The 122,230-nt window shown below is 50.9% G+C and overlaps 2 protein-coding genes across 4 annotated transcripts; one reads left to right on the top strand and one right to left on the bottom strand.

Annotated features, from left to right (window-relative positions):
• Positions 1-26,191: 26,191 nt before the first annotated feature.
• On the top strand, positions 26,192-47,770 carry CAMK1G (calcium/calmodulin dependent protein kinase IG). Its single transcript, XM_068986343.1, has 11 exons — positions 26,192-26,283; positions 32,136-32,264; positions 35,279-35,353; positions 37,863-38,001; positions 38,646-38,769; positions 41,688-41,763; positions 43,316-43,428; positions 44,180-44,258; positions 46,185-46,272; positions 46,504-46,922; positions 47,680-47,770. Exons 1-11 carry the CDS (start codon positions 26,192-26,194, stop codon positions 47,768-47,770), a joined length of 1,425 nt encoding a protein of 474 aa, XP_068842444.1.
• A 1,960-nt stretch (positions 47,771-49,730) lies between these two features.
• On the bottom strand, positions 49,731-97,540 carry LAMB3 (laminin subunit beta 3). 3 transcript variants are annotated; one of them, XM_068985958.1, is made up of 24 exons: positions 97,411-97,540; positions 91,840-92,359; positions 90,380-90,444; positions 89,285-89,439; positions 76,148-76,262; positions 75,562-75,635; positions 70,803-70,994; positions 70,236-70,299; positions 69,698-69,891; positions 67,694-67,814; positions 66,761-66,949; positions 64,743-64,898; positions 64,286-64,482; positions 63,984-64,095; positions 62,883-63,261; positions 61,367-61,527; positions 61,008-61,228; positions 60,530-60,727; positions 59,819-59,963; positions 55,858-56,065; positions 54,444-54,585; positions 53,860-54,036; positions 52,739-52,892; positions 49,731-50,212 (listed from the first exon to the last, which is right to left on the bottom strand). In XM_068985958.1, the coding sequence occupies exons 3-24, from the start codon at positions 90,405-90,407 to the stop codon at positions 50,076-50,078; spliced, it is 3,519 nt and encodes a 1,172-aa protein (XP_068842059.1). In that variant the 5' UTR covers positions 90,408-90,444; positions 91,840-92,359; positions 97,411-97,540; the 3' UTR covers positions 49,731-50,075. The 3 variants fall into 3 exon arrangements, with proteins under 3 accessions (XP_068842059.1, XP_068842060.1, XP_068842062.1); XM_068985959.1 differs by having other exon boundaries at positions 91,840-92,281; positions 97,411-97,528; XM_068985961.1 differs by lacking the exon at positions 97,411-97,540 and adding an exon at positions 95,688-95,798 and having other exon boundaries at positions 91,840-92,281.
• Between the last annotated feature and the right edge of the window lie 24,690 nt (positions 97,541-122,230).

Genomic DNA, 122,230 nt, shown 5'->3' with positions numbered 1-122,230 from the left:
CAGTTCATGGGATTGCGAAGAGTCAGACATGACAGAGGGACGTCATTTTCATTTTTCACTCTCATGCACTGGAGAAGGAAATGGCAACCCACTCCAGTGTTCTTGCCTGGAGAATCCCAGGGATGGGGGAGCCTGGTGGGCTGCCTTCTATAGGGTCGCACAGAGTCGGACACGACTGAAGTGACTTAGCAGTAGCAGTCACTCCTGGCATTTCTAGGGTTACATCATCAAGAGGGATTTGTTAAACCCAACCACAGGATATTCAATGATCCTTGTTAGTGCATCAAAGGGAGTCAGTCTTTGGCCTCAAAATGTCAGATTTCTTCCCTGGGGTTTACAATTCTCTCATTTCCTGTTTTTCTTAATAAAACTTCAAAATCTCCCTGGCAATGATTTTTGAAACACTACAGTTTTCAAGGCGATCTAAAAATACTGGCTATTTTGTTTAGACAGCTATCAAAGATCCAAGGCCAATTATTCCATCCATTTCCCTCTCTCTCACACACACACTCACACACAGATACACACACACACTCACATTCACTGAACAGCCATCATTTCTGCTAACAGTTGAAGCCTTTGTCTACAACCTGGGGTCTGACCGAAGACAGATGACTGAGAATCGACTAAGTGCTCAAATGAGCCACCCCGCCTTGAAGGCCTGCGATGGGAGGCTCTCAGCCTGCCCAGGGGTGCGCTTGGCACTCCCGGGCACAGTGCTGTCAAGCAGTGACTAAAGCGATTTGTCTCTGACTGAAGCTCCAGGTGGGCAAAGGCATGAGCTCATGTCTTCCCTTTCTTGCAAAAGTCAGATGGGCCAGCAGTGGAAATGGTGTGGTGAAAAACAAGCGATAACCACTCACTTGTCAGCTGATTCTGACACGCAAAGCATGTTGCCTACACAGCTCCTGGAGGGCACCCCGGGGGCTCTGACTCCAGACTGAGAATGAAAAAATAAGGATTGAGGATTTCACATTTTGAGAGAACAAACAACAGAAGCAGACCTGGGACCCTCCCCAACTCGCATTCCTGCCCGTGTTGGGGGCGGGCGGAGAGGGTGGTAGGCAGGCGGATCCGGCACAGCCTTGTTTCATCCCTACCCAGCTGCTCGAGCTTCCGACCCCCAGTTCAGTCCCATCCGTCCCTGTGAAGGTGTAGTTGTTTGCTGTGCTGTGCCTGGTCGCTCAGTCCTGTCTGACTCTGCGACCCCATGGGCTGAAGCCCACTAGGCTCCTCTGTCCGTGGGGATTCTCCAGGGCAGAACACTGGAGTGGGTAGCCGTTCCCTTCTCCAGGGGATCTTCCCAAGCCAGGGATCGAACCCAGGTCTCCCATATTGCAGGCAGATTCTTTACCATCTGAGCCACCAGGGAAGCCCATGAATACTGGAGTGGATAGCCTATCCCTTCACCAGGGAGTCTTCCAGACCCAGGAATCAAACCGGGGTCTTCTGCATTGCAGGAGGATTCTTTACCAGCTGAGTTACCAGGGAATCACATTAATTTGCTAGGACTGCTGTAACAAAGGACCGCATATGAGGGGCTTAAACAACAGAAGTGGACTGTCTCACAGTTCTGAAGGCTATGTGTTCAAAACCTCAATGAGTACTAACGCAAATGTCCCTACCACTTCCACTCCACCCCTCCAATTCACATCAAACTGAAAGCCTTCTGCATGGAGTCGGTAGGGTTGATTCCTTCAGGGAGTCGTGAAGGAAGGTCTTTTCCTTGCCTCTGTCCTAGTTTCTGCTGATTTGCCAGCAGTCTCTAGTGTTTCTTGGCTTATCCAGGCCTCCTCCCGATCTCCGCCCTCATCTTCACATGGTGTACATTCTGTGTGCATATCTGTGATCAAATGTCCCCTTTTATAAGGGCACCAGTCATATTGGATTAGCACCCACCCCAATGACTTCATGTTGACTAATTACATCTGCAGGGACTCTATTTCCAAGTAAAGTCACACTCTGAGTTACTGGCATTGGTGTGTGTGTGGGGGGTGGGGGGTGCAGTGGTTGATGGGGTATGTTAGGAAATCTCAAAATCCATATATGAATTTGAGATAAATACAATTCAACCCATAACAGGAAGGTATACCCTCCCACAACCACCGACTCATCTGCCAGGCCAGATGGGGTGCCCATGTCCAGGGGATAAAGAGAAAAAGAAACAACTCATTAATTAGATTCTAGATTTAATTTCTCCAGCTTGCTGGCCTATCAGTACAGAGTGGAAATCTCCCTGAGTAATAACCCAAATGTCCCCTCCTTTTCGACTCCACCCCTCCAGTTCACATCAAAAGGAAAGCCTTCTGCAAAGTTGCCCCAAGTATTATTGCAAATCCTCAGGGGCTGTTTCATGTCTGCCCTTGAGCAAGTCTCTCTGCTGCTGCTGCTCTGAGATGCCTGGGGACTCTGCACCTGCCCCTCTGATCTCACCTGCTTTGAGCCACGCAGCTCCTCGCTGGTGACCATCACTGATCCATCACACCTTCTCCAGGGTCCTGACCTTCTCAGTACCTATCGTGTTGTGCACAGCCAGTTTGAGAATGAAGAGGAGTCTGTTGGAAATGGCTCTTTCCCCTTCATGGAACACTGTTAAGAGGCTCTTTGTGCCATAACGGCTTACAGAGTTTGCTGAAACGACACTTTCTGGGTTCAGTAAGAAGCGCTTTTTCTTCTGGAGAGCACATTTTAGCACCAAGCCAAAGGTGATTCCCAGTGACTGCCACCAGACTATGCTTTTCCCATCTAACTAGCAGTGTCTTTCCCAGGAGCAAGCTGATCGTGCCTCAGAGTGGCTTCTCCCAGAGCATTCCTTGGCTCCTCTGCATGTAGGCTTCTATAGAACAATCCTGGTTTCCTAAGACGTGGCCTCTTATATCTGGACCCCATCAGCAGACATACACCGAGGTGCTCTCTCAGAATCTACTCAACCTCCATGCAAGAAGATCACTGGCAGGTAACCTCGTGAGGTTCCCTGATGTGCCCAGAAGCATCTTTCTCACACTCACATCTTCCTCAGCACGTCTTAAGAATCTTCTAAGTTCTATCTGTGCACTAAGTAAGAACTAAGGCTACAAAGATGAGTGTGGCACAGTCCCTGTTCTCAAAGGATTTGCAGTCCCGCTGAGGAGACAGTCATTAGGAAAATATTTTCAACACGAAATCATGTACTGAGTGACAAAGGTACATAAATAGAGTGATAGAGTGTCACAGACTTTTTTACCTAGCCCAAAGAAGGCTCTTCAAGGAGCGGAAGCCTGAGATGACTTTTAAAGGGGAAGAACACAGGACGGGTATCCTAAGCAAAAAGAGAGGGCCTGCACGAAAACGTCCATGAAGCATGAAACATCAAGGTGCATGCAGGGAGTTGAGCCATATCTGTGCTGTGCCATAGAGCTTGGATTTGGTCCTGCAAACAGCGGGGCGCTGAGGGCAGATCTTAGATGAGTGATATGTTCAGATCAAGCACTCTAGCAGGGCTAGCAAAGAATGGGGATGGGAGAGAGACAAAACCAGAGGAAGCAAGACCAGTTCAGAGCTCTTATTATGATCCAAGCAAGAGGTGATGGAGTCAAGTCATGAAGGAATGGAGAAGAAAGGGCAAATTCATAGGAAGTGAAATCAGTAAGACTAGGAGACTTATTGGATAGGGAAGGGTGAGGGAGGTTGGGGGACCCCAGATGACTCAGGGGACCCGGTGGATGACCAAGAGGGTAAGACAGGATGCAGGCAGAGGGACCTCTGTCTTTCCAGAGGTGGAAAGACAATGTCACGTTTAGTTTTCTGGCTCCCTATCACCCCTGACGCTTCCTACTCCTAATTTCACGTTAGACGTGATGAACTTGAGGGTGTGGGACCCCTGGGGGTGGTGTTCATGTCTTCCCTAAGGAATTTACATTCTAATAGAGAAAATAGACATGTGTGATCTAAATACGTGTAGACTCAACTACCTATAATTCTACCACCCATTATCTACAATTAAAAAATCCACAAAGTCCAGAAAATCCAAAAGAAAACGTTTTTTAAAAAAATAAATTTGAAGCTCATTAGGAACAAAACTAAACATAATTGACTTGTACTCACCACTGATCCATCAACTGTGGCCAAGGGTAGGTTCTCCATATTCACGATGGTTCCCATCAGACCCATATGACAAGAAAATGAGAATTTCCCAGCAGCAAAGGGGTGTACCCAGAAAAGACAAAGGGGGCTGTGAAGACCCCACAGGAGCTGTATCCTCTATTCTCATAAGAACCTGAATGCAGGCAAGATTACTTACTGACAAGTGCTTACTTACAAGACTGGATGCTCAATTGCTTCAGTCACGTGCAACTCTTTGCAACCCTGTGGACTGTGGCTTGCCAGGCTCCTCTGTCCTTGGGATTTTCCAGGCAGGAATAGTGAAGTGGGTACCATGCCCTCCTCCAGGGCATCTCCCTGACCCAGGGGTCGAACCTGCATCTCCTGTGTCTTCTGCATTGTCAGCTGGATTATTTCCCCAGTGAGGCGCCAGGGAAGCCCACTTATAAGATTACTTACAAAAATTACAAGATTATTCCTCCATTGTAGAGTTGAAGAAACTGAGGCTCAGATTTATCTGAAGTCATCCCGAATGAAAACCTCTTCTATGAGATGAGAATTTGCAAAGGGCTGCTAGGACCTGAAATGTCTTCAAGACTAAAACTTAGATGACTTGCCCACTTCACTTTCTGGTTGCTTTTATGATTAACCACCACCCACAGACATGTTTAGCACACCTGACTCTAATCCTCCCTTCTCTAATCCATGGGTTAGGAGCAAGATCTCTCCTAGGAGATTTTTCCTGATCGAGAAAGTGTGTGATGCTCCCCATGGAAAGACAAAAGCCACAGAACTGTTACTGAATTTTAAAACTAGAAGTAGGCTCTGCGGAAAACACGGGCAGGCAGTAGGTGTGTCTCTGCAGGCGTCGCTTCCATAGGCTGCACGTGGCATGTCTAATATCCAAGGGAGCAGGGGTCAGTTCTCCAGGGATCCCGTCGGACGGGCCAGCGTTCCGCTGCTCTAGGCTGGAGGGCTGGAAATGGATACCTGGGTTCCCTCTGTGAAGAAGAGAGGACAAAGCCATGGTCCAGACTCTGGTTTGCTGAGGCATCAGTCCTCCAACTGCAACTGAGATCCGTTCAACCCTGAGCCCCCAGCGGCAGACTCAGTCAGACCCACCCCAGCTTGGACATCAGGACTGCCTTCCACTAAGAAGCCTAGAAGATCCTTTTGCTCAATGTTCCTGAAACTCAGTCAGCATCCAGCCTTTCTCAGGGCAAGCATTCAACTCGGTGACAGAGTCCCTGTTTCATTGCTGCAGTGAATTCTCCTTCCTGGACCTCATTTCCAACCTGGATTCCAGTGCTGGAATCCCTGCATCAGAACTCTACCCAGTGTCTAGTTCCCTGGGGACAAGGACACTTCTTTGCATTTGTTTCCACCTTCATCTTGGGTTTCCGGGTTTTGCCCTGATAACACCCCCATCAAATCTCACCCCTGTGCTGCCAGCCAGCTGACCCCCTGAATCCTTATTTATGTCTGCTGAATGAATTAATAAATTACTAGCTGGTATATGGGAAGCACTTAAAGACCAAGTATCTACTCTAAGGGCTCAATATTTCATGAAATAACGTTCATCTAATAATTTAGCATTTTGAAAATGATGGCAGAAATGAATAAGAGATTGCCAACACTGTGGAGAGAATGAATCACTTTGTCACGAAGGATTTCATGGAGGGGGTAAGATGTGAGCTGTTTTTAAAGCACAGTCAGTAATCTTCCAATCAGGAAAGGAGAGGACACTCAGGCAAAGGAGGCAGCCCACACGAAGGCACGTGGCAGGACAATCTCAGAAAACAGCCTGCTCCTGGACCCCCACTGCTGCGCCCTGCACACATGGCCTCTTGCGGGATGCACCAGCTGTTACCCATCAGCCCCCTCTCTAGATACTGAGCTCTGCCTTGGTCCCTAATCCTCCCATTCTCAGCTGGTCACAGGCTGCCATGAGGTCAACCTTACCTTACAGAGAAAGGTCCAAAGTGACGGACGTTGCCTTGTTTCAAAAAGCTTCCTGGGATTTTTCCTTCCTGGGGTTGTTCCTCCCAAAGCTTCCTAGGATTGGAAAAGGAACAAGGACTGCCTTTGGTGCTACCCTTTCCTCCTACCCCTGGGATCTGCGTGCCCTCGTCCAGCAGAGGAACAGAAGAAATGCCTCCTCCCCACCCGACTTCTCATCTTGCAGACCTGGGCCCCCAGCGTGACCCTTTAGGCTCATTGAGGACCTCTGCAGCCCGAGATCAGTCGGTCATTTTCCAGTGCTACCGAGTACGCTGGCCTTGCCAGCACCAGAAGGCAAGCTCTTGTTCCGTCAGTAAGCTTCCAGTTTGGCTGCTTTCCCCAGAGTTTCGGAAAGCCCAGGCAGGCCATTTCCTGCTTCCTCCCACCTGTAGGGGAGGTAGCAGTGCTGAAAGCTGAGATCAAAACACCGCATAACACGAAGCCTCTGTTCCAGCCTGCTCCCCCCACCCCCGCCCCGTGCTGCAGACTCGCCTCCAACCCGAGGTACAGAAACTAGCCTTGGACGTGGAGTGTACTGTGTCTGTTCCCAGGGCGGGGCCCAGAGACAGAGATGAGGCCGGCCATTGTTCTCAGCCCACAGACCTGGCCCTGGAGGCCTCCTGCCTGCATGCTCTCCCTCCACGAGATGCTCTCAGCGCGTCTCCCAAGGTCAGATTTGGACCGTAGCACTGCGAACAGTCAAACAAGAGATCCGGCGTCTGAATCAACCAATGGTTTTCTTCCTTAGGACTAAACGATTTCTGCGGATTTCTACTTATCATCGGCTCTATTATTTAAGAGTTCTATCTCAGAAACAATGGGAGATGAGAACATTTGGAGGGTGATGCTGCCGGCAGCCTTGGGAGCACCCCACCCCGCCCGAAACTTTGGATGCAGGGAGGGCAAAGGGGCTCAGCTACCCTCGGCCGGGGTGGACAGAGGGCCACTGGGAGGCGAGCTTTTCTGCGGCGACTTTTGCGGTGGGCACTGGGGGTGGGTGTGTCCCCAGAACGCTGTCCAGCTCTTAGGTCCTAGCATTTCAGTGGTATGAGAGTCCTGGTGTCACTGTCCCTGGCCCATCACTAAGGAAAGGTCTGGTGTCTCAGAGCCCTTCTCCCGCTTGTAACTAAGTCGTACCCAGGGCGCACACCGGGCTTGCCTGAGTACTGGAGGGGTCTGGCGCTCAGCACTGCTGCTCTTCCTGGACGAGACAGTTATCCCAGGAGGGTAGAAGACCTGTCATGGGCACACCTTAGGATCTTAAGCTGAGTCCTCCCTGGATGTGGAAATCCTCTGCCCAGAGCTCGGCTTGCAGGCCTGCACACCCAGCCGTGCAGTCACGCCTACCATCTACAAAGCACACTCGCGCAGTCACGCCTACCATCTACGAGGACACGGCCCCTTCCCCATCCGCCCAGCCTCTGGGCCGCCCTCCTCTCTGTGCGGGTCCCTGCCCTGTCTCTCTCACTCACACCCTCAAAGGGTCCACTTCCTGAGCGCAGATCCTTTTCCAGGGAGTTCAGGTACATTGTCTCATTTAATTCTTAGGCCCCTCTAGCCGAGAAAGGTGGATCCCTTGGGTGCATTTTGCATAAGAGAAACAGAAAGGTTAACAAACGTGCCTAGGACCACGCCACTCGTAATCAGACACTTAAAGGGCAGTTCCAAGTCTTCTCTCCCATCTGACGCCTAGCTTCCTCACTGTGACTCTCAAGGAGACGGACACATGTTAGAGAATTTCAGGGTGTATCCAGGAAGGCACTCCTGAAGGTCAACTTATTCATTCAGCAGACAGATTCTTCAGTAGGTGGGTCCTTCCAGAACGCCTCTGTGCTGGGCACCTGGGGGATGGAGACAGTCAGCAGGTCATCTCTTTGGTCCTGTCGGGTCTCTTCCATGACGGGGGGCCAAGGGACATGGCGGGAGGCTCAGTTATCACCCCAGGAAAGTTTCCAGCAGGTTGACCTCCTGTGGATAACTGGTGTGAGATCGTCCACTCCTCAAAGAGACAGAACATGGGCGAGGCGGGGAGTCATCTCCATGCCTGGCACAGCCCACCTCCCATAGTAGACCCTTGACACAGCTCACCCCCATAGGAGATCCTGGACACAGCCCACCCCCATAGTAGACCCCTGACACTGCCCACCCCCATAGGAGATCCCAGACACAGCCCACCCCCACAGGAGATCATGGACACAACCCACCCCCATAGTAGACCCCTGACCAGCCCACCCCCATAGGAGATCCCAGACACAGCCCACCCCCATAGGAGATCCTGGACACAGCCCACCCCCATAGCAGACCCCTGACACTGCCCACCCCCATAGGAGATCCCAGACACAGCCCACCCCCACAGGAGATCATGGACACAACCCACCCCCATAGTAGACCCCTGACCAGCCCACCCCCATAGGAGATCCCAGACACAGCCCACCCCCATAGGAGATCCTGGACACAGCCCACCCCCATAGCAGACCCCTGACACTGCCCACCCCCATAGGAGATCCCAGACACAGACCACCCCCACAGGAGATCATGGACACAACCCACCCCCATAGTAGACCCCTGACCAGCCCACCCCCATAGGAGATCCCAGACACAGCCCACCCCCATAGGAGACCCCTGACACAACCCACCCCCATAGTAGACCCCTGACCAGCCCACCCCCATAGGAGATCCCAGACACAGACCACCCCCACAGGAGATCATGGACACAACCCACCCCCATAGTAGACCCCTGACCAGCCCACCCCCATAGGAGATCCCAGACACAGCCCACCCCCATAGGAGACCCCTGACACAACCCACCCCCATAGTAGACCCCTGACCAGCCCACCCCCATAGGAGATCCCAGACACAGCCCACCCCCATAGGAGACCCCTGACACAGCCCACCCCCATAGGAGACCCCTGACACAGCCCAACCCCATAGGAGATCCCAGACACAGACCACCCCCACAGGAGATCATGGACACAACCCACCCCCATAGTAGACCCCTGACCAGCCCACCCCCATAGGAGATCCCAGACACAGCCCACCCCCATAGGAGACCCCTGACCAGCCCACCCCCATAGGAGATCCCAGACACGGCCCACCCCCATAGGAGACCCCTGACACAGCCCACCCCCATAGGAGATCCCAGACACAGCCCACCCCCATAGGAGACCCCTGACACAGCCCACCCCCATAGCAGACTCCTGACACATATTCATCAATTCGTAGAATAGCATGGAAAAGAGCAGCGCTCACCCACCCAGAGCACACACATGGAGAATTTGAGGTGAGGATTTATTGACGAAGGATGGGTCAGAAACAGTCCTACAGGAAGAGGTCTGCTCTCCCCGTCAGCCAGAGGGTGGACAGCACGTTTGGGCAGAAGGCTGTCACTAGAGGGCAGTGGCAGCTCGCGCTGGGACAGAGGGAGCCCGGCTACCCCACCTCCCTCCGGAGAAGCCAAGAGCAGCCCTACTGTACTGTAACTCTGCCCAAGGCAGGGGACCTGGCGTCAGACACATTATTTCAACTGGAAATAGACACAGCATTACTTTTCATATTCCACACACATCGTTTCATGTCATTTGACCCTGACAGACTCATGGGGTAGACTGACACTGTTAGCCCAATTTCACAGAGCAGAACAGGAAGATCCTTGAGATTTCAACTAATCCCAGCTTGCTTAGATAGGAAAAAAAAAAGAAGAAAAAATGCTTTGGGGACCAATGTTTGGTCACCTAATCCCCAGTCTGGGGCATCTCTGTAAATGTGGTGATGTGGGCTGAATTCTTCACCATCATAATTTTCACCATCATAATTTTTATACGCCAGTCTATTTGTCCATCCCCTGCAGGGTTAAGAAGAAACAGAAAAAGGAGATTAAAATCAAATTGCACAATAGGGTGCTTTGTAAGCAGCCTTAACAAAACTTTGAATCAGGCAAATGATACACATGACTGCCTACCCACTACCCTTAACCCCTCCCCCTACTGTCTTTCAAGGTCACACTGGTGACCTTGGAGAGTCATGATTGATTCCACCAGCTATGGATATGGAAAAACTTCAGATAATGATGGACACGGAGGACAAAGTGTCCTGCAATCTCTGCCGGGGACCAGAAGCAAGTTCCCACATAGAAACTGACTAGGTCATCAGCCGAAAATCCAAAGTCTGGGGAAATAGGCTTTGTCCTGTCCCCCATTTCTTCCTGGAAGAGGGCATATGCCAAGACTGGGCTCGTTTGGGAATATGACTCAAGGCAATAAAGCTGACAGATCCTTTCAGCCATAGATACACAGCTAGCATGTGAGGAGGGGATTAGGTGAAAATCTGCTCACCTTGTAGGCATTCCACCCACAGGATCCAAAGCCACCCCAGCCACACCCAGGCTAGAGCAAGATATAACTGAAGACTTGCTGACCCTGAGAAGGATAGAAAGCAGAAAAGGATAGAAAGATGTGAGAGAAGGGTATATAGGATGGAGGAATCATGGGGAAGAGGAAAGAAGAAAGAGGAAGCCCAGGTGTCATGGACTGATACCTTCCTCCCTAGGTGGAGGGGGCATGGGGATGTATCCAGAGACGCTGACTGAATAGGCCACCCAACACCCAATTCTGCGGACCCTAAAGAAATTGCAAGATGCAACAAAACCAGAAGAAAAGAACTGTTTGGTATCTTCTTTTGGATTCTGCGTGTGAGTGAGGCAGCTCATGGTAGCCTGTTACTAATGGGCTGAACTTCTGCTCTGCCCATCATTAATGGTGTCAAACTCAGGACACACCAGAACACTCTCCTTTTAGGTTTTACTCAGTGCTTTGATTTTGAAGACATTTGTGGAACCGGCCCTCTGCCAGGCAACAGGGTTGTTATAGAGGTCACTGAGGCAAGGCTCGTACCCTTAGAGAACTTGTCACTTATGGGCCAAACTTGACATGTACCAGATGGAGCAAGCTGGATGCCCATGTAGAGATGGGCTTTGGGAGAACAGAGAGGGTGGTCCCTTTTGCCTGTGGACCCAAAGAAAGGTGTTTAGATGAGAAGACTTTTTATAAGCCCACCTGGTGGCTCAGAGGGTAAAGCATCTGCCTGGAATGCAGGAGACCCGGGTTTGATCCCTGGGTCAGGAAGATCCCCTGAAGAAGGAAATGGCAACCCACTCCAGTACTCTTGCCTGGAGATTCCCATGGAGGGAGGAGCCTGGTAGGCTACAGTCTATGGGGTCACAAAGAATTGGACATGACTGAGCGACTTCACTTTCACTTTCAAGTTGAAAAGTGAGCATACCACAGGCCGCAGGAGCAATGCAGTCCATGCCTGTTCCTGGAAGCACTAGAAATCTGGCGTCTTATTTTTAAAAACATAAGGACTAAAGCAGCAGGTATCACACTGATTCGCACCTGTGTGCCAGCCTGTCTCTGCTGTCCTGTCATTTCCATTCCCTCCTTACATGCCGCCACCCCTCATTCCCACTGCTTGAGCTCTTTCTGGTCTCTATTAACCAACTTCAGTGGGAATGTGTTATGATGTCAGTGGGATTTGTTCCTTGGAGGCCCCACCCTGCTCATTATCCTTCCCATGATACTTTGAAGATTCACACAGTTTCCTCCTTTTCTGCCTTCACCAGCAGCAATTGAGGCTCCTCTCCCTCCTGCTCCACCAGCCCAGCCACAATGTACTTCTCTGCTTTTTCAATAGGCATGGCTCCTTCCCACCCCAGGGCCTTTACACATGCTGTTCTTTTCTTTTAGCTCATTCTTCTTTCTTCTGACTCCAGTTTGAAATGCCCTTCCTCAGGGCTAGTAAGATCCCCCTAAACAGTTTCTTAATGCCCTAAACTGTTCTTAGTACTTATCACAATTGTACTTGTCTATATCTGACGTTACTGCTGGAACACAGAATTCACAGAATTCATTAGGGGAGAGGGTGTGCCTATTGCATTTATTACTGTATGCTCAGAGCCTAGCTTAATCGCCCAGGACTGAGAAGGAGCTCACAAATATTCGCTGCATGAATGAATGGATGGAGATTGTTTTCCCTTCCCTTTTCCACCCTGGCACCTCATCATGTCTTGTCATTTGTTTTCCAGAAAGCACAATCTGAGATATAATTAAGTGTAAAAGACAAATAGCAACGAACGGCCCCCACTATCTCATTTCTTGACCTTTACTGTTATTTCCTCTTTTTGAATTTATCTTTTTCCTTTATTTGCTGTATGATTCCTCTACCTACAATACTAAATTCATTTTGTGCTTTGAGGCAGTTAGTAACAGAGTTGGTGCAGTGCATGTTAACTCTTTCAGCAAAAATTAAAAATAGCCATTTTAGCATAAAAAATATAAAAGACAGCACAGACCAAGGGGAGGAAAGAATCTTTGCCTCTTTGACAGGCAAAGGACTCCTCTGTCCTCATGAGCGCACCTCCCTTTTATCCTTCTGACCCTAACTACAGGAAGACCCCTTACTTTGTTCATTTGAGGGATAAGGGTGGCCACGTGGAAGCAGCAGAGGTGAGGACCTGGGGATACACCTGACCACTTCTTTTGCCAACATCACTGTGAACTTAACAACAGCTTGATAAGCTCAGACCCACCAGCTATTGTGGGGTGAGAGGACACTCTCTGACCGACAAGGGCGCCCCTTTCAGGCCAGTTCCTCCTCCCCACTCCCGCTCCCTCTTCTGGCCCCCATTCCCTCAGGTCTTGGTGACCACAAAGCTTCTCTGCTGGCTTTCCAGGCTCTGATCTCTCCGAGCATCAAGCATATCACCGCTGGGCTCCCATCAGTACCCTCGCTTCAGAACCTGCAGCAACACTCTGCTGCCTTGGTGGGCAAGCCCAAAGCCCCCGCTGTTTCAACACCCTGCCTGGCCAATCTAATTTCCTGCTACACTGCAGGCTGTCATCTCCAGCATGCGTCTTGTACGTCCCAAGCTCTATGTTTTCCTAATCCCTTCCCACCCACCACAGCTCCCAGATCTGGTCCTACTCATCCTTAAGGCCCAGGCTGACTCCCATGAAACTTTTCCATGAAACCTGTCCTGACATCTCGAGCCCACAGCTGGCTCCCCATGGCTGCATCTCTGGTGACAGTGGAAGTTAATAGCATCCTAGCTGCTGTTGCTTCATCTCCAATTGTTGTCTGTGTTTTAGTTTATGCTTAATAAACATTTTGTTGAATTGCTGACTGGGGGAAACATAGGGATAAGGCCCTTACAAGAATCTGAAGGGGGTCTAACTGCAAGCATGGATGTGTGTGTGCATAAGTGTGCACATGTTATCAGGCCCAAAGCTCTCTTCCACCTCCTTGGGAAACATTTTCTAGTCACCTCTGTCAGTACCAGAGCAGTGGATGTTCTGAGCCCGCTCTGACCTCTGATGTCTGGCGTGTGACCCAGTCAGTACCTGCCTTCTGAACTCGGCATAAAGAGGTGACACTGTGCCCCACGCAGTCTAACACCTGCTGAACCTACTTGTGTTTGCACAGCTGAGAACTCAGCCCCAGCGCTGTGGCTCGCCAGCACCAGCAGTGTGCAGGTAGATGGGAGAGAATTGGCAGGAGGAGGCCAGCGGATGCTCACAGACAGGTCCTTGCCCGATTCAAAGTGGTATCAGAATGCAATGTACTCTGAACTACAGAACAACACACTCTGACTTACAAAGCACAGAACGGACTGGCTCCTGTTTGGGTGGTAGAAACTCTATGAATGTGGATTCTGAGTCTGACTTCCATCTTCGATCCCTAGTACAGAGTCAGTGCTTGGAGTTAAGGAGTCAGTTAAGGAGTGAGGGGATGTATATGCATGCTGGGGGAGACTTCAGAGAGGCAGAATTCAGCTCCCTACAAAGCTGCTAACATCTTTGGCGCCCATGGAACTTACCGGACAATCTCATACAGCAATAAACTCCCCGGTTCCAGTGTCCAAGCAGGAAAAGGAGAGCTGCCCATCAGGGATGCTACACCCAGAGAATCTAAGCACTAAGCGGAAGCTAGACCCATAGCAATAATATGCTGTTATTCTCGTGACCAATACTGATGAGTTAGCATTTATTGAGTACTGACTAGTATACCTACCATGAGAAGTCCTGTCTCATTTATTTGACTCTCAAAGGCATTTCCACTTCTGGTGGGACCTATCTGGTTCATCGCTAAACACTGGCTGAGTGCCTACCCTGTGTCCTGGGACACAGGAGGGTTAGGGAAAGGAGGTCAAGAGGGTGGGAGGAGAGGCGAAATCACTCTGCTAAGAACTCTCAGTCCCAGAAGGGAGACAGCAGTGGGAACACAGACTAGAATTCAAGGCAGAAAAAGAGTGAGAGAGAGAGCGGTAGACGAAAAGTTTTGGGAACCAGCACAGAGGAGGGAGTGATTACTTCTCAAGAGGTGAGGAAATCATAGAAGGTTTCATGGATGAGATGGCATTTGATGTGAGCTTTTAAAATCTATAGCATTTCCATAGGCAGAGAATGAAGAAAGGCCGTTCTACCTGGATACAGCTGCAGAAGCAAAGGTCGGGAGCTCTGGAAATCAGCGGTGTGTTAGAAATCAGTGTCTCCTATGATGTGGCTGGAGCATCGGCTGGGTGGACAGAGGGGCTTGGGGTGGGGTGCAGGGTAGTATCATGCCAGATCCCGTAATGCCTGCAATGATGGGGTGAGGTGTTTGTATTTTATTCTGTAGGGAATGGATATTTTTGAGGTGATCATTCTACCAAAAATTGAAGTTGGAGAGAGAATAATAGTAGCTCACACTTACCGACAACCTACCAAGTGCCAGTCATTGTTCTAAGCCTTCTACCTTGCCCCGCTCGACTAGTACATGCAATAAGTTCAGTGATCATCCCATTGACCAGATGAGAAAACTGAGGCACAGAGAGGTTAAAGCCACTTGTCCAAGGTCACACAACCAGTTAATAGACAACCCAGGCATCCAACCTAGAAGCCTTCTCCAGAGCCTCTTTTAACTATCCCAATGGACTACTTCACCCAGGGACCAATTAGAATCTAGGTTATTACAACAGTACCCAAGAGAGGAGAAGGGGACCTGAATTAAGGTTGTGGAGATGAAAATAGATGTCGCCTTTTACATAAGAAAGGGGGCAGGGGATATATATATTCTGTTGTTTGTATCTGCATAAAATGCTGGAGAGACACAGGAGAAACAAAAGCGACCACGTGTAGAGGGCAGGGTGGGGGCAAGGGGCGGGTGGGGAGGGGATGCTGTGAGACACCTTTATGTATGGCTTTCAATAGCATCCTAATTGCTGACCCATAGGAATGTGTTGCTTATTCAAAAAACCCAAGTGATAAAAACTGGAAAGGCACAATTTAAGAGCCTAGAGTTTCCGGAAGGAGGGGAATGGTCTCCTTGGGGGCCAACAGGTTAGGACTGAAAAGAGGATGGCAGACTTAGGGATCGGAATGCTTTGCTTCTAGAAACAGGGACGGTATCACTGATACCGGGTGAAGCCGTCCAGCCCTGGGTCCCCCTGCGGGACATCCAAGTGCTTCTCCTCCCATTCAGTGAGACCCCGGGGGCTCTACCTGCAACTAGTATCCATGTCTTACTGCTCAGGAAGGTATCTGGAACAACATATACCAGCTACGGAGTGGTTAAGAGGGAGACTGAGGCAGGCAGTCTCTGATTTTCTGTTACCGCCGCGTTCAGGCCGATGGAAATCTTTGTCATTTTGTTTTTGCCTTTGATTCCTCCCCTCTCTGCAGCACACATGTCAACGCAAACACAATCACACACACACCATAAAAGAGGCCCTGGGCAAAAGGATTTTTTCTGGATCTGCTCAGAAGGAAGGAAAGGCAGAGGAAACGAAGGAGCAAGCCACCCTAGCTCCTTTTCCTCCCCTTTAAGGCTGCTTGGTTACGGTCCTGGGAAAGAAAACCTCTGCATTCCTCCCCTTTAATTCAGTGTATTGTGGAAGCGCTGGAGCCTGCTAAGCCTCCCAGACCTGTAGGAGCTGGAGTGGGAGGACCACGAGGACCATTCTCTCGGAATCCCTGGGTAAGATGAACCTGCTTCTTTATTTGGTCCGGGGAGCCTTCTTCGCTTAGCCGGAGGCTGCTGGCACCAAGAGAGCGGGTTTGAACAGCCACTCTTGCAAGCAACTTGGGTGTTTATTTCAACCCCAGGTCCTGTCTTGCCTGACTCTGGAGGTGTCAGAGGGAAGTTGTAACTGCCTGGGAAGATAAGTCTGAATGGAAGTCTGGGAGGGAATCTCTGGTGGGGGGGCAGTCATCTGGCCATAACTTCAGGGCTGGTTTGAGTGGGAACCTTCTGCCCTTCTGGGCAGAGAAAGGGGAGCAAAACATTCCTATGTGCCTGGCCTGCCATGCTTGCGCGCATTCCAGGGGCAGCCCTGTCAGCTCTGTGCCTGGAGGGGCCGTCCATGTGCAGGGTGTCAGGACCGCCAGCATCCTCACCGCCCTCCCTCCTGCTCTGCCTGCATCTCTTAACCTCTGACCCATCTGGCAAATGCCCTGTTCTGGTCCTCCCTTCCTGTTCAGTTGTGAGGATTAGGAGAGCCAGTGCGGGGGTGGAGGGGTGGGGAGGAGGTTAGTAAACAGCCTGTGGCTCCACAGACCCAAGGAAGGCAGACCAGCCTCAGTCCCTCCTGGCCGGTGCCGGGCTGCGTTAGGATGCAGAACCCAGCGGAGGCACCGCTGTCAGTCACGCGGCTCCTCCCTCACCTTCCCCGGGGGCGCCTCTGTCTCCCCTTCCGTCTTTCAACTTCCCTAGTTCAGTTCTCAAGTCAGGATGGTCACAGGAGGTCTGGACTCACCACCACCACCCCCACCCACTCTGGGGCCCTTCTCTCCACGTAACTTTGACGCACGATCATTAACCCTGAAGCTCCCAGAGGCAGTTGTCGGGGCTCTCTCGCCGCTGCCCTGGCGGCACTTCATGGCTGGCCAGCTGCTTGTTCTGGAATCAGATCAACCGATGAAGAGGAAAATCTCTGAGAAGGGTCACGGGAGTCAAGAGGGTTCCCTCTTGGGTAAGGAGACCATCTTTCTTATATCAGAGGCTGGAGACAGTCCGACCCCCGGGAGTCCTACTTGACTGAAGCTTTATCTAGGACCAAAGACAAGACCCCACAGGCCATAGCACAAAGTGCTTAGTAATGCCTGATATGGGGACCACACTTGACAGTGAGTAATGTGCTTTTAATTAATCATCTTTAAGACAAGCCCATAGGGTTGGTGGGGCATTTCTTCTGAGGCTTCATCAGGCAAAGCTGGATACGGTTGTATCCATTTGATGACAGCGGCATTTGCACCCAGATCTGATATAATCAGAGACCTTTCCATGATACTACACTGCAGATAGATAGCTGTGGTGTGGGTGTGAGTGTTTGTATGTGTATTAAGAGCACTCTTTAGAAAGGTAGGGCAAAACTTTGGGAAAGAAGCTCAAGGTTAGAGTGAGAAAAGGTTTGAGCTGGAGCCAGGAATCACTTAGGCATTAGACAGACGTCCAGCGTCGGTGTAAATCTGAGAAAGCTGAGAGATCCAGGCTTCCCGGATCATGGGAGCCAGCCACTTGTTCCAGGGGCAATCCGTCTGGTGGTGGGATTACAGGAGAGCACCCTGAGGATGAGGTCGGAGGTAAGTGGAATTCCGACAACCAGCTCCAGGAAAGAGGCAACAGGTTCCATGTGGGGAGGGGTGGGGGTTGGACAGGGAGACTGCTGTGGGGGGATCTGAAGGGCTGGGGCTCCTGTGTTAGATTTAGGTCATTTTTCCTAATATCTCCACCTGTCAGTACCTCCACTACAAAATAGGGTTGACGATCCCCACCTTGAGTGGTTAAACAAGATAGTGCTGGTAAAGTGCCCAGCACAGGCATCACCCACCCAGGGTGATGTCTGCAGCAGCGGACACCTGAGGGTCTGGGTGCAATTCCCGGCGGTGGCAAGCGAGATGAATCCCCCTCTAGGAGGACAGCGCCTCCCTGGCTCCCTGTCCCCCATTCACACACAGACACGCGGCCAGAAATAAATAAGCCTTGGGGCCCAGCCGCAGCCTGCCAGAGGCAGCGGAGTGAATGAGCTGCAGCGTGAATGAGGGAGGGCGGCTGTCTGCAAACAGGCTGCGAGCCGGCGCTACAACCGCACGGTCAAGGGCGAGGGGCTGGGGCCGTGCAGCCTCCTGAGTGAAAGCAAGCTAGCGATGGGGTTGGGGGGTGGGGTGGGGGCTGTGGAGGTGGGGAAGGGGAAGCGTGGTATAACTCAGAGCTTCTCGAGTGGTGTAACCCACGCCATCGTGAGCTCAAGATGGTCCTTCCTCCTGCTCCCACTCCCAGCGACCCCTCCTCTCACCCTCCCAGGGGTGCAGTAGAGTGAGCCCCACTTGGGTACCAACGACGCCCCCATCCCCCGCCCCGCTCCCCTCACCTCCCCTGTGGAAATGGGTCTTAAAGGCAAAGTGTGGCAGGCACACAGTTAAGCCTAGGTGGGAGGATGTGAGAGAATAGCATTGAAACTTGTATATTTCCGTATGCAAAATAGATGACCAGTGCAAGTTCAGTGCCTGAACCTGGGCACCGAAAGCCAGTGCTCTGGGACAACCCAGAGGGACCGGGTAGGGAGGGAGGTGGGACGGGGGCTCCAGGAGGGGGGGACACGTGTATACCTGTTGCTGATTCATGTTGGTTATGTATGGCAAAAACCATCACAATATTGTAAAGTAATTATCCGCCAATCAAAATTAATTAATTAATTAAAATATAATGAGACCCTTGAGCGCTGCTTAGAACTAGAAGCCCCGATGGAGATCAGCCCACGGAGAAACCCAGCTCGGGCACTGTCCCCTCTGTGCTCCAGTAGATCCCTTTTTGGGAGAGCAGCAGATAAAATCATTGGTCTGCATTTCAGGACCACGATGTATGAAGCGTCATGTGTCCTCAGGCACTTTAGAATCACAGTGAGAAGGGGTCACAGTTGAGAGGCACGTGGGAGCCGAGACCCGCTGGGGAAACAGCAGACTCACGTCTCCTGCTGTGTGCTCACCCCTATTTCAATTATTTCCCCTCTCCCCCTACCCCCAGCGATTCATGCCCGTGCCTGTAAAGTGGGCTCATGGCTTGAGAGGCTGCAGCATGCTTTTGTGCCCACTGATGTATTGGACACCCACAGGAATTCTGGGAAATGGAGACAGCAGGGATTGTTAGCCCCATTCAGCAGAGGAGACCGAACGCGTGAAGAGTTGGGAACATGCCCAGCTCTCTCCAGTGACTCACGTGTAGACCCCTCAGCCACCAACTCAAGCCCCTATTTCCTCTTTATTTCCTCTGCAAGAGGCACACAAGAAGCCTTAAGCAGCTTGTGAATTCTGGCTTGTCAGTGCAGCAGGGTTTGATTAAACTTAAATGTGGGTTTGAGAGTGAAGTAAACTGCAGGAGGCAATTGAAAAACAACCTTCCTCAGTGATTTGGGGGGGTGGACAGAAGTTGGTGTGCAGAGTTGGCTTTGGAGGCCCCAGATTAGGGGAAGGGCTGGGGAGGCAGCCGGTGTTCCTGGGAGGGTCTGTCCATCAAGAAGTGTCCAGGGGCCTTTCGGGTCCAGGGCCCAGGCCCAGGTAAGCAAACCAGCCACTTGAGCTGCAGCCCATGGTTGGAGATAGGTTCTGACAGCACACACGAGGCCTGGCCACGTGCCCGCGCACCAACAGGAGAGCAGGGCTGTGAGCCATGACAGCAGCTGCTGGAAATGTCACGTATTGCTCAAGTATGCAATCGCAGAGCACCAGAGCTGGCCCAGTCCCCACTTTCCCCAGCAGGCTCTGAGCAAGCCTAGATCTTCTGGATGCTTGTAGGAGTTGCATAAGGAAAGAATTTACAATTACAGTCTAGTAAAGTTGGGAGACACCAGCTTACAGAACATGAAGCAGGTGTCTTTAAAACTCTCAGAGCCTTTAATAAGCTAACATGGATCTTGACTCTCCAAGAAGGGGCAGATAGCAAATCCACTTTGGTTGCAGAGTCCCCTGGGACGAATATTCTTTAAAAAAAATTGTCAAGGAACCCCAATCTAGTTCATCTTCCTGTTTCTACTAAGGAACAGAACTCTGCCTAGGGCTGCACAGCTCATTGGTGCCAAACCAAGACTGGAGCCAGAACCTGACCTCTTTCCATTGCACTTCTCAATCCAGGGGATGATGAGAAGTGCAATTTAGTCCAGGAAACTGTGGGGCCTGGGCCAGAAACTGTCCCAGCTTTGGTCTTTTAGCCCCTTTATGGCCAAAGTGAAGTGAAATCACTCAGTCGTGTCCAACTCTTTGCGACCCCACGGACCGTAGCCTACCAGGCTCCTCTGTCCATGGGATTTTCCAGGCAAGAATACTGGAGTGGGTTGCCATTTCCTCCTCCAGGGGATCTTCCCAACCCAGGGACTGAACCCGGGTCTCCCGCACTGCAGGCAGATGCTTTACCATCTGAGCCACCAGGGAAGCTCAAACAATGTATATATTCCTCTGGTTCTGTATGCCCCAGCCTGGAGACCGAGAGTACATTCTCATGAAAGATGAGCCAACTGATAACCTCCCTCCTAAGACCCACAGCCCTTTCTGAGTCATGCTTTCAAGGAGTGGAAAACCCCAGAAACTGTCTTAGGGTGGGCTGATCCCTCTGGGGTCTGTGAAAGAGCCACACCTGGCCCCACAGGAAGGCTCTGAGGCCTGCCCAGCATGCCCCCAAGGCATCCACACGTCCTTGCTCAGAGGCCTCAGGTGAGACCCTGGGGAAGAAGGCACTTCGCAAAAACAGAGTTGAGAGCCATTATCTGTGGGTTTAGGCGGCAGACCTGCTGCTCCAAGATTCTCCCCTTCCAGGTGTCCATCTCCCCCAGTTTACTCACGTCTGGCTTAGACACCTACTGTTGGTTTGGGAGATATACATTTGGATTGCGTTGAATGCCTCTGGATTCAACCATGGTGCCCCTAAGATTTGGGGACATCCGATCAGGTGGGGTGACACTCTGAAGGAGTTAGCCCTTCTGATTCTTTTCTTTTTTTTTTTTTTTTAAGGCACCTTGGAGCAGAGTCTTAAGTGGCTATGACTCAAAGTAGAAAACTTCGGCTAAGGAAGCCGTGCAGATCAGTGCAGACAAGAATGAGGGTCCAGGGATAGAGGGCCCAGGGCAGGATGGGGTCATGAGGTGACTGGGATCCCTTTGGGATATGGTGACGACAATGGTGAGGATAAGCTTCCTCCACCTTCGAGTTCTGTCTGGGGCTAGTACTGCCCTCCCCCCACTGCCCCTCCCCCCCCCCCCAAGTGACCAGATGGAGCCTGGGAAGGAGAGAAGGACAGCAATGTTCCATGGAAGAAGTATGTGAAGCATGCCTGCCTCCCAGGCTCACAGCCTGAGCATCTCTCACCAGAATCTCATAAATAGCCGTGCTGGATGCCACCAGCCCAGAAGCTCAGAAAGGGTCACGATCCGGGGCAGTGCCCACCCAAAGGCTGTGCAGCACCCACCCAAAGGCTGTGCAGCCTTTAGGAAGAACTTTTCCATCTGTGGTCTTCCTGCCCTGCTCCCTCCCTTCCCCCAGCTATGAAATTTTCTCCCAAGAGATCAGGCAGGCCACTGGTCTTGCGGAAGACCACGCCGCAGAGCAGGAACTAAGGCCAGGCATTGTCCTGCGGGGATCACTGTAGAACCAAGTGAAAACAATATTGAAGTTTCAACCTCCTTAGAATTTGTTTTCTTTTTTTCCCCCCCCACTGAAAGGGCCTCGATTACAGAAGTCTAGAGAGGAGGGGGAGGATTTTCAGGCAAAGAAGCAAGAGGCAGCAATAGCAGGCCGCCCCCGCCCCGCCCCAGCTCAGAGTCCGCAGTCAGGCCCCCAGCGCACAGGGGCAGCGAGGTCCTGAGGTTTCTGCACAGTCACGGAGGGAATGAAGTGGGACTTCAGTGGGGTTTCAGATGGGGGCCCTGAGCTTTCCATGTGGCTTGGAAGATGGAACTGAATTGTTAGGATGCAGTGTATGGGAGGAGGGGTGGGCGGGAAAGATGTTTTCTTATAGCTGAGCTTAGGCTAAGAATACTGTGTTTTTAAGCTATTTAAGAGCAATGGGAAAGAAGGAACAGTGAGTACAGAGCTGCTAATGAGGAGGTGATGCCTCCTGGAGAGTGAGACCGTCAATCCAACGGGGGCTCCAGAATGGGGAGTGATGCGCGCCCCCACGGTGGACGTGCACACTGGAAAGAAGGCTCTTGGTTGGCTCCTTGCTTGGAAAAGGGGCGTCTGAAGGCCTGTTGTTCTGTGGAGGGGGAGACACAGAGGGAGTCGCGCAAACTAATGCTGTTAATTGGCTCCTTGTAAGATCCAAGCCTTGACCCTCATCCCCTACAGCCTTCAGAACCTCTCAGCTGTTGTGTGTCTAGACAGTAAGATGCATTTGGTCCAAGTCCAGCTGCCAATAACTCTGATAAGTGGAAGCTGCTAGATTTGGGGCTGAGAATCTGCAGAATAGTACCTGGCTAAAGATAGCCCTTGAACTGTGGTGTTGGAGAAGACTCGAGAGTCCCTTGGACTGCAAGGAGATCCAACCAGTGCATTCTGAAGGAGATCAGTCCTGGGTGTTCTTTGGAAGGAATGATGCTAAAGCTGAAACTCCAGTACTTTGGCCACCTCATGCGAAGAGTTGACTCACTGGAAAAAACTCTGATGCTGGGAGGGATTGAGGGCAGGAGGAGAAGGGGACGACAGAGGATGAGATAGCTGGATGGCATCACCGACTCGATGAACATGGGTTTGAGTGAACTCCAGGAGTTGGTGATGGACAGGGAGGCCTGGTGTGCTGCAATTCATGGGATTGCAAAGAGTCGGACACAACTGAGCGACTGAACTGAAAGATAGCCCTCTATTCTAATATCTCATCTTCCCCAAAGCAGTCTCTGCCAGTCAGCGTTCATTTGTCTCCACCTTGGAGGCTGTGCTCTCAAAGTTCAAGATCAGCCCATCACATTGCTGGTGGGTCCTCCGCTGGCCAGTGCCTGGACCCTCAGCTGCTGTCGTCCCTCTTGGCTGCCATCCTGCCAAAAGGAACAAATCAACCAATGGGCCTAGGGATATGAAGGAAGAGTACACCGGGCCTACATCTGGCTGGACCCAGTCCTAAAGAATGCGTATCATTGCCCACATGTGTCTTTCATAATAAGAGCCTCTATGGGGCTTCCCAGGTGGCGCTAGTGGTAAAGAACCTACCTGCCAAGGGAGGCATAGGCAACATAAGAGACGTGGGTTCAATACCTGGGTGGAGAAGGGCATGGCAACCCACTCCAGCATTCTTGCCTGGAGAATCCCACAGACAGAGGAGCCAGGTGGGCTACAGTCCATAGGGTTGCACACAGTTGGACACGACTAAAGTGACTTGGCATGCATTATATAGCCAGGTTGCACATTTACACACTAGACTGAAATGTACAAAGGAAATGTAGCTTCTTTATTTCCTATAAAAGCTTCCCCATAATCTCCAGCCTTACCAGACAGCAAAACGGGAAACTTTACATTTGACCTTGTCCATTATAACCTTGTCCATAAACATATGACCTCATGTTTAATAGAGTCTCATTCAGCCGATCCAGTGTCTTTGAAGAAAACATACAGCCTTGCAATGACCTTTCCTCCCCCTGGTCTATTTCAAGGTGGCCTTCTGTGTTTGAGGTACTTACTGAGGTACTTACTTAGGCTGCTAGTGGCAGGGAGAAGGGGGCCCCAGACTTATCAGGGGCCTTGGATCCCCGCTCTCGGGGATCTCGCCAGAGGCTGCCCAGTGACCTCTGCAGTGCACCTGGCTCCATCTGGCCCCTAGGACACCTTCCACTAAAGCCCTGACCCCAGACATTTGCTTCCATCCTAGAAGCCCTGATTGTAGCTGTCTGTTCTTCTGGACTCTGGTTGACAGGTGCTCTGGTAGTTAAGTATCCCCTCTCCAGGGCCGTGGGCAGAGGTGAGCTGGTAGATGTTTACCGTCTGGTTCTTGGGGGCTGAGGGAAGGAGTGGAAGAGAGGCCCCGATGGTAGCATTTGCCTGTTTCCATGGTGTAAATATTCCCATGGTGGCTGATTCCATGCTAACATGAGGCCACCGAGCGTGGAGCATGGTTAGGCATCATGAGCTTGTCCAAGCCAGCTGCAGCCCCTCAGGCCCTGGGGAACTTCTGGAGTCGCTGCAGGCCATGTGACGCTGTTTTGCCACCCATCCCTGGCCTGCCCAGAGGCGACTGCTCAAGGCGGTTGGAGTCAGAGTTCCTCCTAGGCTTGCAGTCTCCCACCATCAGGGTCCTGGGGGGCCCAGCCATCCACGTCCCTGATCTCCTCTGTTCCTAGATGGGTGCTTACTCCAAGAGGGTTAAAAACCAAGATGTGTGCTTCTGCCAACTACACCATCTGTCTCCCCATCTCCTTCTCAGGATCCACTTGGGCCAGAATTGTCAGTCTTTCCACACCTCTTCCTCCTACCAAGGACCACGCTTAGTCACATTCTTCTTATTTCCAGGGTCTTAAGCCTCCCAGGTATGACTTAAAGGCAGAAAAGAACCTAGAAGCTACTTTATGACATGAGTCCTCCTTGACCTTCACCTAAAGAAGACCAGGGAGACCTGATCATCTCTGTAACAAGCTCAGGTTCTTTTCCTTCATGGTTTACCCAGGCTTTCTAACTGTGTACATACTAGCTCACTTGCTTGGTTCCTGACTTCTCCACTCTTCTGGCGCTTTGAAAGCCAGGACCATCACCTATGTTCTTCATCTGACCCCTGGGTTGTACACTGAGTACCATAAACGACGTTACCTTGCAGTAAAATATAACAGGAACCCATTTGTCTAGAAATGTATTGAAAACCACTAAATAAGACCATAGAGCTAAGTGTCAAAAGGCTAGAATGCAGTGTAATATAGTAGGAGATACATAGCTTCTGTTCCTAATCTTGAGTAAGAAATCTAGAATGCAAATCATTAGCCCTATAATCTTGGCTACATGATCTGATCTTCAGATACATCCTGAATCATCCTTGTAAAAGACAGATCTGCTCTATCTACTGCACTAGGCTATAAGATCACTTCTCTGGTTCTCCAGTTCTCATTGCGTCAATCAGGAAAACAAATGGCACACGTTGACGGATGAAGAGGGTTTACCAAAGGTACTATTTAGGGGGAATGAGATAGGGTACACACAGCCCCTGGCACGTCGTAGGTGTTGACCGTTGAATAAATATAGTATTCAGTATCGAGAAAAGCCTAAGATGAACTCAGGGCACATTTCAATTCAGATTTTAATGAGGAACTATTTTTACAGCACTGTGCTAAATGCTGTGGGAGGTGCAGAGGAAACACGATGCTCATTCATCTACTCTTCATTCATTTAACTCAGAACAGTAGGAGAGAAGTTACGAACAGTAATGACTGGAGGAGGCAGCCAAGCTGTGATAATAAGAGAGAAGTCCGGCTGACTCAGTAGTCTGAATCAATAAAAAAAACTTTGGGTTGTCATTTCCTTCTCCAGGGAATCTTCCCCACCTAGGGATCAAACCTGGGTCTCCAGCATTGCAGGCAGATCCTTTACTGTCTGAGCCACCAGGGAAGCTCTAGTGGTATCATAAACAGTTCAGATCCCTTCAAAGGTGGATGCTGCTGCTAAGTCGCTTCAGTCGTGTCTGACTCTGTGCGACCCCATAGACGGCAGCCCACCAGGCTCCCCCATCCCTGGGATTCTCTAGGCTAGAATACTGGAGTGGGTTGCCATTTCCTTCTCCAAAGGTGGATAGTCCCATGTTAATCTATTTGTAAAGGTGTTATTGTCCTCAAAGACATTTGTACAAGGGGGAGTTTCCATCATGAGAGTCTAAACCCTGTGACCACGGGACAAGCTCAATGGGCACGTAGTGGACTGTCAATAAAATCTGTTATGGAAATGTAACCTATTTTTGCCAGTTATCCAGATTTTGCTCCCCGTCCTTACTCCTAGTTGTTACGTGAAGGATGTGAGTATTATAGATTCTTTCTACAACTTGTTCTCATCCTATTGGACAAAGTAGCTGATCAGATCCTTGCTTCCCTTCCGCAAACCAAGCATCCCCAGAAGCTTCAACTCTGGAGGCGATGGGTAGAAAGGAAGAGGATGACTGCAGTTCCTGGAAGAAACAGACCAGCAACATCCGGAAAACTTTCATCTTCATGGAAGTGCTGGGATCGTGAGTCCAGGGGCCGGGGCTGGGGCGGCAGGGCTGCCTGCGGGTGGTGGGGGGGTGAGTTGGAGACAGCCGTCCTAGGCCAGCAGCAGATGATACACCATCTCAACAGGTCGCAGGAGCAGAGTAGGGGCTTTGAGGGGTAGTTCAGGGAAAGGTGCCTTGGCGTGCTACAGAGGTCAGTTCAGCCCTTTCCCCAAGGTTCTGCCTTCTCACCCCCCGAGACCCCGCCCTGCTTCCAGATCCATCACAATTTGTGAGTCCCGCCCTGGTTGCAGGGAAGAGGAGTTCTGGAGCACTTCCGGGGATCCAGTGACCTGAACCTTCCTGGGCCTCCTCACCTGCCTTCCTCATTCCACTCCCCCCACAGTATACAGGGCAAACCCACTGTCTGCTGTCTACAGAAGGTGGTGCTTCTGAGGCTACAAAGCCAATGGGTTACACACACCTGAATTGCCTCCCACCATCACCATCCTCTGGGGCTTCCCTGGTAGCTTGGCAGGTAAAGAATCGGCATGCAATGAAGGAGACCCCAGTTCGATTCCTGGGTCAAGAAAATTCCCCTGGAGAAGGGATAGGCTGCCCACTCCAGTATTCTTGGACTTTCCTGGTGGCTCAGACAGTAAAGAATCCGTCTGCTGGGTTCGATTCCTGGATTGGGAAGATCCCCTGGAAGAGGGCACGTCAGCCCACTCCAGGATTCTTGCCTGGAGAATCCCATGGACAGAGGAGCCTGGTGGGCTGCAGCCCATGGGGTCGCAGAGAGTCGGACAAGACTGAGCGCATGTCCACGACTGCCACCACCATCTTCTCGGCTCCATATTGAAGCACCATGTTGGAAAAATAAAGTCGAGTCCTAGCCAAGCTCCTGCCCGCCTCTGGGGTGTCTGTGCCTGCCCCTGGACGGCGCTTGCATGCCTGGTGGAGCAGAGACAGCCTGCCTGGGGCTGACTCTCCACTTAATCCTGCCTCGCCTCCAGGAAGCCGCGGCCTCTGACGCAGGCTGGCGGCGGCTCTGGGCCACCGGCTCCCATGGCTTCCAAACCCCTGCTGGTCAGCTAATTAGTCTGGGCTAATTGGGCCGGGGATGCGAGGGGCCCTTCATGGGCTGTCCACACAAGCCAGCTTTCCTTTGAGCCAACTCTGGCTAAGTTTAGCTCCCTCCGCCTGGCTAGGAGGCAGGGACCTCAGGCAGTGATGCTGCCCACACAGTCTCTGAAACCAGAGAGGAGCAGGCTCGACCCTGAGAGGAGGCCTCTGGGCCCTCCCATCCCAGGCAGGGATGGCACTCAGCACACAGGAGGGTCTCAGCGGCCACCCCGGGCATCAGAGCACCCGCTCTCCATGAAGGGCCTTTGTCAAGACAGGGGTGGTTAGCAGGGGCGTTTGGGCAGGAAAGAAAGACAGCTCATGAGTGAATCAAAAATGCTTTGCCAAGCATCCCAAAAATCCAGAGAAAGAGGGGAAAAGAAGCCCAGGTTGACAAGAGTGTATTCACCGCCTGCTCAGACTTGTGCTTCAGGACCATCGGAGACAGAGGCGTGCCACCCTCAAGGAGCTCAGTGAAGTCTGCCGGGCAGCTTCTAAACCCCAGGGGACAGGGGAGCCACCTGGGGAGCTTATCATGCCTCTAATGTTTAACTATGAAAATGTTACGTAAAAGGGAAATAATAGTACCATGAACTCTGCTATACCCATCACCTAAATCCAATAATTGTTAACATTTCACCATATGTGCTTTACACACACACACACACTTCACTGCACAATTTGTAAACAAGTTGCGTATATCATGACACATCACGTCTGGATCCTTCTGTCTGCACCGCCTAAGAACAAAGGCACCTTCTCCTATATCCACAGTATCACTGTCACAGTCAAGAGAATGAATCATTTCCTAGTTTCATTTCAATCTAGGGAATTTTTGAAAAATACAGCTTCCTGGTCTCAGAATACTAAACTGAAATTTAAAGGGGCTAGGACCCAGCGGCCAGCCGTCTATATTTTGTATTGTTGGTGGCTCTCATGTACCCAGCCCAGCGCTAATATGAGGGGAGCAGACAGACAAGACGGGGGCAAGTCACAGCTATTGCAGCAGCTAAGGTTGAACAGAAGCTCAGAAGACACCTCTGTGGTGCTCGGGATGGGGACAGGCAGCCCCAGGCTGCAGACCCCGTGGCATTAGCCAGGTCATGTGATCTCAGAGGGGCAGCTGGGCAGTGCCAACTTCCCCTGTTCAGGAAGCGCCAGGATCTCACGATAAAGGCCTCTAGTTCTCTAGTCCTCAGCTCCACTGGGACCACCCATCAGGGGAAAATGGGCTTTTGTGAAATCTGTCCAGAATCACCCACAATTCTACGGCCCTGGGCAGCTGTAGGGACACTTGGCAAAACTCGTCCATTACAGAGGGTATGTCTTCGAGCGCCAGGCCTCCTTTTTTCACGGCCCAGGAGAAGATTTTTCTTCTTGGTTCCTCCCTTCCTCTTCCAGCACCCCTGCTCCCAGCAAGAGCAGAAGGCTGTTCAGAGCAGGAAACGCAAATCAAGTTCTATCACGGCAAGTGCTCTTAGCACTGAGGTTCGGCCATCTTGCCTCCTGATCCATGCAACCTTGGCCACTCAAAACTAGCTCTCTGCTCCCCAGTCTGGCAGACGGCACAATTAAGCCTTCTAATCCCTCTGCTCTGCCCCTGCTCCACAGACACACACACACACACACACAACATGCATAAAACAGCCTGAGCAGAAGAGCAGTAATTCCCACAACACTGCCCAACCCTAGGAGATGCCGCTCACTGCAGGATAGATCCCCCAGGAAGCTCTTAGTTTGATCTCATTTTCCAAGTGGACTCAGAGAGGGTGTCAGCTTTAAAATCAGGGAACCATCCTCGTGTGGTTCCAAAGATACAGGCAAAAGGAGAAATCTGAAGGCAAACCTGAGAACATCACAGGTGGGAGGAATCTTTAAGGCCGTGTGGTTCGACTCTCCTTTTACAATAAGGAAAGCAAGGTCTTCCGATGAGTGGAACACAATGATAATCTCAGTCCAAACTTCCTATCCATTCACCCATCCAATCTCCCTCCCTCCATCCATCCATCACACAAACACATGAGCATTTTCCACCCAGAGCCAGGCATAGGACCCCCGGTGTCCCTCCACACCCACCTCCCCTGTTCTCTGCCTCATCCATCACAAAGGGGCTGGACCACCCTCCAGCAGCCCCACCTTGCCCTGTTCTTCTGCACTTCCAGGCTTTTTAATCCTGCTTCTTCCCCACCCCCACCTGAAACATCACTTCCAACTTGTTTTTGCCCTGGGCTAAGCCTCACTGATCCCTTGAAACTGAGTTCAGCATGTTCTTAAGTCAGAGGGCCACGAATGATGTGATTCTCAGCCGACCCAAAAGGTCACTTTGTACGCATTAGGGGGAAAAAAGGCCCTTTCCTCTAGCTTGCGGTCCAGAGTAAAAATGTTATCGTAATTATTGCATTGAAAGATACAGTGGCTCTGAGGCGACGGCCTCTGCTGGGGCTGCGCAGTGTGTGACCCACCCTCCCAAGCACAGCCAAGGCCCTCTCTTACGTGTCTGTTTCCTGTGGGGTCATAGCACTTCCTGTGGGTCTGTCCGTGCCTTGTTTCTCACACCAGATTCTAAGGCAGACCAGTACTAATCCCAGGGCCTGACACAGAGAGGTTCTGTCAGCTCAACCAGCGTTCATGGAAAGCCTAATAGCATTTTTCAAAGTGAATGCTAATTGCTCATTTGTCTGGGCTCTTCACTAATTTACAGGCTGCTTAAGAGCAGAATAAAAACTTTCCTTTTCATCTCTAGCGTCTAAGACTCAGTAGGTGCTCAATAAATCTTGATTGGAGGGATGGGTGAATGAATGAATGAATAGAGCAAGCTCTGAAGGCTCTAATTAACTCGGTTCCAAGTGCAGCTGGGGGAAACAGGAAACAGACACCGGAAACACCCAGCGCTCTCTAGTGCAGATTCTGGACGTCCTTGCGGAAGCTGGGCTGCCACTAGGCCTCCACGCTAGAACCGCCAGATGGCAGGCAGAGGATGGCTCAGCTATATTTCCTCAGCTAAACTCTGTCTACTCTCATTACTAACCTGTGTTCTCCCTAAAATAGTACTTAGAACGATAATAGTATTTCACACGCATAGTTAACTGGATGTCAGGTACACGTTCATGCACTTTACACCTACTAACTCACATACTCTTCTCAACATCCCTATGAATCAGATACTATTGACATTCTCATTTTTCGGATGAAGAAACTGGGTATATGACTTGTTACCCCAAATCTGAGGTTCTAACATCAGGCTCCAGTATCCGCTGTTCACTAAATGTTGCTATGGCCTTGTCTTTAGAGGACTGCCCCCAACACTGCCCTTAAACCAAGAAGCCTGCAATTTGGAATCCCTACCCTGTGTTCTCACTGGGTTCCAGCCTCTCCATCTTCAGACAGCCTGCCCAGAGCAGCTGGGCTCTGTTTTTTGTTCTCACAGATACTACCGAACGAGCAGATGCTCAGCCCCCTTGCTGCTGACGGTTGGCTCACAGTAGTCATCAGCGTCTAAAGCTGATAGAGGAGTCTTTTCTCTCTCATGTGAGAGCCCCATCTCTCAGTGCTACTTCTAACTGCCAACAACCATGTTGAAAGTGAAAGTCGCTCAGTCGTGTCTGACTCTTTGCAACCCCATGGAATACACAGTCCGTGGAATTCTCCAGGCCAGAATACTGGAGTGGGTAGCTTTTTCCTTCTCCAGGCGATCTTCCCAACCCAGGGAGTGAACCAGGTCTCCCACATTGCAGGTGAATTTCTCTATCTGTTGAGCCACAAAGGAAGCCCAAGTATACTGGAATGGGTAGCCTATCCCTTCTCCAGTGGACAATCCTGACCCAGGAATTGAACTGGAGTCTCCTACCTTGCAGGCAGATTCTTTCAGTTCAGTTCAGTCGCTCAGTCGTGTACAACTCTTTGCGATCCCATGGACTGCAGCATACCAGGCCTCCCTGTCCATCACCAACTCCCAGAGTTTACCCAAACTCATGTCTACTGGGTCGGTGATACCTCTCATCTTCTGTTGTCCCCTTCTCCTCTTGCCCTCAGTCTTTCCTAGCATCAGGGTTTTTTCAAATGAATCAGTTCTTCACATTAGGTGGCCAAAGTATTGGACTTTCAGCTTCAGCATCAGTCCTTCCAATGAATATTCAGGACTAATTATTCCTATCAAGGAAGCCCACACCATGTTGGGAGAAGACAAGTAAACTGACTCTGTAGCGACTTCTCTCTCTCTCTCTCTTTTTTTGTTAAGTTTTCTCAGAATATACAGTTGTAGCATTTGTTCATGCATCTTCACCAGCAGCTGGAGTGTCTCCACCATTGGTGTTTCTGGTGTAAATTACTTGAGCTCTGTGCTTTGAAAGCAGCTTAGTGAGTCATTTACTAAGGAGCTCCTGAAGAGCTGCCCTGACTGGGGAACCACAAAGCTTCCGCAGCTGGGGTTGTAAGCGTATAGTTGGGCACTTCTTTACAGAATTTGCCTCTCTAAGATCGGCAGTGGCCTCTCCTTAATGGGTTTGCCAAGAGGAGAAGTTTGCAGACCTAAAGCAGAGTTTCTGAGAATCGTTTCCAAATCATGGAACTAGCCAAGAGCAACCAGCCCTCTAGCCCCTGAGTCAAAGACTATGCTATCATGTCAGATAGAATCTGCCATGGTGCCCATGATGACAATGAAACAAATTACCAGCCACACCTTCTTTCACCTGCCCTTTGCTTTTGTCTCCAGCAATGTTCCCTAGGCTGCCAGTTCTAATGTTTATCTCTTGGTATTTTCTACTCAGAGGAGCTTTCTCAGAAGTTTTCCTGGTGAAGCAAAGGGTAACTGGGAAGCTCTTTGCCCTGAAGTGCATCAAAAAGTCACCTGCCTTCCGGGACAGCAGCCTGGAGAATGAGATCGCTGTGCTGAAAAAGTGAGTGGGTCTTAGTGTTGGTCAAGGGAAACCAGGGGATCACAACCTTTCCTTCACAAATTACCTTTGAGAGAGACTGAGGTGGGATTTCCACCCCCATAGGTATTAGCTCCCTTTGCTCGAGCTGATGAGTCAGTTTGATCCATCAGCTATATTAGCCAGACAGTTGTCTTGGCTGATTTTTTTTTTTTTTCATCAAATCAACTAGTGATCAACTGAGAGCAGAGCTGGTTTGCACACATAGACCACAAAGTAATTAGCTCAAAGGACCAAAAATCAACTGTAAGTCAACACCAGGAAGAAGTAACAATTAAGGAAGTGGTACAAGATTTGGAAATGAGCCTCGATTTCTTCTAACGCAGATGTAGGTTCAGCGTTCCAACGATCACGATGGAGACAGCACTAACAAATCATCAAATGTTTACAACGGGACCCACAAACCAAACCCCTATGGAACTCCTACAGTAATCCAAAAGTGCTTAGGCATCAGGACCACAAAGATGAAGTTGAAAAACTCTTATCCTCAGGAACTCACATCTTTGTTAGCAGAGACAGAAGCGCCCATAACAAATGCCAGTCCCATTGGTTGTGAGCCACACTAGCAAAAGGCAAAGTGTAGAAGAGACTCTTGCCTGGCAAATCCCATGGACGGAGGAGCCTGGTAGGCTGCAGTCCATGGGGTCGCTAAGAGTAGGACAGGACTGAGCGACTTCACTTTCACTTTTCACTTTCATGCATTGGAGAAGGAAATGGCAACCCACTCCAGTGTTCTTGCCTGGAGAATCCCAGGGACAGGGGAGCCTGGTGGGCTGCCGTCTATGGGGTCGCACAGAGTTGGACACGACTGAAGCAACTTAGCAGCAGCAGAGACAGAGATTCGTGTTGCCTATATGTGTGTCTTCGTGAGTATGAATTTTAGGTACATTTTCAAAGACGACAGACCTTGATGGGTGAGTAGAATTTTATAGAGGCAGGAAGGGCAGTGCAGAAAGAGAAGTCAGGTCAAGTGTAGCATAAATATTAACATAGGATCATGGAAGGGCAAGGGACATTAGGGAAGAGTTAGAATTGGAAGCCCATGAACGGAGAGGAGATGAAGCAATGGGGAAGGGGACCTCATAATAAAGGGTGCTGGATGCCATGAGAAAGAACATTGGCTTTATTCTATCAGCAGAGAGAAGTCATCAAGGGGTTTTAAGGCAAAATTTCCATGGTCAGTTTATATTTTAGAGCCATCCCTCTTAAGCATAGTGGTGGATGGATTGGAGGGTGCCAGCCTAGAGGGCAGAAGACCAACTGCCAAACTTTCTCAATCACTGAGGCAACGGATGAGGACCAGAGGTGGCGGCAAGATCACATGGTGGCAAGAAGACTGAGTCCCAGAGATATTTCAGAGAGAGAGGTGGTTGGGGCTGGCTGGAAGGAGAATAAAAGAAAAAAAGCATTAAAGAGACCCTAAGACGGAGCTGTTCTGTGGACAGTCATATCATTCATTGCTTAGGACAGCAAATGAAAAGGATGTGTAGGCTGAGACGAAATAGCAGTGGGTTGCAGTATATTGAATATAAATATCCACCTGCCTCTATACATATTGAATAAATATATCCAGCTATCTCTACATAGAAGTGTCTGGTAGAAGTCTTGGTCTGGGCTCCAGAGAGATTAGGGTAGAGAGAGAGACTATAGGCTCATTGGTCCTTCTTATCATTACATTGTATCACCAGTCCCTAACAGCATAGATATTCAATAAATATTTGTCCAGTGAGTAAATCATCGATAAATTACTGTTAGCATCATCAGCTTATAAATGTAGATGAATCCATCACATAGTCACTGCATGGAGCCTGTATTTTTTTTCAATATCTTCAAGATGCTAGCTGCTCTTGATGGTGTGTTTACTATTCCCCAAGCCCTGTACTAAGCATTTTACATGTCTTATCACTTTTCATCCTGATATAACTCTATGGAAGAGATATACTTTATAGACAAGGAAAGCAAGGTTTGAAAGATTTGAGTAAACCAGCCAAGATTAGCCAAGTAGCAAATGGACCTGAACTCAGGTCCAATTGTCTCCAAGCTGAAGTTAATCCTTGTACTGCACAGCCCTGGGTAAAACTACCTCTCCCCCTGGGTAGAGACTTTCCTCCTGGAAGGGCATGCACAGAATTGCTGCTTGCAAACCAACCCCTCAGCTAGCATGATTATTCTGCTTGACTCAGCCTCTGAGTAATCCCAGACAGAGGTAGTCTGGGGCAGAGGTTCTTGGCCTAGGTGCTACTGACATTTTAGGCCAGTTAATTCCCTGTTGTGTTGAGGGCTCTCCTAAGCATTGCAGGGTGCTTAGCAACATTCCTGTCTCTACCTACTGAATGCCAGGAACACATCCCCCATCCCCAATTGTGACAAAGAAAAACATCAGTAAATATTGTCAAAGATCCCCTGAGGGACAAAAGAGCCCCCGCTTGAGACTCACTGATCTAAGGCGTCCCACGGAACTGACCCTCACAATGAGCATCAGTCTTACTCACAATATCCTGGAACAATCATCTTGCAAAGCTTCCTCCTAGGTTATCGATCAGGAGGCTTAGCTAACCTACATCCCAGCTGTTGAGGGATCACACATGATGGGATGTTTCTGAAGGAGACCTGGAGCCCCGTTTTGTAGAATAAACGAATGATCACAGATCCCTCAGCTTCCCTCAGTTCTTTTAGCTTTCTCTCTTGGTAAAGTTTAAAGAGATTCCTGGAGTAACAGTGAGGTGTTTGTTCCTTGAAGTCAGGAGGATCAGTTACCCACTCAAAAATACGAATTGAATACCATGCTGGGAATCTTTTCTCTGGAATTTCTTTGTGACTGCCTACTTATCAGGAAGGAGTCACAAGGATCCTGTCTTCCTGAACATTGTCATCAAAAGTCTCTGAAAGAAGTCAAAGTCCATCTAGGCTAGACCTGCATCCTGTGTCTGGACCATGTGAACCATAGGTCATGCACGGTGACCCTTTCTCTTCCTCAGGATCAAGCACGAGAACATCGTGACCTTGGAGGACATCTATGAGAGCGCCACTCACTACTACCTGGTCATGCAGCTGTAAGTGCATGGCCACCCTCTCCCCTCACACATGTCTGGTGGGGCCTTGAAGGCCTAGAAGAGGTTTGTTGGTGGTAAGAGAAGGATGGTGATTGAAAGACAAACCAAGAATTAGTTCAAGAGGCTTTGACGTGCCAAGAGTTCTTTCTGGTTGTAGACGTGTTCTGAGTGGACCGAGGGTTAAAACTAGGGCTGATAATTGGGTTGGTATGCACCAGTGTAGCCTTACCACTTGTTGAAATGCCAGTCTGTAAATGGCTGTAGCCCTAACTTGTCCATCCTTCCCTGCTTCCCTATGCCTTTCAGACTTTCTGGACCGCCTCACAACCCTACAATTGAAAGGGTAGTGCCCAGCATAGCAGGAGGCCTCCAGAACCTTCCTCTGGCACCGTGGCTTGAGTCCATTTTGACCCATCAGTCCATGTTCCCTAAAGAAAATGAAGTGAAAGTGTTAATTGCTCAGTTGTATCCGACTCTTTGTGACCCCATGGACTGTGGCCCGCCTGGCTCCTCTATCCATGGGATTCCCCAGGCAAGGATACTGGAGTGGGTAACCTTTCCCTTCTCCAGGGGAATCTTCCCAATGCAGGGATCGAGCCCGAGTCTCCGGCATTGCAGACTAATTCTTCACCATCTGAGCCACTGGGGAAGCCCCCCATGTTCTCTAAACTGGGTATTAAATATTTTAGCATCCCTCCAGGGTAAAATTACCATGGAGGTTGAAGCCTTAGGTAGATAGACAGCAATTCAATAGGAAGAATGACTTTCGCAAAAGAGAGCCACCCGGTGTTAAAAATAGGCTGAGACTGTACTGCATGTGTCCGTGTGTCAATAGAAATGGTGCCACATTAAAAAGGTGTCCAAGTGATGGTAACATCCAGATAAGAGCTATGCCTGAGAGTGACTGCTGTAGGGCTGGTCAGTGCCCCTGAGGGCTCATCCTTAGGCTCAGAAATGCTTCTGTGTATAAGGTACACACACACACACTCACACACACACATATGCTAACCCTGCAATCTCAGCAAAGGTAGACACAGTCTTTTTGACTGAGAGGCTGATTCCCTGGGAGTTTTATTGAGTCTACTCAGGCTGTTAACTCTTGGACTCACGTGAGGCCCAGTGAATAGTGGTAGCAAGCAGCCAAGGGAGTGAGCTTAGAGGGACCCAGAGCAGCACTAACAAGTGAGCAGGGATCACATGGCATCTTAATGAGACCAAGTCAACAGAATTAGCACGCAGTCACCCAGGTGGGAGGGTGGGCAGGTTTAGATGTCACCAAAGTACTGTCAAGGGCTTCCCAGGTGGCTCAAGTGCTAAGGCATCTGTCTGCCAATGCAGGAGATACAGGTTCAATCCCTGGGTCCAGATGACCCCCTGGAGGAGGAAAGGACAACCCACTCCAGTATTTTTGCTGGAAAAATCCCATGGACAGAGGAGCCTAGCAGGCTACAGGGTAAAGAGTCAGATGTGATCAAGCACGCACGGATGCCCAAAGTACCGCCAAGGCTTCTAGAGCACCAGCTCTAGGACCCAGGCTGCTGTGAGTCAGGAATCCACAGTCGTGGGCAAAGAGTATCTTTCTCACGAGCCTCCAGCTCCCACAACAGAGCCCAGAGCTTCAGGAAGAGACAGAAGGAACAGGATGGTGTGCATTTTGATTACAGAAATCTCTGCCCCCTTATTGCGGCATGGTGCTGTCGTGTGTGGATATCCACAAGCAATGTCACTTGCAGAAACTGCAGGGAGTCAAATTCCATCATGACACATAGAAATATTAAGACGATGACAAAAAATAAAACAATCTGTCTTAGGAGGGAGGGAGTTCTGTGCCACTGATGTGTTTCAGTACTGACAGAAAACTTCGTAAAAGTAGTTTAGAGAACATCAAGGCGTGAGGGTTGGACTTGATCTTAAAGCTCCTGTGAACCCTCAGATACTGTACCACGTGAGCCCAAAAACACTCCTATGACTCCACCTCATAATTTCAGTTTTAGGTAACTCAGTTCTCCAAAATGAGGAAAGAAATCCTGGCAGAAGCCCAGTTAGCCTCATCTGGACTTCCTTCTCTTTCCTACTTTGTCTGATTTCAGCTGCACTTCTCCCTTTTATCATGGCTCCCTGCGTCCCAGGCCAGGAAAGAAGGCAGCTGTGAAATATGTCCACAGGAAGCAATGATTGGAATATAGTTGATTTACAATGTTGTATTAGTTGAAAATTGACTCCTTGCGAAACCCTAAACAGTGGTATTTTGCATTTAAAAAAGGAGTTTCCAGAGAGAGGTCAATGGTTGGCCAAAAGAAATGACTCCCTAATGATAGCACTCCAGGTACTCAAAAGGATGTATCCTGAGATTGGAATAGTTCCCTCAGCACCGCTTGAACGATGGTGGGTGGAAACATGCCTACTCCATCAGAGGGCTCTATGTCCCCAGAGCTCCAGAACAAAGGTGTTCACATCCCTTTGATTTGAAATAAGGGCTGGATTCCTGCACTTGCCCCTGTGTCCACAGTGTTTCTGGTGGGGAGCTCTTTGACCGGATTCTGGAACGGGGTGTCTACACAGAGAAGGATGCCAGCCTGGTGATCCAGCAGGTGTTGTCAGCTGTGAAATACCTCCATGAGAACGGCATCGTCCACAGAGACTTAAAGGTGCTGAGACGGGGCCCTCCGGGAAACGTGGAAGGATTCTTTGGGAAGCTGCATGGATCGTGGGCAGTCTAAGCTCTGTAAAATGAGAGTTGAGCCAGATGACCCCTAAGGTCCCTTTCACTCTTGGATTCTAGAACAAATCTTGGGTGACTGAACAATCATTGTTAATTTGCACCTCAGCCTTTTTCTGATTTTCACTATCCTCACCCTACGAGGTTACCAAGAAAATCCATGCTATTCCTTGAACAGAGCCTTGAATACAGTATTTAATAAATACTTATTCAGAGTCAACATCGCACCAGTCATGTACCAGAGTTTAGAAAGATCAGACAAAATAAGGGTTGGTTTCCTCAAAAAATGAAACAATTTTGGGGTAGTTGGGGATGAGAAGAAGGAAGGGTTACTACAAGAATAGCTATAAAGCTAAGTAAAGTCAGGGCCAAAAGCAAAATACAAGGTGCTGAGTTACGGTAAATGAAGCTCCAGGTAGGAAGAAGATAGGAAAAATGGAGGGAAATAAGTCTGGCCTTAAAGTCAGGAGCCCAGGATACAGCTTCCTAAGAAATTAGATACGGGGGAAAGGAAATAAATGCATGTTTCAGGCAACTGTCTCCTGCATTACATGATGTTTCTGTCCCTCGCAGCCTGAAAACCTCCTGTACCTCACCCCCGAGGAGAATTCTAAAATCATGATCACAGACTTTGGTCTCTCCAAGATGGAGCAGAGTGGCGTCATGTCCACTGCCTGTGGGACCCCAGGCTACGTGGGTGAGTCTGGGGACAGGGGGGAGGTTGACCAGTTGGCTACATTCCTCCACATGGATATTACTCACAGAAGAAGACTGCTCTGAGGAGACAGCAGGATCCTAGTATAGCAGTCACATGTGAGACTTAGGGCCACCCGATCTGTCTGGTCTAAGGTTTGAGTAGCTCAGTTGGTAAAGAATCCACCTGCCATGCAGGAGACCCCAGTTCGATTCCTGGGTCAGGAAGATCTGCTGGAGAAGGGATGGGCTACCCACTCCAGTATTCTTGGGCTTCCCTGGTGGCTCAGCTGGTAAAGAATCCACCTGCAATGCAGGAGACCTAGGTTTGATCCCTGGGTTGGGAAGATCCCCTGAAGAAAGGAACAGCTACCCTCTCCAGTATTCTGGCCTGGAGAATTCCATGGACTGTATAGTCCATGGGGTCACAAAGAGTCAGACACGACTGTCACTTTCAATCTATCTGAAACTCCTCCGCCTGCTCCCAAACCCTACATCTTTTAAAGACATCCTACCCCTGAGCCTTCCCACTGCCCTGCCTATACTCTGGCTCTCACTTTTGCAGCAAGGCTTCCTGTTTTTGTTTTTTCACCTAGAACAGGGACCGAAACAAGACCTCAAACCCAGATATCAGTAGCAGAGGGGTTGGCCAGTAGCCCCCCTCTCTCCTTTCTCCCAGTCTGGAGGAGACCTCAGCCCTGCAACTGCTGGTATTCTGGAGGTGCAGTGTTGAGTTTGAATCAGAGGAACTTATATATGGGCACCCAAATATACACCCAAGGACATACCCTAGGAAACTGGCAGAAGTGGGGCCTCCTGCCTCATAGCTCTGTAAGCTTCCAGGGCCCCCCAAAAGGTGACAACAGGCAGGGTACCAGGAGAGAGCATTCCTGGGCTCTCAAGGAGAAAGCCAAAGCTCAGAGCATCCACGTCTGCTCCTTCTCTCTCGGCCACTCATCACCTGGTTGGGGCTGGAAGTGGGAAGTACAACCCTGACTCAAGACAGGGAATCTCCTCTCTCCCCAAAAGAGAGGTTGGTTACTTACCAACTGCTGGGGTCCAGCCCCGGTGGATCCAGGGTGATTTGAAGGGGAGACTGATAGGCAAGGAAAACTTATTTATTTATTAATATAGAAATATAAGATTAGATTAGGAAGAAATAGTATAGTAGGAAATTTAGGTGGAGAAAAAGAGGCTGAATAACTTGGTTTATGGGGAAAACCAATAAAACCTCAAGACAAGAGGTTTGCACCATCTACGTTAGGCCACCGGCGCCCACTTGAATATCGAAGGGTGCCCCACCTTAGTCTCCCTTTCACGTGGATCTTAGCAGCCAGGGCAAGTAAGTAGACTCGGTGAGCCTCCCCGCTCCAGATGGGAATTCAGCCGAAAAAGGGGAGAAAAGAAAGACATGGGGGAGCCCAGCATCGGTGCAAGACTCCAAAGACGCCACTTTCAAAATCAGCTTATATACCCCAAGTTGTACATAAAGAAATAATGGAATATGCAGAGTTATGCAGGGGCAGCAGTCCTGACCCTCACTGAGACAAGGCTTTCTTTTTGCATACCCTCCTGTATACAAAAGGTCTCAGGTGGTTTACAGTATCTTCTGGCCCAGAGGCCTGTTAACATTTTTATGGCTCTCTTCCTGGATAATTGTCTGTCAACCAGAAAACTCCTTTTCCCTAGAAGTGTTTTTTCTTTACTCTGCATCACCCTCAAAGTACTAAATAAAGTTACATTCCTGTAGAACAAAGGTGCAGTGGGTTATAACAAAGAAAGTACTTAACTCAAAGATCTAATGTTGCTAATACCAGGTCTACTACCTGTTTTTTCTATATACCAACTATCTCTACAAATAAAAGATATGAAAATTTGGCAGCAAGTATTGGCTCAACAAATGAAACCTTTAATCAGTCCTATTCTAATGATTTTGACTCCTCGGAAGCCCCTACATTCCTAGGATGTTTTAAGCTTCCTGTACCTCCCGCAGTCGAGGCCTCAAACAATCACATGTGCAGCTGTATGAGTCCTGCAGGCAGGCTAGAAAGCCATCAGAGGGGGTTTGGGATTGAAACACCCTTTCAAATGCAGAAGACTAAAGCTCTGAGTTGACTTTTTCCAGAGTGTGTCGGAAGAGTGGAAAAGCGGAGTACAAAGGCCAGCAGACTTTGGTTCTTTGGGGTACATGCTCAGGAAATACCAGGGAGGAAACCTGAGATCTGACTCGCATTGCCCATCAGATCTCTGCCACATGACCTTGTCACGGGTGGGATTCCTCACGCTGGCTCCTGGCAACCAACAGGTTTTGAGTCCACTGGATACAAATCCCTCGTATCTGGGGTAAATACCAAAGGCAGCTCACTACTGCCCCAGAGCTGCCAGTCAGAGGAAGACATGGCCCATTTCCTCATGGAGCTCTTGGGCTGATGGGGAAGAGTAAGGCCTGCCCTTAGGAGGTAACAGAGACTGATGGGACAGTTCCTACCTGCCCACTGGAAGTTCCTCATTTAATGGAACCTCTGTTTTCAGGGAGATCCCGATCTCGTGAGAGGAGAAAGTCCTTACCTTGCAGATTTCCCTGTCTAAGGATCCCTGCCCTGGGGGTCTCCCATCTGAGTGGGAAGCTACAGACCCTGCCTCCGGAGTACTCAGCCTAAAGGAGGAAACCAAGCCCTGGAGATCCCCAGTCTGATGGAGGAGCCATGGGCCCTGGCATGGGACCTCCCAGTGTATTGGAGAAAGATTTAGCCTTCTGGGAGAGACACTGTCTTGTAAGAGAATGTTTAGCCTTAAACATCAACACCATCCCAGGTGCCTCCCTAATCCTCTTCTCTAAGCCTCTTGCTGACGTTTGACGGGCATCCTTCACCCTCTGCTCTTGCTCCTGCTCAGCCTGACTCTTCCTTTGGTTTACTGCAGCTCCAGAAGTGCTGGCCCAGAAACCCTACAGCAAGGCTGTGGATTGCTGGTCCATCGGCGTCATCACTTACATATTGTAAGTAGAGCTGGCGTTGGCTCAGCTCCTGAGGAGTCTCAGCGCCTGCTCACCCTTTCTTCACTCCTCCCCATCTCAGCACCTCAAGCAGCATCCACCTCCAAAGCATGTGCATCTCCACGTGCACACACACACACACACACACACACACACACACACTCATGCACACAGCTCCAGAAGATCTTGTCCTGATCGCCACCTGGTTATAAAAACACAGTTCAGCATGAACCCACTGTGCAGCCACATGGCATTCCCGCTTTCTGCATCCCACCCCCGTTTACTGTATATAAATGTACTGAGTCCCACCCTATGGAATGAGCAGTTAAAGAGGGAGGAGACATCCTAAACTTAGAAGCCAAAGGGGCACAATGTTCACGTCTTAGATTTCTCTCCTGGTAACGTCAGCCCAAGGCAAAATGATGGTCTGGATGAACCTGGTCACGGTTCCTCTCCTCATGTTCTCAGGCTCTCCTTTCCAAATCTGCTCACCACCCCCTGCCCAGCATCCCTTCTCACTGATAGCAAACTTTGCTCTTGGAAAATAACCTGAAATTAATCATTTCCTCCTCAGTATGGATGCATTTCTCTATTTCCTCAATGTATGTTGAATAACTCTTCTCTTCAATGATCTACTCAACAAATTGTCATTGGCTGTCTCCTCTGTGCCAATCAGCGGTTTAGGTTCTAAAGAATGAAGAACAAAACAGCCTAAAAAGAATCCCTCGGAAAGTTACATTCAAGTAGACATTTCTACCATCCTTCTTAAAGATAGTTTATACGTCATCTAAAGAGTCAGGGTTCCCTGGTGGCTCAGATGATAAAGACTCTGCCTGCAACGCAGGAGACTTGGGATCTATCCCTGGGTTGGGAAGGTCCCCTGGAGAAGGGCATGGCAACCCACTCCAGTATTCTTGCCTGGAGAATCCCATGGACAGAGGAGCCTGCTGGACAACAGTCCCTGGGATCAAAAAGAGTTGGACATGACTGAGCAACTAACAGTTTCACTTTTGAAGAGTCATGGGGGCTTCCCCAGTGACTCAGTGGTAAAGAAGACCCCTGCAATGTAGGACCACAGGAGATATGGGCTCAATCCCTGGGTCAGGAAGATTCCTTGGAGGAGGACATGGCAATCCACTCCAGTATTCCTGGGTGGAGAATCCCATGGACAGAGGAGCCTGGCGGGTTCCAGTTCATAGGGTTCCCAAGAGTCCCACACAACTGAAGTGACTTTGCACACATGCAAAGAGTCAGGGGAAGGGAGAAAGTGAGGGTCTGGGGAATATAATGTACAAAGGGCTACCTGTTCCAAACTTTGGTTCCTGAATAAACATCTGATGGAACCTGCATCATTCCTGCATCAGCTGGACATGACTGAAGCAACTTAGCACATGCATGCATCATTCATGAATCAGGGGCAGACCCATGTACTGGTCACACTGCTGATTGGGGACTCTTGTTGCCTGCCTGTGTATACAGTGGAGGCTGGGCAGAGGGGAGTGGCTGGCCCAGGACAGGGTCCTTCAGCAGCATATACCTTGCTGTTCCACTCCAGGCTGTGTGGGTATCCCCCCTTCTATGAAGAAACTGAGTCCAAGCTGTTTGAGAAGATCAAGGAAGGCTACTATGAGTTTGAATCTCCGTTCTGGGATGACATTTCTGAGTCAGGTAAGACCAGTCCGAGGGAAAGACAAAATAACAGGCTCAAGGCAGAGGCTGCCAAGAAAAGAGAGCTTAACAAAGGATGACAGTCCTGGCTCTTAACGGTCCCGGGGGAATCTGACAGAACAGGCTGCCAAGGAAAGTGGAGAAATCTTCATCTGGTTCAAAGGCCAAATAAATGATTCGCATCTAAGGTTCCTGCTTTTGTTTTCCTGGAGGCAGAACCGTGGGATGCCTGGAAAAGCAGGGAGGTACTTCAGACGAGGGGCCAGGAGGGCAGAACAAGCCCAGGGGCATGTTCCAGGCAGGAGGGGCAAAACCAAGGCCGAGTTTTGCCTTTCACCTGTCCAGCTGAGAGCCTGCAAGGTCTGTGTCAGTGACGGCCATCAGTGTTTGTCCTTGGGTCCATTTAAGTGGGGACCAGAGCTAAGCCAGCATTCACGCGTGTGCCCATGTGCGGTGCTGGCCCCTGACTGGTGTGGGCGGGCACCCACGCGGCGTCAGGCACATGGATGCCTCGTGACCAGAGATGTATCTGCAGTGCTGTGTGGTGACACAGCTGCGTGGAGCCACTCTGGGGGTTTCAGGTGGGTTGTTGCGAGGTGGTTTGGGTTCTTTTTCTCTTTCAAGACTCTTAAAATTGCCTCTTTGGAAGATGAGCTAAACATGCCTTCTGTGCCACCCACCAGCCTGGCAGTGACTCTCCCTCAGTCATGAGATCTGGTCCTTAGCTGTTGTCTCTGGTTGCTCCCCACAGCCAAGGATTTTATTTGCCACTTGCTGGAGAAGGACCCAAATGAGCGGTACACCTGCGAGAAGGCCTTGAGGCACCCCTGGTGAGTGAGGCGCGGGTGGGCTCTAGACCCTCGCTGCTGCTCCCCAGACACCACGCTGATTTTTTCACAACGCATTTCCCTGGAGTCTGCTTGCCCTGAGCTGTTTACTGGTATAGCACCCAAAGGGCACAGATCAGATCAAGCCAGAGATACAAACAGCATTTAATGAGGTGGATTCTGATCCAAGAGTAGCAGCTGGATCATTGAATCGGGAATCAGATGCAGCCAGATAGATAAATTTACTCTCCTTAAGAGCATCATCTTACTCTGGGGTCAAAGCCTGTCCCACGCAAGGTGCTTTGAAAACAATCACAAAGCAACCAATTGGTAAAGCAGGTAAGGGGCTTCCCAGGTGGTGCTAGTGGTAAAGAAACTGCCTGTCAATACAGGAGATGCAAGAGATGGGGGTTCGATCCCTGAGTCAGGAAGATCCCCTGGAGGAGGGCTTGGCAACCCACGTCAGTTTTCTTGCCTGGAGAGCTCCATGGACAGAGGAACCTGGCAGGTTACAGTCCAGAGTCTCAAAGAGTCGAACACGACTGAAGCGGCTTAACACACACACACACACACACACAAAGCAGGTAAAGAAAGTCTTGGAACACTTCCTTTTTTTGTGCTACCCACCTGCTGGAAAATTTACAAGCTCCCCGGTTCCTACTGCAGTAAGCCGTGGTTTTCCCTAATCTGGCCTGGCCTGTCATCCCCAACTTCATTTGTCAGGGTTCCCAACACACCTTCTCTATTCCAGAAAGGCCTAATGATTGTATCTTTCTCCTACCCTCTTCCATCCCAAGCTCTTTCCACATTTCACCTTGGGTCACACCATGTTCACCACCTCGAGGGCCCTGCCTTGGATGCACATCCTTCAGGATCCAGAGCTGTCTGTGTCCTCTGAAGCCCTGGCTCCTGCAGTCCAGACAGACCTTCCCATCTCTCTTTAACAATCACACAGCTCACCACGAGTTACTCTAGTTCACGGCATGAAACAAGGCTTCCAACCTGCACTGTAAGCCCCCAACGAGCAGGGCCACATCTGTTACTTCTCCAGGTCCCTTAGTACCTAGAAAATACTGTTCACAAGGCAAGTGTCTGAGGACACTTAGAGATGGATGGATAAGAGGCTCAGGGCAGAACGGGCAGACTCTGTAGGGGTGGCCGCATAGAGGAAGTCTTACCGAGAGGAGTTGGCTTCTGTGCAAAGTTTAGAGTCAGAGGATAGTAACAAGCAAATGCCCTCTGACATTGGGCCAGGGGTGAGGGATGGGGTATCAGTAAACTTTTATTTCTGTAAAATGCCAGATAGCAAATGTTTTAGGCTTTGCTGCCATATCATCTCCATGGTAACTACTCAATCTGTCTGTCGCAGCATAGGAGCAATAGAGCCCATAGCTGAATGCATGGGCGTGTCTGTGTCACGGTAAGACCTTACTTACAAAGGCAGGCAATGAGTAGGTTTGGTCCACAGGCTATAGGTTGCCCACTCAGCCCGAAAGCAAGTTTCTAAAGCATAGTAATACTAGTGTTAGTTGCTCAGTCATGTTCAACTTTTTGAGACCCCATAGACTGTAGCCCACCAGGCTCCTCTGTCCATGGAATTCTCCAGGCAAGAATACTAGAGTGGGTAGCCATTTCCTTCTCCAGGGGGTCTTCCTGACCCGGGGATCAAACCCGGGTCTTCTGCCTTGCAGGTAGATTCTTCACCATCTGAGCCACCTAGGAAGCCCTTCTAAGCCACAGGCCCCTGCCATGGGCGGAGTTCCTCACACTGGCCCCCGGCATAGGCCCTCATGACCTGTCCAGAGGGTTCCAGCCCTTGTCCTGGGGATCTCCAGGCAGCTTACCCTGGATCTGCATGCCCAGCCCCTGCCCAACCCCTGCAGAGTCCCCATCACCACCACTAGCCAGGTGTCCCCTCCACATCCACAGGATTAACGGAAACACAGCCCTCCACCGGGACATCTACCCATCAGTCAGCCTCCAGATCCAGAAGAACTTCGCCAAGAGCAAGTGGAGGGTGAGTTGTCCTCTCCAGGAGGCAAGCAGGCTGTCTGGGCCCTGGAGGCTGGGCTGGGGCAGCTAGGGTGAGGGGGCTTTCCTTGGGGTCTCCAGGCAGACGCTGGAGCTCCCTGGACCCTTCTGGGAAATGAGAGGTGCGCACGTTGGTTTCAAGCGTCCATGGGGCAGAGGGAAGGCTGGAAGCCCTCTGGGGTGGAGAAGGCCAGAGATGGGTCTTGTGTCTCCCCAGCAAGCCTTCAACGCAGCGGCCGTGGTCCACCACATGCGGAAGCTGCACATGAACCCACACAGCCCAGGGGTCCGGCCAGAGGTGGAGAACAGGCCGCCCGTCCCTGCAGCCTCGAGACCCACCTCCCCGGAGATCACCGTCACCGAGACACCTGCTGCCCCGGGCCCGAGCACGGCGGCCCCCGTGCCGACCCGGCTGCCCTGCCGGCACGGCCCCCAGCCCGCGGCCCCCGGGGGCAGGTCCCTCAACTGCCTGGTCAATGGCTCCCTCCGCATCAGCAGCAGCTTGGTGCCCATGCAGCAGGGGCCCCTGGCCGTCGGGCCCTGCGGCTGCTGCTCCAGCTGCACGAACGTTGGTGCCAAAGCAAACACCTCCTACTGCTCGGAGCCCACACTGCTCAAAAAGGCCAACAAAAAACAGTACGTATTTCCAGCCCCAGGTGTAGCCCTGCTCAACCTGGGGCTGAAAGAACTCAGGGCAGTGGAGCTACAAGAAATAGACCCGGGAGCCTCTCCCACTTGGAAGCAGCTCTGTGGTGTAGAAAAGCTCTGGAAAGGGTCAAGGGGGTCAATTGAGATGCCTCCAGCCCAGTCACCAGCTGTGTGGCCACCAACGTGTCCATCTGCATCTCTGTTTCTAGTTTGCCCATCTATAAAATGGTTTGATTGGGTCACACCTGCTCAGTCTGCCCCACAGGAAAAGTGAAAGTTTCTCAGTTGTGTCTGACTCTTTGAGACCCCATGGACGACAGCCCAATGGGCTCCTCTGTCCATGGGATTCTCCAGGCCAGAATACCAGAGTGGGCACCCATTCTCTTCTCCAGGAGAATCTTCCCATCCTAGGGATCGAACCGGGTCTCTTGCACTGCAGATTCTTTGCCTTCTGAGCCACCAGGGAGGCCCTACAGCGTTGCTGTCACAGTTTAGTGAGGCATCAGGGACTATAAACGCCTGCAGTAAAGTGTGTACCTGTGAGTGGCGGGGATTAGATTCCAGGGACACTGTGTTTTGGGAGGACTAGGGGGCTTGGTTATCTCATCCGTCTTCTCTGTAAAGGCTTGTACTTTCTGCACCTCACGATGGGAGGTCTGAGTGACTGCCACAGGCACAGAGGGCTACCCCGGCCCTTCCTCCTTCCCCAAATACTCCACAGCCTGCTGCGACGTTTCCGTTCCAGGAACTTCAAATCGGAAGTCATGGTGCCAGTGAAAGCCGGCGGCAACTCCCACTGCCGGGTGGGGCAGACTGGAGTCTGTCTCATCATGTGATTCCTGGGGCTCGTGTCTGTCTCACTACAATTTTCAGGTGAGGGGACTAGAGGAAGGAAGGCCTCAAGCTCAGGGGGGAGAGCCCTGCCGGGGAGTCTCCACAATGGGGTACGAAGGGTACTAGAGGAGGCAGCGCCCCCCAACCCCAACCCTCAACCCTTTCCTCTGCAGGAGAGATACTCAACTCTTCTCAGCCCTTCCAGACCTGGAGTCCACCCTGCGGCAGGAGGGCGGGAGAGGGAACAGACCAAGACCTGATCGGACGCAGCAGCCGGCTGCTGCCCAGGGCAGAGCCTCCCCGAAGGCCCGGGAGCGAGCCCCGGCGCGGTGGAGCTTCAGGAAGCTGTGGGCAGGAGGAGTGGCATCCTCCCAGGCCTGCCTGATCCATGCCCCCCCATCCCCGCCCCGACACGCCCACCCCTGCCGGGGTGGCTCTGCGCAGGGTGCGTAGACAGCTCGTGCCCAGGTCTGTGTCGTTGTGAAAAGCTTAACGGGCTGGCCCATCTGTGTTGCCATTTCCGAGCAAAGCCATATGGAGCAGCTACCCAGCCTCCCCACTCAGCACACACTCGCTCCTGCCTCTCATTGACGGAGGGGCCTGCCCGTCTGCATGAGTGACAGGCAGCATCGCAGTCTGCCTGTGAGCTCTCTGAATTCACCTCCCAACTCCCTAACTCCGGGATGATCCCCTTCTGATCGGCCTATGCCTCCACCCCCATCCAAAAGCAGTACTACACCCTCCAAGATGAAACAGACAGAAACCCACTACTAGGTACTGTAAACACTTTTTATCCTGGCCAGACGCCCTCCACACACAGACACACACACACACACACACACACACACACACACACACTCAATTAAGTAAAAATTGGAAGTCGACTGTTGTCCTTTCAGCCAGTCATTCAAATGCTGCTTCTGCTCCTTTCTCTCCCTGAAAATCAGGCACATTGTTCTTGTCCCACCCGTTTTCTTGGCCTCCACCCCCTCCAGCTTCCTGCTCTGTGTTGTGCTGAATAAAATGGACATATTTTTCTCTATGAGGCTTCTTTTGGTCCTTCTCTAAGTCAGAAGTGGCTCAGGGGCTTCTGGGCTTTGCGGAGTGGAAGATGCATGGAGAGCTGGAGGTCAGGCGGGACCTCGCGAGGGCAAGAGCTCTGGGGGGTGGGCCAGGCACCCAGTGTCGTGAGCTATACACATCAACTCCTTTTCCTCTCCAACGGAGGTAGGCGCCGTTGGAACCCAGACAGCCCGGCCCAGCATCCATCCTAATGCCTCTAACAGATGAACGTGGGTTTGAGGCTCAGCTCGGCCCTGCCTGCCACGTCTGTGAGCCTTTGGTGCCTTGGTTTCCTTGTCTATCAAATGGAAACAGTGCCACCCATATCATGAGATAAAATGCACATGCTCCATAAATAATTACTGTGATCAGTAACGACCAAGCAGTTAATGTAGCTAAAACGCTAGCATGGTGCCTGAACCACGGTTAACACATAAATATTCGTGCCACTTGCATATCTGCCGACACACACACACACACATGCACACTCACACGCACACCTGTTTACAGCTTCTTTTTAAAATCCCAAGAGACACAAAGTCTAGTCTTAGTTCTGCCTCTCAGAGCTGTGTGATTTCCAACAACTTCCTTCCCGTGTCTGGGTTTCTCTTTCTTCATCTACAAATGAGAAACTGGATAGTTGTTCAAAGATGAAAACGGCTCCTCTGGCCTCTCAAGGAAGGAATTCAATCAGTTCCTGGAGCAAATGGGCCCCGTCTCCCTAAGTCTGGGTGGTGCACCAGCTAGACAGAGCAGAGGGGGCCAGCCTATGCTTCATACACCACCAGGCCTTGGGCTTGAGCAGGGGAGCACCCGGGGACCCCAGGCCGGAGACAGAAACAGGCGAGAAAGGTTTATGTAACAGGGAGACAGAGTATTTCCCCTCTTTGGACCTCCAGGCTCCTTTCCCAAGATTTTTATTGGACTTTTCCCTTGTGCATCATTTTTAGTTATAGTCCTGTGTGGACCCAGGACTTCAGCTTCAGTGGAGGGTGAAGGGCAAGGACACTGCCCAGCCAAGCGCCCTGCACTCGAGAACTGCTGGTCACGCTGACATGGGCCCGCCTCCACGGTCGCCGTCCCCCAGCTGTAGCTGCCCCACCAGCCCAGGCTCAGCTGCATCCTGGGGGTGGTCCCGGCTGTGCTTTAGGCTACGTAAGTCTCCTGGAGCAGGAAAGTACTGCCAGCCAGCCGGGCCCCCGGGAGCCGAGAGGGCAGTCGAGGGGTCGGCGGCGGGGTCCCGCCTCACTTGCAGGTGGCGTAGTAGAGCACGCGCCTGTTGATGTGGTTCCGAATCTGTTCCACGCGCTGCTCCAGCCCCGTCAGGTCCGCTGAGCGGAGCACGATGGCCTGGCTCCCCCGAAGCAGCTCTGACTCCATGTCTGAGGGCCAAGGGAACAGCCGGAGCGGGGAGAGGAGCCGGTGAAACGTACTGAGACTCCCAACCCTTCCGTCCCCTCCCGCCCACCCGGAGCTGCACCTGCCGGAGAAACCACCTCCACCCCGAGGGGAGCCTGGCCCTCCAAGGCAGCTCTCCCCAGCCCCCTCTCCCACTTTTAGAGAAACCGGGCCGGGACTGGACCCGGGGGTCCCCTGCCCCTACGCTTCTCCTCGGCTCTAGGTGGAGCAGTCCCAGGCCGATGCTGGAGGCCCCGGCACCAAGGTTAGACACTCGCTGCAATGGACCCAGTCAGCTGCCATCCCACCAGCGATCCTGGTGGGCACCAGGGCAAAAGAGCTGGAAGGCTGGATTCCTCCCCATTTTCTCCCCCCGACACTCCAGATACACCTAGTCCTGCCCCGCTGGTTCATTCCACATCCCACCTCCCAGGTTATGTGTGGAGGATGTGAAGGACTCCGAAGGCATCTGGTCCAGCCTGGACCTCCTGTCGGCATTCACGGGAGCTGGTACTCAGCCTCAGCCTCAACTTCCCAGAGCAGGGGGGCAGTGGGGGTCACTGCCTCACAAGGCTCCATCCTCAGGCAGTCCTCATTATAAAGTCTTCTCATTAAGCCAGAATCTGAGCACGTCTTGCTTCCACGCCGTGGTCCTGGGTCTGTCTCCTGGGCTTTTAAGACTCGATCTGCTATGCCTCCCACGTGGCAGTCCTTCACATGTCTGAGTCTCATCTTCCCCAGAGGAAACCGCCCTAGTTCCTTCCTCCATGCCTCACCTGCTAGAATCACCAGGCCTTCCCTATTTCCCACCCCTGCTCACCCCCAGCCTGACCCCTGATGTACATCGGTTGGTCAGTATCTCTTCTGGAGACGTACTGGCCCCCACTGAAGCCCATGTCCCAGGTGAGACTATCAGTGGAGTGTAGCAGGGGTTATTACCAGGTTGACATTCAGCCAGTAGGCCCCCATTTGGACCTATGGGCCATAATAAAATAGGGACATTTTAACAGCCGCTGTCCTCTCCTCCGTTCTCGCTCCTAGGGGCTCCCTATGCATGATCTTCCCCATAACCCTGCAATTAAAGGTGAATTCCAGCGAGCAGGTAAAAGCTTGCTTCAGTGAGCTTTTTTCTGGCGGGTAGTAGGTATTTAGTTACTAAATATTTTTAATATCACCCTTGAGCCATTACTCCCCATATTTTGGCTGCTTTGTGTTTATTAGCTCTTCTGTCAGGAGCAAGGCACTTCTGGCTTATCTCAAAATTCCGGGATCTTTTCCAGGTGAGTAACAATTTGTAAGGGTTTATCACTTACCAGTTATAAGGTTTTTAGCTACATTAGCCCCTGAGTAGCTGGCCCTTACCTGAGCTATACTTGTGAGTCCAGACAATGCCAGGTTGAGAGAGAATGTTTCTCCTTACTTCATTTTATCCTGTTAGTTTCAGCCCATCCTTCTGAGACTTAGAATGCTAGTTCTGTTATCCAGTGTATCTGCTACCTGCCACCCTCAGATTTGATTAGCACATTCTCTGACTTCATACAGAACGCTGATGGACAAAGTCAGGGCAGGCACTGGCCCAGGGCTGGGCTCCTCCATCTGGGTCAGCCCCTCGCACCTCCCGCTTCAGGTACAGCTGGCCACAGCCTCGAATCCACTCACTGTCGACTCACCAGCCCACCCTTCTCCATTCCGTCCGTCTGGCTAGCCAAACAGAATTTTGTCAAAAGCCTTCTCCAAAATTCAAAGAAACTCTGGGGTGCTCACAGAGCACCCCAGGGCCATGACCCCATCATCACATCCTAAGAGAGTGAGCCTGGAAGCCCCTGTTCGCCTTTCTGGGGAGCCTCAGAGCGCTTTCGAAAGCTCCGTTCATTACGACTCGCTGGATGGCTTCCTTCTCCCTCCGGGGCTGTGTCTGTCCCCCTCCTCCTGGTGTGCGGGTCGGCCGTGTGCACCAGCCAGGTGTCTCCACGCTCCTTCGTTCCCACCGGTTTTGTCCTCATCAACCCTCCTCCCCAGGAGGGTGGTCCTGTCCACATCCTCTGGTGTCTCCCTAACCACCCTGTCCTGATGCCCCTCCTCTTCCTCACAGCCTCATCCTGCCAGGCCCACCTCAAATCTGATCTTTTTTTCTTTTTTGAACACTACCCGTCACTGAACATTTCTCTCTGACATTGTGTATCCTCTGAGCCCCTCAAGCGCCTATTATTCAGGCTTTCACCACAGACCTCCCTTGTGTGGTTAAATACAGTTTCATGAAGCTAATGGCCAACAGGAAAAAATGCCCCCCTCTGGATCGTAAGCTCCTCGAAGGCAGGCCTAGTTTTGTGAACATCACCACATTCCTCGTGGCCCCATTCTAGGCCTTGTTCCTGTCAGACACTCGGGAAATCCCAATTGCTCTCACTCCCCTAGCTCTCCTAGCTCCAAAAGGTGGGCCTCAGAAACCCTGGGTTGGAAGCAGCCTTCAGGGATGCCCCACGGTCCAAGGCTCTGGACCACTCCCTCACCTCTCATCCTGTCCATCATCGCCATGGTCTCCCCAAACAGTTCCTCCGCCTCTGTCTTGACGCTCAGAATCCGGCTGCCCTGTTCTCCCAGCCTGGAGCTCTGATCCAACCGGTCCTTCAACTCAGCATATTTTTGCTTTACTCTCTCAAATCCCTGAAAAAAGGAAAAACCATTTCTGCATCACCATCATCACCATCATCCAAAGTCCTAAAGGCCTTTGGCTAAAGGAGTTGATATCACCCACATCCGGACATGGAGATGAGGTGCCTTTTAATATCCCCCATGGGGTGGATCTGTTCTATAAAAGCCCCTGGGCCACAAACCGCTCCTTAACTTCTGGACTTCCCTCCATCCGCAGCGCCTGTCGCTTCCCAGCTCACCGCCAGCGCAGGGCCGGATACACGGCTGTCACTTACTTAATAGCGTGCTTGGCCGCTTGGCCACTGTACCGGGACCCCCGGGACCCTATAGATGTTAAGAATGGCTCTCTGACCTTCTCTCTGATCTAATTCTGACAGTGATGGGGCTCAGGTTGTGCTAAATCAAGAGTGCCTGTCTGGGCTGGGAAGCCACAGACAGAGGATAAGCTCTGGGTCGGGTGTCAAGAGCCCTGCTTTGTAGACGAGTGTTGTGCCTGGACAAAATCCACTTCGTCTGTGAAAGGTGAGGAACTGGACCAGCTGTTTCCGACATCCCCAAAGTGGCTCCACCAAAAGCAGCCAAAGGAGCAAGAATCCAGAAGCTCCACCCCCCAACCCCAGATATATTTCAGAGTAACTGATACTTAAAGTGCTCTGGGGTGGGGGTGCTTCCCAGGTGATGGTAGAGGTAAAAAACCCACTTGCCAATGCAGGAGACATAAGAGACAGGTTCAATCCCTGGGCCGGGAAGATCCCCTGGAGGAGGGCATGGCAACCCACTCCAATATTCTCGCCTGGAGAATCTCCATGAACAGAGGATCCTGGCGGGCTACAGTCCATGGGGTCACAAAGAGTCGGACAGGACTGAAGCGACCATGCCCATGCAAAGTGCTTTGGAGCCATGGTCTTATCAAGCGTACAGAGGCCCCTCCTGCTCCCGCTGACAGTGCTTCCTCGGGCTCTCTCTGCCCTCTTCATACCTTCTGGGTGCTCAGCGCCTCCTTGCTGGCCTCCTCTGCCAGCTGTCGGGCCTGGGCTGCCTGTGCCTGCTGCTGCCTGGCCTGGCGGCCAAGCTCCTCCATCCGTGCTCGGAAGCCCCACAGCTGCTCCGTCATGCTGGTCACCAGTCTTTCTGCTGGTCCCAGTACCTGCTGAACCTTTGCGGGAAAAGAGAGACCGGGGGTTTGGGGTGGGTCTCATAGGCAGCGACCTTCGGTCTTCTTTCCAGTTTTGGGGCCACAAAAACTGATGCCTCCAATCAGGGCATCACTATCACCCCCACCCAAAGCCCTAACTGCCCCCAGCATGCAAGCCTCCCAGCCTTCACCGACTCAGCTGACCATCCCCCCTACTCCTGCCGGAGCCCAGAGGCCACCCCTGCTTCTGTATCAGCCATGAGGCCAGAAACCTACAAGCTCGAAGCCAGGTCCAAGGCTTGTAGCCCCTGATTCTTTTGGGCCCCGTCTCAGCTCCCAGCCAGGTCCCTTCCTGACACTGTCTCTGCCTCGCGCCCGGGTCTGCAGGTCCATTCCCCAACGTGGGCGGGGGGAGCCATGCCGCTTACCTCAGCGACCCTGTCCTGGAGGAGCCGCAGGGAGCGGCGGGTGCCCCGCATGGTATCCTGGGCCTCCTGCAGCGCCAGTGTGCCCTGCCGCAGGGCCCCCAGGACTTCCTCCACCTGGCCCTCCACCGCGTGGGCCCGGCTCCTGGGGCGGGACGGGCACAAGGGACGGCGGAGGATTCACTCAGGGGAGAGCTCTGAGTGAAGGTGCTCTCCAGTCCCGGACAGTACCTTCTCCGGCCAAGGCAAGAGGCTGAGAACTAACTCGGGAGTAGCTTTTCCATTCCAGGACCCCAGCAAGCCCCCTCCCTGTGCCAGATGGAAGGACATTCCTGGAAGGTGGAAACCAAGCCTCTTTACTGCTGTCTCCTCTGGGGACCAGCGCAGTGCACTGCAGGAGCCCAGGCCATGATTACGGCTGAGTTTAATAAAGCGGGCTTTCCCCAACCACTTGATGAAAGTGAAAGAGGAGAGTCAAAGAGCTGGCTTAAAGCTCAACATTCAGAAAACTAAGACCATGGCATCTGGTCCCATCACTTCATGGGAAATGGATGGGGAAACAGTGGAAAAAGTGGCTGACTTTGTTTTTTAGGGCTCCAAAATCACTGCAGATGGTGACTGCAGCCATGAAATTAAAAGGCGCTTACTCCTTGGAAGAAAAGTTATGACCAACCTAGATAGCATATTCAAAAGCAGAGACATTATTTTGCCAACAAAGGTCCGTCTAGTCAAGGCTATGGTTTTTCCAGTGGTCATGTATGGATATGAAAGTTGGACTGTGAAGAAAGATGAGCTCCGAAGAATTGATGCTTTTGAACTGTGGTGCTGGAGAAGACTCTTGAGAGTCCCTTGGACTGCAAGGAGATCCAACCAGTCCATCCTAAAGGAGCTCAGTCCTGAATATTCATTGGAAGGACTGATGCTGAAGCTGAAACTCCAATACTTTGGCCACCTGATGTGAAGAGCTGACTCATTTGAAAATACCCTGATGCTGGGAAAGACTGCAGGCAGGAGAAGGGGATGACAGAGGATGAGATGGTTGGATGGCATCACCGACTCGATGGACATGAGTTTGAGCAAACTCTAGGAGTTGGTGAGGACAGGGAGGCCTGGCGTGCTGCAGTCCCCCCAAAGAGTTGGACACAACTGAGCGACTGACCTGAACTGAACTTCCTCAACCACAAGAGCTGAGGCGGCCCTTGGGGACGCAGTCCAGTATGGAAGGCGCGGCCATGCTGAGTGAACCTGAGCCTGGACACTGGGCATCACTTGACCATCTGCCACCACAGTCAGCACCCCTCCTGTCTCCCAGGACCCCTCTGAGTTACAGAGGTTCCTCTCTTGCTTCCAGCCACACAGCCAGGAAGCAAAACCCCAGCCCGGTCCTGGGAGAAGAGTTCAGGATGCCGGGCCATACCTGGCCTGCTCGGCCTCGGCCTGCAGCCTACGAGCCCGAGCGACGTCCTGCTTGGTCTGGGACAGCACCAGGTCCACGTTGGGCAGCCTGGCCGCAATGGCCTGGATCTCGTTCATCTTCCGCAGGACTGTGGCTGAGTCAGTGGGCAGCCACAGGGCCAGCACGGCCTCACTGACCTCCTGGATGGTGGCCGTGTCGGTGTCGGGGTCTGGAAGACAAGCCACCCATTGGGTTGGGGGAGCCCAGCCATGTTCCTCCAAGGTCAGAGGCCTCCCCCAGGCCCAGCGGCACCCGTGGCATCTCCATCTAGCCTGCCCACAGAGCTGCTGCCCTCCCCTCCCAGGCACCCTGCTCTGAGGATTTCCGGGCGCCCTGCCACAGGAGGAGGGGTGTTGGCACAGCTGTGGCAGCTATGTGGCACCTCAGGAAGTTGCAGGCTGGGAGGAGGAGGCGGTGCCAGGCAGCTGGCCCCGAACAATGCCTGGAGCGGGGACACCAGCCAGGAACTGGAACTGCTTCTTTGGCTATAAGACCCCTGTCACGTGCCCCCTCCACCTCGGGCCAGAGGGCTCGTTTGTCCAAAGGTGGGTCAAGATCATCGGGGCTTTGCTCACATGTCACCTTCTGAGGGCGGCGGGCCCCGGCCATCTGATCGAGGGTGGCAATCTGCACCCTCTGCCAGCGTCCCCTCTCCTCACTCTCAGCTTCCTCATTCTCCCGAACGTTCATCACCACCCACATGCCAAGCAATTTACTCATCTGTTGGCTCTTCCATCTGACTCCTCACTAGGACGTGAGCAACGTGAGACAGGGACTGCCCTTCAGCCATGGCTATAGCCCAGCCCCGCGCATGGCGCCTGGCACCCAGAGGCACTCTGTATACAGCGAATGAGTGGCTGAAGGGGCTCCAGACCCAGGCCTCCCCTTTTCTACTCAAGCCACCGAGGCCAAGTTAGCTAGCTTCTCTGAGCTCAGTCTTCTGATCTGTGAAAGGAGCTGATAGGAAACAATTATCAGGAATTTCACAAACCACCTCCGGGTCAGAGAGTAAGACCAGACGTACAGAGGTGGCATCGCCTTCCCCGTGGTCACTCTACAGATTCCACTGGTACCGCTGTGGGAAGGAAGGGGGCATCGCCTACCCAGATGGTTTGCCCTGTGACTGGAACTTTTCTGCGGGCCCCAGGTAAGAATAGCCTTATTCTGCAATCAAAAGCTTCCCCACCAGGTGGCTACACAGGTCCCAGACCAAGTCCCCTCCCCGTGCCAGGTGGAAGGACATTCCTGGAAGATGGAAACCATGCCTCTTTGCTACTGGGTTCTAACGGGGCCAGAGCAGCACACCACAGGAGCCCAGGCCATGACTGCAGCTGAGTTTAATCAAGTGAGATTTTCCCCAACCACCTGCTTTCACAAGCACCTCCCAGTAGAGACCATCAACTGCTCGCCTAACCCAGAGTCCTACTCTCAAAACATGGCTTAGACACGCCTTCCCAGAAAGCCGCTCACGGCGAGCACACCCCCACCTAGCGCCTGCCCTTCCTCCGTTCCGCTTCACTTCAGCTGTGCCCGAGGGCTTGGTGTGAGTCACACAGTTTCGTGGGCTTCTGAGTCGCAGGGTGGGCTCAGCAAACTTTCACTGCTCTGAGCAGCAGGACATGGGGCGCAGAGGCTGCAAACCAGATTGGACTTGGTTCCTGACTTCATGGAGCTTGGAATCTAGCGGGACAAGGGAGCACAACCCTGGGTGATGGGGCCAAGCACGGGGTGTGAGGGCGGCACCTGATGGGGGGGCATCTGACCACTTAGGCGCCCTTGGAGGGGCGGCTAACCCGCTCTGACGGGTCCAGAGAGGCTTCCTGGAGACTGAGATACCTAGAGGACGCTTAGAGGGTGAATAGGAATTAGCAGGTGCAAGGCAGGGCAGAGGAGAGAGCAAGGAGATGAACATGAGCAAGCACAAGGAAGCGAGTGTGTGTGTGTGTGTGTGTGTGTGTGTGTGTGTGTGTGTGTGTATGTGTGTGTGTGGCGAGGAAGGGGCCTCCATCTCAGAGTGCAATGATCTAGAGTGTGGACCCTGGAGTTGGGCGAGCCCTACCCACACCCGCTCCAAGCTGGGTGCCCGTGGGCAGGCTTCTTAACCTCCCTGTGTCTGGCGCCCTCATCTACAAAGTGGCAGGCATGCAGGATTAAATAACGTAATACGTGAAGCACTTCAAAACAAGGCCTGGCACTTAGTAAGAACTCCGTACACCTGGTTTATTATTTTTGTCACTTCTGTTGAAGACTTGGGAAAGACGGGGTCCCCGCCCTCCTCCGCTGGCCTCATGCTCTCCCGCCCTTGCTGGGTGACCCTGCATGCCCACAGCAGCTGCTACATGTGCCGCCTGCAGTAGGACCCTGGACACGAGAACCCATGGCCTTGGAGGCAGTGAGAACCGCCCCGGCTCCTTCCTGTCCTGGCTAAGGCCCCTCTCCTCCTCTCCGCCCTGCCTCCTGTCCCAGGACTCAATCTGAGTTGTGGGGGCAGCAGGCACCCCACAGCCTGGCAGCTCCCTGCCCATTCACAGGAGCCAGGGCAGCACCCCAAGGAGAGGCTCCCGACCCCCTCTCACCTCCGGTTGGGGTTGATGCAGGAGGGGGGGGTCAGCCTTACTCGGCTTCACTCGGGGGCTGGAGCCCTGAACTCTGGCCTGCCCCTTCGTCTGCTGTCAGGCCCCATTGGCACGTCCCCATTCTGAGGATCTCCAGGGGGTGCTGACTGCAGCCTGGCCTGGGGCCACTCAGGGCACCTCAGGCGGATCCTTCCTGCTTCTCTCCAACCTGCCACGTGCACTCAGGAGGGAGCTCCAGGCTCCTGGAGCCAAGGCACCCCAATAATAGCAGGAGGAAACACTGTCGTTACACCAAGCCCTCGGCTCCCAGCCAAGCAAATACCCTGGCAGGAACCAGAAATCTAATAATATCAGTTCATATTCCTGAGGCACCTTTCATTTTTCAAAACACATTTTACATCAGTTGCTTGATGCCCAGAATAAACTTGTAAAATACTCTCATCTCGGTTGGCAGAAGTGAACATGGAGGCAAAGAGGAAAGCAACTTGCCCAAAGTTCCACAAATTTCCTGAGTCCTGTCCTGGGATCTCTGCTACTCCCCAGGGTAGCTCGGGAGTGCCCCAGGTTCCTTTACTCACGCAACCAACATTGGGTGCTTTTTCAGGGACACAGTGAAGAAGACACACAGCCATCCCTGGCCTCTTGGAGTTGAGAGTCTGGCGCGGAGACAACCAACACACTCGTTGACAGAAGAATTCAACAACCACAGGCTCAGAGCGGCGAAGGGCCGACTCCAGAGGGGGCGGGGGGAGGGGGGTGACTGGAGGGGATGATCAGGAAAGTCCCCTCGAGGGAGATCTGTACACTCAGACCTGGAGGGCAAGAATCAGTCGCCTTGGAGAGACCATCCCAGGCGGAGAAAGAGAGAGAGCATCCTTGAGGTTGGCGAGAGCTGACCTGTTCAAGGACAGTTTGTGAGTCAAACAGACAGGCTCCGGGCCACACCCAGGAGGTGGCAGAGGCCGTGGAGTGAAGGACATTAGGAGTGCGTGGAATGCCACCCCACCTGCACGTTTCAAAGATGTTTCGGGCTGTTGGGTGGAGAACAGGCCAGAAGGCGGTGGGAGAGGAAGCAGCCGCCCAGGTGAAAGTGGGGACTGGTCCAGGGGGAGAGGCGCTGATGGAGGAATGGGGGGTGGGGGGTGGGGGTCGGGGGACAGCGAACGGGGCCCTGGGGGCCAGCAGGCAGTTTAATCAAGTGAGATTTTCCCCAACCACCTGCTTTCACAAGGACCTCCCAGTAGAGGCCCATCAACTGCTCGCCTCACCCAGAGTCCTCCTCTCAAAACATGGCTTAGACACTCCTTCCCAGAAAGCCGCCCAGGGGAGGGTGAGGACCGGCTCACCTGAGAGGAAGTCCCGCACCTGCCGGATGAGGAGCCGCGTGCGTCTGACGTCCTCTTCCATCTGGGAGCGGCTGGCGCTCACCTGCGTCTCCAGGCGCTGAGTGTCCGACTGGACCTGAGAGGCAGCCTCCTCCACTGCCCTGATCTGCAGACCCATGCTGTGGGTCAGCAGGGTTCAAAGCCCCCGGGGAGCCTCTCGGCAGCCCCCATGGAGGGGGTGGGGGTCTGCAGGCATCGGCTACCCAGGATCCACCTGGGAGATGTGCAACTAGCTTGGTTTGGCCTCACAAGAAGTGCTGGTGAAGCACTGGCCTCCATCTCTCACTTGCCGTGACGCGTGCCACCTGCTAAGTCGCCCAGGTCGTGTCCAAGTCTTTCGTGACCCCATGAACAGTAGCCCACCAGGCTCCTCTGTCCATGGGGATTCTCCATGCCAGAGTACTGGAGTGGGCTGCCATGCCCTCCTCCAGGGGATCTTCCCGACCCAGAGACTGAACCTGAGTACCTTATGTCTCCTGCCCTGGCAGGCGGGTTCTTTACCACTAGAGTCGCCTGAGATGCCCCGCTGGCTGTGGGGCCATGCGGGCAAGTCAGCTGACACCTCTGGGATTCTGTCTCATGGCTGCCAAACAGGAGCTCTGACTTGCCCGGGGGCTCTGTCCCCTCTGCCTCCCCCTACTACGGGTGCCCACCGCCACTCGCCACACCTACCATCTGCTTGGTCTGCTGGAGCTGGGCGCCGAACGCCCGCAGCTGCTCAGCCACCTGCCCCGCCGTCCGCAAGGCCCCGCCTGCCCTGGGGAGGGCTCCTCTGCAGCGGGAGCCACAGGCCGTGCCGTTGTCTCGGGGACAGAGCTCCCCAGGGCAGGCTCCCGGGGTGCAAGGCATCTCCCTGGAGCCCCCACAGAGCTGTGGAGAGATGGGGGTGTCAAAGGGGGTCCCCGAGGCTCTGCAACAACCACTCCCATCCCACACCTGGGAAGCCAACAGCCAACAGACATATCTGTGGCAACCGGGCCCCCAGAAACTGATTGGCTTGGTTGCTGCTAAGCAGCCGGGGCAGGGGCTGAGGGTCAAGATGGGTGGGGTGGCAGTGGGGTCTATATGGCCCCCGTGGGAATGGCGGGGCAGCCGTTGGTGTGGGGCCGGAGGGGCCGGAGGGGGAAAGTCGGGTTCTGCCAGGCGTCACCTGGTTGATAGCAGGCGTCAGATCAGGCACGGAGGCCATCTCCAGCCTCAGGGCTGTGAGCTGGGGACCACCGGCTCCTGATCCTCCCGCCACTTGCTGCTCCAGCCTCTCCGCCTCTCTCCGGCTATCCCTGAGCGGCTGTAACCGGCGGGAGCTGTCCGAGACCTGCTGAGCGGCCTGGGATGACCGTTGGTGGGCTGCAGTCAGCACGCGGAAGGCTCCTGGTGCAGGAGGGGAAAGAAGAGAGGTTCATTGAGCCAGCCCTGGACCCCTCAGGCCTGGGGGCGGAGGACCAGTGGGAGGGGAGCCGAAGCCTGGCCTGGCATGGGGTCTCCACGCTTCCCCCTCACCCTGCTCACCTGAAGGGTCGGCACTGCTTATCTTTTCGAACTGCTCCCTCTTGCTCTGATACGTGACGAGGAGGCGATTGAAGCTCCTGTCCAGACTCCCCAGGTCTCCCGGGAGGGACAAGGTCTCCTCCTCCAGGGGCAAATCAAGCTGCAGGCCCTGAAGCGTCCGCCTAAGGTAGGGGGAGAAGTTTCCACTAAAATACAGGAGAGGGGCTGCCTCCCCAGACCCAGCCATCCCCCCAGAGAAACAGCTACCGAGTCAGGAGAAACAGAGGCCATCAGGGAAAGCTGCAGACGGGAGAGGGTTCTGCTGGGCTAAAGCCGGGATCGTCTCCCTCCATCCCTACGCAGGCAGATCCAGAAAAACCTCTCCCTCCTGGACGGGTGTGAGCCTAAGGCTCCTAGCTCTCCTCTGCGTCCCCACACCAGCTTCCACAAGGAGCTCCCCTGACCCTCTCCTCCTGGGGTCCCTACAGGCTGCCATCAGCCACGCCTGGACCCTGGGCACCCGGGTCTCTCCTCTCCCCACCAGGGCTCCCAGAGCTGCTGACCCGGCGGTCCGTTTCCACCCAAAGGGGGGTCACCTGCCCTGACCCATGGTCACTGAGTATGCAGAGACTCCTCCCTCCCCGGCCCTCTGCAGCTCCACCTGACCAGTCCCTGCCACTAGCCTCCCCTTCTCCGCGGCCAACCTCTGCTCCACGTGCACCATCCTTCAGGAGGCCCCTCCAGGCTGGCACGCCCAGCCCATCAGATACCCACAGGCTCCCTGCTCGGCTCTGAGACCGAGGCCAACTGCACACCAGGGTGGCTCGGCCCCACCACGGTCAGCGAGTTGGCGAGGGCTCAGGGAAGGCAAAACTCATTATGAAAACTTCGGAACCAAACCTCACTGAGAAGAGGCCTCTGCTGGTAGGGGGCGGCTGTGGGTGGGACCGCTCCCGTTCCAAAGGCAAACACAAGTTATTTTCGGAGCCCTGCCTTTCACATGCCCTCCACCAGGGTGACTCATCCAGAGCTGACACCCGCAGGCAGTGCTGGGCACTTGGGCTGGTGCCTGTGCTCCTGGTCCCCCACTCTGCCCCTCTGTGGACAGCTGGTTCTGTCACGTCACCAAGCTGTGCCCGTTTCCTCACTGGCAAGACTGACTTAGTAACATCCATCCCACCAACCTCCCAGGACTGCAGTGACGGTGAAAAAGAGAGGTGTCCATGAAAAGGTTTGAAAGTGAAACGCAGAAGTTGCTTGGTCTTATCCGACTCTTTGCAACCCCATGGACTAGCCCTGCAGGCTCCTCTGTCCATGGGATTCTCCAGGCAAGAATACCGGAGTGGGTTGCCATTCCCTTCTCCAGGGGATCTTCCCAACCCAGGGATCGAACCTGGGTCTCCTGCATTGCAGGAAAGTTCTTAACCTTCTGAGTCACCAGGGAAGCGCTAGGAAAAGGCTTTGTAGATGGTAAAGGGCTGTAAGCAATATGGGCCGCTCTGCGGACCCCCACGGCTCAGTGGGGAGAGGGAATGACCTGATGGAGAAGATGGCGTTGGCCACCTGGGCCACCTCCTGCTCCGTGACCAAGGCGTCCCGGAGAGTGGCTTGGATCTGCTCCATCTTGCTCTTGGCGTCCTGCATCCGCGAGGCCAGGCCGTGGTCCTCCAGGCCCTGCCGGGGCCACAGGCCAGCGGAGGCGTTGCGGAGGCCGGCCAGGCGAAGGGCCCGCTCCTGGAGGCTGCCGTCGTAGGTCTGGAAGCAGGGATGGCAGGCCACGCACACCGGGGCGCGGTCGCAGTAGCCCCGCTGGCACTGGTCACAGCGCGGCCCCGTCAAGCCGGGGCGGCAGAGGCAGCGGCCCGAGGCCTTGTCGCAGCCCGGCCCCTCGGTGCCCCGAAAGTCGCAGTCACAGGCTGGGGCGGGAGAAAAGACGGTCAGGGGCCGGGGGCCAGGGAGGGCGAGCGTCTGCCGGGGAGCGCCCTGGAGAGGACGTCTGGCCTCGCGGTCTTAGGACTCAGAGAGAGGCTGTCAAGGCCAGCGCAGAACCATGGCGAGGGTGGCGGGGCTCACTCAGCAGCCCCTTCGTGCAGGCGCGGCCCCGAGCTTCGCTCCCCGAGCGCACGCGCGCGCCTCTGACCCGCCCGCCGTCAAGGGCGCAAGCACCCGAGGCAGGGCGCCCCTTCCCAGGCTAGGAGGCCGATGCCCGGAGAGGGGGAGCAACCCCGCCCGGGGCGACAGGGCTGGGAACAGACTGGGGTCTGCCAAACTGACCGCCGCGGGGCTCACTTTCTGCATCCGCGAAGAGGGAGGAGGGGGCTTCTCCACAGCTGGGAGATGCTTTCTCAGGGAAGAGAGGCGCAAAGCAGCCCTCCTGTCACCGGGACACGGGGACAGGGGGACAGGGCGACAGGGGGACGGGGGGAGCAGGGGGACATGGGGACACAGGGACAAGGGGACACGGGGACATGGGGATGGGCTAGCAGGGGACAAGTACTCTCACGGGCTGCCAGGGCCCAGCCCCCGTGGACCAGACACCACAGACCCGCACGCCCCCCAGCACAAGCCCACCCGAGCCCGCACCCCCCACGGCGTCTGCACATCCCCGCCGCCAGTCCCCGCCTCTCACACAGCGCACCTCGGCATCCCGCGGCTGCCTCTCCATAGGTCCCGTCGGGACACTGGCGGATGGCTGCGGCACTGCAGGTCAGGCCCCCGAACCCTTCCCGACAGGAGCACTGCCCTGTGAACTGCGGGGGAGAGCCGGGTCAGCCAGCGGGACTCCCCGGTGCACCCCAGCCGCAGAGGCTCCCGCCAGCACGCAAGCTCCGCGGTCGGACCCAGGACCGCCCCACCGTAGGCGCACGTCTCCGGGCCTGCCAAGGCCGAGAGCCACAGGGAGGGACGTTGCGGGGGCGTGGGGGCCAGCCCGCGGCGTACCTGGTTGCACTGGGGGCCGAGGGAGTTGCGCGGGTCGCAGGCACAGGGCTCGCAGCCCCGGCCGCTGGCCAGCTTCCAGTGGTGGGGGGCACACTGGTCACACTTGGGGCCCACCACGTGGGGCAGACACACGCAGCGCCCCGTCTCCTCGTCACACGGCACGTCCCGCCGGGAGCCCAGGACACTACAGTCACAGCCTGCACAGGAGGGGGGCTGCTGAGCTGAGGGGGGGCACCCAAGTCTGGCCTCCACCTCTCCCCCAGAGGACACGCATCAGGGAGACGAACCTGGCGGGGCGTTCCCCCGCAGAAAACCTAGAAAAGCAGGCCGCCACGCTTTCCCGCCAGTCCCAGCACCTGGCCGCCTCCCGGGGCGGGCTCTGTCCCCGTTCTGAGCCAGGCCTGCACCCGGCTCGCCGCCTGCCCTGCCCCACAGCAGGCTGGGACCCTCTACTCACGGTGGCAGCCCTGCGGGTTGGAGAAGGTGAGCCCCGTGAACCCCGGCTTGCACAGGTCACAGCGCTCCCCCTGCACGTGCTCCTTGCACACACACTGGCCAGTCACTGGGTCACAGGGCGCTCCTGGCACTGCCCCATCGGGGTCACACTCGCAGGCTGCAAAACAAAGGCGGTGCCAGGGGGGCAGAGAGGAAAAGCAGAGCATGGGGAGCGCATTCTGGTTCAAATTCTTATTCCCCACCTCACTTCCTGGCTTATGACCTGACCACCTTAGTCAAGTTATTTAAGCTCCCCTGTGCCTCAGTTTGCTCATCTATAAAATGGGGATACTTATGTAACACTCATAGGGCCTCTTATGAGGAATAAAGCAGGGGCAACAGGGCTCAGCTTGGCATGTGTTGCTGTGCCTTGATGTGCTTAGTCGCTCAGTTGCATCTAACTCTTTGGGACCCCGTGGACTGTAGCCAGCAAGCTTCCTCTGTCCTTGGGATTCTCCAGACAAGAATTCTATCCCTTCTCCAGGGGATCTTCCCAACCTAGGAATCAAACGGGGTCTCCAGCACTGCAGGCAGATTCTTTGGAATTCATTGCAATGTGGATTCTCCTGCATTGCTAGCTGAGCTACCAGGGAAGTCCTTGGCACATGTTATGTAGTATGAAAGTTTCAGTTGGCATGATATACTGAACAAACCACTCTGTGGCCAGCACTGAGCTGGGCACTCTTGCATGTTGCCTTATGTAATCCTATCATAACCCTGAGAATTGACCATGCTTATCCCTGTTGTACAGATGAGGAAACTGAAGCTCAGAGATGTTCCAATAACATACTCAGGTCATACAGCAAGTAGTACTAGAAACAGAAGTCAGACTCAAGCTTTCTCATTCTTTCCATAAGCAGATAATATCAACAGCAAGTGAACCAACTTTCTTTCACTGTAACACCTGGGCGCCTTTCATAGCTTTCAAAATAGAGACTCTTACTTCTTCTGGAAAGTTTTGCATGATCAATCCACCTGAATCAGAGTGCTTTCGATTCGAATTGTACAAACTCACTGGCCCTTGCTGCATGCGTGCTAAGTCACTTCAGTTGTGTCTGACTCTTTGAAACGCCACAAACTGTAGCTTGCCAGGCCCCTCTGTCCATGAGATTCTCCAGGCAAGAATAACTAGAGTGGGTAGCCATGCCCTCCTCCAGGGAATCTTCCTGACCTAGGGATTGAACCTGCATCTCTTGGGGCCCCTGCATTGCAGGTGGGTTCTTTACCACTGAGCCACCCAGGAAGCCCCATTGACCATTATGGATGTGTGTAGTCACTCCTGGGGGACTTATGTTTCTTCAGTAAACATTTCTGGAGCATCAGTTATTTATCTGTCCTTGTGCTAGGGCCCAAGGATACAAGAATAATCCCTGCCATAGAGGAGTTCTTAATGCTGGCGGAAACAGAAAAATAAGCGAACCACATTACAACCTGGTAAAGGCAGGTAAATGGGCCAAGCGCTCCCTCATTTCCTCCCTCATTTACCAAACAATCTGTGTGTTTCCTGACAGCGGGAACTGTATCTGATATTGACTTTTTTCTTTCCTATGCTCAAAAAGGGCTTCCCTGGTGGTTCAGATGACAAAGAATCCGCCTGCAATGCAGGAGACCCGGGTTCAATCCCTGGGTTGGGAAGATTCCCCTGGAGCAGGGCCTGGCAACCCACTCCAGTATTCTTGCCTGGAGAATCCCAGGGACAGAGGAGCCTGGCGGGCTGCAGCCCATGGGGTCGCAGAGTCGGACACGACTGAAGCGACTAAGCAGCCGCATACTCACAATAAGTTCTACATAATGACCAGCTGACCAATTGACTGACACCCAGAGAGGCTGGGTGACTTGCTTAGGAAGGCACGGCCAAGTCAAAAACAATTGCCCCCAAGTCTTTATGCTTCCTGAGGGCATGTGAGTCCCCAGGGACGTGTGCTCTGTTGAGCCCAGAGCAGATTAATAGACAGATGAGGCCCGGGGTCCCCTACTCACGGATACAGGTCTCCTGAATGGGAGCCCCAGGACGCTGGTTCCGGAAATAGTGCAGTTGACACCGTTCACAGTTCCTGCCCTCAGTGTGGTCCCGGCAGTTGTCACACACACCTCCATGTGCCCCCTGGCTGGCAGCAAACACGGCTGGGTCAAAGTGACATGTCTCTGAGTGTCCGTTGCAGTCACACCCTGAAAAAGGAGATTCCTGGGGTTGAACACTAGACGGCATCGTTGGCATCTACAAAGCACGCGCCACGCTAACTCACTGGCATCCCCACTGACTCTGTAAGATGCCCAGGTCTGAAAAATGGGGAAACTGAGGCCCAAAGAGGCTTGTCTAATTTATTTCAGTTCATACAGCCAGTAAGAAAGGAAAACGGAGAACGGGGCCTCCTGACTCCCAGTGTGTAGACTCATCCCAGGATGATATCCGTGTGGGGCCAAAGAGAGAGCCGTTCAAACGTCCCATGCCAACCCTCCCCCACTGCCACCATGGGTCTCCTGCTGGGTCACTGTCCTCTAGGCTGGGACCCTGGCTGTCCTCATTTATGGAGGGAAGGGCCCTGCCCCCAGGGAGCCATCTGAAAGAGAAAGAATGACAACAGGGAGACCAAGTGTGTCCTACACAGGATAAAGCACTGGAGAGGCTGGAGGAAGGAGGACCTGGGTTAGCATGAACGGCATGTGGCATCAGAAGTATGAACCTGCCCGTGGTCCCTGTGAGGTCTGGGCGGTGGGAGGATGTGACTCACAGGTCCTCTCCTTCCCCAAAGAGCAAGGAGAGCTTTAGTTACAGGGGCAATTCAGTTTAGATTTAAATATTAATAATAAAGACGAGATTCTCCTCGTATCCCAGAGGAGGTCATCACGGCCCAGAGGGGCCAGCACCCCAGCCAGTGGTTGCAGGGGAGGTGGGGGATCCCAGGTTCATACTCTGGCATTCGTGGGGGTCCTGGTCTTCCGCGGGTCTCCAGGGCCGGTTGTTGTAGAAGGGCGCGCAGCGCTCACAGTTGGGGCCGGCGGTGTTGTGTTGGCAGACGCAGACCTCGTGCACCTGGGGGCGGGGCCATCACTTACCAGGAGGAACCATCACAGGAGCGTCCCAGGGACAGACTTGCCCTCTCCGCTCTGACCCTCCCGCTCGGCTTAGACCCCCAGGGCCCAGCTCGGACCCCAGCTCCTCCAGCCTGCACTGAGCTCCTCTGACGCTCCCAGAGGCTGGCTTGTGTGGTGCACGTGTGCATATGTGTACATACACGTGTGTTTGTATGCATTCACATCTACACTGCTCCTCCTGTTGGGTTTTTAAAAGCCCGGTCCTTGCATTTGGCCATCCCCATACCGCCCAATGCAAAACAGCGCCTGGAAGGTTGCTCACCCAGCCTTGTTGGTAAACTGCAATTCTTGTGGGCCCTCTGGAGATTTATATTCCAACAAGCTATGACTGCAGTTGTTTGGCTAATGAGACTGTGATGATGAATTGTTACTAGAGTCATTAAGGTACAGAAATAGAATAGCAATTGTTTGCTAATTGTCTTCCAAATTAAGCTCACCACCCGCCGGCTGGCATCAGGACCTGCACTGTGTTTGCTCCATGCCCGCCCTCCGCTCGCTCCTAACAGCGCAGCTGAGCTGAACTGGCTGCTCCCTGTATAAGCCCCACTTCTCCCCACCTTGTGGCTTGTACTGCTGCTTTGCTTCCTTCCTAGAAGTCCCTTCTCGCTCTATTCACCAGCAAGATCCTGCCCAGCTGGAATGGCACATCCTTCATCAGGCCTGCCTGCTCCCTCTAACTCCATGGATTTCAACTCTGGACACACTTAAGCATTATTTGAGGAGCTTTAGATATATAAATGCCCAGGCCCAATTCCATCCAATCTCAGACACAAGGCCCAGACATCAGTACTTTACAAACTGGTGTTTCCATGGTGTAGCCAGAGTTGAGAACCACTGGGGCTGGGCAGGCCCTCACCCTCCTCTACATCCTCATACGCCAGCGATCACACTCAGCCTGTGTTCTGGTCTTGTGTTTTTAGGCCTTAACGGCTGACACATCCCTGACGCCGGTCTCTCTCTGGCCTCCTCTGCAGCCTGGGGGAAGCACTGGCCCAGAAAGTGGAAAGGAAAAGGCTGCCCAATGTTCCTGTCCCCTTATTTTCCCTAGCAGGCCACCTGATAGGATTTGATAGGATTTGATCGTGTGCCTTTATCACTAGAACAAGTATCCTGCTCCCGATTGTTAATATTGTAGAAGAAGCAGGGACGTGAAATGAAAACAGCTCCCTCTGCTTCTTGGTGCAAAAGGGTCTCTCTCCTCTGCTGATGGCTCTCAAGCCTGGCCTCCCAGCAAACGCCCCTGGGTCACTTGTTAAGCTGGAGCTTCTCTTTCTATCCCTGACGCATCTGACTCAGCTGCTCTGGGGTGAACTTAGCATCCGTGTTAGCCTCTGTTTTCTCCTCCTGTCCCATATCTCACCTCTAAATGGGACTTCAAAGTCCCTCGAACCAGGGGCTCTCAATCCTGGCAAGATCTTAGAATCACCGGGAGCTTTAAATAATAATAATACAATTAGAGTGTCTGAGGTAGGGGTCCGAGTAATCTTTTTAGCTCCCCAGGAAATTATGATGTGTGGCCAGGGCTAAGAATCAATGCCTTAAGTTCCCTGCGATACCCATGTATATACTTCTACTTACATGTATACTTATACTTACACCTATGTTACTGAATAAAAATTATCTCAAATAATAAAGCAGGTCCAAAGAAGTGCTACCAAATGGGACCTTGAAAACGATAACCGTTTACACTCATCTTCGCCATCGCTAAAACAGTAAATACTCAAGTCTTCAATCTAGTGCCCCACCCCTCTCCAGGGGTCCCGAGGATGCCCACAGTCTGCCCCGCCTGCTCCCCTCTCCCTTCCCGCCCTGGGCTGCCACCTGCACGGCGCTGGAGGGGCTGGCAGGAGTCCTGGAACTGGGGGCACAGCGGTCCGCATGCCCATGACAGAGGCAGCTCCCTTGCAGACGCAACTGGGACACAGCGTAGTAGGCGCTGGGAGGGTGGTAGCCCCTCTGGGGCACAGGCGCCAGCTTGGTGAAGTTGACCCTCAAGTTGGTGATCTCCCCCAGCTCTGCGGGGAATGAACAGCAAGGAGGGAGGGGGCAGGTATGGGGGAAAAAGGAAAAAAAAAATTTAGACACAGTCTCCTAGGGCAGGATGATACGGAAAGGAACTCTGGTCTCACTACCCATCTTCCCCAAGCCTCCCACAATGAAAAGACCCCCCACAACCCTGACTGGGGCCTTTTTAGTGGCCGGGCCAGCACCATACCCCTACGAGCTTAAGCAGGGCCGGAGTTCAATCCAACCCCACTGGCAGAGGCAGCAAAGACTCGGAAATGTCCACGATCTGAGCTGCAAGCCTATTTTGTTCTCTACCCACAGTCCCACAGGCTAGAGGAGTAGCCACACTGACCTTGAATTTTTTGACTTTGTGTGGCTGGGATCCCAGAGGCTAAATCCATAAGGTTGAGCTGGACCTGCAGAGAGTCGGGGTAAGGGGAGACCCAGGAAGAGGTGAGCTGTGGCCAAGCCCAGAGGTCCTCTTTTCCATTTGATGCCCTGCCAAATGTCTTGAGGGTGTCCAGAGGGCTCCTTCCCAGGTGGCACGGTGGTAAACATATGCCTGCCGACGTGGAGCCACAAGAGATGTGGGTTTGATCCCTGGGTTAGGAAGATCCCCTGGAGGAGGAAATGGCACCCCAGTCCAGCATTCTTGCCTGGAGAATCCCACGGACAGAGGAGCTTGGAGAGGACCGAGGACCCCTACAGTCCGTGGGGTCGCAGCCAGACATGACTGAGCACGCACTCACACGTACGTCTCCTAAAGTGGTCACTGTTGGGGAGCTCAGGAAAGACAGCAGAGCTCTGCCCGAAGGAGGGGGAGGGTTCTCACGGATTCCCCAAAGCCTGGGTGACTACGTGAGTGACGGGAAGTGGGAAACCTCTCCCCACGCCTGTTTCTCAGGGTGCCCTCTCCTACCTTGGCCCCATTCGGGTGCCCGTTAGGCCTCTGGGGCAAAGGCTGGCACCGAGCGTCCTGCCAGCCCTGGGGTTGGCCCTGGCGGACCCAGGGGAAGGTGGAGCCGCAGTCGGAAGCCAGGTACTGGTACACCTGCCAAGTCTTGCCAAAGTCCGAGGAGCGCTCAATCAGCATGCCAGCAGGCACGGGCCCCTGTAGGGACACACGGGGAGGGGGAGGCCTGAGTGACCCCACCTGGGGGACACAGTCACAGAAAGACGCTCTTAAGTGCTGGCGGCCCCTGAGAACCACAGTGAGGAGGAAGAAGGAGGGCTGCACAGAGCAAGTGGGCTCAGGGGCACTGTGGTCCGATCCTTCTTACAAACCACGGGCCCCAGCAGGTTTTCCCTGCTTCTGCAAAGTGAGAGAAAACAGATCTGACTTCCAGAAGGCACGATCCCTACTCAGCCCACCACCCAGGCAGTCAGGCCAGAACATTCTCCCACTGGGCTTCCTATAGCCAAACACTGATTCTATCCTTTCCCCTTTTTCCTCCCACATCCATGGTCAGAACTCAGGCCCCTGATCGTGCTGAGCCTAGATTCCTGCAAGAGCCTGGAACTCAAGCCCAGCCTCTGCCCAGGCTTTCCAAGCCACGCCCCCACACTTCACCTGCAGGGTTATCTGATCACATTGCTCCCTGCATGAGACCCTTCGATGGGTCTGCACTGGCCTACTTCTGCCCTCAGTGATTCCATCCATTTCTCACAGCTTTCCATGTTGTCTTTATGCTGACAGCTCCCAGCTTGGAAAACTTCTTTTGGTTCCAAAACCCAACCTCCACACAAACAGAACTTCCTTTCTAAAATGTAAAACGGGCTGTGACTCTTCTCTCCTCAAAACCTTCCAACGGCTTCCCCACTCTGTTTCTTTCCAAGCTTTATTGAGATATTATGGATGTGCAATATACGCCAGTTTAAGGTGTATCAAATGTGATGATTTGACAGTCATAGAAGTGAAGTTGCTCAGTCATGTCCAACTCTCTGCAACCCCATGAACTGTAGCCTACCAGGCTCTTCAGTCCATGGAATTTTCCAGGCAAGAATACTGGAGTGGGTTGCCATTTCCTTCTCCAGGGGATCTTCCCAACCCAGGGATCAAACCCTGGTCTTCCACATTGTAGGCAGACGCTTTACCATCTGAGCCACCAGGGAAGCCCCATATTACAGAATGATTATTACAATAAGGTGAGTTAACACGTCTATCCTCTTACATAATAATCTTTTCCTGTGTCATGATAACACTTCAGGTCTACTCTCTTAACGACTTCCTGGTGTCTAGTACAGTGTTAATAACTATAATCGTTACCACCTTGTCTGTTAGGTCTTCAGAACTTACGCCTCTTATACTCAGACCTTTATATTCTGTGAGCAGCAACCCCCGCCCATTTCTTCCTCCCTCCAGCCCTGGCAGTCACCATTTTCATCTCTATGTTGATGAGTTCAAGTTTTTAAGATTCCCTATATAGGGCTTCCCTGGTGCCTCAGATGGTAAAGCGTCCATCTGCAATCAGGAGACCCAGGTTCATTCCCTGGGTTGGTAAGATCCCCTGGAGAAGGCAATGGCAACCCACTCCAGTACTCTTGCCTGGAAAATCCCATGGACAGAGGAGCCTGGTAGGCTACAGTCCGTGGGGTCGCAAAGTGTCGGTCATGATTGAGCAACTTCACTTTCACTTTCTTTCATATATGTGAAGACATGTGGTATTCATCTTTCTGCCTTAGCTCACTTAGCAGAATGCCCTCAAAATCCATGCATGTTGTCCCAATATCTCCCTCTCTCTTCATGGCTGAATATTCTAGTCTGTGTGTGTGTGTACACATGTGTGTGGTGTGTGTACACACGTGTGTGCACATGTGTATATATGCGTGTGGTGTGTGCACACGTGTGTGTGCATGTGTGTGCACGAGTGACCTTTTCTTTACCCATTCATCCACTGATAGACACTTAGGTTGTTTGCATCTCCTCGTTAATGCTGCAACGAACATGGGCGTTACAGACATCTCTTTGAGACAGTGACTTCATTTTCTTCCAGTATACAACCGAAGTGGGATTGCAGGATCATATGGTAGACGTTTTTTTCTAATAACTTTTCGAGGAACTTTCATACTGCTTTCCACAGTGGCTGCACCGTCTACGTTCCCTCTAAGAGGAAACAACTGTTCCCTTTCCTCCACATCCTCACCAACACTTACCTCACCTGTTTTATTTTGGCCATGCCACACGTGTTGTGGGATGTTCCCCAACTACAGGGATTAAACCCAGGCCATGGCGGCGAAAGCCTGGAATCCTACCCGCTACGCTGCCCGGGGACCCCTGATCTTGCTGATAGCCACTCTGACAGGTGTGAAGTGACAGCTCACTGTGGTTTCCACTAGCTTTTTCCTGATGGCTAACGACGCCAAGCATCTTTTCGTGGATGCATTGGCCCTCTGCGCGCCCTCCTTGGAGGAGCATCTATCCAAGCCCTCCGCTCGCTCTTCCTGAATAAATCTGAACTCCTGACCATGCCACTGTGAACCTCCATCTCCTCACGCCCTCAGTCACAGCCCGTTTGCTCCCTCCTCAGAGCCTTTCTTCACGTGGCTTCCTTGGCCTGGGGTACTCCTCTCCCCTGGTGGGTTCTTTCTTTCGTTCTCAGCTAGATGTCACTTCCTCACAGAGCTCTTTTTATACCCACCTAACCTGCGTTCTTCTGCCCACACTCTGCCCACCCACCACATCATTTCCTATTATGGGATCTCATTTGCTGCCGTCGTAAATGTCACCACAATTCCCATTGCTTATTTGTTGGTTTCCTGTTTTTTTTTTTTTTTCTCCCCCCAGACCAGGGTTTCCCAACCGTGGCACTGTTAATATCTGGAGTTGGATAATGCCTTGCCATGGGGACTGTCCTCATCATTATAGGATGGTTAGCAGCAGCCCCCGACCTCCACTCACTAGATGTCAATATCATGCCCACAGCTGTACCAACCACAAATTGGTCTATAAATGGCCAAAAATAACCTGGTTGAGAACCACCACAGTAAACCACAGGCACCCCCTGTCTAGCTGGTTCACAGTTGCACCCCCAGCATCTAGCACAGAGTAGTCATTCAGCGCATCTGTTGAATGAATGCATGAATCTTTCATCCACTCTCCTTCTCCCCATTTACGTCTGTAAACTCATCTCCCTCCAGTCTGCAGCCTTGCATATCCTTGCCTCTCGCCACCATATACACATTTGCCCTTCCAGACCCTGTGTGCATTCTTTTGCCCCCTCCCCCAATTATATACATTCTTGTCTCTTACTTCTTGGTCTTTGTACTTTGCTATTCTCTTCGCCTGGAATAAACTTAACCTTCACCTGGCTATTACCGGCCTAAGAAGTTTCATCTTCCCGTGGGTGCATTCTCTGACCATCCCCATCAAAGAGAGATCAAGCTGGGTGCCCCCTTGCTAATGTCCCTAGTACTTCTTCCTACCAACATCAGAGCACATGTCCCACTGTCTTGCTACTGGTTCTTTGTCTTCCCTAATAATACCAAAGCAATTGGAGGATTGTGATCTAGTTTTATTCAGCTGTTTAACAGCATATAATCTATGTTCAATATGTGTGTAGCAAGAATGGACAAATAAATGAATGGATGATGACAAAGCAATGAGACTACGAGTATCCATCCAAATGCATGTTGCCCTTCAAAGTTGTTACCATTAGAGACTGGGCATTTATTCAAATGGCTCTAGCATTTCTCAAAATACTTGAGACCTATTCTTGAGGCGTCCTTGGTGACTCAGAAGGTAAAGAATCTGCCTGCAATGCAGGAGACCCCTGCACTGGGTCAGGCATCTTCCCTGGAGACCTTGCATCTTCCTTGGGTCAGGAAGATCCCATGGAAAACGGAACGCAACCCATCCAATATTCTTGCCTGAAGAATTACATGGACAGAGGAAGCTGGTGGGCTACAGTCTATGGAGTTGCAAAGAGTTGGACACGACTGAGCAACTAACACTTTCACTTTTATCATTCTTGAGGTGAGGTTCTTATAGCAACTTCCTCAGTCATATAGGATATTAGGTCCTATTGCTTTATATTCACAGCTCAACATTACCTATCCTGATCATTTATTTTCATCAACCAAGCTTTATCATTAAATACTGGACTATTTCTGTAGAAAGAATAAAATCAAATCTCTGTAAAGGAAAACCAAAGACCCTGTCACTAATGAATGAAAATGTTCCCTCCAAAAGGCATATCTCCAAAGGCTAGACTCAAAGCAAAACCTGACAAGTAATGGCACTGAACGAGCCAATGGCTCTGAAAGCACATCTCACATGTGGCTTGGCCAGTTCCTTGCTGTTGGTTAAACTCAATCTTATCAGCAAACTTATTAAAACAGAGTATACCAAGAATACACAACTGTATAAGTGGCTATTACACAACTGTATAAGTAGAATTGGTCTTGGAAGAGCTGAATTAATTAGATGGGCTAAGGATGGGAGGTGCAGAAAGGTAGAGGATAACAGGGGGGCTGATCTCCCGGAAGTGGTACCTCTGCTGTCCCCATGATATAGGCTCAGGGTTAAGCGTAGCCCCAACCTGAGAAAGGGAGACCCACCCCGCATGTGGCACCATCACCTCCAGCCTGGGGAGACAAGGACCCTGGGCTCCCCATGAGTCCAAGCCCACACGGCCCAGAGTCCCCCCTCTCTTATCCACTGCCATACCCAGGAAACACACCTTAAAATCCATCATGATGTCCTGAAGCTGGAATTTCCTGTCCAGGTCCAGCTGCAGAAAGACAGGGCTCACATCTGGAAAGACAGGAAACCCAGGAACTTTAGAGCAGAGACTGTCTACCTTCCCAGGCGCCAAGAAATCTAACTCTGATTTTCTCATCTCCCTCTCAGAGAGGCATGGTACCATTATGTTTCTACTTATAGCACCTATTCAAGAGCCCATGTCTTCTCGGCCAAATTTCCTTCCTACTGTCCCTTGATGTCTTTAAAACCTTTAGACTTTCAACTCCTCAGCCCAACACAGATCTGTTCCCAATGCCCGGTTCCTTCAGCAAGCCCACTATGACCAAGTGGAATGAAATGAAGGCATTTCTCTCTCTTCTTACCTTTTCATTAACTTCCAGTAAATTATTCTACCTACAACATCTGAAAGGCCTCAAATACAAAGACAGAAGGTTCTGCTCACCAACCACCCATGTCCCACCACCATAAGAAAGACGTGGGAAAACTCAAAGGGCCCCAGGGCGCCCTGCACATCCTACAGGAGCCTCACGCATGGGCTCCTGGAGGCGGCGGCAGGCGCTTACCATTCTGTGACTGCCACCAGCGCATGGGGCCCGAGGATGAAACCACGTTCTCCACTCGGTGACCGTTGTAATTGTGAGCCAGCCTGGAGTCACACTTGCAGCATTTCATCTGCCACTGCAGGAGATATCAGAGACTCAGAGGTGGGGCCTTTGTATACTGGGAATTCTCCCTTTGTATACTGAGAGCCTAGAACATTCTTTCCATGGAAATGCTCCCCTAAGGAATTCATGGATTTCATTAATACATTTAGAATGACCAACCGCTCAAAACAAGACTAACTGGTCATCATTCCATTTACGTCCTCTGTGTCAGCCCCCAACACATAGCTAAGTAAATAGTAAATAGATGCTGTGACTTGGAGAGAGGTATGAGGCTGTAAAAAATGAACTTTGTATATGACCTTGCCTCAGAGAGAAATCTGAAAAGAGTGCTAAGGGCAAACAGAAGAAAGAAGGAGAAGCTAACGTTGATTTAGTAGCCTAGCAGGCTACAGTCCATGGGGTCAGACATGACTTAGTGACTAAACCACCACCACCACCATGTCCTAGGTGTAGGCTAGAGAGTTTTATAGCTCATCTCACTGAATCCTGGCAGCCTTGGAAAAGTGGAGTTTCTTAGGATTAGAAAAGGGGACAGGAAAAAAGGACGAGGGAATTTGGGGTTCCAGTCCTAGCTCTCCTCTGTCAATTGAGTGGATATTGAAGTAGAGTCACTCAATCATTTCACAATATTCATTAAGGCCATACTACATCCTAGACCCTGCTCTGGGCTCTGGAGTTGTAATAGTGAACAAAACAAAGACCCAGCCATCAGGAAGCCAACGTTCTAGTACCATTTAGATGATCTTAAAGGCCTTCCAGCACTTGATCTCTGGGACTTGAGGGTCCTTCCCAGTTTGGCATCCCCTAACCACAGAAGTCATGTATGGATATGAGAGTTGGACTATAAAGAAAGCTGAGCACCGAAGAACTGATGCTTTTGAATTGTGGTGTTGGAGAATACTCTTGAGAGTCCCTTGGACTCCAAGAAGATCCAATCAGTCAATCCTAAAGGAACTCAGTCCTGAATATTCATTGGAAGGACTGATGCTGAAGTTGAAACTCTGATACTTTGGCCACTTGATGTGAAGAACTGACTCATTGGAAAAGACCCTGATGCTGGGAAAGGTTGAAGGCAGGAGGAGAAGGGAATGACAGAGGATAGACAGATGGTTGGATGGGATCACCAACTCGACGAACATGAGTTTGAGTAAACCCCAGGAGTTGGTGATGGACAGGGAGGCCTGGGGCGTTGCAGTCCATGGGGTCGCAAAGAGTCAGACATGACTGAGTGACTGAACTGAACTGAACTGACCCACAGGAGAGAAGCTCAGGGTGTCCAACCAGATGGAGCTTTGTAGGCAGGTGTCCCAAGGTCAGGAAGGTGGAGGAAGTCTGCAGCCCTGGGGCTGAAGGCAGGGTCTCTTCCCCATGAAGATCTGGGTTAAAGTGGGCAGCCAAGGAGGAAACAGCCTCACCAGGGAGGTCCCCCTAAAACATCACCTTCCCTGGTCTGCCCATGCCCTGGAGTGAGACAAGAGACAGAACTGAACCCCATGGGCTCCAGAGCAGGGCAGAGACTATCAAGGAAAAGAACACAGCCAGAGGATTGGCCTTTGTTCTTTTAGTTTGTCCATAATATGTGAATGTGCATACATTTGCATATGTTTGCATGGGTTTGCCCTGGCACATATGCGCACACACGTGCACACACACACACCCCACTGAGACATCATGACCTTGCCTAGGTTCTTCATGCAACACACACAAAACCTGTTTTCTCTGAGTAACCACAGTCCCAAACCTTGTGTCCAGCAGAACGCTTTTCAGAGGGCTCCAGACTGACACACATGTTGAAGCAAGGCTTGGACGAGAACCTCCCTGAATTGCAAGTCCTTCTGGGCAGAGGCGACTGTACCTCCCCACACCCCCTGCCTCTGATGCCCCTAAGCCTCCACCCAGCAGAACCAAGAGAAAGCTCAGCCAGCCGTCTCTGAGGCCTTGCAGCCCCTGAACCTTGGTTCCATCCAGGGAAGGCCCTAAGCTGGGGAGGATGATCCATCAGAATAGGTGACATCTGCTGATCCTGTGAAGCTGACAGCTCAGTCCCGGAGGGAAGAGTTAACGTGCTGAGTCTGCGCCTTGAGTCACAGAAACTCTTCACCCAACACTGCTCTTCCCCCAGAGCCACTGAGCAAAGCCTGGAACGGTGAACGGTGCTGGAGGGGAGCCAGGAGTCCTGGCTCTGTGAGAATCTGCTTCCCACCCCATTTTCCAGCTCCCACCACCCATCTGCAAAACAAGAGGGTTGTCCCCTTCCTGGAGCTTGGAGGTGTCCTCATCACTTCCCAAAGTGTTTTATTAAACAATAATTTTCGTACAGTATAAATGAACCTATTTACAAAATGGAAATGACTCCCAGACATAGAGAGTAGACTTATGGTTACCAAAGGGAAAAGGTGTGTGTGTTGGGGGTGGGGGTGGGGGAGGGGTTAAATTGGGAGTTTGGGATTAGCAGATACAAACTATTACATAGAAAACAGATAAACAACAAGGTCCTGCTATGTAGCACGAGGAACTATAGTCAATATCCTCTGATAAACTGTAATGAAAAAGAATTTTAAATGATTAAGAAATACTTTAAAAAAGTATTGTGGGGAGACATTTAGTGCTCACATACTGGCTCGCACGCATGCCTTCTATAAAACAGCAGCCACTGCCCGTCCTTTGCCAAGCCACATTCTTCTTCACAGTAGTGTCTCCACGGGACATACTGTTCATTGAGGGTCCATGCATTTGCTCACAGTGTTTACTTGCCATCTGCCTCCCTCTGTTAGAATGTGGACTTCACAAGGGCAGAACTTACTTTCCTTTATGCGGTATTCCAGTGCTGAGCAAAGCGCCCAGCACTTAGTAGGCCCTCTGTAGATACTTTTGAAATGAATAGTAAATGCTCACAGAGAAGGCAATGGCAACCCACTCCAGTGTTCTTGCCTGGAGAATCCCAGGGACAGAGGAGTCTGGTGGGCTGCTGTCTATGGGGTCGCACAGAGCTGGACACGACTGAAGTGACTTCGCAGCAGCAGCAGTAAATGCTCAGGAAAGGCTAGCACTTTCATTTATATTATTGCTCGAACCTCCCTTCCTGGGAGTTTAAAGAGAAGGGCGAGGGAGTGAGGAGGTGACCAAAATCAACAAATGACTGGAGTGCCGACCACGTGCTAGGTGCTGTATCTAGAGTTTCAGTGCAATAATCTATGTAAGCCTGACAACCACCCTACGTGTAGTATTATTCCCATTGCAGGTGTGAGAAGGCTGAGGCTCCATGAGGCTCTGTGGCTTTCCCATTGACTGATGGCCAGTGCCGGCATCGGCGCCAGACAGGATCCCTCCCCACACCCTTCTCTTCTCCCCTCCTCTTGTCTCTCTCTCCTCCCCTCCATCCCTCCCTCTCTGCCATTCTCTCTTCTCCACTAGAAACCAAATGGCAATCCACTCCAGTATATTGCCTGGAAAATCCCATGGACAGAGGAGCCTGGAAGGCTACAGTCCATGGGGTCGCAAAGAGTCGGACCCGACTGAGCGACTTCACTTCACTTCAATGTCGCGGGAAGGAAGCACGGTCAAGGGTGACCATCTCTGTCTCACCCACAGGGCTCAGTCTGACCCTGAGGCTGACCACAACAGAGAAAATGCTCTGGGAAAAAAAGCTGGTTTGTCATGCTAACCTCGCTCAGTTAGCACAGAGACTGCTGGGATGTCAGTGGCTAACACAAATACCCAAGCAATTAAAATAATCTTTTCTGGGCAAAAGCCGCCTCTTGCTGGCATCTGAGTCTCCTCCAGGATCCTATTCTGGCCCCTGGCGGCAGGCACGCCCTCCTCCCCAGTCTGCCCAGCCTCTCAGAGGCAAACTTCTCCACCACCCATTCTCTGTCTGAGCTCAGCACATGTCCCACGGAGAGACAGGGGCCAGCTGCCTTCTGGTGACCTGTCATCCGAGCTCCTCTGGGCTTGCTGGGAACGGATCCCAGCCTGCTCTCTGGCCAAGAGAGTGCCAGAAACAAGGCTCTTTTTTTTGCTTGGGCCGTGGGACACAGGAGCTAGAACAGCCCAGCCTGAGACTCAGGAGATGCCTTTGATATTCCCAAATGATGGAATGTTACGTAACTTTTGAAAAGACTGTTGACAGAAAGATTTTAATTGCATGGGGGAAATGCTTACAATGTTTTATGAAAAAAAAATTATAATGTTTTATGAAAAAAGTTGGGCCTAAGCTTGTATATACACCATGATCACAAATACATACTTTTAAAGGAATCAGTAGGTAGGAGGCAGTGCACCAATATATTAGGTTGAACCAAATGAAATGGCTGATATTCAGCTATCTTGACCTACAAAATGGCAACTACACACAGCTTAACCTAATTACCTCTGAGAAATGGGATTACAGGTAACTTTTTTTCTTGGTTATTTTCTAATAACTTTCAATGCCTTGAATAGATATAAACTTTTATATTCAGGCCTTTGTTTTAAACAAGCTCCAAAGGCCCAGGATACTCAGCATGGGCTTGCCACCCTGCATCCTCGCTGTTTTCACAGTCAGGCTGGGGCACCCCAGGCCTCTGCCACCTGCCTCCACATGGACAGACAGTGATGACGGATCAGATGGCCTCATGAGCTGAACACCTACGTGCCTTCATCACAGTAACGTAGCTAAAGGAGGGATTTATCTCAATCCTGAGACACAGCCTAAGCCACAGGTATTTTAAGCAGCTCTGCTTGTCAACCAGCTGGAGGGATGGAGGCCCAAATTAGGGTGGCTTATGGCACAAGCCCACATGAAGACAAGCTGCCAATTCCTTCTCTTTCCGGGCCTCAGTTTCCCTTTCTATTTTATTCCTGTATGTCTACATGCAGTACGTGTGTAAGAGTGTGTGTGTGAGTGTGAGTGTGTGTGTGTATGTGTGAAAGAGAGAGATTCTCAACACAAGGCCCTTCCCCTCGTGTGTGTTACATGCCTCTGTCTCTCCTGGAGATGGAAGCTCCCAGCCGCAGCTGCCTCCCTCTCCGGGGTCATTTGGCCAGCGCTCCCCTGGCCGGGCTACCTCAGAGACACAGTGTTATTATCCATTCAGCCTGCCAGGCCTCCAGCCAGCTTGGCTCCTGCTCATTCTCCATCTGGAAAGCCTGGGCCTCTTCCCTTATCCCAGAGCTTTCTAGAAGCTCAGCAGTCTGGCTGGAAGACAAACCAGAGAACTATGGGAGGGCAAAGGAGACAGCGGGAAGCCTCAATCACAGTGGAGAGTGTGGAACAAGGAAGGCAAAGCAAATCAAAGCTCTGTGTCTTAGCAGAAAAGGGAGCAAATTCTGGAGGGAAATGGGAGAACAGGCTCTGCTTAGCCATGGCCAGCTCCCTCCCCCCGAGCAAGTGAGAGACGGCCTATGTCCATCTAAGGAGCTGGACTCAGGGTCATGGCTGTCAGCCAGGGCCAAGAGAAAGACAGCCGGAATCCAAAAAAATAAAAATAAAAAAATGCAGCTGCCTACAAGACATTCCCTCTACTTCAGCTCCCTCATTGGCAAAGTGCAGGGGTGGGATGAGATAATGAAGCTCCTTCTTGCTCTAACATGCTATTAGAATTCTCCCCAACTCCAGCTTATCTGCTCAGAGGTTAAAGACACTCCAAACAAGAATGCAAAAGAAGCAAGGGAAAAATAAGACGTTGGCCAAACATGGTGCCGGAGAAGCACTCTTCCCAGCAAAGTGAGCGGGGAAAGAAGGGACCCTGAAGGCCTTGGTCAGCAAAGTCTCCACTAGACTCCCACTGTGATCCACGCGCGTGTGCATGCTCAGTCATGTCTGACTCTTTGCGACCCCATGGATCGTAGCCCAGCAGGTTCCTCTATCCATGGTAAGAATGCTGGAGCGGGCTACCATTTCCTACTCCAGGAGATCTTCTGACCCAGGGATCAAACCAGCGTCTCCTGAGTCTGCTACTTGGCAGGCAGATTCTTTAACACTGAGCCACCTGGGAAGCTCCTGTGATTCACAAGGCTCATCATTTATACGTCAATGTATATTTCCAGCAAAGGTGAAAAATCAGGGCCTGTTTTGGGGCCAGGTGGGAGTTGAGCCCCAGTGCTACGAAGCACTGTCATGAACTAACATCTTGACCAAAGCCTTAACTCATACAGCTCTTATCTCCATCGAAACCAAGTTCAGAAAGCTCAGTTCTGAAGCTGATGACCAAAATGATCAATACCACAACACTCCAAAATTATACTGCATGAGTATAATAGCTGAGAAAAGAAGAGAAGCTAAAGGCAAAAGAGAAAAGGAAAGATATAAGCATCTGAATGCAGAGTTCCAAAGAATAGCAAGGAGAGATAAGAAAGCCTTCCTTGGTGATCAGTGCAAAGAAATAGAGGAAAACAATAGAAAGGGAAAGACTAGAGATCTCTTCAAGAAAATCAGTAATACCAAGGGAATATTTCATGCAAAGATGGGCACAATAAAGGACAGAAATGGTATGGACATAACAGAAGCAGAAGATATTAAGAAAAGGTGGCAAGAATACACAGAAGAACTACACAAAAAAGATCTTCATGACCCAGATAACCATGATGGTATGATCACTCACCTAGAGCCAGACATCTGGGAATGTGAAGTCAAGTGGACCTTAGGAAGCCTCACTATGAACAAAACTAGTGGAGGTGATGGAATTCCAGTTGAGTTATTTCAAATCCTGAAAGATGATGCTGTGAAAGTGCTGCACTCAATAGGCCAGCAAATTTGGAAAACTCAGCAGTGGCCGCAGGACTGGAAAAGGTCAGTTTTCATTCTAACCCCAAAGAAAGGCAATGCCAAAGAATGTTCAAACTACCGCAGAATTGCACTTATCTCACACACTAGCAAAGTAATGCTCAAAATTCTCCAAGCCAGGCTTCAACAACACATGTTGGGAGTTGGTGATAGATAGGGAAACCTGGTGTGCTACAGTCCCCGGGGTCACAAAGAGTCAGACATGACTGAGCAACTGAACTGAACTGAGGCTCTGACCTGAGCATGATACATACATTATCTCATTTTATCCTTCCAAAATCTCTGAGGTAGGCATACTGGATCAAAAGTGGGTATCTTCATTTGACAGATTAGGCAGGCAAGTCCTAGAGAAGCTAAGAATGTGTTCAAATCCACAGGACTAGGAAGAGAAGAAGCAGGAATTCTGCTCCCTGGCTCTCTGTCTCCAAACCTTCTCATCCTGCAGGGCTTCAAGGGACACAGCAGTCACGTGACAACCATGGGACATTGCAGGGACTAGAGATGGTTTTCAGGATGCTCCTTCTCTCCTCCCCTAGTAAGGGCAACCTCACTCCCCGCCCAGACTTCTCCAGAAACTGAGGTGTCCTCCTAGACCTGAGTGCAGATAATTGGTTTGCATTCCTGGATCTCTGAAAGTTCTACCATTGACAGTGATTCCTTTCACCGCTGAGGACAAAGAAGCAAGGCACTGCCCAGAGAGCTTCTAGGGACCTGATTCAAGAAGCAATGGTGTGAGAAGCCAGGCCAACAAAGTTATGAGGCTACCCAAGTTTGTACCCAGGTTTCCATCTCACCTTTCAACTCTCTTCCCTCCTTTTAACCCCACAAGACACACTCCCCAGTCCAAAGCAACCAGGACCCCCAAATTTCACATTCCACATCCCAAGTTTTGCTTCCCTCTGATAGCAACTCTTTCCCCCAGTGATCTTTTTCATTTTCTGCTATCTCTTCTAAACTTATTCATTCTTGGTCTCATTCTCTTGGGACCCTTTGCAAAAGCCACAGCTAATTTTCTGATAAGCAAACCCTTGTTGAAATATAAATGATGATAGATTAATATGACGCCTTTCCCAAGGGCATCTGTATTTTAAACAAAGAACTCAACGATGTTTCATCCAAATGAAGATTCACAATGGAAGGAGCTTTGAAAGTTTCAGATCTTCTAAAATCTCCTGGGAATCAGGAGCAGATATTTTGGTCAGAGAGAGGCTCAAAGTCCTCTGTGAGCAGAGAACAAGGACCTCAGGATGGATATGAACACATTCTCACATTCTGTGTGTACACGTTAGCCATGCCGGAGGTCAAGAAAACAGATGTCTGTCAAACACAGAAAGGAAGTGGTTGTTGGGTGTGTGCCTGTGGGTGTGAGTGTGCTTATGCAGTGTGTGTGTTTGTGCGTGTGTTAGGAGGAAGGGATGTCAACTGACTACAGCTCCTCAGCTTGTTTCCAAGAGATAAAAATGACAGCTGTTTGGTTTACACAGCTAATTAACCTGAGGAATGCACTGTGTAAGACTGTTATTAAGGAAACTGGATAATTAAGTTTTCCCCCAGAAAGGGAGGGAGTGGAGATAAATAAAGCATTTAAGGGAACAGACACAACATTGGAGGAGACTTTGTCAGGAGCAGAAATCAGGGCTGGAAAGCTTCCAAGCAAAACCCCTCTGGTCCCCAAGCAGCATGGACCAGCCGAGAGAGGACTGAAGGTCATGGCTCAGCCCCTGCCAGGGTCCACCTGGCTGAGATCATGGCTGACACTTGGGGTCACAGGCAGCCCAGCCAGAAGCCTGGCAGACGTGTGAGAGCTGAACCAACAAAGGCTGACTTACTCTCTCATTTCATAAATGGGGAAATGGCGGTCTAGACAGAAGCCATGACCTTCTCAAGGTCACGTTCCTCTTCTTAGTGTCAGAGGCAGGACCACACCTAGAAAGTCTTCACCCCACATCAGGCGACTTCACTAACCACGACTGCCTCTGGGTTATCCAGCAGCCAGACTGAAAATCAGATGCGCGGTGGTCAGTGGGCTGGCCCAAGGGCAGGTTGACTTCAATAACTATGCAACTACACGTCCTGATCCAAGAAGTGCTCAGGAGAATGACTGACAGGTGAGGCGGCCTCTGCACGCAGACACAGGTCCCGGGAGGCCAGTGGGCGAGGGGCTGGGACATGTAGCCCCTTCCAGACACCAGGCCCACCGTCACTCAGCTCCTTTTTTAATGTGGTCCACACAACAACCCTGGAGGAGGGCATGGCAACCTACTCCAGTATTCTTGCCTGGAGAATGCCGTCGACAGAGGAGCCTGCCGGGCTGCAGTCCATGGGGTCACAAAGAGCTGGACACGGCGGGAGGACCTCAGCATGCACGAACACAGCAACTCACTGAAGGGGGTGCTATCATCCCTCCTACTTTTCAAACAAGGACCGACGGCTTGGGGAAAGCACAGAAGGAAATGAGGGTATGGAGACATCGCAGACATTTTCATCCACGCCTTGGGCTTTAGGGGGAAACGGTACAGTGAATTCACCCAGAGGTTACCTGGGAGCTGGAAGAGAGAGAGCCAGGGGACAGGGTGCGACTTCCGCCTCAGGCTCTTTCGGTAAAGACCAGTCTGGGTTCAAGTCCGAAACAGTTAATGGGTAGTCAAGGCAGGGAGACCCGCAACAGCAAAGCTGGGCAGGGGGTGGGGGGACAAGGGAAAGCTGGCCGAGCCCTAAGTCCGTTGTCAAGGCTGCAGTATAGGCACAAAGGCCAATAGGATTAAGCCAGTGAGACAAAAGCAGGCAGAAGAGGTGATGGGCTGACAGGCAAAGACTGGCCCAGGAGAAAGCAGCCATACTCTGAGGTCAGGAGCTGGGAGAGGCCGTTTGGAGCTGGAAGGCGTCCCCACTGCCCCCGAGTTTCCCCAGGGTTGGCAGGGGGCAGCGAGCAATGCTAAAATGTCCAAGAGTCATGAATCCCCAGTGCACTCGCATTTATGTCACACCAGAAGGCAGGCAGGCGGCAGGGGCCGCGTGAATTTACTGGGCTCAGGGCCTACCATGTCACCCCTGCAAGAAACTACCACAGAGGCACTGACCAGGGGCTCTGACTCAAGTAAGGTGTATACATGGCAGGAGGGGCTGGCAGAGAGGGATGGGGAGGTCGGGGCTGAGGGGCAGGCCTTGGCAAGGCAGCTTTGTACCATGCCGCCCTCTTCTCCAGCTGGGCCTGGCCACTGCAGCGCCATCTCTAGCCACTCAGAAAACTCAGTTCCTAGGCATTTCCATCAGAAGTTTGGGGGATCCCAGCACACACCTGGACGTTCCCATGGGGATGGGGATAAGAGATACCTCATGGAACACTGTGAAAATTAATTGAGATAATTTATATAAAACAGACTCAGCCTAATGCCTGAGACATATAATATGTGCTTAATAAACCATAGCTTTACTATAATATCATTTAATTATAAAAATAAACTTGAAAACTGAAATTAGAACTCATGAGAGTTGTATCCGGATTCCTAATTCTCATCACACAGCCCCCCGTGTTCCCAGGGAGGGTTCAGGGTCCACTCGGACAGAGAAGTATCCGTGCCTTCACGTATGTCTTCACTGTCGGCAACCAATGGCCTCTGGGAGGGGAGGCCGGAGAGAAAGAAGGAAAGAGAAATCAGAGAAGGCAGAGAGGAGGCAGGTGGGGGAGAGAAGCTGGTTCCCCATGGTCAGCTCATTCTGAAAGAAAACTGGAGCAAAGAGCGACACGAAAGACCATTGGTCTAACACTCGTTCATGGAAGAGGTAAGCGAGATTTAGAGGGGGTGATCTTTTGCCCAAGATCACACTACAAGTTAGTGGCAGACTTTGGGCTACACACTACACTCAAGATGCCCTATCCTCTCCTCTTCCGAGAGATTACATGGATTTATTCCCCTGGTAGACGAGGGGAAGAAAGAACCAATGCATCTCAACTTTCACAGCAGCAAAATAGCTGATATTTATCCATCCCCCGGGTTGCAAAAGTCTAGCCTTCTCTTTCTGCAAGCTCCTATGTGTTCTCAAACTGCTGCTTAAGAGCAGGGGAGGCAGTTGGCTCCCTGGGGCATTTGAGAGAGGCAGAGGGCGGGACAGGATGGAGTGTGGCTTAGAGGGAGGGAGGGAGGCTGTCCAGGCAGGCCTGGCACTGAGCCTCTCTCAGCAGCCTCGGATCTCTGCCCAGTGTCCATCCCTGAAGGTGGCTCCGCCCAAAGAGAGGACCCAGCAGAGGACATCCTGAAAATTTTAGACATGGCCCAGTGGTACAAGATTGGAGGGCGCGTGGGAAGGGGGCAGCTGGACTCATTCTGTTGTCTGGAGAGCTCCCCACTGCCAGGTTCCCTGATGCCGGTGGAGTAATCTAGGCCCACAGGGAGGGCTCGCCTGCTGCTGGCCGTCTTTCCCAACACTGTCAGATGGCCTTTCTCACGTCCAAGTGGGTGAGGTGCAGAAACCACAGCCATCTCCGCGCAGCACCTCCAAAGCCAGGACCCAGGGCCATCGATGATCACAAGCGGCCAAGAGGACACAGGAGGATAAGAGGCCAGAGGTGGGGTCAGACGCCACCGCATGGCCCTGAGGACAAGGAGCGCCGAGGGAGAGGGAACCGCAGACACCCCAAGCCGCCTTTGCGGCCATCAGCCTCTCACTCCCTTTCTTGCCCTGTCTTTTTAATGCCAAATATGCAGAGACTCAAGGGAAAACGACTCCCTCACTCTTTCCTGTCTAAATCTATGTATTGAGGGCCAAAAAAAAAAAAAAAAAAGGCCAAATGAGACAGGCAGCTGGGGAACAAGAAAACGCTGGGTGACCTCCACCTTGGGCAACACAAGGAGCAAGGAAAGACCTCAAACTAACTGACGGGAAAAGAAAACTGAAGTTCCTACCAGAAAGGTCCAGAAGCAAAGCAGAAAACTCACAGTGGCTCTTTGAAAAATAAATCAGTTGCTTAAACAAGCAAAGCGTTCCAATGTCTGGATTTGCTCAGCTGGGTTCCTTATCAGCTGAACCGCTGAACCCTCTTGCTAACCCCCAGTCACTTTGCCTTTACCTTACTGATCTGTGTCCTTTAATGGCAACTTGAATATTTTCCCAGGGGGAAGGAGAAATTAGGAGGTTGGGATTAACAGATACACACTACTGTGTATAAAATAGATGACCAACAAGGACTTACTGTAGAACACAGGGAACTATGCTCCATGTCTTAAGATAGCCTGTAATGGAAAAGAAACTTAAAAAAGACGATAACTGAATCACTTTGCTATAACCCGAAACTAACACAACATTATTAAGCAACTATCCTTCAAAATAAATGGTTATTAATTTTTATTGGAGGATAGGTGCTTGACAGTGTTGTGTTCGTTCCTGCCATACAGCTAAGTGAATCAGCTAGATTAGCACACACACGTGTCCCCTCTTTCTTGGATTTCCTTCCCATTTAGGCCATCACAGAGCGCTGAGCAGAGATCCCTGTGCTGCCAGTTCTCATCAGTTACCTGCTTTAACCACAGCAGTGTTCCTATGTCAATCGCAATCTCCCAATCCATCCCACACACAAAAAAAATTTTTTTAATTAAAAGGAAATTCTGCAAAATAAATAAATAAGTCTCCCGTTCCGCCCAGGGTGGTGAAACATGCAGACCAAACATGCAGAGACTGGAGGTAAACAGGCTGGCTCTTCACACATAACAATTACAAAACCTAGAAGGAGAGCCTCCAGCCTACAATCATCCGGTCTTCTGGTAGCTCCAGCCCCACCCTTAGCCCAACACGGGCAGAAGAGAAAGCAGCAGAGCGTGGCCGGTGCACAGCTCCCTTCCCGCTTTGGCAAGAAGACAAGCCGTGCACACATCCCAGCATCTGTGCGCCACCAGCCTTGACTCCGTCCATCAAAGATGGCACCTCACCCTCCACACACCTAAAGGACCTGTCTCGAGCTACTGCTTATGCCAGATTTCAGCGACTATCCTGCCCAGGGCCAAGGGCTGAGAAAAACCCCAGCTTTATTAAGCAAAAGAGGAAAAGGATCTGTTCAGTTAAAAGGCATTTTGAGTACGTTTTTCTCTTGCTCATCGAAGGTGGAAATTCCTGAGAGGCAGAGATCCAGCCTTATGCTTTGCTTACATTCCCCACAGTACATGGGGCTGGGCCTACACCAAGTCCACTCTAAGTGTTCAGTGAACAGATGGTGGGCTCCCTCGGTGCCCCACGCTCGCCTTCTTCCAGCCCCTGGAGGCCGTGGAGGAAGAACCTACCTCACCATACTGGGCGCAGTAGGTCTCAGGCTTGGTCAGGCCACAGGTGGATGAAGCTCGGAGAAACCGGGTCCTCCCGATGAGCAGGTCCCCGACAGGTGGATAGCAGGCCCCGCGGGAACAGGCTTGCTGGGCACACAGGAGGCTGGGCAAGCCTGAAATCACAGGGGGCTCAGGGGGTGCTGGGGTGCAGCCTAGAGAGAGGGCAGTCTAGCCGGCCACCCCAGTGCCCCCCAGGGAAGCAGTCATCCATCAGCAAGGCTAGATCCTCTTCCTTGCCTTCATGCTCCGACCTACTGGTGGTGGGAATAATTGCAATCCTGGTGCTGTTTGGTTTTAAAAAAGCTGATTTTATAGTCTGTAACTCTCAGCTTTAAAAAAGCAGAAGTTGATCCTGAAATGTGGCATCCATATGTGGCTTTTAGAATTGAGCTGCGGACACACGCTTGCCCATTGCTCTCCTCGCCTGTTAACGGAGCAGCGCTGGCTGCTGGCCGTCCGGGGGACACGGGGAGAGACCTGCCTTCTGTCTGCTCCTTTATCTCTGAAAGTCGCCCCGCCACACTTTGCAAATAACCAGCTGGTAAAGAATCCGCCTGCAACACAGGAGACCCCAGTTCTATTCCTGGGTCTGAAAGATCCCCTGGAGAAGGGAAAGGCTATCCACTCCAGTATTCTGGCCTGGAGAATTCCATGGACTGTAGAGTTCATGGAGATACAAAGAGTCGGCCACGACTGAGCGACTTTCACTTCACAGCTGCACCTCCCTGAACATCGGGAACTCAAGGCATGATGGCTCTGGGACCAGGTTGAGAGTGAGAGGATGGAAAATAAACGCAGCACCAGAGCACTGGGGCTGCCACAGACCACCCTCAGGCAGGAAGAAGGCATTTGGGAGCCTTTTAAGAGTCTCATCTTCTTCAGAGGCCCCCAGGACAGAGAAACCTCATGGGCACCCCAGTAGATAAGTGTTCCAAACCCCAGGACCCTGGGTGATGGGTGATGTTCACACTTTGATAGACTGTCCTCCCACCCATGGCTGGTCCTCTCTCTGCTGTATGACAGGGGCCCGGAAGGACAGGAAGGGATACTCACCAAAATACAGGAGAAGGAGCGGCCTCATCTTCAGTTGATGAGGTGATCCCCACTCAGGACCTCACCTAGGGCATAGCAAAGCAGCCTGGGTGAAGCCACGCAGACCCCTAGGTTGCACTAGCCCTTTGCTGTTTCTGGACTTGGGTTTTCTCAGAAGCCTTTACTCAGGGCCTTGGCCTAGGACACTTCTGAACAGCAGGCGCATCTGTAGCCAAAACCTGGAAGACGCCAGAGACCTGGGCCCCTGTCCCAGCTGGCATGTGACTCCCAGGCTGTCCTGGAAGAATATCACTACATCCTCCTGGACTCCAGCTCCCCCTTCTGAAACAGACGGGAGGGATCAACCCTGCCCTGCCCCCCATGGTCAGCAGAGCAAGTTGGGGAGCCAGAAAGGACTAGGCTCTTTGCAGGAGAAGTCTGTGGCCTCAGTGTCACCCTAGGAAAGAGGACTGGCCTTTCTCAGGCCCTGGCCCACCTACAGGCCCAATGGTGAGTGGCTCAAAGAGGCTGGTGGCCTGGAGGGGAGCCCTCTCCTGCTGTTGACATGGTCTCCAGTATCTCCCACGGCCACCCTGAGGGTGAGACTATGGTGCCCGCATCTCTGGGCTGAGCAGGTTGTGGAATACAATGGGGAAAGAGAGGGAGGCCTGGAAGTGTTTAAAAAGTGAGTGAGGAATTCATCTGAACTGGGAGCAACTCAAAATGTCTCCAGTGATGCACTGGGGCTGTACAGGAGGGCTGGGGGTTGGGAGGCCACAGAGCAGGGATTCTGAAGGAGGCTGGGGTGGGGTGTGATACTCGAAGGGTCCTAGAGGCAGGGTGCTGCCCTGCTGAGGCAAGCCCCGCCCTGCTCATGGGGCGCCCACCTCTGCCTCGAATCAGATGCCCACTCAGCTCCAACAACAGCCACACATTCTTTTGGCCTGGATGGAGGGATGGGGGAGTCGGCAAGGCGGGGCAGGGAGGGACTGGGGACCCCCTGACATCTTTAAATCAAACATCGTGAGGCTTCAAACTCTTTCCCTCCAATCCCATATCAGAGCAGTCAGGGGCCCAGGGAAGAGACAGGTGGCCTGAGCTCACACAGCTAACTGTGGCCCAAGAGGAAGACCCATCATCTGGCTTCCTCCAGGGGCTGGAACCTCGCCCTCTCCCTGCCTGGAACTAGGCACTGTGAGCAGTTCTTAGAAGAGGCCAGCCTGCCCTCTCCTTCCTTCTTTGTGTCCAGCCCCAGCTCTGAGCTTGCTCTCTTCTAAGTCACCAAGATGTTTATCAGATGGGAGAAAGCAATCCAAACAGCGGTAGACTCGACACCCAGACTTTGGATCCCAGTGGGCTCAAGAACTGAAGCTCCCAGGAAGAGGAAGGAATCTGGACCTGCAGCCAGGCCCCAGACACCCAGGTACACAAGCCTGGGCCCACCCCGGCCCCCACGGGGCAGGTGAAGACAGGTAACAGACCTTGCTCCGTGCTGCCGCGGTTCTCTCTCCAGATCACCTCTCCGAGACGCTCCCCTTGAATGTGGGGGTCTCCTCTCCTGGCTCCCAGTTTTTAAACAACGGCCTCACCTCTGGAGACTCCCCGGCTGGGCGTCGCCGGCTGCAGGGCGGGACTCAGGAATCTGGCCGCTGGCACACCCGTCTGCCGTCACAGCACCCCTACCCCCACCCCAGACAGGACCAGGCAGGTGGAGGCGGTCCGGAGGCCTCACAGCAAGATCAGCAGTGCCCACCTGCTTGCTGTGGGTGGGTGGGGGCTGAAATGTGAGTGATCACAGGAGACCAGGATTCCTGGGGGCCGGTGGGGTGAGGGGGTGATGGCCACTCGCATTGTGACAGCCGCTGCGCTGGGTGCTTTCCCAAGGCTCATAGAGGTCAGCCTCTCCTGGGGTCCTGGGCCACCCTGGACAGAAGACCACGCAGAGAACAGAAGGATCAGGGCTTGCATATCGGCTATTACAGCTCCAGACGTGTCAGCGAACTGGAAGGGGAGAAGACGCAAACATTGAGGACCCTGGAAAGCACCAGACCCCTCCAAAGGGAAAGCAAAAAAGTGGAAAACCCCTGCTTCTTGCGGGGGGGTTTGGGGAGATTAAAAGGCTATGGTTCATCAGGAAGGGGTCAGAGCCCAACCCACCCAAGAAAAGCTTAGGAGGAATCAACAGGTATGAACTCTAAATGTTTCCCCTCCGGCTCCCTCGCAGCCTTGGCAGGGAGCCCAAGGACAGGTAACTACCTGTGAGTCACGGCTCCCAGCTCAGGGAAAGGCTGCTCTCCCATCCCTTCCTACTGGGCAAGAATGCCTGCCTGGAGGGCCAGAAAGCAGATCTGACCACAAGGGGTGGGAAGGGAGGGCTGAGGCACAGCTGGACCCACTCCCCCTGGGCCCCCGCCAGGCCTGAGAACACAGCTGCCTTTGTGGGACGCTGGGCGGCTCCTGGCTCGGGGCTTTGGGCTGCGAGTGGCTGTAATGACAGTCACAGGGGCTGGTCTTGGAGGACATGCCTCCCCTCCACCAGGCGAGGGTCCGAGGGCTTTTAGAGAGATCCGGAAGGTCACCCAGTCCAGATCTTGGCTGGGCACAGCCTACAGGGGCATTGTTTGGACACAGTCACCTCCAAGTTTCTATTAAAGGAGATTCTACACAAGCTGGTCCAGCCTGTCAGTGTCTCCTAAGAGGGAACAGGAGGGTTGTGTCCAAGAAACTGGTTTGAGAACCTTTCAGGGCAAAATGGAGGATTTTGTGGATTAAATGGTAAACTGGGCATTTCTAACCCTCAGATTCTCATATAGCCCAAGAGGTTTTGATAGGCAGGAGAAATACTCTAAGTAGCAAATGGACAATAAGCAAAACGGACATTGTCGTACATGTTAGTGTCTTGACCCATGTAAACATTCCAATAAAATCTGGCTTAACAAGCCAGGATCAGTACAAGAAGCGGGCCCTCCTGGGCCCTGCCTCTGCAGCAAGAACACGCACACACGGCCTACAGCCCCCCCACAGGGAAAGGTCACTGCTCACACACCGCTGCCGCCGGGGCTTTAAGCCCACCTGCCTGGTCTCTTTCTCTCCACCCTGCCAACTCCTTGAATGCAGGGCTTCCGGGAAGCCTGGCCCCTCATGGAGCTCTGTCCTGTGCCCACCGCCAGGAAGAGGATGTGATGCAGAGCTCAGGAATAGTTAACTCAGCAGAAGAAGCAGTTGCTGCCTTCCCAGATCCCCAGACAGGCAGGGCGAGCAGGCGGCAGGAGGCTGAGCCCTTTAAACGCCCCTCCTCCTCTCCCCTTGCGCGGCCAGGAGCCCAGGTAAATAGGTGTCTCAGACTTCACAGGCCGGGGCAGGTCCCAGTGTGGTTTGGCTTCACAAAGGGGAAAGCCAATTGCTCTGTGTGGGCCCCTACACCCCATTCCGCGTTCCCAGCCCAGTCCAGGACGTTGCTTTGGCAAACCCCAAGGAGGGCCCAGCCAGCCTCACCCCTCAGGAACGCTGAGCACTTCCCAGTGGGGATCTAGCCCCCAGCCCCCACCAGCCAGGACCGCAGGGCCCCAGGCATAGGCCTTGAACTTCAGAACTCAGTTTGTTCAGAGACAGGAAGTCTAATACAGAGGCAGAAGCAAGGGTAGGACCTGGCAAGGACTAAAGGCAAGCTGGGCACTGCTCTCACAGCCTCCTCTCCACATCCCCTTCCTCTCCTGCCACCCACCATCCTGCCCCAGAGCCCCCACCCTCAGCTCCCCAGAGCCTTGGCTTGTTAGAACCGAGGCTCAGGAAAGGGGTTCTCCTTGACCCACCCACCCCCATTCCTCTCGCACTCACGTCTGTCCATCCAGCAATTCTGTTGCTCCCGCTTCCAAAGGCAGAGGGGGCTAACAGAATTAACCTGGTGGCTCAGACGGTAAAGAATCATCCTCTTGCAGTGCAGAACACACGGGTTCAATCCCTGGGTCAGGAAGATCCCCTGACGAAGGAAATGGCAACCCACTCCAGTATTCTTGCCTGAAAAATCCCATGGACCGAGGAGCCTGGAGGGCTGCAGTCCGTGGGGTCTCAGAGTCAGATGTGACTGAGAGACTAATGCACACACGCCCCCAGGTTACAGAAACGACACCGGGTCAGGGCAGGCAAGTCTCGCCCTCTGCCTGCTTGTCCGCCGTCCCTCATGACATCTCAGGGGTGGCCTGGGAGAAGAGAAGAGGCTGAGAAGGCAAGAGAACCTGGTCCAGGCTGTGAATGCCGAATCCCAGGTGTAAGAGGAAGGGACACTGGGTGACTCACGGCTCGGGCACCACCTGGACCCAGTGAGTCACGGCTGAGTCCTCGTCTGTGGGGCTGGGTGGGCTCCAGGAAGGGCCCTGCGGATCCGCCATGTGACTAAAGCTGGCGTGTCTACGCTCCAGCCACAGCTGCTCTGCCGCCCAGACAATCGGTCACTCCTCACGCACCAGAGAGAGGAGGTGGGGCTTTCTGAACTCAGGCTGGAGCCCAGCCTCGGGCGGGGACCCAGAGCAGGCAGAACGGGGCCCTGGGCTGCCATCGCGGGGTGACTCTCTTCCACAGAGTCCGTCTTCCTCCTCCCTCCCCTTCCCAGCCTGAACTGCGATCAGCCCAGGCCTGAGGTCTGGGAGAAACCCGGCAGCAGGCCGAAGTTAACCAGAGCTGACATCCTCTGGTGAGCTCACTGCGCCCCGGGCCCTGTTCTAAGCTCATAAATGTATCCCCACATTTCATACTCACCATGTCCCCATGAAGTGGACACTTATCATCCTTTCTTTGAAGATGAGGACAGTGAAGTACATCTTCAACAACTTGGCCCCAGCTAATAAGTGGTCATTGGAACCCAGACCAGTTTGCTCAGCACTCATGTTCTTCACCACCGTTATTCAGCCACTCAGTCATGGCCGACTCTTTGCGACCCCCATGAACCACAGCACGCCAGGCTTCCCTGTCCTTCACCATCTCCTAGAGTTTGCTGAAACTCATGTCCACCAAGTCAGTGATACCATCCAACCATCTCATCCTCTGTCACCCCCTTCTCCCCCTCAATCTTTCCCAGCATCAGGGTCTTTTCCAGTGAGTTGGCTCTTTGCATCAGGTGGACAAAGTATTGGAGCTTCAACTTCTTAACCACTACTTAGAGTTTAAAGTGGCCTAAACTCCCTGCTTCCACACTTGGTAAGCCTTGACCAGAGTCCACCAGACTCTGAACTTGATGTTTCCCAAACCTAATCAGGACCTGATATCTGAAAATTGTGCTTTTGGAGCACTAACGTGGACCAGAGACTCCTGGGGAAACACCCAGAACACCCACCACAAGGTGCCTTCCTGTTTGTTTTCCCGTGCAGGCAACGTCTTCTGTGTGGGCACAGTTGGAGAAGGTGCTGGGCTCCAGCTGCCCCATCTCAGAGCCTCTGGCATTTACGGGCAGGGTCTCCCCCTCATGCCAACAGGAAGCTGCTCTGAGTGAGGACGTGAGTGCCCCACAGGGGTGGGAGGACAGAGAAGGTGAGCAGACAAACAGCACGGATTGCTGACAAGATTAAACAAACAAGATGGAAAGTGAGGATCGGATGACACAACTCCCCTGTCACCAGAGGAAGGGGAATCTGCCGGGGTCCAGCCCCGGTGGGTCCAGGGAATTCGAAGGGTGGACGGAGTCGGCGAGGAAGACTTATTTATTTATTAATATAAGATTAGATTAGGAAGAAGTAGTGTAGTAAGAAAATTAAGTGGAGAGAAGAGGCTGATTAACTTGGGTTACATGGAAACCCAATAAAGTTCCAAACAAGGAGCTTGCACCATCTACGTTAGGCCGCCGGCGCCCGTTTGAATATCGGAGAGTGCCCCGCCTTGGGCTCTCTCTCTTTTACGGATCTTAAAAGCCGGGACAAGTAGACATAGTGAGCCTCCACGTCCCAGATGGGAATTCAGCCTGAAGTTAGAGTAAAGAGGAGACACGGGGGAAACCAGTCCAGCGACAGGCTCTCCTTCTATTGTCCTTCAAGGCCTTTTATACTTTTGATTATACATAGAGATCAATGGGTAATACAAAATTATGTAGCATTCGCAGCCCAGACTCTTTCCGTATATCTTTTTGTATACAAGAGGTCTCAGGTGATTTACATTATCTTCTGGCCAAGAGGCTTGTTAACAGTTTTTGGCTCTCTTCCTTAATGAATGTTAATTTTGTTTCCCCTGAAGTGTTTTTCTTTAATCTGCATCTCCTTAAAGCGTTAAAGTTACATCTCTATAGAACAAAGGTGCAGTGGGTTATAACAAAGGTACTTAACTCAAAGTTAAGTTGCTAATACCAGGTCTACTACTTGTTTTTCTATATACCAACTATATCTAAAAATAAAGGATATGAAAATTTAGCAGCAAGCATTGACTCAACAAATGAAACTTTTAATCAGTCCTATTCTAAAGATTTTGACTCCTCGGAAGCCCCTACATTCCTAGGATGTTTTAAGCTTCCTGTGCCTCCTGCGGTCAGGAGGCCTCAAACAATCACACACACAGCTGTACGAGTCCTGCAGGCAGGCTAGAAAGCCATCAGAGGGGTTTTTGGATTGAAACACTCTTTCAAATGCAGAAGACTAAAGCCCTGAATTGACTTTTTCCAGAGAATGTCAGAAGAGTGGAAAAGCAGGCAGATTCTTATTTTTGAGGGGGTGGATGCTCAGGAAATTCCAGGGGGAAAACCTGAGGTCTGATTAGCCTTGCCATCAGAGCTCTTGCCGCATGACCTTGTCACAGGTGGAATTCCTCACGCTGGCTCCCGGCAGGAATCCCCTCCTCTGAGGCCAGGGCCCCAGTTTCTTCCAGGTCCTATCTCCCACGTCCTAGGGTGCATTGCCAAATGTTCCCCCCTCCTGAGGGGTATAGCCCAGTGCAGCCGGCAGTGTGGTGGGGTCGAAGGCTGGCTCCTGGCTCCCCCCGAGAAGAGGGAGGAATATCTCGGCATCTCTGCCACTTTTGCTGACCTCCCAAATTCCCGAGCTTTTCCCAGGTGGCGCTAGTGGTAAAGAACCCACCTGACAATGCAGAAGACACAGGAGACATGGGTTCCATCCCTCGGTCGGGAAGATCTGCCTCTCCAACATTCTTGCCTGGAGAATCCCATGGACCGAGGAGCCTGGGGGGTCCAGTCCATGGGGTCACAAAGAGTCAGACACGACTGAGTGACTCAGCACCCACGCCTCCTCAGACGGGCTGGCTCAGACCACGGCCCCTCTCCACCCCCACCACCCCTCCCCCTACGGTCCAGTCATTGCCCTCCGTGAACTAGGTTCTCAGAACCTAAGTCCAACCTCTGTGCACTTTGGCCACAAATTTGCCATGTGGAGCTGGCCACGTGGCTGAGAGGAGAGAGGCGTATACCTGACGCGGGGAAGTGCAGCCACAGGTGAGGTCAGGACCCACTGGGCATGGCCAAGAGGGACCAGAGTCGGGGCGCAGGGGAAACCAACCTCAGGAGATCGGCTCCCTGCACTAGCGGAGGGGACTTTAAAATTCCAAACGGCGTCTCTAAAAGGACCACCGGGAGACAAACTCAGGTTCCTACTGCTCAGACTGGCGTTTGAGGGCTGAGTACGGACAAACGAGCCTCTTGCGGTTGGAGGGGGAGCGGGCACGGGTGTGTCTGGCTTCTTGCCTGGAATCAACCACGCCTGAAGGCGTGGAATCAGCACCTCCCTTCAGTGCTTGTGGCCACATCGGGCGGGTCTCTGTATGGACTTGAACAGTTCCCGGACCCAACTCCCCTTCTGCTTCTCAACAGAAGCACAGACTTGGGAGAACCCCGCTCTGGGCCTCAGTTTCATCCTTTGTAAATAGAAGTGTTGGATTTTACCAGTCCTCAATCCAGGCTGTCCTCAGAATTACTTGCAGAACTTACAAAATCATATACTTAGGCCAGGCCCCAGCCAGAGATTTAATGGGTGGGCAAAGGGGCAGGGATATTGACAATGCTTTTAAAGCTCCTTTGAAGCCCCCTCCAGGCTTCCCCAGTGGTTCAGCAGTAAAGGATCTGCCTGCCAATGCAGGAGCCTCAGGAGACGCGGGTTCGATTCCTAGGTCGGGAAGATCCCCTGAAGGAAGGCATGGCAATCCACTCCAGTATTCTTGCCTGGAGAATCCCATGGACAGAGGAGCCTAGCAGGCTACAGAGTATAGGGTTGCAAAGAGTTGGACACGACTTCGCATGCTCGAAGCCCCCTCCAGCTTTAGGGCGCCCTGCTTTCGGGGCTGGTGGTTTAGGACAGCACTTGAAAGCCTAGAGTTGAAACTGAAAGAGATGAAGGTACAGGTCTTGGTTCTGCACTCACCGGCTGAGTGACTGCACAGCCAAAGCTACTTGCATCCAATGGGACCAATAACAGTCCACCTCACGGATCCTTGTAAAGATCAAAGGGAACGATGCATGCAGGACTCTCAGCAAAGTACCTGGCTGGCTGTGCGCTCTATCAAAGTCTGTCCCCACGTGTGCGTCACACACACAGGTTTTGGGTATGAGCAGCAGTCTTCGCAGCTGCTTGTAACAAAAAGCAAACCCCATTCCATCCAGATGTCTGACAGCTCACTTACCAGACAGTGGGCCAACCAGGAGGCCTCGGGTCCCCCATTCCACTCTGTTCCCCGGGCGAAGGAAAATTCTCAAGGAGCAATGATCTGGACCCCAAGGGAAGAGAGGCCACTCAGGGGGCCAGATGAGCTAAGTTCCTTGAGAACAAGGTGACACTTCCGGCCTTCCTAGACAGGAAAAGACACGGGGTGGGGTGTTTACAAACAGAGGGCGGAAGAGCAAGCTGAAGCATAACTGACATTGCTTTATGGCCTTCAAGAGTTAATAAAACCAGAGTCCAACACCTGATAAAGAGAGGCGTCAAAGCTGGTCTGGACCGCAGCTTGTCACTTACATCGGGGCAGTTGCCCAGCAAGTCTGAGGGCGACAGAGAAAAGGTGCGCTCTCTCCCTGGAGCCTCTGCTCACTGCTGCTGTTGCTTAGTTGCTAAAGTCGTGTCCAACTCTTCTGTGACCTCAGGGACTGTAGCCCACCAGGCTCTGCTATCCATGGGCTTTCCCAGGCAAGAATACCGGAGCGGGTGGCCACTTCCTTCTCCAGAGGATCTTCTAGACCCAGGGATCGAATCTGCGGCCCCTGCGGCTCCTGCACTGACCGGCAGTTTCTTTACCATTGAGCAGCCTGAGAAGCCCATATGTACAATGGGATATTACTCAGCTATAAAAAAAAAAAAAAGGAATGAAATATTGCCACGGAGGCAGCATGAATGCACTTAGAGATTATCACACCAAGTAAGGTCAGTCAGACAGAGAAAGACAAATACATAACACTCATACGCGGAATCTGAAAAATAGTACAAAGGAACTTGCTTACAAAATAGAAACAGATCCAGACACAGAAAACAAACTTACGGTTGCCACAGGGGAAGGAGGGGAAGGGATAGTTTGAGAATGTGGGATTAACAGATGCACACTCCTATATATAAAACAGGAAAACAACAAGCATTTACTGTACAGTGAAGGGAACTAGATTCAGTGTCTTGTGATAAACTATCATGCAAGACAGCCAAAAAAAGAATATGTGTGTATATATATATGTGTGTGTGTGTGTGTGTGTGTGTGTGTGTGTGACACAATATTGTAAATCAACTATAATTCAATATTTAAAAAGAAAAAGGAAAGATACACAGAGGACAGGGAGAGAATATCCAAAATGTTAACATTTCTCATCTCTTTATAGTTCTCTGATGCTCTCATCTTGCACAATAAGGCTATTTTACTAGAACAATCAGTAGAAAATAAAGTGAAATCTTTCAGGAGAAGGAGAGAGATTTTGTCCACCTACAACTGATTCATCTTTCCTCTCTCTGCTCCCTCCTTTGCCCTGAACCTTGTCCACTAAACCCACAGACTGCCCCAGCAATCTACAAGTTTTCTACATCTTTGTATATTTCATAACATGTGGTTTCCCCCTCTTAGGAAGTGTTGCTTCTTGAGGTTGTGAGATTTACTTCAAGAAAGCACTTAACACAGTTCCTTAGTAAATGTGTGAGAAAATAAGGCATCACTCTAAACATCACATCTACAATAGCTCATTTAAGCATCACAGCAGACTTTTAGGGTGGTTGTTTGAAGGATTTATTATTATTCCCTTTTTTATAGCCTCAGCATTATTTGGTAGCTTGTTCAAGGTTTCCAAGTGCAATTGACTAAATATGAATTCCCAGAAATTCATATGTTAAAACTCTAACTCCAATGTGATGGTATTAGGAGGCAGGGATGTTGGGAAATAATTAGGTTTACATCAGGTCGTGAAGGTGGAATCCTCATAGCAGGATTAGTGCCCTTACAAGAAGAGGGAGAGACACCAAGGTCTGTCTCCATCAAGGGAGAACACAGCCAGAAGGCAGTCCTCTGCAAGCCAGGAAGCCAGTTCTCACCAGGAACCCACTCTGCTGGCACCTTGATCTTGGACTTCTAGCCTCCAGAGCTGTGAAAATGAATACCATGTTGCTTAAGCCACCTATCGTGGTATTTTGTTAGAGCAGCCTGAAGTGATGAAGACACAGAACTAGTGTTTTAGCCAATATGGGCTTCGCTGGTGGCCCACACAGTGAAGAATCTGCCTGTAATACAGGAGACCCAGGTTCGATCCCTGGGTCAGAAGACCCCTGGGAGAAGGGAATGGCTACCCACTCCAGTATTCTTGCCTGGAGAATCCCATGGACAGAGGAGCCTGGCAGGCTATAGTCTATGAGGTCACTGCAGTAATAAACTAACTGCAAAATCTCAGCAGCTTAACACAACCGACAAATGTGTATTTGCTGCTTGCACAGAGTACAATGCAAGACAACGGCGAGAGGAGGGGGCCTCTGCTCCACAGTTTCCCAGGGACAGCTGCCATCTCGTATCCGCAGCAGCCAGGACACGTGGTCTTTACGGCCTCGGCAACAAGGCTACATGGCACTGGGGAACTCTCTCCAGTTACCCCAGGCTTCACAGTCATGCTGCTCAGGACCTACTGGGCAGAGCTACTCCCAGGCCTCCTAAGAGATCTTCCTACATGTCCACAGGAAGAAAAGGAAATAGGACTTACTGGCCACATAGCATTGTCCACCACAGCCAGTCTGTGGTGAAACCAGAACCCAACAGCAGATCCTTAAGTTCCCCAAATCCCTGCTCTTTCCACTACAATGTTTGGCCTCCCCAAACTGACAGAATTTGCTTTACATTAAAAAAAAAAAAGGAATGTTCATGACAGAATAATTTATAGACTGTGACTCCTCAAGGAAACTGGTAGGGAAAACGGCCACAGTGAATGCTTTAAATTTGCAAAACCAGTCACGTGTGAATGTGAGAGTCGGACCCTGAAGAAGGCTGAGTGCTGGAGAATTTATGCTCTTGTACTGTGATGTTGGAGAAGACTCTTGAGAGTCCCTTGGACTGCAAGGAGAACCAACCAGTCTATCCTAAAGGAAATCAGTCCTGAATATTCACTGGAAGGACTGACGCTGAAGCTGAAACTCCAATACTTTGGCCCCCTGATGCGAAGAGCTGACTCACTGGAAAAGACCCTGATGCTGGGAAAGATTGAAGGCAGGAGGAGAAGGGGACGACAGAGGATGAGATGGTTTGATAGCATCACCGACTCGATGGACATGAGTTTGAGCAAGCTCTGGGAGATGGTGAAGGTCAGCGAGAAGCCTGGTGTGCTGTAGTCCACGGGGTCGCAGAGTCAAACACGACTTAGTGACTGAACAAAGCATCACAAGATGGCCTCATAGAAAAACCTTAAGCACAGGCAGTGACATCTCTACAAGTTGTACCCAGAGGGTAAATATCTTTGAGATATTAACATCACTCCAGAGTCTAAGGGAAAATCTACCAGGAATGCAAATCTTCAAGGAGAATATTCTGATATGCTATTAACCAACCATCCTAGTCCATCCTCACATTAGCCCTGAGCTTCACTTCCCAGGACACCCTTCAGTTACAGAAAAATGCTCAGTCACCTGGTTGTACATTGATACTTTTTCTCCCTGACAGCTTCTCAAGACATGATCTCAAGTGGCTCAGTCATCTCTGCATGAAAATGCACAGTGATCTGAGAAAGTAAAGTTGGCCCTACATCCAAGAAAAACCCGGGTGGAAATAGCACGTGAGAATAAAACTCTCCCACAGGAAAGGGCTCGGGAAGCTCCTCTCTGGATGTTGGCTCACTTCAGCAAAGTGGTCCTCTTCGAGGAGCTGGGGCAGAAAAGACTATGACTCTGCTTCTACTGCTGCGCCCTGATGTGCAGGAGGCTTTTCCCAGCCAAACATCAAGGATTCATCCTGAGTTTATAGATGCATCAACACCTCCATCTTTTTCAAGTCAAATATCATTAAAACCATTCAAGTCTGGTGTCATCTTGAACTCGTGCTATTTCTTGACAAGCATGTACACACAAATGCGCACATACAGGCCTTTGCACTTTTTCCTACTGCATTTTGTTTTGTGAGTTTTGGCTTAGCGCTCCATTTGCAAACTTGGATTTGGTAAGCACTTTGACCTATCCACGCTCCACCATCTCCAGGTTAAAGTCCAGAGTCCACAGTCAGGCTCTCAGAATCCTGCTGAAGAAAAGCTGCCTTTTTGGCCCTAATTTACATGGCCCTGCTTTACACAAGTGCTCTGATCCAGCCATTTCATTCCCTTGACCACTCTTAGGCTTGATTCTTCTGGCTCTGACTGTCTATAGTGCCCTTCCCACCTCTTGTGTACTTGGCCAAATCCTAAACCCAAGATTCAGATTAGATTCTGGTTAGGTGGTGGCTTCTCTGCTATTTTCTGTAAATTCTTCCCAAACTCCAGTAGCAGACCTTACAGATACAATTCAATTAACAACCAGTTCTAATCTGTCTTGTAAATCCCTTCTTTCTCATATTTACATACTTAAGGCTATTCAACATTTATTTACTTTGTGATTTGCTCCCAATTCTGCGTTGCAAACTCCTTAAGGAGAAGGGCAAACCTTGGCCACTCTTTCTGTCCGCTGAGTTATGCGCACCCATTGTCTGCACATGGTTAAAGGCTCAACAAACGTACACTTATGTATTAGTGGGCTTCCCAGGTGGCACTAGGTAAAGAAATCACCTGCTAATGCAGGAGACGTAAGAGTTTTGATTCCTGGGTTGGGAAGATCCCCTGGAGGAGGCCATGGCAACCCATTCCAGTATTCTTGCCTGGAGAATCTCATGGACAGAGGAGCCTGGTGGGCTACAGTCCGTAGGCTCGCAAAGAGTCGGACATGACTGAAGCAACTTAGCACGATGTACTAGTATGAACCCTTGATGCAAGGAAAAACCTACCAGAGTGTGTTTGAAGAATGTGATGTCAAGAATATCATCCTATAACTCCCTCTCAAGACAACATAGATAGAAAATCATCCAGAAAAAGAAAAACCTTTTTTATCCCCTTAAGAATTAGGACCTGAGAAAATTCATGAGGAGTCGATCCACTGATCAGCAGACTTCCACGGCTGTGCTTCCTTCCCCATCCTCCATGACTGGTACCTGGGGACAGAATGGCCAGGAGTCAAGTCGGAAGTAGATTCGGTGTTTGGAATTGAAATATTTCTGGAGTTGAGCCATAGATCCAGGTCCTCAAGACATCCAAGCTTTAAGAAGCCTGCTGCTAGGTCACTTCAGTTGTGTCCAACTCTGTGCAAACTCATAGACAGCAGCCCACCAGGCTCCCCCGTCCCTGGGATTCTCCAGGCAAGAACACTGGAGTAGGTTGCCATTTCCTTCTCCAATGCATGAAAGTAAAAAGTAAAAGTGAATTCGCTCAGTTGTGTCTGACTCTTAGCGATCCCATGGACTGCAGCCTACCAGGCTCCTCCATCCATGGGAGTTTCCAGGCAAGAGTACTGGAGTGGGTCGCCATTGCCTTCTCCATTAAGAAGCCTGAGAGGTAACGAATGGGGTAAATATGGGTCCAAGGGAGGGGAGGGCACAAAGGGAGGGAAGGTCTTGGGACGTAAGAACTAAACACGATTCAAGGGTTCTTGGTCACTTCCAGAGTCAAGGGACACGTGTAGCAGAAGGTCTGTCAGCCCCTGCCTGTCCTTCTGGTAGGAGTTTCAGGCCTATCTCAACCCTTGGCCGATAAGCGTCAAGCCTGGTCCATTAAGAACCCCATCCCAGGGGCCTCCCTGGTGGACCAGTGGTTAAGACTTCACCGGTGCAGGGGCATGCAGGTTTGATCCCTGGTTGGGGGCCTAAGATCCCATATGCCTCGAAGCCAGAAAAAAAAAAAAAAGAAAAAAATCCTAAAACATAAGACAGAAGCAATACTGTAACAAATTCAATGAAGAATTTTAAAATGGTCCACGGTTTTAAAAAATCTTTTTTAAAACCACTGGCAACTTAAAAAAAAAAAACAAAACAAAACAAAAGGAACTCCATCCCATAGCTAACTGAGTCTAGGTGTATGGGTTTGTCTAAGTCCATTCATTCGCTGGGGACCAGCAGTGTCCCAGGGCCGGCATGAGCATTGAGGGGGACATCTCTCATTTACATCCCTCTGTGTATCCTGACAGCTGCTCTACTGGCCTTTCTGCCTGGGTCTCTAACAGGACCCGGTACCCCCTGCCAGTTATCCTCGGGGCCTGAGCTTGGGTCTGAATCCTCCTGGCACAGCAGCCTGCTCACTGACACCCTTCCGCCCACAGCTTCTGCCTGGCCCTCATCCCCAGACTCTGAGCTTTTCTTGCAGTTTCTCCTCATGTCTCAGCAAACCCTTCTGACTTTTGACCAAGAAACACAAAGACATTTTGAGCTGTTCATTCACAAAATAAACACGTACTGAGTACCCACCCAATGCCAGGCATCCAGGGACCCCGTAGTAAATAAATCAGATGCATCCCTGTCCAGAGGGAGACTACTGTCTCATGGGACACAGACATTAAGCACATCATTGCCAAATAACTCATTAATCATGCAGCCAGAGGGATCTCATCTCTTTTCACTATCCGAGTCACTCTTTCCTCTACTACGCAAACAACCCTAATTCTGAGAATTCTAGGGAGATGCTAACAGATGATGCAAATTCTCTCTAGTCGCTGCTTGTTCTCAAGCAATCTTAGCTTCCTCTTTACAATTTCTTCATGCCGCCCCTGATCTCTCCAGCCTGTTTTGGCCCCAAACAAGAATGTATGGTCCTTTCTCCATTCTCCTAAAGACAAAAGACACAGCTGCTGAGTTTGAGAGATTTTACTGAAAATATGAAGATGACATAGGGAAATTACAACCTAAAAAGAAATATTCAGCTTTCACTGTCTCCATAATCCATCCAACATTATGGCCGGTTCCACCTCTCTCCTTAGCTCTATGTCTTCCCCTGGTTGCCGGTACCAGGGTCTTCCCTCCTTTTAACCAGTCGGGAGTCTCCTCTCATTGTGAACTCACTTCTCCCATCTCACCCCCTGAAGACAGCCATTTACATGGTAAGAACCAAAAATGACCCATCAACTTTGCAATGAAACTACTCACTACGACTTGCCATACATCAGCCTGCGTTCATTCATTCTTTCATGTCAGAAATAATTACTAGGGCTTCTCTGGTGGCTCAGTGGTAAAGGATCCATCTGCCAATGCAGGCAATACGAGTTCGATCCCTCGTTGGGGAAGATCCCACATGCCTCAGAGCAACGAAGTCCGTGTGCCACAACTACCGTGCCTGGAAGTTGCAACTACTGAGCTCATGGGCCCCAACTATTGAAGCCCGCACACCTTAGAGCCCATGCTCTGCAACAAGAGAAGCCACCACAATGAGCAGGTTGTGCATCACAACCAGAGAAACGCCAAAAATAAATAATAAATAAGTACAGTTATTTTAAAAAACAGACAATTACTGAACATATACTGGGCATTGCACTAGGCTAGGACCAAAAAAAAAAAAAAACCAGCAAACAAGACAGACTAGATAGACCCTTCCTTCCCGGACGAGACAAACAAGAAAGAAGTAAACTAGAAACTTGGACAACTGAAGCTTTTAGTGTTTTTTATTAAAACTTTTTAAAAACCAGGATGATATGATAGATGGGAGTCTCAGAATGTTGGAAATATCACTTTGGAAAGGATAGGTAAGAGAATTCTCTCCGAGGAGGTGACCCTTGGGATAAGCCTGAGAGATACAGGGTTGGACTTTGCAAGGCAGGACTTAATGCGCCCCTCAAAGCTTGTGCCAGCCCTGGGACACTGGTGGTCCCCAGTGAATGAATGGACTTAGACAAACAGATCCACCTAGACTCAGTTAGTTGTGGGATGGAGTTCCTTTAAAAAAAAAAAAAACACTTATCTAAGGTGTCAGCAAAGTAGAGGCAACATTTATTTTGAAAAAATTTTAATCTAATATATTTTAAAGGACACCGCAATAGGCACCTTGGGTGGAATTAGAGTTCTGTCTCCCTTACATATATTTTAAAGTTTAATACTGTTTTTATTTTTATTTACAAGGGCAGATTAGAGCCCTCAATATTTTCAGGGATTAGAACCTCTGAAGTCTTACTCAGCCCTAGGGGAAAGCTGAAAAGTGTGTCCCAGGCAAAGAAAGAGAAGTCCAAAGTTCCTGCGGCTGGAAAGAGCGTGGCCTCTTCTGGAGGTAGGAAGAAGGAACGAGAACTGTCTGACTGAGGTGGAAGCTAAAACCGGTGGGAGACAGGGGCACGTCCCAGACAGGGGGTGGTTTCTAAACACTGGGTTATGTGTTTAAATTAGGAGAATTCCCTAATTTTTTTTTAAAATTTCTGATGCCTAGGCCTGACCCCAGGCCTAGGAGGGTGGGGGCTTCCCTGGTGGTTCAGATGGTAAAGAATCTGTTGTAATACAGGAGATCCAAGTTTGATCCTTGGGTCAGGAAGACCTTCTGGAGAAGCAACCCACTCCAGTATTCTAGCCTGGAGAATCCCATGGAGAGAGGAACCTGGTGGGCTACAGTCCATGGAGTCACAAAGAGTGGGACACGACTGAGACAGTAACACACACATGGGGTGGGGGGTTGTGAAGTTGGCATTTTTTAAAGTTCCTCAGGTGATTCCAAGTTGTAGCCAGGATTAAGACCACTGACATGGGACCTTGTAACCAATTAGAGAAAAAGAAAAATGAAGGTGAAAAATACGGACCCTCGAGTCAGACAATCTGGTTTTGAATCCCATTTCTGCCACTGACTAGCTGTGTGATCCAAAGCACACTACTTAAGCTTTCTGTTCCTCAGTTTACCCATCTGAAAAGTGGGGACAGTAGTTTACCCACTTTGTAGAGTTGTTTGTAGGATTAACGAGGTAATACATACAACAATCTTAGAAAGCATGTATTAAGGATGCAAAGACTCTAGCTTTGACTACTCTTTATGAGAAGCTTAGCTCAGGTGGGAGGTGCTAGAGGAGAAAAGGCAGAGTCAAATTACATATTTGGAAACAAACAAACAAGACTTGCAGAGTCAAATTACATATCTGGAAACAAACAAGACTTGCTGAAAACTGGCTGAAAGAGACGAGGCAAAGAAGGGAATAAAAGCTGGTTTCCGTGTTTGGGACTTTAAAAATTGGGAAGGAAGTGGTTAAATTTTTACCAAGATTGGGAAGACTAGGAGAGGGATATGTTTTTAAAAAGAAAATCAGAAAGTTCCATTTTTATGTGTTTATTAAGTTAAAGACACTATATTAGATACCCAAGAAGAGGTACCAAGACAGCTTAATATGTCACCCTGGAGCTCAGATTTCAGAATCATCAGCATATAGCACTCCATCCAACATGGTAGACTTTAGCCACACTTAAAAGGCTATTTAATTTAAACTTAGATTAATTAAAATTGAATAAAATTAAGCATTCAGTTCATCAGACACTTTAGCCACATTTCAAGTGCACAACAGCCACATGAAGCTAGTGGCTACCATGTTGGATTTAGAACATTTAAATCCAGCGCAGATTTAGAACATTTCCATCACTACAGAAATTCCTATAGGAAAGCACCGTGCCTCAATCCAGGGAATTACAGGAAATCCTCTATGAAGTGGTTCACAATTCTGCCTATACATTGGAATCACCCCAGGAATTAGGAATCAGTTCATCTGGGGGAACTTCCAGCCAAAGGTAATTTCTAAAAGCTGCCAGGATGATTCTAAAGTAGAGTCAGAGCTGAAAACCCCAGACCTACAGAGATAAAACAGGTGGAGAAGCAGGTTATGATAGAACCCTACGCTACCCCGATCTCAAGGGCAGTGATTCTCAATCTTCGCTGAATACTGGAATCAGCTTTAAATATTACTAATGCCTGGGTTCTGCTTAGAGGGATTTCTGATTTAATTGGTCTAGAATGCAGCCTGGTCTTCAGAAATTTTAGAAGCTACCCAGTTACTCTAATGGGTATTCAAGACTGAGAACCACTGGCTGAGAGAGGAGAAAGATATGATGAAGAGGAGCTAGGAAGAAGCAGCTAGCACAGTACGATGAAAAAAATAAAGACGAGAGTGCAGTGACCCTGAAGCAGACAGAAAATGTTTCCAGAAGGAAGAAATGGTTCTATCTGTTGAAGGACAAAATTCAGTTCATTTAGTAAGCTTCCCACTAGATTTTATTGGGATGGTGCTAATGGGAGCCATTTGGAAGTGAGTCAAAGAATGAATGGTTGATGAAGAAATACAGTGATTGTAGACAACTGTTAGTAAACAGTTCCAGTTATGAAGAGAGGCAAAGAATGCTGGTAGCAGCTGGACAGTGACTTGGGGTCATGGACTAGGTTTCTTAAGACGCAGATATTAGAGTATGTATGTTGATGGGATGCCATACTAAAGGAGAAAATGATTATTCAGGAAAGAGGAAGGCTCTGGCAGGAAGTTGACTTCCTATCCAAAATCCCTAGCCTCCCTCCTACTTACTTAAAGATCCCCAGGGCTTTTCAAGTCCCCAGGGCTGTGGTCCTTTCCCCAGTTCAAAGATTAGCCTTAGCCAGTGGTTCTCAAACTTTAGCATGAGTCAGAATGACCTGCAGGGCTTTTAGAAAGACAAGTAGCTACTCCTGCACCCAGAATTTCTGATTCAGTAGGTTTGGAGTAGGGCTCCAAAACAACAACAAAAAAAAAACTCTACTTTTCTCCTGAGTTCTCAGGTAACACTGTTCTTGCCCCAGGAAGACTCTTTGAGAACCACTAATCTAAGTAGTCAAGACCATCCCCATGGAAAAGAAATGCAAAAAAGCAAAACGGCTGTCTGGGGAAGCCTTACAAATAACTGTGAAAAGAAGAGAGGCGAAAAGCAAAGGAGAAAAGGAAAGATATAAGCATCTGAATGCAGAGTTCCAGAGAATAGCAAGAAGAGATAAGAAAGCCTTCTTCAGCAATCAATGCAAATAAATAGAGGAAAAGAACAGAATGGGAAAGACTAGAGATCTCTTCAAGAAAATTAGAAATACCAAGGGAACATTTCATGCAAAGATGGGCTCGATAAAGGACAGAAATGGTATGGACCTAACAGAAGCAGAAGATATTAAGAAGAGGTGGCAAGAATACACAGAAGAACTGTACAAAAAAGATCTTCACGACCCGGATAATTACGATGGTGTGATCACTCATCTAGAGCCAGACATCCTGGAATGTGAAGTCAAGTGGGCCTTAGAAAGCATCACTATGAACAAAGCTAGTGGAGGTGATGGAATTCCAGTAGAGCTATTTCAAATCCTGAAAGACGATGCTGTGAAAGTGCTGCACTCAATATGCCAATAAATTTGGAGAACACAGCAGTGGCCACAGGACTGGAAAAGGTCAGTTTTCATTCCAATCCCAAAGAGAGGCAATGCTAAAGAATGCTCAAGCTACCGCACAATTGCACTCATCTCACATGCTAGTGAAGTACTGCTCAAAATTCTCCAAGCCAGGCTTCAGCAATACGTGAACTATGAACTCCCTGATGTTCAAGCTGGTTTTAGAAAAGGCAGAGGAACCAGAGATCAAATTGCCAACATCCACTGGATCATCGAAAAAGCAAGAGAGTTCCAGCAAAACATCTACTTCTGTTTTATTGACTATGCCAAAGCCTTTGACTGTGTGGATCACAATAAACTGTGGAAAATTCGGAAAGAGATGGGAATACCAGACCACTTAACCTTCCTCTTGAGAAATCTGTATGCAGGCCAGGAAGCAACAGTTAGAACTGGACATGGAACAACAGACTGGTTCCAAATAGGAAAAGGAGTGCGTCAAGGCTGTATATTGTCACCCTGCTTATTTAACTTATATGCAGAGTACATCATGAGAAACGCTGGACTGGAAGAAACACAAGCTGGAATCAAGACTGCTGGGAGAAATATCAATAACCTCAGATATGCAGATGATACCACCCTTATGGCAGAAAGTGAAGAGGAACTAGAAAGCCTCTTGATGAAAGTGAAAGAGGAGAGTGAAAAAGTTGGCTTAAAGCTCAACATTCAGAAAACAAAGATTATGGCATCCGGTCCCATCACTTCATGGGAAATAGATGGGGAAACAGTGGAAACAGTGTCAGACTTTATTTTTTTGGGCTCCAAAATCACTGCAGATGGTGACTGCAGCCATGAAATTAAAAGACACGTACTCCTTGGAAGAAAAGTTATGACCAACCTAGATAGCATATTCAAAAGCAGAGACATTACTTTGCCAACTAAGGTCCGTCTAGTCAAGGCTATGGTTTTTCCTGTGGTCATGCATGGATGTGAGAGTTGAACTGTGAAGAAGGCTGAGCGCCAAAGAATTGATGCTTTTGAACTGCAGTGTTGGAGAAGACTCTTGAGAGTCCCTTGGACTGCAAGGAGATCCAACCAGTCCATTCTGAAGGAGATCAGCCCTGGGATTTCTTTGGAAGGAATGATGCTAAAGCTGAAGCTCCAATACTTTGGCCACCTCATGCGAAGAGTTGACTCATTGGAAAAGACTCTGATGCTGGGAGGGATTGGGGGCAGGAGGAGAAGGGGATGACAAAGGATGAGATGGCTGGACAGCATCACCAACTCGATGGGTGTGAGTTTGAGTGAACTCCAGGATTGGTGATGGACAGGGAGGCCTGGCGTGCTGCGATTCATGGGGTTGCAAAGAGTTGGACACGACTGAGCAATTGAACTGAACTGAACTGAATCTAAGGTCATGATGGTAATCCTTTCCTTCATAAGTAGTTTTTGTTTCCCTGATAGCTCAATTGGTAAAGAATCCCCCTGCAATGCAGGAGACCCTGGTTCGATTCCTGGGATCAGGAAGATCCGCTAGAGAAAGGATAAGGCCACTCACTGCAGTATTCTTGGGCTTCCGTTGTGTGGCCCAGGTGGTAAAGAATCTGCCTGCAATACAGGAGATCACCATTTAATGCAGTTTTAGGGATGGGCATTTAGTCCAGTTCTGACCAATGAGAGTGAGTCTCTAGGAAGATTCTAGGAAAGATTTCTTTGGTGATAAAAGGAAACAAACAGCCTCTGTCCTTTCACCAGGTGTTGTCATAGTGAACACGATGCCTAGAACAGTGGAAGCTATCTTAAAAATATCTTGTGAGCCAGACTGTGGCAATCTCCATGCTGAAGATGGAACACTGGAAAGAACCGTGTTTTGTTTTGTTTTTCTCATAATGTTACATTACTGAGGGCTTCCCAGGTGGCACTAGTGGTCAAGAACCCACCTGCCAATGCAACAGAGATAAGAGAAGCAGGGGGAAGATCCCCTGGAGGAGGGCATGGCAAGCCACCAGTACTAGAGCCTGGAGAATCCCTATGGACAGAAGAGCCTGGCGAGCTATGGACCATAAGGTCACAAAGAGTTGGACACAACTGTAGAGACTTAGCATGCATGCATGCTCACTTTTGAATTAAACCTGGAAACCCTGTCTCATAAAACTAAAGCACTTTCTTACTGTTAAACTGTTTTGAATTAGATTCTCACTTGCAGCCTAAAGCAGCCTAAATTACTCGTAGATTTCCAAGACCTTAAATAGATGAGCCAGGATGAAATGAAGGGGCAGCTCTCTATAGGAAGAACTGAGGATGCTTCCTCCCTGGTAATGTGACAGAAGGTAGAGAGTGTATGTGTTGATGCAGATAGATTTGGTGGTTGAAAAGTGAAGTCACCCCTCTCTGATTCCTCCTATTCATTCCTTCCAGGGTGTGAGGCATCAGGAAAGAAGAGGATATAGCCTGTTTGAGAAGAGGGGAGAAAGTCTGGGAAAGTCTTTTTAGAGAATAATAAAAATGACTAGGAAAACATTAAGTTATAGCTAACTGCTCATTTTCAATTTGTGATCTTAAATTTATAGAAAATAAACACCCTAATTGGACAAATGTCTCCCATTTATTGGGTGCGAATAGATACAGAGCAGACAGCTGACTCCAACCATGGTTAAATCTTTCTGGGTAAACGTGAAAGAAACAGAGAAAGGCAAGGAACTATAAGGTGTCTTCAGAAAGTGCTTATGATGATGGGCCATATAACTGAAGCCAGATTCTCCTTATCCTGGGGAATCTTCCACAATCCTCATCAAGTTTTCATTGGGTTTTCTCCCGCCACCCCAGCGGGAGCTCCTAGCATGGTACTTGCATTAGTTCCCTATTGCTGCATAGCAAATTCACAAACTTAGTAGCTTAAAATAATATTCAATTATAAGCTCCCACTTAGGTAACTCAAAAGTCTGAGCACAGCAGCTCGGAGACTCCCAAGGCTAATATTCGTGGCTACATTCTCATCTAGAGCTCAGGGTCTTCTTCCAAGCTGATGTCCCTACAGGATAATTCACTTCCTTATGGCTGTAGGACACACATCCCATTTTCTCTCTGGCTGTTGGCTGGGAGCCACTCTCACCCACATTCCGTGCCACATTGCCTCCTTCATCTTCAAAGTTCACAAAGGAGATTCTCCCTCACTTTGAATTCCTTTCACACTTTGAATTTCTTCTTCAGGAAGAGCCCAGTTCCTTTGAAGGGCTCAGATGCTAGTTTAGGTCTATCTGAATAATCTCCCTTTCTTAAAAGTAGCTGTGTCAGACTTAGAAAACAAACACAGTTGTCAGGGATAATTAGGGATTTGGGGAAAGTCATGTACACACTGCTATATTTTAAACGAATAACCAACAATAACCTATTGTAAAGCACACGGACCTCTGCTCGATGTAATGTGCCAGAACTGTTTTGCTGCCTAAAATTCATCAATGATTTCCCCTACCTATAAGATAACCAATTCAACTAAGACAAACTGATCATTTCAGTTCCGTTCAGTTGCTCGGTCATGTCTGACGCTTTACAACCCCATGGATTGCAGCACGCCAGGCTTCCCTGTCCATTTCCAACTACTGGAATTTACTCAAACTCATGTCCATTGAGTCAGTGATGCCATTCAACCATCTTATCCTCTGTCGTCCCCTTCTCCCTCCGCCTTCAATCTTTCCCAGCAACAGGGTCTTTTCCAATCAGTCAGTTTTTCCCATCAGGTGGCCAGAGTATTGGAGTTTCAGCTTCATCACCAGTCCTTCCAATGAATATTCAGGACTGATCTCCTTTAGGATGGACTGGTTGGATCTCCTTGCAGTCCAAGAGACTCGCAAGAGTCTTCTCCAACACCACAGTTCAAAAGCATCAGTTCTTCGGCGCTCAGCTTTTTTTATGATCCAACTCTCATATCCATTCGAGACTACTGGAAAAAGAGATCAGTTCAGTTCAGTCGCTGAGTCGTGTCCGACACTTTGCAACCCCATGAATCGCAGCACACCAGGCCTCCCTGTCCATCACCATCTCCCAGAGTTCACTCAGACACACGTCCATTGAGTCCATGATGCCATCCAGCCATCTCAATCTGGATTGTGCCCTTCTTCTCCTGCCCCCAATCCCTCCCAGCATCAGAGTCCTTTCCAATGAGTCAACTTTTCCCATGAGGTGTCTGAAGTACTGGAGTTTCAGCTTTAGCATCATTCCTTCCAAAGAAATCCCAGGGCTGATCTCCTTCAGAATGGACTGGTTGGATCTCCTTGCAGTCCAAAGGACTCTCAAGAGTCTTCTCCAACACCACAGTTCAAAAGCATCAATTCTTTGGTGCTCAGCCTTCTTCACAGTTCAACTCTCACATCCATACATGACCACAGGAAAAACCATAGCCTTGACTAGACGGACCTTAGTCGGCAAAGTAATGTCTCTGCTTTTGAATGTACTATCTAGGTTGCTCATAACTTTTCTTCCAAGGAGTAAGCGTCTTTTAATTTCATGGTTGCAGTCACCATCTGCAGTGATTTTGGAGCCCCCCCAAAATAAAGTCTGACACTGTTTCCACTGTTTCCCCATCTATTTCCCATGAAGTGATGGGACCAGATGCCATGATCTTCGTTTTCTGAATGTTGAGCTTTAGGCCAACTTTTTCACTCTCCTCTTTTACTTTCATCAAGAGGCTTTTTAGCTCCTCTTCACTTTCTGCCATAAGGGTGGTGTCATCTGCATATTTGAGGTTATTGATATTTCTCCTGGCAATCTTGATTCCAGCTTGTGTTTCTTCCAGTCCAGTGTTTCTCATGATGCACTCTGCATAGAAGTTAAATAAGCAGGGTGACAGTATACAGCCTTGACGCACTCCTTTTCCTATTTGGAACCAGTCTGTTGTTCCATGTCCAGTTCTAACTGTTGCTTCCTGGCCTGCATACAGATTTCTCAAGAGGCAGGTTAGGTGGTCTGATATTCCCATCTCTTTCCGAATTTTCCACAGTTTATTGTGATCCACACAGTCAAAGGCTTTGGCATAGTCAATAAAGCAGAAATAGATGTTTTTCTGGAACTCTCTTGCTTTTCCCATGATCCAGCGGATGTTGACAATTTGATCTCTGGTTCCTCTGCCTTTTCTAAAACCAGCTTGAACATCAGGGAGTTCACGGTTCACGTATTGCTGAAGCTTGGCTTGGAGAATTTTGAGCAATACTTCACTAGCATGTGAGATGAGTGCAATTGTGCGGTAGCTTGAGCATTCTTTGGCATTGCCTTTCTTTGGGATTGGAATGAAAACTGACCTTTTCCAGTCTTGTGGCCACTGCTGAGTTCTCCAAATTTGTTGGCATATTGAGTGCAGCACTTGCACAGCATCATCTTTCAGGATTTGAAATAGCTCTACTGGAATTCCATCACCTCCACTAGCTTTGTTCATAGTGATGCTTTCTAAGGCCCACTTGACTTCACATTCCAGGATGTCTGGCTCTAGGTGAGTGATCACACCATCATGATTATCCGGGTCATGAAGATCTTTTTTGTACAGTTCTTCTGTGTATTCTTGCCACCTCTTCTTAATATCTTCTGCTTCTGTTAGGTGCATACCATTTCTGTCCTTTATCGAGCCCATCTTTGCATGAAATGTTCCCTTGGTATCTCTAATTTTCTTGAAGAGATCTCTAGTCTTTTCCATTCTGTTCTTTTCCTCTATTTCTTTGCACTGATCACTGAAGAAGGCTTTCTTATCTCTTCTCGCTATTCTTTGTACTTGGATGCAATCTCAAAAATGACAGAATGATCTCTGTTTGTCTCCAAGGCAAACCATTCAATATCACAGTTATCCAAGTCTATGCCCCAACCAGTAATGCTGAAGAAGCTGAATGGTTCTGTGAAGACCTACAAGACCTTTTAGAACGAACACCCAAAAAAGATGTCCTTTTTATTATAGGGGACTGGAATGAAAAAGTAGGAAATCAAGAAACACCTGGAGTAACAGGCAAATTTGGCCTTGGAATGCAGAATGAAGCAGGGCAAAGACTAATAGAGTTTTGCCAAGAAAATGCACCGGTCATAGCAAATACCCTCTTCCAACAACACAATTCTCCAAGCCAGGCTTCAGCAATACGTGAACCATGAACTCCCTGATGTTCAAGCTGGTTTTAGAAAAGGCAAAGGATCAAATTGCCAACATCCGCTGGATCATGGGAAAAGCAAGAGAGTTCCAGAAAAACATCTATTTCTGCTTTATTGACTATGCCAAAGCCTTTGACTGTGTGGATCACAATAAACTGTGGAAAATTCGGAAAGAGATGGGAATACCAGACCACCTAACCTGCCTCTTGAGAAATCTGTATGCAGGCCAGGAAGCAACAGTTAGAACTGGACATGGAACAACAGACTGGTTCCAAATAGGAAAAGGAGTGCGTCAAGGCTGTATACTGTCACCCTGCTTATTTAACTTCTATGCAGAGTGCATCATGAGAAACACTGGACTGGAAAAAACACAAGCTGGAATCAAGATTGCCAGGAGAAATATCAATAACCTCAAATATGCAGATGACACCACCCTTATGGCAGAAAGTGAAGAGGAGCTAAAAAGCCTCTTGATGAAAGTAAAAGAGGAGAGTGAAAAAGTTGGCCTAAAGCTCAACATTCAGAAAACGAAGATCATGGCATCTGGTCCCATCACTTCATGGGAAATAGATGGGGAAACAGTGGAAACAGTGTCAGACTTTATTTTGGGGGGGCTCCAAAATCACTGCAGATGGTGACTGCAGCCATGAAATTAAAAGACGCTTACTCCTTGGAAGAAAAGTTATGAGCAACCTAGATAGTATATTCAAAAGCAGAGACATTACTTTGCCGACTAAGGTCCGTCTAGTCAAGGCTATGGTTTTTCCTGTGGTCATGTATGGATGTGAGTTGGACTGTGAAGAAGGCTGAGCACCAAAGAATTGATGCTTTTGAACTGTGGTGTTGGAGAAGACTCTTGAGAGTCCCTTGGACTGCAAGGAGATCCAACCAGTCCATTCTGAAGGAGATCAGCCCTGGGATTTCTTTTGAAGGAATGATGCTAAAGCTGAAACTCCAGTACTTCAGACACCTCATGGGAAAAGTTGACTCATTGGAAAGGACTCTGATGCTGGGAGGTATTGGGGGCTGGAGGAGAAGGGGACAACCCAGGTTGAGATGGCTGGATGGCATCATGGACTTAACAGACGTGAGTCTGAGTGAACTCTGGGAGATGGTGATGGACAGGGATGCCCGGTTTGTTGCCATTCATGGGGTTGCAAAGTGTCGGAGACGACTGAGCGACTGAACTGAACTGAACTGAACTGCATCTCGGACTCTTTTGTTGACCATGATGGCTACTCCATTTCTTCTGAGGGATTCCTGCCCGCAGTAGTAGATATAATGGTTATCTTAGTGAAATTCACCCATTCCAGTTCATTTTACTTCGCTGATTCCTAGAATGTCGATGTTCACTCTTGCCGTCTCCTGTTTGACCACTTCCAATTTGCCTTGATTCTTGGACCTGACATTCCAGGTTCCTAAGCAATATTGCTCTTTACAGCATCAGACCTTGCTTCTATCACCAGTCACATCCACAACTGGGTATTGTTTTTGCTTTGGCTCCATCCCTTCATTCTTTCTGGAGTTATTTCTCTACTGACCTCCAGTAGCATATTGGGCGCCTACTGACCTGGGGAGTTCCTCTTTCAGTATCCTACCATTTTGCCTTTTCATACTGTTCATGGGGTTCTCAAGGCAAGAATACTGAAGTGGTTTGCCATTCCCTTCTCCAGTGAACCACATTCTGTCAGACCTCTCCACCATGACCCGCCTGTCTTCAGTTACCCTGTGGGCATGGCTTAGTTTCATTGAGTTAGACAAGGCTGTGGTCCTAGTGCGATTAGAATGACTAGTTCTCTGTGAGTATGGTTTCAATGTGTCTGTCCTCTGATGCCCTCTTGCAACACCTACCATCTTACTTGGGTTTCTCTTACCTTGGGTGTGGCGTATCTCTTCATGGCTGCTCCAGCAAAGCACAGCCACCGCTCCTTATCTTGGATGAGGGGTATCTCCTCCCGCTGCCCTTCCTGACCTTCAACGTGGGATGGCTCCTCTAGGCCCTCCTGCGCCCGCACAGCCACCACTCCTTGGGCGTGGGGTTGCTCCTCCCGGCCGCCGCCCCTGGCCTCGGACGCGGGGTGGCTCCTCTCGACCACGCTTAGTGCGTCGGCCGCCGCCTGCGCTCAGTTCGCCGGCCGCCACCGCCGCACCTCGAGGAGCAATGCATTGTACTAGTCTGAGGACACTGTGCTGAGCAAGACAGAGATAGTTCCTACCCTCACAGAGCATACAGTCCTGCCACGGAGACAGACAATAATCATGAAAGGGAAAATGAGGTGACTGTGTGGCACGTGCAGCAAAGGGAACTAGCCTCATCTGTGCAGCAGGGAATGCCTCCACGAGGAAGTGGGGGACAGTGACACTTGAAGGGTGAACAAGAGTTCACAAGATCAAGCGAAAAACATGAAGAAAGTGTTCCAAGAGACACGAGCAACATGAGGAAGGACCTGAAGTTGTGAAAGAACATAACTGCGGTTGGTATTGAGAGAGTGAAGATTGAGGGAAATTGTATATATAATGAAACTGGGAAAAAACAGAGAAGGACAAGATCATGGGTGAACTTACAAGAATCTGGGCCATTATCCAAAGGGCAATGTGGGGTCCACTGAAGGGTTTTAAGGAAAAAGGTGACATGGTTTGATTTTTTTTTTTTAAGATTACACTGGATTAGATTGGATCGGATTGAATGGATCAAGACCCAAAGCAGACAGATAAGCCTGGAGACACAGTAGTAGTCCAGCTAAGAGGATGGGGGCTTTGACTAGGAGGGTAGCAAAGAGGATACAAAGCAAATAAAATCAAGAGATATTTAAGAGGTAGAATGACAAGTCTTGCTGAGTGTTTGCAAATGAGAGGTGACCGAGAGACGGGAGCAAAGGATGGTTCCCAGGCTTAGGACCTGAGCAGCTAAATAGTAAGGCCTAGCTTAAGAAAGATAGTGATGCAAATTTATGGAGTAAAAATATTGAATTTAGCTTTAGACATGGTAAGCTTGATATCTGAAAGATGTCCAGGTGGAAACGTAGACTAGGAAGGGAGAAAAAGGGCCTAGAGCTCAGATTTGTATGTCATCTACAAAGAGGCAGTAATAGAAGGCTTGGGAGCACCCTAAATTACCTAAAGAGAGCATGCAGGATGAGAAAAGTGGCTCCAGGGCTAAGCCCTGATAAATGCTGACATTGAGAGGTTAGATGAAAAGCAAAAGTGAGAAAAAGAACTAAAGAGTGTCCATAATAGGACGGCAGGAAAACTAAGAGAATCTGATATCATGGAAGCCAAGGAGAATGTGCCTCTAGAAGAAGGGAGTGTGCGACCATTCCCAGGCATGGCAGAAGCCGGTGATCGTTCACATAACTGCTCGCTGTCGGCCTCCTGCTTCCTACCAAGACTTCCTCCTCCTTTCCTGCTGTCTCCCCAAACCAAGCCTTTATGCTCTAACACCCACCTCGCTGACCTCCTCTTGGACCATGTGATGCCTCTCATGCATCCTCCCTTTTTCCTGTGCAGGCCTCTCTCACCCTGAATCCCCAATCCTCAACCCCTCCTTTCCCTCACCTGGTGAACACTATGTATCCTTTACACAGCGGTCCCCAAACTTTTTGACGCCAGGGGCCGGTTTCCTGGGAGACCATTTCTCCACATATCGGGGCGGGGCTGGTAGGGCATGGGGTAGGCGGTAATGCAAGTGATGGGGAGCAAAGAAAAGCAGCAGATGAAACTTCGCTCACTCACCTGCCGCTCACTTCCTGTTGTGTGGCCAGGTTCCTACCAGGCCGTGGACTCTGCTGGACCCTGCTTTAATACCCTAAGCGGCTCAGACATCATCCACTCTCAGGCCTTCTTTGACCATCTCCTCCCCAAATCGGATCCACACATTTCTCATTCTATTTGTTTCCCTGGTATACAGTTCTGACTGCGCTCATCCTAGTAGACCGTCATAACTTATTTAATATCTGGGGTCCTCTACTTGATTATAAGCTGCTTGAGGACAAGGAGGATTTTGTGCTCTGCTTTTTTTTTATAACTATACTTGACATAGTATCAGACACATAGCTGATACTTCAGCCAAGTTTCAGCAAAGGTCCTGGACCTTCTTGCTGCCACTATCACCTAGGGAATGCGAATGTCCTGGGCCGGGATAAAGGACCACGAGGATTGCTGACGTGGGGCAGGAGGCAAAGACAACTGAAGAGTAAGCAATGGCTGAACCAACTGCTTCATTTGTGCCAGACCACCAAGCCCACCATAGTGCCCTAGTGCAAGCACCACCCTCCTTTCACAGATGAGCAAATGGAGACTGGGGAAGTTCACTTGTCCAAGGTCATACCCTGGCAAGAGGAGCCAGGACTTGAAGGAACCTAAGTCTGATTGACTCCAGAACCACATACTAAGTCCAGCTAGTACTTGAGCTTGAAGGAAGTTCCTTGCACGGATTCAAACTCGTAAAGTATAGGGGTTATGTGGGGAGGGAGGTTCCAGAGGGAAGGGATATATGTATACATACAGCTGAGTCACTTTGTTGTACAGCAGAAACTAACACAACATTGCAAAGCAAGTATACGCCAACAAAAAATTATAAATTAAAAAAAAAAAATTTGTAGAGTACAGTACTGGGTGTGCGCTGTGTGGGTGGCAGGGCACTTCCCTTCCCAGCCCATGCTGCTGGTTCCAGCAGCTAGTGGCTCTGCTTGGCCAGAGGCCATGAGGAACAAAAGCAAAATGTCTATGGACGATCTGTTCCTCAGTATTGATGTGTCAAGGCCCTGGGGTCCTGGGAGCAGGTTGGAAGGGTGCCTGAGAGTGAGCCAATCACTGCAATGTCAGACACTCAGTTGGAAATGGAAGTGAAAGGTGAGGGAGTCAGAGTGGAAGGGACTCAGCCGAGTTGCCAGGTCATGGGCAATTTCAAGCCTATGGCTCTGAGCCAAGGACAAAACACTGTACCTAAAATAACCTCCCCAAAGAGTCTTTACTGACATTTTGCAACCATTGTCCCCGCTCTGACTTGCAGGTCAATGAGAGTAGCACTGATTCGACTCCTATTAGATGTCAGGACTGTGAATGTTACAAAGGCCTGGCCTTTTGCAGACGCGGGGAAAGCCCCCGGGACACAAGGCAAGTGCTCTACAATCCAGTACACAATGCAGTGCCAACCTGGGCAGTTCCAGCCACAAAGGCAGCTGGAATTCACAGAGCTGGAGAGGGCAGGCTGTGCTGGCACAGGCAGCAGGGGCCTCTTGGAGCACCTAACCTGGAAGGAGGAAGACAGAGCAGAAAGAGGAGAGCTTCTCAGGCAGGAAGAAGAGGGGCAGCAGAGGTGAGTCACGAGCAACAAGAAGGAATTGTCTCTCGGGCTGTGCAAAACCGGTCTGGGGAACAAAGGCAACTTGCTGGAGAAGATGAGATGTGAGGTTGGGTGAATAGGGAAGATCAGACAGTAGAGTTCCTGGAACCAAGAATATTGACCAAATAAACTGAACATGCAGAATCCAAAAGTTCATCACGTGGGCAATGAGAAACCATCCAGGCTTTCAAAAGGCACTTAAGTATAAAAACTTAATTTTAGGAAGATTTATTTGGTGGTAGTGTTTGATGTGGATTAGAAAACAGAGAACGAAAAACAAAGGGGAAAAAAAAAAAAAAAAAAACCTGCCCCCAAAGAAAAAAAAAATACACAAATAAACCCTGAATGCTTCTTTGAGTATCTACTATAAGTCTGACTGCAGGCAAACTTCATAAACATAGTCTCTTCTCCTGCCAGTCCAATAGGGAAGACACTCATTAACCCCTTAGACTGCACCCTACCAGACTCCTCCGTCCATGGGATTTGCCAGGCAAGAGTACTGGAGTGGGGTGCCATTGCCTTCTTCGATTAATCCCATCGTCACCTATTAAGGACCTGCTATGTGCCAAGGATTATACTGGGCCCGGGGGATGCAGTGCAGAATAAAACAAAGTTCTGGTCTTCA

This window comes from Capricornis sumatraensis, chromosome 14, assembly GCF_032405125.1.
Source record: "Capricornis sumatraensis isolate serow.1 chromosome 14, serow.2, whole genome shotgun sequence".
NCBI lineage: Eukaryota > Metazoa > Chordata > Mammalia > Artiodactyla > Bovidae > Capricornis > Capricornis sumatraensis.
This window is presented reverse-complemented; position numbering and strand designations above follow the sequence as displayed.

Excerpts from the sequence above, each read along its gene's own strand:
- CAMK1G (XM_068986343.1), top strand. The coding sequence starts at position 26,192 with ATGGGTAGAAAGGAAGAGGATGACTGCAGTTCCTGGAAGAAACAGACC. Across the intron at positions 26,284-32,135 it reads TTCATGGAAGTGCTGGGATC|AGGAGCTTTCTCAGAAGTTT; the intron begins GTGAGTCCAGGG and ends TTTTCTACTCAG. Across the intron at positions 44,259-46,184 it reads AAGGCCTTGAGGCACCCCTG|GATTAACGGAAACACAGCCC; the intron begins GTGAGTGAGGCG and ends CCACATCCACAG.
- LAMB3 (XM_068985958.1), bottom strand. The coding sequence starts at position 90,407 with ATGAGGCCGCTCCTTCTCCTGTATTTTG. Across the intron at positions 60,728-61,007 it reads TGACGCCTGCTATCAACCAG|CTCTGTGGGGGCTCCAGGGA; the intron begins GTGACGCCTGGC and ends ATCTCTCCACAG. Across the intron at positions 50,213-52,738 it reads GATGATGGACAGGATGAGAG|ACATGGAGTCAGAGCTGCTT; the intron begins GTGAGGGAGTGG and ends CTTGGCCCTCAG.